The 142,297-nt window shown below is 41.8% G+C and overlaps 1 protein-coding gene and 2 pseudogenes across 1 annotated transcript in view; 1 reads left to right on the top strand and 2 right to left on the bottom strand.

Annotated features, from left to right (window-relative positions):
* Positions 1-22,211: 22,211 nt before the first annotated feature.
* LOC115798397 (protein NLRC3-like) lies at positions 22,212-38,340 on the bottom strand (annotated as a pseudogene).
* Positions 38,341-52,660: 14,320 nt separating this feature from the next.
* LOC115798392 (uncharacterized) lies at positions 52,661-98,540 on the top strand (annotated as a pseudogene).
* Positions 98,541-122,568: 24,028 nt separating this feature from the next.
* The window catches only part of LOC115796264 (protein NLRC3-like), a 20,031-nt gene continuing 302 nt past the window's right edge, over positions 122,569-142,297 (bottom strand). The window contains exons 3-10 of the mRNA XM_030752592.1: positions 141,113-141,191; positions 131,789-132,014; positions 129,855-131,655; positions 128,526-128,699; positions 124,899-125,072; positions 123,926-124,081; positions 123,286-123,332; positions 122,569-123,110 (exon numbers count right to left, since the gene is read on the bottom strand). Coding sequence (XP_030608452.1) covers positions 122,569-123,110; positions 123,286-123,332; positions 123,926-124,081; positions 124,899-125,072; positions 128,526-128,699; positions 129,855-131,655; positions 131,789-132,014; positions 141,113-141,191 — 3,199 coding nt within the window. The remainder of the gene's footprint in view (positions 123,111-123,285; positions 123,333-123,925; positions 124,082-124,898; positions 125,073-128,525; positions 128,700-129,854; positions 131,656-131,788; positions 132,015-141,112; positions 141,192-142,297) is intronic.

The following is a 142,297-nucleotide window of genomic DNA, read 5'->3' as shown; positions in this document are numbered from 1 at the left end:
ACAATGTCCCTACTTGGTCGCACAATGTATCCAAACCTTCCATCACCTATCCAGTAGACCAACCCCATGGAGTAGAAATAAATAGATAAATAAATCTTGGACACTGTAACCAATCTGATATTGTAAATGTCACAGCTTACATTTTCTCTGTGAATGCCAAACTAATGCCAAAAGTCCTCATTGTCGGGGATTCAGCAGTAAAAGGTATTGATCGTCTCTGTAACACGAAGAAAACAAAGGTACTCTGTTTCTCTAATGACACTGTGTTGGATGTTACAGAGAAAATAGTCCCACAAACCACTGATCATCCAAGCACTGAAAATCTTATCATTCACATTGGGAGCTATGGACCTGGCCAAGAAGAAATCTGAAATTCTGAAAAAGGACTTTAGCCATCTTCTAAGCACAATTGGAAATCTGAAAATGAATATGTTTATCAGTGGACCAATACCAAAAGTTGGATGTGGAGATGAGAATTACAGCAGACTGCTTATGATTAATAGATGGCTTATTAAGAATAGCTCCTCTGTGAACTTATTGACAATCACAACGATTTTTCTGGGAGCACTACCATCATTTTCAGACAACATGATTATGCCTAAACAAAGAGGGACAAAAGCTCTTCATTGCTAACATCTTCAATGCTGTTAACAACACAAGGCCATCTCCCCCAATGCAGGACAATGTAAACAACGACACCACTGCAGAAGGACAAGCAGGATCACACTGTTCCAAAACAAACGGATAACCAGCCACCCCACAGGACTCCAGCTGGAAATATCTTATCAACACCAACTGGGAAACAAGACTGCTCAACAGTGGACCTCCAGGACAGCCCTGGAACACAGAATAGCTCACTAGAACCCAGTAATAACAACTGGTGTGACAGTAGGAATGTTGTCCCTCTGAAACAATCATGTTCACCTAACCTGGAGCTCCTAACCCTGAAATGCCGTCCCCACTACCTGCCCCGCGAGTTCACTTCGGTCATCTTCAGCGCCGTCTATATTCCACCTCAGGCGGACACAAACACTGCACTATCCGAGCTACATGAGGCTATTTCCACCTATCAGGCTAACCAGCGTGATGCGGCTCTCATCGTAGCCGGGGACTTTAACAGTGCAAACTTGAAAAAGCTGATACCGGAATTGATTCAACACATCGACTGCCCCACCAGAGGAGAGAGGACCCTAGACCACTGCTACTCTCCATTCAAAGATGGCTACAAAGCAAAGCCTCTTCCACCTTTTGGGAAGTCTGACCACACCTCTGTCCTTCTCATGCCGAAATACAAACAACGGCTCAGGCAGGAACCCCCTGCTGAGAGAGAAGTGACACGGTGGTCTGATCAAACAGAGGCCGCTCTGCAGGGTGCGTTGGATTCAACCGACTGGGACATGTTTTGCAGCAGCGCGGGCGGAGACATTGAGGAGTTTACGGAAACTGTTGTGGGATTTATTGGGAAAGTTGTTGAAGACACTTCACTTAGAAGGACCATCAGGACTTTTCCCAACCAGAAGCCGTGGGTGGATAAATCTTTCCGCAACGCCCTGAGGTCCCGCACCGTTGCCTACAACTCCGGCCTCGCCTCTGGGAACATGGAGGACTACAAGGTTGCATCATACAACGTCCGCAGAGCGGTGAAAGAGGCTAAACATCGCTACGGCCGCAGAATGGAAGAGCAACTACAACAGTCTGACTCCAGGGGACTGTGGCAGGGACTACGCACCATCACGGACTACAAAGCACCACACACACACCCGGTGAGTGCCGACGCTTCTCTGGCTGATGAACTCAACATCTTCTTTGCGCGCTTTGAGTCGGGAAGCCGACAGCCCGCTGCGCTCCCGGCCGGAGGGGCGGAGACACTCACTGTGACGGAGCGCGACGTGAGGAGGGCGTTTAGATGTGTAAACACCAGGAAAGCGGCTGGACCAGACGGTATTAGTGGACGTGTCCTTAAGACCTGCGCTGACCAGCTGGCACCTGTGTTTACACTGATATTCAACCTCTCACTGAAACTGTGTGTGATTCCCACCTGCTTTAAAAAGTCCATCATAGTCCCTGTCCCAAAGAAACCACACCCCAGCAGCCCCAATGACTTCAGGCCCATAGCACTCACCTCTGTGGTGATGAAGTGTTTTGAGAGACTCATCAAGACATTCATCACCTCCTCACTGCCCACCACCCTCGACCCACTACAGTTTGCATACCGGCCAGACAGATCCACAGATGACGCCGTATCCTTCCTCCTCCACAAGACCCTTTCACACATAGACACTGGTAAGGGGAACTATGTGAGAGTGCTGTTTGTAGATTACAGCTCAGCATTCAACACCATAGTTCCCTCCAGGCTGGTCTCTAAGCTGCTGGACCTGGGCCTGGGCCCATCCCTGTGCAGGTGGGTTCACAGCTTCCTGACCAGCAGACCACAGGTGGTACGAGTGGGTCACCTCACCTCATCCTCCCTCACCCTCAACACTGGATCCCCCCAAGGCTGTGTGCTCAGCCCTCTGCTGTACTCACTGTACACCCATGACTACGAGGCCACGTCAGAGTCCAACGTCATCATCAAGTTTGCTGACGACACTGCTGTTGTGGGACTAATCTCCCACAATGAGGAGACAGCCTACAGGAGAGAGGTCTCCCGCCTGGAGAACTGGTGCCAGGAGAACCACCTCCTGCTCAACGTCAGCAAAACGAAGGAACTGATCGTGGACTTCAGCAGGAAGCAGCAGAGGGACTACCATCCACTTGTCATCAGTGGTGCTGAGGTGGAAAGAGTGGACACTTTCAAATACCTGGGAGTGACCATCTCACAGGACCTGTCCTGGACTCATCACATAAACATCACTGTGAAGAAGGCCAGACAGCGTCTCTACCTCCTCAGGCGGCTGAGAGACTTCAAGCTCCCACTCAAGGTGCTCAGGAACTTTTACACCTGCACCATCGAGAGCATCATGCGTGGGAGCATCACCACCTGGATGGGAAACTGCACCAAGCAGGACTTCATGGCCCTAAAAAGGGTGGTTCGTTCAGCTGAACGGACCATCAGAACCACCCTCCCCAACCTGCAGGACATTTACACCAAGCAGTGCAGGCTGAGGGCCATGAAGATCCTAAAACAGCCCAGCCACCCCGGACACTCACTCTTCTCCCTGCTCCCATCAGGCCGGCGTTACCGCTGCCTGAGGGCTAAGACTGAAAGGTTGAAGAAGAGTTTTTACCCACAAGCCATCCGTCTGCTCAACTCTGAGCCCTAACTGGACCATTATTGCACAATGTAAATATTATAATTTATAAAAGTGTGTATAGTGTATAGTATATAGAGTATAGTGTATAGTGTGAATTACTTTTTTTTATTTTTATTCTTCTTATTTATATGTGTGTGTATACAGTGGTGTGAAAAAGTGTTTGCCCCCTGCCTCATTTCCTGTTTTTTTGCATGTTTGTCACACTTAAGTGTTTCGGAACATCAAACCAATTTAAACAATAGTCAAGGACAACACAAGTAAACACAAAATGCAAGTTGTAAATGAAGGTGTTTATTAGTAAAGGTGAAAAAAAATCCAAACCATCATGGCCCTGTGTGAAAAAGTGATTGCCCCCCTTGTTAAAACATACTATAACTGTGGTTTTTCACACCTGAGTTCAATTTCCCTAGCCACACCTAGGCCTGATTATTGCCACACCTGTTCCCAATCAAGACATCACTTAAATAGGAGCTGCCTGACACAGTAAGGTCCACCAGAAGATCCTTGAAAGCTACACATCATGCCGAGATCCAAAGAAATTCAGGAGCAATTGAGAAAGAAAGTAATTGAGATCTATCAGTCTGGAAAGGGTTATAAGCCATTTCCAAAGCTTTGGGAATCCAGCGAACCACAGTGAGAGCCATTATCCACAAATGGCGAAGACATGGAACAGTGGTGAACCTTCCCAGGAGTGGCCGGCCGCCCAAAATTACCCCAAGGGCGCAGCGACGACTCATCCAAGAGGTCACAAAAGACCCCACAACAACGTCCAAAGAACTGCAGGCCTCACTTGCCTCAGTTAAGGTCAGCGTTCATGCCTCCACCATCAGAAAAAGACTGAGCAAAAATGGCCTGCATGGCAGAGTTCCAAGAAGAAAACCACTGCTGAGCAAAAAGAACATTAAAGCTCGTCTCAATTTTTCCAAAACGCATCTTGATGATCCCCAAGACTTTTGGGACAACATTCTGTGGACCGATGAGACAAAAGTGGAACTCTTTGGAAGGTGTGTGTCCCATTACATCTGGCGTAAAAGGAACACTGCATTTCAGAAAAAGAACATTATACCAACAGTAAAATATGGTGGTGGTAGTGTGATGGTCTGGGGCTGTTTTGCTGCGTCAGGACCTGGAAGACTTGCTGTGATAAATGGAACTATGAATTCTGCTGTCTACCAAGAGATACTGAGGGAGAATGTCAGACCATCTGTTCGTGTACTCAAGCTTAAATGTACTTGGGTTCTGCAGCAGGACAATGATCCTAAACACACCAGCAAGTCCACCACTGAATGGCTGAAGAAAAACAAAATGAAGACTTTGGAGTGGCCTAGCCAAAGTCCTGACCTGAATCCTATTGAGATGTTGTGGTACGACCTTAAAAAGGCCGTTCATGCTTGAAAACCCTCTAATGTAACTAAATTAGGACAATTCTGCAAAGATGAGTGGGCCAAAATTCCTCCAGAACACTGTAAAAGCCTCATTGCAAGTTATTGCAGACACTTGGTTGCAGTTGTTGCTGCTAAGGGTTGCCCAACCAGTTATTAGGTTTAGGGGGCAATCACTTTTTCACACAGGGCCATGATGGTTTGGATTTTTTTTCACCTTTACTAATAAACACCTTCATTTACAACTTGCATTTTGTGTTTACTTGTGTTGTCCTTGACTATTGTTTAAATTGGTTTGATGTTCCGAAACACTTAAGTGTGACAAACATGCAAAAAAACAGGAAATGAGGCAGGGGGCAAACACTTTTTCACACCACTGTATATGGTTGCAGGTACAAAATACATTTCACTGTGCATTGTACTGTGTATAACTGTGCATGTGACAAATAAACACTATCTTATCTATCTTATCTTATTTCTTTAATTTTCAGAGAAAATGGTTCCCAAAAAGCATGCCTTCTGAGTCCCAAACCTCCTGACTCTGGCCTATCAAAATTATCAGATCAACTTCGACTCTGTCTTTCTGATGTCTGAAACAGGGGTCCAGACATTAATAAACATCTGACTACCCAGAAAGCGTCTGGCCCCCTGGCGGTAAGATATAGGAGCATCCCTGTCAGAATTACTAATAGAAAAACAGCAAGGAAATCCAATGGCCTAAAATCTAATCTCAGATTAATCCCCTGCCTTAAGCAACCTCAAGCTGTAGAACTATCCACCCCCATGACACTTAAACTGGCCCTGTTAAATATAAGATCACTATCAGCAAAGGGACTTTTAGTTAATGATTTCATTACTGAGAATAATATATGTTTCTCACAGAAACATGGTTAGATGACAACAGTGAAACACCTGTACTCATTGAATCAGCAGCCCCTAATTACAGTTTTTTAAATGAAAATAGAAAGAACAAGAGGGGTGGAGGGGTTGCAGGAATTTTTCAGGACTCACTAAACTGTAAAAAGGTTTCCCTGGGCAACTTTGACTCTTTCGAATATTTGGGAATTGAGGTAAAAGGCCACAAACGAACTCTGACACGAACCCTATACAAAACCCTAAAATATGAGGCAAATTTTTTCAATTACGTCAGTGAACTTCTATCTATGATAAGCACTGAATATGATTATTTAACAATTATGGGAGACTTTAACATCCATGTTGACAGCACAATAGACAAAGAGGCAAAAAGCTGAATAATGTACTTCAGATCTTTGGTTTGACTCAACATGTTAAACAGCCAACACATAATTTAGGACACACTCTAGATTTGATTATTAGCAAGGATGTAAATATCTCCAAAGTCTCTGTTATTGATGTCGTTCTGTCTGATCATTTATCTGTTGTTTTTGAAAGTACAATCTATGTTGACTTGCTTAGAAAAACAGATGTTATCACAAAAATCTTGTTTACAGACAGCACAGCTGAAACTTTTAGTCAACTATACTCCTCTACTTCACTTCCATGCTGTAAATCAGTAGAGGAACTGCGATATAACTTATTCTCCAAAATCTCAGATATAACAGATTCCATTGCTCCTGTTAAAGTGAAAATTGTGTCTGGTAGAAAGAAATCCCCATACAGTAGATAAATGCTCCACTTGTAAGAATAGAAAAAAAGCCTTTGTTGAAAGGCTGAACGTAAATGGCGTAAAACTCAACTTCATGTTGACTATGAAATATACAAAGAAAGGCTGTGAAGCTATCACACCTCGTTAAAACATGCAAGGGAAACATTTTTTGTGGAAATCATAAACAAAAACATTAACAACACTCGTGGCCTGTGTGCCACAGTTGACAGGTTGACAAAACCACCTGTGACTTTACCACCTGAACTCCACTCTGCCAAGGCCTGCAATGAATTTGCCAACTTTTTTACAGAGAAAATTACAAAAAGTAGAGGGTTAATCTGCTCATCCACACCAACCCCAATAACGATGCTATGCCCAAACATAACTAAGGCAGAGAAAAATGGCTGTTTGGTCGTTGTGGTGCGGGTGGCGCAGGTTTGCGTCCCGGCCCGTTGCCAATTTGCCCGCGTGTCTTCCCCTGTATCTTTCCACCCCATTTCCTGTCTCTCTCTCTCCACTGTCACAAAAAGCCGCTGTGGCCAAAAATGCTAATAAAAAAAAAAAAAGCAAAAAAATAAATAAGTAAATAATAAGAACAATCTGGATAAATCACTATTGCAAAATTACAGACCAATATCTAACCTTCCATTCATGAGCAAAATTACTGAAAAAGCTGTATTTCAACAGTTAAATAGCTTCTTAACAATAACAAACTGCTTTGATGTTTTTCAGTCCGGTTTCTGATCTCACCACAGCACTGAGACTGCCCTCGTCAAAGTGTTCAACGATATCCACATAAATACAGACTGTGGAAGAACCACAGTGCTGGTTCTACTGGACCTTAGCGCAGCATTTAACACTGTTGACCATGATATATCACTAAAGCGACTGGAGAACTGGGTCGGACTCTCAGACACAGTATTTAACTGGTTCAAATCCTACCTAATGAACAGGAACTTCTTTGTGTCAATAGGCAACTTCTTTTCAGAGCGGACAGGCGTCACATGTGGAGTACCCCAAAGATCAATCCTGGGACCCCTTCTATTTAATATCTACATGCTCCCACTAGCTCAGATTATAACAAGTAATCAGATTAGTTACCATAACTATGCAGATGATACACAGCTCTATATCATCTTATCACCAGGTGACTCAGAACCTATCCAAGCACTGAACAGATGCTTAGAACAAATCAATTTGTGGATGTGTCAAAACTTTCTTCAGCTGAACATAAACAAAACTGAAGTTATTATCTTTGGACCTAAAGTGGAACGATCAAGAATCAGCGCGCAGCTTCAGCTACTACATTTAGAAACCTGTGAACAGGCCCAAAATCTGGTGTAGTAATGGACTCAGACCTGAACCTTCAGAGACACATAAAACAGTTACAAAGTCTGCTTTCTACCACCTGAAGAACATTTATAGAATTAAAGGATTAATGTCTCAACACGATCTAGAGAAACTCATCCATGCATTTATCTTTAGTCGCACTGATTATTGCAACAGTATCTTCACAGGTCTGCCAAAAAAAATCGATCAGACAGCTGCAGCTAATCCAAAATGCTGCTGCTCATGTTCTCACCAAGACTAGAAAAATAGTGCACATTACCCTGGTTTTAAAGTCCTTACACTGGCTACCTGTAGTGCAGAGAATAGACTTTAAAATACTTGTATTGGTTTATAAATCGCTGAATGGTTTAGCACCACAATACTTTAAAGACTTACTATCCTCATATCAACCTTCTGGAACACTCAGGTCTTCTGGTTCCAGTCTACTTTGTATCCCCAGAACCAGAACCAAACATGGAGAAGCAGCTTTCAGTTTTTAGGCACCTTTAATCTGGAACAAACTCCCAGAAAACTGCAAAATTACAGCCGAAACACTAAATTCCTTTAAATCAAGACTGAAAACCCACCTGTTTAGAGCTGCCTTTGATTAGTACTCCACAAACAAACCTGGGTGAAAGCTGCTCTAAACAAAATATCTTATAACACATTGATGATCTCCCTATGATTATCATGTGTATCTGCTTGATGGTTTAATGATTTTGTGTGAGGATTCTGATGTTTTGACAATTTATTGTGTAATTGATTGATTGATGCTTTTAATGATTTTACTGCACATTTGTTTGATGTTCTTATGATGTAAAGCACTTTGAACTGCCTTGTTGCTGAAATGTGCTATAAATATAAATTTTTACTTTACTTACTTAATGAAGCAGACATCTTTGGCAACAATGTTGAGCAGTGCAATCCACTGGTGTACAAAGTGCAGCATGGAGATGACTGAAAGAACAGATGTAACAGTAGTTGTTGTACATGTACAAACCATAAATATGGAGTCCAGCTGTGTTTGATGCTGCTGGGCAGACTGACCACTGGGAACCTCTGAGCTCTCCTGATCCACTCTGTGAAGGAATCATGAAGAATTAGCTCTCATCCACACAGGGACCAACACAAGCTCAAAGTCCATGAAGTGATGTTTGGATGAAGAGTGAAGCAGATGACTCCCTGTAGCAGCAAAGCTTTACTAGCCCTCAGTGATCCCACTGAGAATCTACAGCTCAGTCTGCAGCTGTTCACAGCTTTCAGCTCACTGTGGTTTAGTCCTAACAGCTCTCACCAACTCCTTCACAAAGATTTCCTTTCAGCTGAAGCGCCCTGGAGTAAGACAGTCTCTCTCCCTGTGCTTTCACTGCTGAGCTCCCAGTTCTCAACAACTTCCTCTGAGTCACTAAAACACTATAGATCGAATGCACTGTGTGAAATGATTTGCTTTGGAAGTAGCACTGATCAATTCCAGCTCTGCTTCCTTTCAACAAATGCCTGCTACTCTTTGGAAATATCTTTAGGAGACTCAGCATTTCCTTCCATCAATCTGTTTATTAGCTGAAAAATAATCAGTGTGATCTTTTCTATCTCTGTGTATTAGAGGAACTAATACATGCTTCTACATTTAGAAGGCCTGACTGCAGTATTCTGCTCTCTGTTCTACCTACAAATGTTAGAAATAGAAACTAGAACTGATTCAGAACTGCATCCAGAATGCTTACGAGGACCAGAAGGAGAGAAATGGTTCCACCTATTTGAAGTCCCTTCACTGACTGCCTGACAGTTACTGATTTGAAAATCACTCCACTGTTTTTACTGTTTGAAACCTTCATGCTCACATGGAAGCAACGTATGAACCATTACAGCCCCTCAGACATGTGAGGATAGAACAATGATCCATAAACCTTCATGAAGACAAACGTGTCAGCAGGACATCAAATACAGACTCACAAAGGTGTCTCCTGTGTTTGAAGCACAGCTCAAAGGAGCCCCCTGCTGGAGCAGCTGCAGTCCTACAGACACTCAGCCTCTTCACTACACAAACACCTCCTACAACATCCATTCTTTACACTCTGACTGCTGTGTTTGTGGAACAAACTCCAACACACACCGCTTCACATATGAACACAGAAATGTGTGTGAAAAAGAGCTGAGCTGACATTAAACATGATGGAGAATTTATTCAGAAACACTGAGTCAGGAACAACATTTAGACACACATTACCTCTCTGCAGGAGGAGGAACACCTGATTTAAAGGTAACACCAATGCTCTTTGACCAGTCGCTCTTTAAGGACACACAGCTGGGTTCAGGTTCAGGTTCAGGTTCAGGTTGGTTCCTGTGAATAATGATGCAGCAGTGATGTGAGTGCTGAGCTGTGACATGGAGAAGAGTCATGGACAGTTAGAGATGGTCATCTCACCTCTGAGCTTTGGTCTGGCTCTCATGTTCCCCACACAGAGTGGTTTTAGAGGGAGGGACTCCCTCCTCTCTGTCCTCACACTGATCCATGCTGCTGAATTCACATCAGCTCACACACACTTTCTACCTTCACCTGCAGAGGAAACACACATCATTCATGTGTGTTTCCTCTGCAGAGGAAACACACATCATTCATGTGCACATCAACAGAAATCCTCCTTTCATCATGTGTGCTGTCCAACTATCAGCTGCTTCTTTCCTGCTTCATCTCAGTGTCAGTCAGACTGCAGTGTGAGGATGAACATTTTCCAACAGTTCAGCTCATCAGTGTTCAAAATAGGATCATCTTTGTTAAAAGTCTGAGAGAACTGGACATCACAGATCACTCAAACATGATTATGGATATCAAACTTTGAGCTTGTAACTGGATGAAGTAACTGCAGAATAAGGGAAGTACTAAAATACAGCAGAAGTACTTCAAGACAGTCCTGAAGGAAAATGCTGCAGAAATGTTGAGCACTTTAAGTTACTGTCATGTTGGACGGTGTGACAGGCAGAGATGGACACAGATGCAGGACTCCAGAAACAGACAGAACTTAAAAGATGTTTATTGTGTAACAAAAACCAAAATCTTTGTGGGAGTCAGATGTAGAGCATAAATCAAAAGAAATCAAAATAAGATCACACAAACACTCCAACATGACGACACCAACAACACAACAACAAGCAGAGAACACACAGGACTTAAATACACAGCAGGGCTAATGAGGGAAGCTGAAGCAGGAGGGAACACAGGTGAACCAAATTACACTGATGAGACAAGGAAGCAAAACTGAACACACTGCACAAGAAACAAGACACTACCAAAATAAGACAGGAAGTAACCTAACACTGTACACGCAGACTTGACACCTAGGGAGACTGACACACAGAGGGATAACAGACACCAACACACAAGAACACAGGGAGACAGAAACACAGCAACCACAACAAAAACAGAACTGCACAAAAGGAACATAACACTGGGCCCCCTGACCCAGGACCATGACAGACCAACAAGCAAATCCACATTTTAAAGAGTTTCCAAATACAGTTCAAAATACCTCTGATGATATCTTGACTTGAACTGTTGGTCGGTCTCCTTTGTTGAGTCTTCTCTGTTACTGTGAACTACGGAGCATCAGATTTCTGCTGGAATTAAACTGCTTCCAAAATCTGCATATGGAGCTTCACACAGAGACGATCATCTGACACCAAGTTGAGGAAAATGAAGTGAAAGTGTAATAAGGAAGGAAGCACCCAGAGAGGAGGTTTGGGAGAAGTGCTGAATCAGTTTGAAATGTCTGATGGAAGTTTGTGGTTTCACAGTCAAACTCAATCAGCTGAATTAGTCACATGTTTGCAGACACAATGAAATCATCCACAGTATCAGGCTGTTTGTGTCCAGCTTCAGTGTTCATGTGAGTCTGAAGCTGTTCGATGGAGCAGCGATGAACAAACTGATCATTTTCTCTCTCACACCTGAACAATGAAGCTGTGCAGCACTGTTGTGTCAGAGCTGCAGCTAAACTACTCGTATCAGTGTGAGTCTAAAGGTCACATGATCAACACTGAAACAGTACTTCCTGCTCCTGTCAGTGTGGAACTTACTTCTCCTTGTTATCAGATTTCTGTGATGAAACTCATCGACCAACAGAGCGTCTCACAGCAAAGTTCACTCTGATTTCTCCTCTTTCTACATTTAGAGATCATGTGACCAGTAATGTGAGGAAGAGGAGTCCCAGTTATAGGAGGAGGAAGTCAGAGGGGACGAAGAAGAAAATGAAAGGGACACAATAATAAGAACAGCTTCATCATTGAGGCTTTTATTGTGAAATGCTTTACAACTTCCTCAAAGGAGACTCAACAGCTGATCACACCTCTAATAACTGATCAGTCTCATGGTTCTAATGATTTAAAAATATGTGGAGGAAAACATTTAGAAACCCATTAAATATTGAATGAATATATAACATCAGAAATGGATCATTTTGGACCTGAAGTGTCTTTAGAAACATGTTTCTGCAGACCAGCATCACTGTCCTGTTACTGAACATTGTGGTCACCACATCTACACAAGTACAGACACCACAAAGACTGTGTGCTGCATTTAAGTGCACCTTAGAAAATTAGAAATCACACTCAAACAGCTGGAAGCTGTCAAAGGCTGATTTCTTTCTCTTGATTTTGATGATCATGATGACCTCAGAATGTGGCCAGTGTTTTAACCCTCTGCTGTCTGATGTGATGATCACACTATTGACCAGTTTATAAACTTTTTATTGTTATCTTAATGAAGGAGCGCTCCCGTGGAGTCCTGTATCAGAGGGAGGATGGAGGACCTGGTGGAGGAGCAGGCTGTCCCTGGATCAGCTGAAGTCATTTTGGAGGGTGCAGATGTCTGAGGGGGGCTGCTGCAGAGTTTGGTGTTGTGTTTGATCTGCTCTGCACTCTCAGCACTAAACATCCAGAGAACTGGAGGTACATGAGGCAGATCAGAGAGTTTTTAGACTTGCAGAAACCTGCTGGCATTAATGTAGGTGCTGAGAACCAAAGTGACTCTGAGAGCTGGACTGAAGCTGATCAAACTGTTACAGAGCTGCAGTTAGCTCAGGCGTGGACGGCTGAGCTGCAGCACAGACACAAGTAGCCTCCATGGTATCTACCCCTGCTGTTGTTTCAACATCATCATTAATTAACAGCATAATTAATGTTGTTCCAGCCCATCATTGAAACTTGTTGTGATCTCAGAGCTTTAAAAAGACAAAAGTGAAGTTTGCTGGCAGAAACCCTTTAAAACAGAAATGCTCACAGAAGTCAGTGTTAGTATATTTTTCAGTATTTTTCAGTCACAGTTTGGTTCAGTTTAGCCAACAGAACGACTCAGATTCAGATCAGTTTACTAAAGTTATGGGTTAAAATACTCTTTGACAATGAAAACCATGTCAAATCTATTTAAGGGACATCTTCTCCATCTGTGGACACTCAGTACTACCTGACTCATGTAATACAGACACATCCACTCTGCATTAAACAGCAGTCATTTTACAGCTTAGGTTGAGCTGAAGCCTTTAATATTTCTCCAGTCTTTTTTCCTGAGTCACAAAGAGTCACAGAAATGTGATTGGTCAGTTTCAGTGATGGTCCTGGAACAACAACATGATGAAGCTGACCTGCTGAGAGCTCACACTCTTCTCTGTATGATTCATGTCCGTCTGACTCGTCACATATTTGGACTGCAGAGCTTTTTGGGGCTGATGTTTGGTCTTCTGTGAACTCTCAGTATGAAATATGGAATATGTGAAGGAATGGAGACACAGATCAGTGTTTATGGATATGTTGATGTAGCTGCCTCCATCATTCCACATATCTGTGATTATGATGTTGTACTTTATGGTTTGTGCTGCTGTCTTATGGTTGGTATTCAGAAACGTTTACTGCTGTCAGTTTTTAAGCGTTTCTGTCCTTCATGTTTGTTTGAAATAAAATCTTTTAAAAATAAACGGTTGTGTATTTAATGTTTGGGGTGATCTTATTGTAATATTATGTTAGACCAACTCTCTGTGAGAGAACAGTGAGTGGGACCAAGAAAAAAGCTAGCTTCATATTTTAGACCAGCTGAGCCATCTGGACCCAAACAGGAACATTAAGGTGACCCAACAGCTTCACTGAGATGTGTAATATTTACACTTGGAGAAAAGTTGGAACAACTTGACCCAAGAAAAAAATGTTAACTGAAAAGTCTGAATTATAAAGTTTTGTCAAGTCAATATTTTAACTTGTGCAACTTAACAGTTTTATTTTTACACTGAGCAGCTTTCTTTCTTTATTTTACAGTGTTGTTATTTTGCTCCTGTCTGTGTGAGTTTTAGGATTTCATCAAATACACCGAGTCCTCCCTGAAGCAGCCAGCATCACCTCTCTTTCTGCAGCTCCACCTTCTCTCTACCTCTCAACACTCCATCATCCAGCTGCCAGTGCTGGGAATTTGTATCACTTCACCCTGAAATTTGGGTTTCAAGACCCACCTGTGTTTGTTTATTATGAATAAAGCGTGGGAATAAATTAGATAAAAGTGCCCTAATGAGTTTTTTATAGTGGGAGTTTTAACAGCTGTCAGTGGGAACATTTTTGGGAGGTAGGTTCAGCTGAGAGAAGTATTTTATTAGTCTGTTAACAGCTGTTAGAAGCTGCACAAAGGGGAGTGGAACCAGTTTAGCCCAAAGGTGATTGGTCTGTTTCAGGTTTTAGGGGTACTTTATGTAAATTAGGAGGGGTCAAAGGTAAGTGGGCAGTTACCATCTTTAAGAGTATAAAATAAGGTGTTTGTGCTTTGTCTCACACTTTTACTTTACTCTCTTTCCTGTCCTCTTCTTCTTCTTCTCTTCCTGTTTCTGCATCTTTCTCTCTTTGTTTCTCTCTTCTCTCTCCCTCTGTGTGTGTGTGTGTGTGTGTGTGTGTGTGTGTGTGTGTGTGTGTGTGTGTGTGTGTGCGCGTATGTTTATAATACCTTGTGGGGACAATTTTCCTGACATATACTACGTTGTGGGGACCAATTGCTCCTTGTGGGGACTGGAACCTTGTCCCCACAACGGGAAACCCTGTTTTTGGGTCAGGGGTCAGAGTTAGGGCTAAGGTATGAATTGAGTTTAGGTTAGGGTTAGGGTTAGGTATGTGATGGTTAGGGTTAGGAAAAGGGTAAAGGTAAGGTTTAGGCTGTAGAAATGAATGGAAGTCAATGGAAATTCCCCACAAAGATAGCAAAACACACTCTCTGGGAAATGTGGATGAACTGGACTGTTCCAGAGAAACTATCAGGATCACTGCCCTCCAGTGGTCACTGTCAGTAACTACAACTCTGCACATCCAATAATCCTGACATTATGACACATTTCCTGCAGTGTTTCAGCACTAATGTTCATCAGTGTGATAATGACGCTCTATATGTGAACACAGATTAAATAGTGACGTCAGCACTGAGAGTTTTCTTTGTAATCTTAGTAATAACACAGCAGATCCTCAGATGAGGCTGACAGGATTATTAGGATCAATGTGTAACAAAATTGATGTTGCCATGGTGACTGCTGAACATCAACACTGTGGCTGCTTTTCATGTTACTAATGTGTCTCCTTGCTTCCTTCACTTGCATCTCTTCCTCATGTTTGAGCTCCTCTCAGTGAGGATGTGAGAGAGAGATGTGAGGATGGAGGAGCTGAAAACACCAAATGAGGAAGTGATGTCAGTGATGCTGCACAGCTGGATCACATGACCAACTGAGTGGGACAAATAAGAGAAGCTCTTCTCTCAACTTTATAGAACAAAGCATGCTCTTGTCAATGACAATACTCCCAATTCTGGACTATGGCGACATCATCTATAAAATGGCATCAAGCACTGCTCTCAAAAAACTGGACACTCTTCATCACTCAGCCATCCGCTTTGCCACTAACGCACCTTTCCACACCCATCATTGTGACCTCTACAAACTGGTTGGGCTGGCCCTCCCTTCATACCCGGCGGCTCCATCACTGGTTTCACTTCATCTATAAGACAATCCTGGGCAAGACACCACCTTATCTGTCATCTCTTCTTCATGTAGCTCACAATAAATATCGAACAAGGTCAAGTGAATACATTAAGCTCACCATTCCCAAAACCTCTACTGTTTTTGACTGCAACTCCTTTCGTTTTGCAGCAGCACATGACTGGAATACTTTAGAAACCTCCCTCAAACTTGCAACTTTAACATCTCCTACTACTTTCAACCATAAAACTCAACAGATTATAGTTGACTGTTGCTCATGCTGACCACCCCAGGTCACACTAATTTACATACCAACATACACGTTCTCCTATATATACTCATACACGCGTACAATCACACAAACACGTTAATGTCAACTCTCTCCCTTTTCGCTAACTCGTGTACTCTTCTTCTCATTAATGTTTTTATCCAGTTGCCATCACTTACATGCATACTCCATGTTAAATCTCAGATTTTATTGATTGATTGATGGCTTTTGGTATGATTGTATGTTTATATGTTTATATTTATGTGTATTTATGTGTAGTGGACCTAATTTGATTGGGGCCTCTTGGCCAGGTCATGTTTGTAAATGAGAACTAGTTCTCAAACATTTTTTACCTGGTAAAATAAAGGTTTAAAAAAAAACAAAAAAACAAAGCAGATATTTAATCATTTGGATCAATAAATGAATGATTTACAGACTTTTGTCTTTTCATCGGAGTCTGAACCACAGAAAAATCAATGTTGGAAAATAATGAAATTTCCATCTAGTTTCTAAAGGATCATTTAATTGTCCAAATGCCACCACAGACAAGTTAAAGTCTAGTTGTGATTTCATCATTCTAACAGCAGTAAAATAAATGTCAGGATGAACTCTGGCTGCTCACCAAACTTGTGTTCATTGGACAATAATGTGTGAATGTCTCTGAGCAGTTTGTAAATTGATGTTTTGGGTCAGTGCAGCTCAGTGATTCCTCTCTGATATCACAGTTTGTCTCATCTGCAGCAAACGAACTGCAGCTGACATGAACTGAATCATCTGAGCTGAACTGAGCTTCAGAGAAACACAACATCCTGATATTCACTGTGAAGCTTTGAGTGGAAAAAGACAGAAAAACAACATGTGGATCCTGGAATAATGGCAGCTTCCATCTTTTTTTAAATAGATTTTATTGAACATTTACTTTTTATGAAAAAATAACAAGAGAGAGAAAGGAAAAAACACAGAACATACATAAAATAAAGTAGACTCAACACAGGTTATGTAAAAATAAAATGTGACTCTCCTTTGCAAAGTATATCATTTAAATCCTGAGGTAAATAATCCAAAAAGGGTTGCCATATTTTATAAAAGGCACCCAAATTGCCCTTTATTAGGGCACTGAGGCGCTCCATTGGAAAGACCCTAAATGTCTCTCTGTACCATTGTGTAACAGCAGGGGGCTGTCCTTGGATCCACTGTAACAGAATTCAGCGTCTTGCCAGATGTAGATGTTTGCGTAGTAACATCATCTCCTCAGGCATCAGGATCAGGCCATGCACAGATAAGCCAAAAAGAAACAACCTAGTATCCATAGGAGTTGTTTGATGAAAAATAGAACAAAGTTCTATGGCAACAATTTTGAAAACCTGTTTATCAATGCACATTGCCAGATACAAAGGGTGGCTGTAGCTCAATAGGTAGAGCAGGTCACCTAGTGATCGGAAGGTCAGCGGTTCGAATCCTGGCTACTCCAGGCTACATGCCAATGTATCCTTGGGCAAGATACTTAACCCTAAGTTGCTCTCCGACCGTTCTGTCGGAGTATGAATGCGTGTGAATGCTAGTTAATTAAAAAAGCACTTAGCTTAATTAATGATGGAAGTGCTTGTATGAATGGGAGTGCATGGGTGAATGCAAAACAGGTTGTATAAGTGCTTTGAGTGCTCTGATTGAGTAGAAAAGCGCTATATAAGAACTAGTCCATTTACCATACAATGATAGTTGTCATCCACAACTGTGTTACATTTTATACAGAGAGGTGAATATTTAGAGTGAAGTTTATGCATAAACTGTGGAGTACGCTGTAGCCTGTGAAGAATTCTAAATTGGTTCTCCCTGAGTCTGTTGAAGATAAATGTTTTTTTATTAGTGAAAAAGCCATCGACCATGTTTCACTGCTAAGTTCAACCCCCAAATCCATTTCCCAATGAATTTTGGACCTTTCAGTTGTGAGAGGATTTAGCATCATTAGTTGCTTATAAAAAAAAAAAAAAAGAAAGAAATTTCTTTTTTATGGTCAGGACCTTCGTTAAACTTAAGCAGAAACTAAGGGGTTTAAGATTGGCTGGTCATCCGGAAAAATAAGTGACGATTGTACAAAATGTCTTAATTGGAGGAAACCAAAGAAGTCCTTCCGTAAGATATTATGTTTAACTAGTATTTGTCTAAAGGACACAAACCTACCTTCTTCAAACAAATCACAAACCAATTTAAAATTTTTGTGATACCAGTTATCAAATATACTTAAGACTCATACCGGGGGTGAAAGGCTCTATTTTTAATAAGTGGCTGCATTGCACTTGAATATTTCCTTCTCCAAATGTGACTCATAATATTATGCCAAACTTTTAATGTTATAAGAAGTAAGTTATTGTTTCTAACCCCGACCTGATGCTCAGCTAGAGCTGTGGATAAAAGAGAGAGTAGTGAAAAGGGCTCACAACACCAACTGTCTACATGCGGTTCAGACTGGTGTAAAAAAAGAGTGTAACAACCCTGATATTAACCTGGCATGACATGCCCAATAATAATATAATAAGTTGGGACAGCCTGACCCCCCTGTCAATTGGAAGTTGTAAAATCTTCATCTTAAATCTAGATTTCTTCCCATGCCATATAAATTTGGATAAGCAGTTTTCAATTTCAGAGAAAGTTGTTCTATTAATTTTAAGAGGTAGCATTTGCATAGGGTAAAGTATCCTGGGGAGGATGTTCGTTTTTATTAAACTCATCCTACCTATCCAGGACAGTGGGAGGTCAAATCATCTATTCAAATCACTCTTAATTGAGTCCAGAACTGCTTTGAAATTTAATTTGTACAACTCAGAGGTATTTGCAGATACTCTAATGCCCAAATATGCAAAACCTGTGGTTGACCATCTGAAGGGAAAGTCAGCAGGGTCCCAACCAGACCTTTGAACCCCCAGTGGCAAGGCCTCAGACAAGGTTAATTTTATACCCTGAGATTTGAGCAAATTGATTAATAACAGATTAATTTTGGGATAGATGTTTCTGGTTTAGTAATAAATAGTAAAACATCATCAGCATAGAGTGAAATTTTGTATTCAATATTTCCCAAACGAATTCCAGAAATCTCAAGGTTGATTCTTATAGCCTCCGCTAATGGTTCCACTGCCAGTACAAATAATAAGGGGGAAAGGGGACAGCCCTGACGGGTTCCTCTACCCAGATGAAACAGCTCAGAAGTAGAGCCATTTACCAAGAACCTCGCAGCGGGGGCACTGTACAGCAATTTAACCCACCTAACAAATTCCAGGCCCAGACCAAACCTGCCCAAAACATTAAATAGATACTCCCACTCCACCCGGTCGAATGCCTTCTCCGCATCTAAAGATACTGCGAGAGCCTTTTAATTTGCATCCTGTGAATATTGTAAGATGTTCAAAAGTCGTCGCACATTGGAATGGGAGTACCTATTCTTTATAAATCCCATCTGATCAGGCCTCACCAAGGCCGTCATCACATTCTCTAGTCTCCCTGCCAGGATCTTTGACAAGCTCTTTCCATTTGCCCCGAGCAATCTAATAGGCCTGTATGATGTGCATAAATCAGGGAGTTTATCCTTTTTCAGAATTAAGGATATGTGGGCTACATTTAGACTTGGCAGCAGTATACCCAGTCCAAAATATTCTTTAAACATATTTAATAAAGGGTTGACGACATGATTGGCCATTTTTTTGTAAAAATCGGGCCCAAACCCATCTGGGCCTGGTGCCTTCCCACCCTGCAGAGATCTTATAGGCTGCAAAACCTCCTGGGTTGCAATGGGTTTGCACAAATCTGATCTGCTTTGCTCTGACAACACAGGAAGCTTCAATTTATCAAAAAAAGCAACACAGAGATTAGCTGTATCATGGCATTCAGAAGAATAGAGTTCTTGATAGAACTGTTTAATTATTTTAGTGATCGTTTTAGTTTCGAAGTGTACATCACCTTTTTTGTCCTTCAAAGAGCATATTGCATAGGGCCCATTTTTCCCTTGAGGAAGTCGGGCGAGAAGGCGTCCAGGTTTATTTCCAGATTCACATAATCTATGGTTTGCATAATATATTGCTGTTTCTGCTTGTTGAGTAAATAGTTGATCTAATGCAGATCTGGCTGCATCTAATTTTTTCAATACTGAGGTGGATGGAGACTGTTTAAAGTCCCGCTCCAAGGTAACCGCTTCTTGTTGAAGTTCAAATTGTTTGCTGAGGACGTTCTTTTTTTCTGCTGAAAAGGAAATAGAGCGTCTGAGAAATGCCTTACCTGCTTCCCACAGAGTAGAGGCACTAACATCAGGTGTGTCATTTTTGGATATAAATAGTTCCCTTTGGTCTTCTAAATATTTAATAAATTCAGGATCACTCAGCAAAGTTGGGTTTAAATGCCAATTTCTTGTTACTGGATCATAATAAAGTGGTAACAACTCCATAAACACTGATGAGTGATCAGAAAGGACACATGGATTAATTGAGCAGGTCAGAGTCCTGTCCAGAACTGATCTAGAAACAAACAAGTAATCTATTCTTGATAAGGAGTAATGAGGATGTGAGAAAAAAGTAAAATCTTTTACATGTGGATTACATAGTCTCCAGGCATCAAGCAGCTCAAGATCAGTGCACAGTTCGACTGTGGCTCCTACCATTTTTGAGGGTGGTTGATTTTTGGGTGGGTTATAATCCACACTGGGATCAATGCCACAGTTAAAGTCACCACCTATCAAAACATGGGTAGGGCAAATCAAGGAGACTTCAGCCAGAAATTTTGAGTAAAACGCAATGTCATACATATTTGGGGCGTACACACTGTCTAGAAGAATCTGTTCACCATGGAGGAGCCCAGTGACTACGACAAATCGTCCATCTGCATCTTTTATAATTTTATCCACAGTAAAGGCTAACTTTTATGAATCAATATTGCTACCCCCCTGCTTTTGGAGTTATAGGAGGAGTAATAAATTTGTCCCACCCAATCCCTTTTCAGTTTTAGGTGTTCAAGATCAGTTAGGTGAGTTTCCTGTAGCAATGCAACCTGAACCCTGTCTTTTTAAGCATGGAGAGTATTTTACACCTCTTAATAACATGGTTGATTCCCTCACGTTGAGGGTTAATATTCTGATATTACTCATATAACCACCTCAAATTGATCCTATACAAAATACTACCCCAGAATAAATCAAAGGATCCAAAACAAAACATAAAATCAGTAACCAATATTAAGCTTTAATCAGAACTACCTGTACTGGTATGAACACTGTTACCATACCCTGATGGCCAAAAAACTATATACATAAAACAAAAACAACAAGCAAGTTACACAATAAATGTACTGTAGGTATTTTACAAAACATAAAGAGCAACCTACCGGTGGTGAAAAAAAAAACCAGGTGTAGCTATAGGCTGTCTCCACAGGGAAAAACAAAATCAAGAATCCACTCCAGCTTCCCCAAAATTGAAAATTAAACCAGGCTACTGTCTATTATAAAGAAGCAGAATATTTAGATGAATAATTACTTAATAAAAGATTTGACTCTATCCATATACTTGTGAGAGGAAAGGGTTAAATGGAGTCCACTCCCCATTGTTGCTTTTCTTTTTTCCTTCTTCGAAGCAGTATATGCTTAACGCACTTACGTAGTCCAGAAGGCCGCGTTGTTAGTGTATTTCTCCTCTGTTGCCACCTTCTCATCCCAGAGAATCAATAAAGCTCTGGGCTTCTTCTGGCGTACTGAATTCATGTTGAGTGCGATTATGAGACACAGTGAGCGTAGCGGGGTATCGCATGTCGAAGCGGATGCCTTTCTTAATGAGAGCTTGGCACATCTCATTAAAGCGTCGTCTTTTCTCGCGGACTGCTGAGGATAAATCCTGATACACGTAAATCCGCTGCCCCTCGTGTTTCAGCTCAGGTGTCGCCTTTACCGCTGCCATAATCCGCTGCTTGTCTCTGGAATTGTGAAGCTTGATAATTACTGGCCTTGTGGGCCGAGACCTCGATGTGCGCGGTCCATTTTAATGTGGATTTGGCCACGGGGTTCCTATCCAGACCAAGCAGTGAGGGGAGCCAAGTTTTCGAAAAACTGGATAGGGTTCTTGCCCTCTACCCTTCCTTCAGGTTTATACTCCGAATATTGTCTCGTCTGCTTCTATTTTCCATGTCATCCAAACCGTTAACCATTGTTATGATTTTCCTCTCGGCTTCCGCCAGCCTCCCCTCCAGGTCGTTAACGGTGTTCTCTACATTCGCAACCCTCTGCTTCGCTGCTGTGATGCGTGTTGCAGAAGAAACTTTGTCCAGAGCCTCTGAGAGCTTGGACAGTTTTTGTTCCAAACACCTCACAAAAACTTCAGAAACTTTGCGTATTAGGGCCTCGGTGTCCTCGGAGGCTTGTGGTAGCTTCTCGATAAGCACATCAGCAGTCGCCATCAACCTTTTTGATTGGATTTTTGTTTGTTTTGACATGTTAATGTCTCATAACACCAGAACGTGAACGAAAAATGTTCATTAGATGTCACACAATCCACTCACTTGAAGAGTCTTGGCAGTAGCGCGTAGTATATGGTAGTAAGTATTGGTGGAAGCTGGGGGACAATGAGAGCACACCTTCTAGCCAGCCACGTTCACCTGGAAGTCAGATATTTAATCATTTGGATCAATGAATGATTTACAGACTTTTGTCTTTTCATTGGAGTCTGAACCACAGAAAAATCATTGTTGGCAAATAATGACATTTCTATCTAGCTTCTAAAGGGTCATTTACACTAAAGTGAACTCAGGCGGATGAAGATATTTTCTGAGCACATCTGCTGTAGGAACCACATGCATCATGAAGTCATAATATTCTGTCTCCCTTGATGGTCTAAACCAGAACCCAAATCCAGGATAAAGAGGTTCAGTGAATGTGGTGTTGAAGGTGTGGAGGTGGATCAGAGTGTCAGAGGAGACTCTGTAGAAGGACAGAGTGCCAGCAGGACAGTCCACATACACTGCTACTCTGTTAGAGACAGAGGAAGAGGAGGACGAGGAGGAGGAGGAGGAGATGGATGTTCTTCTGTTGTTGTGACAGACAGCGTAGCGATCATAACGACAGCAGTTCAGAATCCAGGACTGATCATTCCTTCCAAACACACAGTCATCTTTGTCTCCTTTCCTGCTGATTCTTCTGTAACTCACTGATATATAAACTCCTCCTCTCCACTCGACCTCCCAGTAACAGCGACCAGTCAGACCATCTCTACACAGCAGCTGAGGCCAATAATCAAATCTGTCTGGATGATCAGGATATGACTGAAGCCATGTGATCAGATGTGTCACCTTCCTGTTGTTGTCAGACAGTTGTAGTTTTCTGTTTACTGTGTTTGTGTCGATTGTGAGTTGACAGGAATCTGATGGAGAGAACAAACACAATCCAGCTGCAGTTATTGATCCATCATCTGTTCATTGATTGACACTTTGATGATGACTCCTGACATCAGAGATGTGAATGAGTGATGTGACAGTTTGAAGATGGTTGAATGTGTGCTGCTTTGTTTTCATCAATCACATTAAAAACACACTTACACTTCCTCAGACCTGGGATCAGCCATCGGACTCCAGCAGGCTCCACCCTGAAAGGAGGAGGGGGGTCAGAGCAGCACAGTCTCTTTCAGCATGCACACATGGACATTACATCACTCTCAGACACACACTGTTAGACACTGATTGTCAGATTGTGTCCTCTTTGTGTTTGTTCTAAATGGAGAACATCAGTGACTCTGGGAGCTGTTAATTAACAGCTCTGGAAAAGATGCAACAGGTTTGTTGTATTTTTCTGCATGGAAATGATCACAGAGGGACCTGCTGACTTTTTGTTCTCCTGTCCTTGATGTGCTGCTACTTGGTCTGAATATTAATGATCAGAGTGGATCAATGATCAGATCATTATTGCAGTGCACAAACAAAGGCAGCTGCAGGGAACTACAAAGGAAGCATCTGTCACTTCACTTTCATTAGTTTTCTGTTTTTGGATTCTCCTGCTCTGTTTCACTCACTCTGATTCTCATACTCGTCTGCTTCACTTTGATTTTTCTCACTGACTTTGATGATCAATATTTCAGATTCTCCTAACAGGAACATGAGCCACTGGAAATCAATAGAAAGGCTCATTATTGATTTATGAAACTTAATCCCATTGATGGTCAGAGGGTAAAATGTGAGACTGTTCCTCTGCAGAGATCACTTTGAACTGGTTGCTCCATTGTTGTTGATGGAGATTTTCTCCTTTGAGACTCCATAAAGATATCTACTGTTTCTGTTCAAGCAGACTTTCTGATAGAAGCAAAGTAAAAAGGTTCCTCTATGTGTGACTGTTCAGATAACACTCGTATCCAGCATGAAGTCATCAGACAGGGCCAGAGTGAAGTACAGCTTCCTCCTCTAACAGACACTGTCTGTGGCTGCAACAGGCCTCTCCATACCTGAGAGTTTCCAGTCTCAGCTGCTCCAGCAGCTTCACTCCTGCCTCTCCTGGATGGTTGTAGCTCAGGTCCAGCTCTCTCAGATGGGAGGGGTTGGAGCTCAAAGCTGAGACCAGAGACTTACACCTTCTTCTGTGATCAGGCAGCCTGACAGCCTGCAGACATGACAGATACTCTTAGAGAACAGCAGAGCAGCTGCATGCAGACAACAAACTGCAGCAACAAATCATTTGAAAATGAAATGACTGAAACAGGAGTTCAAAATAACCAAGTCAGTCTAAATGTTAAAGTCTACAAGTGATAAAATCAGTGAAGTCAAAATGATGATCAAATCTACATAAAGTAGGACTGAGGCTGATGGGAGTGTCATTAGTTTTGCTGCTTTTTGGTTTGAATGAAAGTTTTGGTCAAACTAGAAGTCTGAGCAGATGATGGCACCAAATTAAAAGTCTGCTGATTGTTAAGTTCTTATATTTCATTGTGAGGACAACATGAACATCTGAAACTAATTTGATCACAACCCATCAAATCTTTGCAGAACCAAAGTGGCAGCTAAACATCATCCTCCACTGAACTGTGCTGCTGGTGAGGCTGACATCATTTAAAGGTGCACATGAGGAAAGACTTCATTAAGAATCAGACACAAAGAGACGAAGAAGAACAAACTGCAGAAAACAGGATTTAACCATGGTCAGCAACATCCAACACTTTTCTTTGTACTATTTTTGCCTTTTGATCAGATCCATCAGCCAGTTTGGAAAAACTCTGAAAGCATTTCAGTCCAGATTCAAGGCTCAGGAGATGATTTAAAGAAATCTTTAACATAAAGAAACTCAAAAATAAATTTATTTGAACAAGAAAAAACTGCCACAGTTTAGATAGTTTGACAAATCCCAGCAGACACAGTCCTGCATCAGTTAGACACTAATGGAAACCAGATTTTAGTCATCCGTTGAACATTTGAAGAATGCTGACCTGAGTGTTTCCAGTTTACAATGTGGATTCTCCAGTCCAGAAGATAAAGCTTTCACTCCTGAGTCCTTCAGGTCATTGTTACTCAGGTCCAGCTCTCTCAGACTAGAGGACTGGGAGCTGAGAACTGAGGACAGAGTTTCACAGCTTCTCTCTGAGAGGTCACAGAGACTCAGTCTGAAAAGACAATAATATCAAAACAATTAGTAAAGGATTAGTCTTCTTCAGTAACACTGATTTATAATTTAATTTAATTGGAGCTCTACTAGTGGGTTGATCAATCCTAAACTGATAGTTGATATCAATGATGATATTGGTATCAGATTAATACTAGAGTGATAGAATTGATACTACATTCAATACTCCATTGCTCCTGTTTCATCAAAAATTCAACATCTACACAAACACCATTCCTCGCACACTTTGCTCCTCCCCCTCATCTCCTGCTCTTCTGTGATTTGTGCTGTGCCATCACATGACTCAGCAGCACTGAGCATACGCATGTAGGCTGCAGTAAGTGAAAAGGAGCATCCTGTGGAGATATTTTACAGCTGTAAATAAAAAGACTGAAATCTGCTGTATGTATAAAGATATTGTTTACTGTGGCAACACCACAAATTAATACAAGCACATTTATGATAATAAAAATAAAAGAGGCAGAGGGAAATCCCTCAGACAGATCCAGACCCTCAGCACAGAGACAGAGGCCTTTCAGAGAGGAAAAGAATATCCAGGTAGCTCATGTTAGTGATTAAAGTATGTTATTCATAATATACACATATGTGATTCTGCTAATGGTAATTTTGCTTGAAAGGCAGCATTATAAAATTACAGAATAAGTGAGAAGAATCATTCTGTAATGATTGTGAATGAAGTGCAGTAATGACATGAACAGGAGGTCTTTCTCAGGTCTGTTGCTAATAGTTAATCATCTATAATTATGATCATATATAATTATAATCAGTGTAATGAATGAGAAAGTATGAAGTTAGGAAGATGAGCTGTACTGACCTGAGTGTGAGGATGAAAATAAGAAGTGCAGTAGAGCCTTGTAAGGCAGGCTGTGTGATACAGGGAAGTACTGAATGTACCAATAGGATGAAGTGTGTGTACAGTATATGTATGTTTGCATGGGCGTGTGTTGCCCCCCCCACCCCCACCCCACCCCCGGCCTGGTGAATGTAAGGGAGGTGTAGTTCAAATCCTGCAGTTCTGTATATGAAATAATGGCACACAACATAAGCTTGTTTACAGCTTAATGCAGGATTTATTCTGCTTCCTTACACAAGGAAACACAATCACATCAATGACTTCCTATGATAACCAGCAACTTGCTGCATAGTGTAGGGTGACAGATGTTAATACAGTGTCAGGAAGTGCATGAGTAACTTCAGTGAATGTCATTACAAAGAAACTGAAGCACAAGGAAGTCAATCTGATATGCATGAATGTTTTTCTTCAGCTGTACTTTAACAACTATTACAACAGTACATGAACATGTGCTCATTTTGCATTGGGGTCCTCTGCCTTGCCGGCCTCAGCAGCAACCCTGACAAATAACTGGTTGTGTCCCTTGGCAGCAATCACGTGTTTGTGATTTCTGACGAGTCTCTCTCATCAGTGTGGAGGAATTTTGGTCCACTCTTCTTTACAGAATAGTTTTAATTCAGCCGTTTGGAGGGTTTTCCAGCATGAACGGCCTGTTTAAGGCCAAAGCATCTCACCTGGACTTTGTTTTAGCCAATCAGAGGTGGCCTTGCTGGTGTGTTTTGGATCATTGTCCTGCTGCATAACACAAGTAAGCAGAGCTTCAGGGCACAAACTGATGGCTGGACATCTGCTCTATATGATAAAAGTACAGAAGGTTCCTTTAAAAGTTGTGTTGTGTTTACTTGGTATCAGTTGTAGTGCCTGAATGTGAAACTGCATTTATGTTGTCTCCTAAAGGTGTAAGAAAATTCCAACAAGGGAACTCTCAGTTTGGGAGCTCATCTTCACTGTTTAACTTCACCAAAAAAGGAAAGTTGTAAAATTGGGGGTCTCTGAGCCCCTCCAAGAAAACTGGCAGAAACCAGTCTATGTGTGACAACATGAGTAACAGATGTTAAAGCATATATAAGGCTGTAAGTTTCTTTGTTCGTTGTGCAGAAGATCATTGGCCTTCTTTCTCACCCAGATGTCTCGAGCGTCTGTATTTTCACATTGTCTTTTTTATAATAAATCTTATGTTATTCTATAAAGACTGTGTAACCAAGAATTCCTTCAAACACAACATCACGATCAAGAAACCACACAGTTCAATACCAAATTTTCCAATATCACAGATCATTGGTGAACACATAAATTGTCCACTGTAGCTTTGTAAGGGGCTTAAGTGCAATATAATATGGGATAGAAATAGTTTATAAGTGTATGGAGACATGGCTTATATTGACTTTTCACACTGTAATTCACAGGTCCAAATCATATGTTTCACATATATATTAAAATAAGGAAACAATTAATACTCCACAACTCTCTTCAATGCAGCAAAGTTCACTGCATTTACAAAAGAACTGACATTCTTTTCTTAAAAGTACTTGTGTTAAAAAATACTTCTGGAAAAGGTTGAAGTACCTCTACCAGAGTAGCTTGTACTTTTTCACTTTTACTCAAGTAAAAGTACAGACTGTGAAATGTACTCAGAGTAAGAAAGTAAAAGTATCTCTTTGGAGCACATTTCTTTCTATTGTTGAGCAAAGCTAACTGAACCTTGTGCTGCAGCTGTCTGACTGTTTTCAGCTGCTGGGAGTGAAGCAGAGTGGAATGATGATGCAGATGAGTGACAGACTCATGATGATGATGATGATGATGTTTGATGAGGAGGAGAAGCACATTAGAGTCTGCTTCACAGCTAAAGCTCTGAGTCGAATACACAGGTTCCTCTAAAATGTTTGTTTTCTTCCCCAATAATTCATATATTTGTTGGGGGGGGGACTTGATTAAAAAAATATTCTAATTAATTAGGAGCTTTCTAATTAATTAATCGAATTAATCACATTTCAATATTTAACACGAAAGTATCATTTAAATTTCGTGATGAATGAATCAATATACATAAGCTTAAACTTCAATATTTTGTTTATTTTCCCACCAGTCTACTACACAGACCAATGAAGGGTGGAAGTGCTCCTGTGATAAGCAAACTCCTGAAATAAAGTAAAGCATCATAACAAAAAGGAGCAAAAGTTGTTTGCTGTTTAACCAGCTGCTTTTACACAGCTGTGGAAAAGCAGCTGGTTAAACAGCGAGACAGAAGAGGATGCAGCCTTCGCAGGATGCGGCCCCTGAATTTTCACACAAGCTCATCACAGTGTCATCGATATAATCTGTATGCCTGGAACTCGTGGACTGAGAAACGTTCCACTGTGCAAAGTGTGATTAAAATGCTTTAAATTTTTAATCGTTATTTTCCCCGTAATCACTTAATCAAAATTAAGGCGTTAAAGTCCCACCCCTAATTATTACAGTTTAACCTATAATAGGACAGTAACATTAACACAAGTCACATGAATATGAAGAGATTTACAAGTAAGGACATGTCAGGATATAAATTAAATATAGCAAGAATTTGGTAAAAGATCTCAAATCAAATCACAAACCACATGATCTGACTTGAGTGTCTCAAGTTTACAGCGGGGACTCTCCAATCCAGCAAGCAGCAGCTTCAAGCCTGAGTCCTGCAGGTTGTTGTTACTCAGGTCTAGCTCTGTCAGCTCACAGTCTTCTAGTTGAAGAGAGGAGGACAGAGCTTCCCAGCTTCTCTGTGACAGGTTACAGCTGCTCAGCCTGAGGAGATATAACATATAGTGCAGGGTTGTGCTGATGGACGATGGTGTCAACAATGGTCAAAGTGACCGGCAATAGCTCACCAATCTTTTAATCTAATTTCCCCATTAATGAACTAATTTAAATCTGCTTTGCTACAGTTTTGCATCATCCACAAATAACCAAAACTTGCAACACAGGCATGTCTGAGCATCCATACTTTGTGTGTGTGGAGTGACACTGATCCATCATAGTTCTCATCAGATATGAGAATAAATAGGAGGAGCATATTTCTGACTGTTGGACTGTTTTGTTTTTTGTTTTTTGTGTTTTTTAATTGATGCTTAATGTAACTGTGCATCCACAGATGTTACTTTATCTCATCTCCTTAACTTGTTTCCTGCTGTGTTGGGGAGGGAACAGTGAAGAGTGCGAGAGAGGAGAGATATTTTACACAGAAAAAAACTACCTGGATATAACAGAACTGTCTGTCTAAGTTGAAAAGTTGGTAGACGTCATAAATAAACAACATTATAACTGTTCAGCTGCCATCCAGTCAATGTATGTTCAGAAATTAAGAGGCTGAATCAGACAGTGGTGTTTGTCAAGCAAATGCTTCTTCATCCTGGAAGTGAGAAACAAACTCACAATGTGCCTGTTTGTGTTTCATTTTTTTTTTTGTATGATAAGGAGGGTGGATAGCAGCACCATAATTACAGGCTCCTGTTGGAAGGCAGTGATGCCACAGAGGAGCAATAGGACAACTGGAGCTATGAAGCAAATTGCTGAAACCTAATGCAGTGCTGTGAAAACATATTTGCCCCCTTAATGATGTCTTAGTTTGTTACATATTGTCACATTTACATGATCATCAATATGTATTTAATGTTCTCCACTGAACCATCCAAGGTTTACTCTCAGTCGGAACAATATGAGAACAGCACCCCCACCAAGACTGGAGATGCAGTAATACTGGAAGAGCATATGGGAGAAGGATGCGTCACACAACACCAATACTCAGTGGTTAGTGGATCTAAGAGAAGACCACAGCAACCTCCCTGAACAGGTTCCAGTAACCATCACAGTTGCAGACATCCAAGAAAGAGTCTCACATGTGAAGAGCTGGACAGCACCAGGCCCTGACATGATACACACCTACTGGTTAAAGAAGCTAATACACTCCATGAGCACCTGGCAACACAAATGAACCAACTGCTAGAGGCTAAGACACACCCAAAATGGCTGACTGAAGGCCATATGGTCCTGATCCCCAAGGACCCCTAGAAGGGATCGGTCAAATCCAACTACCAGCCAATAACCTGCCTCAGTACAACATGGAAACTCCTGTCAGGCATCATAGCAGCTAAGATGAGCAGGAACGTGGCTCAATGCATAGTAAACAGAGCAGTCACTCAAGACTGTAAGACCAGGCTGACCAACCTGTGCACTGCCTGGGATGATTGCAAGAAAGCCTTTGACTCAATGCCACACAAATGGATCCTGGAATGCCTAGAACTCTACAAAATCAACAGGACAGTAATAGCTTTCATTAGGAACTTATTGGGAATGTGGATAACAACACTGGAGGCAAATTTCAAACAATTGCACCACTGCTGTTCTGCATAGGCCTGAATCCCCTCAGCCAGATCATTGACAAAACTGGCTATGGATACCTACTATGAAATGACCACTGATGTTAAGATGAGAAAGCTCCTTACCTTGGAGGGTTTCACCCCAAATCCAGCACCCTGAGACTGTATGCTAAGCGGAAGGAAAAAGGCCAAGGACTAGTGAGTGTCAGAACCATTGTCCTGGATGAAACAACAAAGATCCATGAATACGCCCCAAAGAGTGGTCGAGAATAACAGAGCTAAGATCGTGTGGGACTTCCAGATACTGACAGACAAACTTGTGATGGCTAACCAACCGGACATAGCAGTGGTGGACAAACAGAGGAAGAAAGCCGTTGTGATAGACGTTGCAATACCAAGAGAGGCAAGTGAACATGAGAAGCTCAAAACCAAACCAAGGGCTCAGAGAAGAGCTAGAAAGGACGTGGAAGGTGAAGGTAACAGTTGTCCCCATGGTAATCGGAACACTCGGAGCAGTGACCCCTAATCTGGGAGAATGGCTCCAGCAGATCCAGGAATGACAAATGAGATCTCTGTCCAGAAGAGGGCAGTCTTGGAAACAGCTAAGATACTGTGCAGGACCCTCAAGCTCCCAGACCTCTGGTAGAGGACCTGAGCTCAGAGGACAAAGACTGCCCGCAGGGCGAGCTGGGATTTATATTAAAAATGATGATTTAAACAATTAAGGGACAATAATAATTTAAATAATTAAAATTCTCGGCTCGTGCTGGGAGGTGCCGGCCTGCTGGGGGGGTGGGCTGCTCATTGCCTCAGGCTCTCTGGGCTCTTGCCCGTTGACTGTGGGGGCTCTGTCTGGGGTCTCCCTCCTTCCTCCTCTAGTGTGTGTGCATGGTGCCATCGGGATGTGTGACCTCGGGTCCTCTGAGCTCCTGGTGGGCCGAGGATGGCCTGGGTCCCGTGGGTCTTTCCCTACTTGCTTCTGGATCCGGATGGGGGTGGTTGCAGCTTTTTGCCCTCATTATTCAGTACGTTCCATGACAGAGGCAAACACACATTACTACAAACTACAGCAAGACTATATGTATATATGTGTGTGTGTGTATGTGTATGTGTATATGCATGTATATAAAGGTGAATGTGTATGTGGATCTATCTATCTTCTATTATTATTTTTTTTCTCTCTCTGTTCTCTCCTTTTTTATTTTGGCTTCTTTCTTTCTTTTTTTCTTCCTGCCTGTCAGATCTGGCAAGAGTAAAAATAAAATGCAAACATTAACAAGACTAACCTTTAGAAAACTTACAAACTTACATATTTGCTTGTAAAATCAAATATGTTTGGTACAAGAATGTATTCCGATCATCATTCCGATTGTAAAAACTGCCAGACATGACAGGCCCAAGAGAAAAAAAAATCCCTCAATGAATGAACTCAATTATCTAAAAATTACATGTGTAATATTTACAGCTGTTAAATTATTAAAATTTGATGATCTGAAAATATTTAAACGTGACAAATATCCAAAAAAAAAAACTATATGGATCATTAGAAGAAAAAAAGAAATAAGTGATTTCCTTTAAAGTGTATTTAACCTTTTAACACCGAATGTATCCCATGTGACACGACATACTTCAAAAGTGCCACCGTTCGCGGACTTCCGGCAACAAATACCGTATTACCCCTATGTGGCTGTGACGTGAAATTTCTGGGATTTCAGGAACCATATTTTCGCATTTTTTCGATAGGACAAACGGTTGCGGAGTTACGGTAATACGCCAGCTGATCAACGTTCCTTTGATCAGCCAACTCCGAGCTGATACGCCACATCTCAACCAGCTGTTCGCCGCTATTGAGGGCAAGTAACGGGCGCTTCAGCAGCAATAGCCAGGCTTTAAAAGTCTACCTCATGAAAGCTTTATAATAACTTACAGAGCTTTGTTGGAGGCTTTGACCACTGGCAGCAGCCTCAGCAGAGCCTCCTCTGAAGCAGAGTATTTCTTCAGGTCAAACACATCCAGATCTTCTTCTGATGACAGTAAGATGAAGACCAGAGCTGACCACTGAGCAGCAGACAGTTTATTTGTGGAGAGACTTCCTGAACTCAGGGACTGTTGGATCTCCTGCACTAGAGAACGATCATTCAGTTCATTCAGACAGTGGAACAGGTTGATGCTTTTCTCTGCAGACAGATTCTCATTGAGCTTCTCCTTGATGTACTGGACTGTTTCCTGATTGGTCTGTGAGCTACTTCCTGTCTGTGTCAGAAGACCTCGTAGGAGAGTCTGATTGGTCTGCAGTGAAAGACCCAGGAGGAAACGGAGGAACAAGTCCAGGTGCCCATTTGGACTCTGTAAGGACTTGTTCACAGCACTCTGGTGCAAAGATTGTAATTTAGATTTTTTAAATAACGTAGACCATATGGAGGTTGATTGTTGTTCTTCCAGCAGATTGACTCCAGAGTTGATGAAGGTCAGATGGACATGAAGAGCAGCCAGAAACTCCTGAACACTCAGATGGATGAAGCAGAACACCTTGTCCTGGTACAGCCCTCTCTCCTCTTTAAAGATCTGTGTGAACACTCCTGAGTACACTGAGGCTGCTCTGATATCGATGCCACACTCTGTCAGGTCTGATTCGTAGAAGATCAGGTTTCCTTTCTGCAGCTGATCAAAAGCCAGTTTTCCCAGAGACTCAATCATCTTCCTGCTCTCTGGACTCCAGTGTGGATCTGTCTCAGCTCCTCCATCATACTTGACCTTCTTCACTTTGGCCTGAACCACCAGGAAATGGATGTACATCTCAGTCAGGGTCTTGGGCAGCTCTCCTCTCTTTGTGGTTTTCAGCACATCCTCCAGAACTGTAGCAGTGATCCAGCAGAAGACTGGGATGTGGCACATGATGTGGAGGCTTCGTGATGTCTTGATGTGGGAGATGATCCTGCTGGCCTGCTCCTCATCTCTGAATCTCTTCCTGAAGTACTCCTCCTTCTGTGGGTCAGCGAACCCTCTGACCTCTGTCACCATGTCAACACACTGAGCAGGGATCTGATTGGCTGCTGCAGGTCGTGTGGTTATCCAGAGGCGAGCAGAGGGAAGCAGGTTCCCCCTGATGAGGTTTGTCAGCAGCACATCCACTGAGGTGGACTCTGTAACATCAGCCAGGATCTCAGTGTTGTGGAAGTCCAGAGGAAGTCGACACTCATCCAGACCATCAAAGATGAACACAACCTGGAAGTCTTCAAAGCTGCAGATTCTGCTTCTTTGGTTTCAGTAAAGAAGTGATGAACAAGTTCCACCAAGCTGAACTTTTTCTCTTTCAGCACATTCAGCTCTCTGAAAGTGAATGGAAACATGAACTGGATGTCCTGGTTGGCTTTGTCTTCAGCCCAGTCCAGAGTGAACTTCTGTGTTAAGACTGTTTTCCCAATGCCAGCCACTCCCTTTGTCAGCACTGTTCTGATTGGTTCATCTCTTCCAGGTGAGCCTTTAAAGATGTCTTCTTGTCTGATTGTGTTTCTGGTCTGTCTGGTTTCCTGGATGCTGTTTCAATCTGTCTGACCTCATGTTCATCATTGACCTCTGCAGTCCCTCCCTCTGTGATGTAGAGCTCTGTGTAGATCTGATTCAGAAGGGTTGGGTTTCCTGCTTTAGCGATGCCCTCAAACACACACTGGAACTTCTTCTTCAGAGCAGATTTAAGTTCTTGTCGACAGAGTGAGCAATGTATTCTGAAAATGCAATAATAAGCTATTAAATTAATTATTATATATTAAGTAGGCCAACATTTGGTCCATCTCTTGAGACATTAGTAAATATTTTATTTTTGGCAGCAGCTTAAATCTTTACAGAAATCATCTTACTGCTCTGCAGACGGTCAGCCAGCTCCTCCTGCTTCATTCTCCTCAGGACGTGCAGTGTGATTTTCACAAATGCCTCTGTGCTTCTCTTCTGCTCTTTATCCTCACCCTCCAAGGCTGTCACCCTCCCCATGACTCTCTAAGCATTCTGGGTAATCTGGACTCAGAACCTTTTGGATTTTGTTCAGCTCATTCCTCACAAAAGTCACAATGTTCTCCTCTAGCAGCTGGAACAGAATACTATATGAATGACCCAATCAGACTGAATCATAGAGCTAAACATCAGATCACAATGAGAAGCTACTGGTCTACAGCAAAGATGTTTCTAAAATAAATGCAGTCAAACTTCACTCATTTTAGGCCACTGAGATTAAAAATGATGCTGAGTTGTTGGTTGGTTCTAGTTTCCATGATAAGGCTTCAAGGTCTGTTTTAAAACCAAAACTTCTTTCATTGAAACCAGAAACAGTAAAACTTTCAGATCTTATGATATTATCTCTATTTGACCTTTGACCTCTAATCTGACCTTGGATTTGACTTTCCTACTACAGTCGCCCCTCATTATATCACAGTTCACTTAATTGCAGCTTTGCTGACAGCATAGAGATACTTGCTCAGTAATAACAAGATAATGGACATCACACAAAATGTTCTGATCACTTCCTTCTGCATTTCCTCTGTTGCTGCCCTACATGGTTTAAATAAAAATGGTTGTGGAGCATCTATAGACAGAGATCAAAATCCATAAGAAAAAGCACATTTTCTCTGTGAAGCAGACATCTTTGGTAACAATGTTGAGCAGTGCAATCCCTGGTGTACAAAGTGCAGCACGGAGATGACTGAAAGAACAGATGTAACAGTAGTTGTTGTACATGTACAAACCATCAATATGGAGTCCAGCTGTGTTGGATGCTGCTGGCAGACTGACCACTGGGACCTCTGAGCTCTCCTGATCCACTCTGTGAAGGAATCATGAAGAATTAGCTCTCATCCACACAGGGACCAACACAAGCTCAAAGTCCATGAAGGATGTTTGGATGAAGAGTGAAGCAGAGACTCCCTGTAGCAGCAAAGCTTTACTAGCCCTCAGTGATCCCACTGAGAATCTACATCTCAGTCTGGCAGCTGTTCACAGCTTTCAGCTCACTGTGGTTTAGTCCTAACAGCTCTCACCAACTCCTTCACAAAGATTTCCTTTCAGCTGAAGCGCCCTGGAGTAAGACAGTCTCTCTCTCTGTGCTTTCACTGCTGAGCTCCCAGTTCTCAACAACTTCCTCTGAGTCACTAAAACACTATAGATCGAATGCACTGTGTGAAATGATTTGCTTTGGAAGTAGCACTGATCAATTCGAGCTCTGCTTCCTTTCAACAAATGCCTGCTACTCTTGGAAATGTCTTTAGGAGACTCAGCATTTCCTTCCATCAATCTGTTTATTAGCTGAAAAATAATCAGTGTGATCTTTTCTATCTCTGCGTATTAGAGGAACTAATACATGCTTCTACATTTAGAAGGCCTGACTGCAGTATTCTGCTCTCTGTTCTACCTACAAATGTTAGAAATAGAAACTAGAGCTGATTCAGAACTGCATCCAGAATGCTTACGAGGACCAGAAGGAGAGAAATGGTTCCACCTATTGAAGTCCCTTCACTGACTGCCTGACAGTTACTGATTGAAAATCACTCCACTGTTTTTACTGTTTGAAAACCTTCATGCTCACATGGAAGCACGTATGAACCATTACAGCCCCTCAGACAGGTGAGGATAGTAACAATGATCCATAAACCTTCATGAAGACAAACGTGTCAGCAGGATATCAAATACAGACTCACAAAGGTGTCTCCTGTGGTTTGAAGCACAGCTCAAAGGAGCCCCCTGCTGGAGCAGCTGCAGTCCTACAGACCTCAGCCTCTGCACTACACAAACATCTCCTACACACCATTCTTTACACTCTGACTGCTGTGTTTGTGGAACAAACTCCAACACACACCGCTTCACATATGAACACAGAAATGTGTGTGAAAAAGAGCTGAGCTGACATTAAACATGATGGAGAATTTATTCAGAAACACTGAGTCAGGAACAACATTTAGACACACATTACCTCTCTGCAGGAGGAGGAACACCTGGATTTAAAGGTAAAAATAAGATCCTTTGAATCGTCCCTCTTTAAGGACACACAGCTGGGTTCAGGTTCAGGTTCAGGTTCAGGTTGGTTTCCTGTGAATAATGATGCAGCAGTGATGTGAGTGCTGAGCTGTGACATGGAGAAGAGTCATGGACAGTTAGAGATGGTCATCTCACCTCTGAGCTTTGGTCTGGCTCTCATGTTCCCCACACAGAGTGGTTTTTTAGAGGGAGGGACTCCCTCCTCTCTGTCCTCACAACTGATCCATGCTGCTGAATTCACAATCAGCTCACCACACACTTTCTACCTTCACCTGCAGAGGAAACACACATCAGCTCAGCACACACACACTGAAATCCTCCTATCATGTGTGCTGTCCAAATATCAGCTGCTTCTTTCCTGCTTCATCTCAGTATACAGCTGAATGCAGTCTGACAGCAGTGTGAGGCAGAGGAAGCTGCCATCAGCTGATCTGCGTCTATCAGTCCACTAGATGGAAGCCATGAACTGATTTGATGCTTCAGCTCATTGATATTGAGTAAATTTAACACCATCCATCCATCCATCCATCCATCCATCCATCCATCCATTTCTTCCGCTTATCCGGGGCCGGGGTCGCGGGGGGCAGAAGCCTAAGCAGAGAAGCCCAAGCTTCCCTCTCCCCAGCCACCTCCTCCAGCCATCATCCGGGGGGACCCCAAGGCGTTCCCAGGCCAGCCGAGATACATAATCTCTCCAGCGTGTCCTTGGGTCTACCACGGGGCCTCTAAATTTAACACATCTGAGTAAAAAGCATCAGTGTTAACCCATAAGAACCCACACCCATTTCTCCTTGGAGGAAAATTATGGGGGGTCATCATTCTGAATAAACAGATACAAAGAAAATATTTCTTTTTTTTTTTCAAAATACAAACCCCAAGTGTCAAAGATCTGAAAAGTGACTGATATGTCACATCGGGCATTAAAGGTAAATATTATCCTCAATATAAAATGAATTTGCTTGACAGTCTGTTCTGTGCTTTGTAACACATACTACCTTTTTATTATCATTTCCACAACTTTGTGTCAAAATAAAAACTTCAGCTCTTGGATTCAACAACAAAATCCTCCTTAGAGTTGCTTTACAACACAAACTTTGCGCACAGCTACATATTAGAAGTCTTCTTCACAAATAAGTGGAACTGTTAACAAACTGAAAAATTGACCAATAAACTACTCTTGGTCAAACCAAAGTGCATTAAAAGCACAAAAACATTAACTTTTACATCGGCTGCATCATGTACGACTGTTGTTAGCACCACTTATGGCACTTTAGCCTAGGCTGAATGGTAACACTTGAAACAATTTCTTTCCTCTGTGAAGCAAAGACGTACATCACATTTCTCACAGAGGGTTGTGGTTTGCATTTATCTTGCATAATTTGCAGCGGCCACGCTTGTCACATTTCACAGGCCAGTGTGAAACCTGGTCCAAGCAAACATCTTCAGGAACTCCAACTCGAAACTCTCTTTGGTGGTGGAGGTGGAGATGTGGCGCCGAGTGATGGTCGACCCCTTTGTGAGCGCAAGAGAATTAAGCTTGATGCCACCTCCTGCCTGGAAGCTCCTTTGTTTCATTGGCTTGTTTACTCCAAGTAGTTTACAGTAGCGACGGTAGAGCAGCCATGCATTTACCATGGCCAGCATTATGGTCTGCCAAACAGGTACAGGTACCACCTCCGTGACCTCATGTGGTACTTGTGTCTACCGACACATGTCATCTAGGAGGTCGACCCCTCCCATGTATGTGTTGTACTCCTTCACAATCAATGGCCTGTTGACTTCCACAAATGCCTTGTCTGATTTGCTCCAGCGTTTAGCTTTGTCCTGAGGTTCTGTGGCACAGTAAGAAGAGATCAGGGTAACACATCTGTTGTCATACCACTTGACAATGGCAATGCTTTCCTTTTTTTCCACTCTGACATCAACAGCCCCTCTGCCTCTCTTGGCAAGACTTTTCTCATCCTCAAGCTGACACCCAGCCAAGCGATTGCTTCTGATTGTTCCTACAAAGTAGATCTGCCGCTGTAGAAGCTCAAGAACCAGTGCTGCTGAAGTGAAAAAGTTGTCTGCAAACACTTTGTAGTTTTGGTTTGATGGCAGAGTTTCACACAGCTTGACCACAACATCACCTCCCATGCCAAGTAAGGTTTTCTTCCCAGTTCCACCTTCATAGACCAGAAAATCACAGAGAATTCCAGATGAAGAGCAGCGCGCCCAAATTTTTAATCCCCAGGGGTGGGGCTTGCCTTTCACATACTGTCTTATTGGGCTGTGAGTACCCCTAAAGGACACCATTTGCTCATAAATAGAGTTGTGCTCTTCTGGGGTGACTTCCAGGCATTGTTTGCGAAACATCTTGAGCCAGGGGCGAATCTTCCAGCACTTATCTTCTGCTTGCCTGTTTGACATATCAGTGTTGTCAGTGAAATGTAGGGATGTAAGCAGTGTCTGAAAGCGATTGCGTGACATGTTGTCTGCCACCATGGGACATCTTGTGTCATTTTCCCAATAGGCACGACTCCCTGGAAGCTGACAAAGACCCATGCGTAGGTAAAGACCAATCAGTATTTCCAGTTCCTTGACAGTGGTGTTTACATTACTGTGATTTTCAGATTTTTACACTGTACAGATTTGTTTGTTCCTTCAGTAACTCAAGCATATCTGATGTGATGAACTTCCTGAAATACACCAGAGGGGTGTGAGGAGTGTCTGGAAGTGTGACACTCTGACCTTTGAAGGTACATTCAGGGGCTTCAAATTGTTTCCTTCTCCAAGAAAACTGTGTTCTTCCTTTAACACCAGTATTTTGCTGGGCAGGATTCATCTTGGGTTGTGGTTCCTCATTTAATTCACTATCGTCTGAATCACAGGACTCACTAAACTCATCATTTTCAATGTCTTATTTTATTTACTGTGGAGCAGCAACAGTTTCTTAATTTAAATCAGTCAAATAACCTCAGCAGAATATTACTTTATTTCTTTTGTGACAAATATGCCACATGAAGTTTTTAATGAAGATTTTTTGTGTAAAGTCCCAATGTGACATATGTCACAGCTATATTTTCATCATTTGTTTTATATCAAATTATTGAAAGAATTTGATCAGAACAGAATGAATACTATCAAGGACTTGTAACTGAAGGAAAACAATTGATAAATGGCTTGAATCTTACCTTTTGAAACAAAAAAACAAGCTTTTTAAAATTGGCTTGCTCTGTGAACATGAGCCAGTCAGGCACACGGACATCTTGGAAATGTTGTCCAGGTAACTTAAACTCACATGACATGTCACATGACCACATCTGGTTGTTCCACTATGTGTCACTTGGGGACTCAATGGGTTAAAAGATGAGAAGATTTGAAAGGAAAATTTCCAGAACATTTAAAGGGGTGGTGACACCTGTGTCACAGTGGGTTCTTGTGTTAAAAGCTTCACACCACACTTCTGAAAGAAAAATTTAGCAAATTTTATGTTACTGAAGGAAAGTCAATGAGAGTCACAAATGTTTAGCTGTTGCAGAAATGTATTTAATGTAGAGTTGGATAATGTTCAGCTTTCATTTGTATTTACATTGAAACCAGGTGAAGGTCAGGAGTTACAGTTCGTTCGACCTTGTCAAGAAATTAAAATAACTGAACACAACAGAAGCTGTTCTGTTGTCTAGTGTGGGACATGTCTTTGTTATTTATTTCTTTAACAAAATGAAGCACAGAAGCAGGTGTGGAGATTGTAGAAAGGCTGTTTTTTATTAGCTATTTGTGTAAGACCCCAGCTTATTGAATCTCTGGATGAAACATTAAAAAAGATTAATCAGAGAGAGTGAAGGAATATGAAGAGGCGTGGTTATCCACAGGGTAGAAGTCTGGATGAGTCTAGAACAGGGGTCAGCAACCTGCAGCTCTTTCAGGCTGAAGCTCTGTGCAACATGCAGAAGTAAATTATAAGCATCCATGGAAGTGCATTTTATTTTGTCGGTTTGTTTTTTGTTGTAGTTCTAAACTGGAACATTATTGTGATCTTGAAATATAAAAATAAAATAATTTTATTTATTTATTCTCGTTTCTCAATACAGGCATCACTCGCGGTAGCTGCTACCAGCTTCTGGTAGTATTTGCAGCTCTCAGTGTTTTCTTTTCTGTGGAAACCGGGTTCAAATGGCTCTTTGAGTGTTAAAGGTTGCCGACCCCTGGTCTGGAAAAAAAGCCTTCATCACAACATACAACCAAATGAGGAAGATTCTCAATGAAAACGTGAAGCATAAAGAGAAAAAAGCAAATCCAGGAGTAAGCTGTAAACTAAAGTACCAACAATACTGACCACTCAACATAAGCACAGAGTATCTGTTCTATGAGTTATGATGAACAGAATAAGCAAATTTAAGGCCATTTATTCTTTTTAATTAGGTTAAAACATTAATTATCAAGAACATGATTAACTGTTTCATTTAGCTCCTAAAATACACAATATTAGTTTGGGCAGCATATAAACATGACACAGCAGAAACAAACAGTGAAGACAAAACAGCTGCTTTCATTCAGACTGACTCTGTGTGGTGTGTGTTTCAGCCACACTGAGTCTAAACATGTGTGTTTAATGTGTGTGTGTTCAGATGTCTCAGCTGATGGTTTCTGACTCTCCTCCTGCTGAACCTCTTTGTCTCCTACAGATCACAACTGCAAACACGTCGTCTGCACTAATGTGACTCTGCAGAGCCTTCAGGTCATCTTTGCTCCTCATGACTCAAATAATCATTCAGATCCAAAGTGTCTGAAGCCACAACAACATGTTGCTTTAATGAACATCAATCACATGAATGAAGAGCTCCACTAACAACTTCTGCCTTCATCTAAATGCAGCTTTTTACTGTCTGTGTTCAAACTGATCTTTGTGTCTCAGTCCAACAGAGTTCATCCAAAAATCTGGAGCTGCTCACACTGAGTCTGAGGGCAAAGTTCACATGTGTGAAGACGTGAAAGCTTCTTCTGACTCTGTCACAGCTCAAAGTCTGTGACCGAGGAGGAGAGGCCGTCTGTAGATGCTGCTCAGTGTTTGAATCACAGAGGAGTGTGTGTCTGTCAGCAGATCAGTGTGTATGCAGAGTGTGAGTGAGTGTGTGAGTGGGACTACACACTAAACCCAACAAGTAGCTGAGTGAGTGAGTCAGGAGGAGAGGAAGAGACGATTTTCCAGGCCTGTGTCAGTATTCCCAAACATGATTCCACCTCCATTTGACCTCAATACCAATTTTGATTACATTTGGATTTTATTCTTTAAAATCATTCTAATAATACCTTCATCTTGTGCTATAGTGTGAGAGTATTTGTATAAGTGTTTCACTGATAGTTGTACCCTGTATGATCATGTGACAAACTTTGATTTGAAAATATTCCTCTTGAAATGAGCTTCATTTTTAAATATGTATTATAATCCAAATGTTTCAATAAAATGGTTTTATAATACAAAAAGATCAATGTTCTTTATTGGAAACATCATGTCTGTAACACTCAGTAGGTTGAAGCTCCTTAAACACGAGCGCTGATCTTCACCTTTTTCGTGCATCAGAACACAAAGTCAAACATGTTGATCCATGAAACACAATAACTCTGATTGGCTCCTAGCCAACAACAATGACTCCCTGACTTCCCCTCAGGATCATCATCCCGCCTCTATTTTGCTGACTACATGTCAACAATAGAAGTTGCCATTCCAGTGTGTTGTTGGTCCTAACAACATTTAGTCATCTAAAGAGCACAGGTTACCCCTGACAGGGTCAGAGAAGGTTGTTAGCAGCCTGCAGCACGTCTGCCATAAATACCAGGAATTACTGTGATCCTATAATCTGTCCTTCACATCCACAGACACTCTGAAGGAGGCCAAATCATTTCCACCCACAGCTCCGAGCTCCCTCAGCCTGACCTCAGATAAGGTCGTGGGTCATTTTCAGGGTTTATTTGTAACATTTCCCACAAACTACAGCTGATCATTTCACTCACAGCTCCAACATTCAGACACTTTCATCAGTGAAAAACATCCATCATTAAAACTACATCAGATGATCCAAATGAGTTTCTGTCAGTCAGTAAATTCCTAAAAATAAAAACAACAAAATTCCCTAAAAATGTCTGATTATCATTTCCAACTGATCATTGTTCAGTGATTAATAATTTATCATAGTAATCTTTCCTCATGTAATCATTTGTACTGTTTGTGTTTTTGATATTTTCATGTGGTTATGTTGAGTTAAAACTCTGTACTTTACTTTTATTTATTTTTCCATTTAATGGTCTGAGAGCATTTATGATGATATTTCAGATCTTGTGAATATTTCAGAGTGAAATGCTGCAGAACACATTCAGACTCTGTAGCAGCTGTTTCAGAAACTCCTCAGAAATACTTCTTATAACTGTTTCTGATGCATCACAATCATCAAAGTGTCAGCTGGAAAGTGTTGATCAATAATCACAACATGAGAAACGATCGTCTGAAACTTCATAGATTAAACAGACTCACATTTCTAATGATGTGAAGCTGAGAATGAACCAAACCACAGATCACTGGTTCTGTCTCTGCAGTCATTACAGACTGATGTTAGAACCATGTGATATTTAAACACAAACGTCTGCAGATTAATGCGCTCTGATATGAACTCTGACATTAACTATCTGAATGAGTCACAGCTGTTTGAGGCTCAGCAGGAGTCAGAGACAGAAACAGAGCTGAAGAAATAAAAACTGGTTTCTAATCATCTTTAAATGGTTTGTGATTAACAGTCAGATCAAAGTTTGATAGCTGTTGTACTGCAGCTGTAACATGACTCATGTCTGGGTGTAAACAGTCAACATTAAGCCTGTTTAGTTTCACAGTCATCCAGGTCATGGACGTCTCTGGAGCCTGAAAAAGGTGACTGGACTCTCTTGAGGAGGTTTCCTCTCTTATCTGAAAGGCTTCTTCAGGTCTAAAACTAAATGGTGGAGAGTCCCAGCACAGAAACACACAGTAAAGTTCTTAAAGGCGCACAAAGGTGTGAAAGAAGGTGTGGGTCATTGTAACACCAGGGACTCTCCACCATTTGGTTTAGACCTGAAGAAGCCTTTGGGCTGAGAGGTGAAACATCTCCAAGAAATGGAAAGAAGTCCAGTCTCCTTTTTCAAGCTCCAGAGTCCAGTCAGCATCACTTCCTGTTGGAGGAGAGCCAACAGTTTGTCAAGCAGTGTTTTTTTAACCAGAGGTCGACATGTAGAATCTATATCTAGGCTACAGAACATCTGTATTAAATAATAATCTACAGATTTCTGCTGTTCTGATTAAATAAGCTGCTCACAGCTGATGTTGATCAATAATCATGTGAATCTGTCTGCAAACAAAGAGTGATCCACAGTTTGTGCTGAAATCAGAGCTGAACATTTTCTCCAAACATGAAACAAACATAAAGTTATAAACTTTCAGTTTCTGCAAACACCAGAAGAAGAAGAAGAAGCTCCACTCCACACCTGGACACTAAACACTGACACTCAGGTGAGCTGATTCCTGGAAGGAGGCGGGACTCCACCTGAAGCAGCACAGGTGGGAGGGGCTCAGCAGGAGCAGCAGTCTGGTTCATTTACAGTAACAACATCCTGAACAACAGACTTTAATGTGAAAGTGAAACTTCCTCTTTTCTCATTTTCTCATTTCTTCACTTTGAAACTCTCTGATTTTCCTCTGAATTCCAAACTTCCAGGAACTCGGGAACATTTCTTTAAATCAGCTCCTGAGCCTTGAATCTGGACTGAAATGCTTTGAGTATTTTTCTAAACTGGCTGATGGATCTGATCAAAAAGCAAAAACATACAAAGAACAAAGTGTTGATGTTGCTCACCATGGTGAAATCCTGTTTTCTGCAGTTTGTTCAGAAAACAGGTTGTGATTAACCTGTTTAGTCCTTGTGCGTTTCCGGGTACTTTATCAGTGAGAGAATAACAATCAGGAATAATAATCAAAGATCAATACAAGGACTCACAAATGTCAGCAAATTCCTGGAGGGAGATGCTGAAACTATCGGACTGAAGAAAGTGAACAAACAGGGACAAATATGTTTGCAGCCAAAGCACTGAGCACAAAGAGCGAGGACCAAAAAAAGTCCCAGCATGCACCGCATATAAAACACCAGCACACGACCACAAGGTGATTAACACACACAATCCAGCTACACAAGCATAAACACGGACATGAGGTCGGACACTTCATAGGTTGTGTACAGAGGCCGCAAAGACCGGCAAGTCTAATGGGCTAGTTGCACTAGGGCTTGTGACGTACTTCTGTTTCCAAACTATGCCGCTGCGTCGTTTCCGGTATGTTTGTTTTAGTGCTTGTTAGCTGTTGTTTTCTGGTAATTCAGCATGAGTGTACGCAGAAAAGTATTTAAAACAGTACATTTACAAAGACACCAGAAGAAATACTCCGAACATTGCTGTGTCCCACTTTGTTCGGTTTTCTCCAAATTTAACGGTGTTTTAAGTTTCCATAGTTTTCCAACTCAGTCCGACTTGAGAAAACGATGGCTGATAAACATACGCTGGGATGATTTCACCGTTACCGCTCACACTAAGGTCTGTAGCAGACACTTTGCCACTTATTGAAAAAATTATTTTAGGAGGGTGACTTTATGGAAATTGGCCTGCAGCTGAAGCCACTACAGTCAGCTGACAAAATCTGAATACAGAACTTATACTTGGATGTTGATAGTTGAGTTCTAGTTATTGATAGTTCTAATTTTTTGCAGATGTTGAATATTAATACTATATTATGCTACTGTGTTTCTATACATGTTCCAGAAAATTATCTAAATTATAATCTTATTTAAAATCTTGTTAGTCTTTTTCTACATCAAACATTTGTCGTTCTCTTCACTTGTGTAAGTTTAAGTACATCAGTATGGGGTTGTTTGTCCTGAATATAATACAAACTCAATATCTGAATGTGTTTTAAAAACTCAATCAATGCCATTTCTAAAATAACAGTTTATTTCACACAAATGTAAACTGTTGAAACAAATTCATAAAATGTTTAAATTGCAAATAAAATGTAGTTGTTACACAAGCAAACCTGAAGAATCCTTTTTACCCTTATGTGTTCATTGTTCATTTTTCAGACACAGGTATCTTGGCATATGTGTAGAAAAAGAAGTGGTCAGCTTTTTCTCTGATTGCTCTTTGCACCTCTGCATCTGTGTATATTCTCTGCACAAGGTAGTCCTCCTGTGCCCACACAACAGAGTCGCACCACTGCATCCCACTGATGAGCAGTTGTCCTTGTACCTGCTAGTAATATGCATGGCTCTTCTTTAGTGCAGGAGAACCAGAGTCTGTTTGTACATATTTGCAGTCAATAAAGTTTTGTACATTTGGGCATTTGAACTCAACAAGACCAAACTGGGGGTATTCATTGGGGTCAAATACAACACCATCAGGAGATGCAGCAAGCCAGGGGGGAAGTGCGGTGAATGACTAGACCACAGGGTGAGTAGTTTACATTCATTAGCCTACTGTACTCAGTTGCTATTGCCGGCTCCATCTCAGCACCTCTCCTCATGTCTGCTGTTTGCCTTGTTCCCTTCATGATGCGCTCAGCAAGTGACTCTGCAGAGCTCTGGCCTCTGAAATGACACACTTCGCGAAACCTAGAGTCACTCTGGGCCTGCGGAGAAGATGCCACTCAGAGCTGGAACTTTGCTCATGTGTAGCTGCTTCTATTTTCTGAGCCATTTCCAGAGTTACAGACAAGCTCTTGAGATGTAGGAGCTCCTCTTCTGAGCACACAAATGCACAGTCTAATGTCAAGATGTCGTAACCCTCCAGAGGCAAGTGTGGTGTTGGTGGTGCATCATGGTGTAGTGTGATGTACCGGGATTTCAAAACTGGCTGCTGATATGATAGAACACTGCCCTCCTGCACCAGGCCAAAGGCACTTTCCACAAGGGGCTTATCAGGTCTCATGTTCATCGTGCATGAACAAATACAAATATGCATTCAACACATGGGAAACCAAATTTTATAAATCTACTTATCGTACTGAAGTCTGGACCATCCTTTGGTACTGGCTTAGTGAAGACCATAGAGTTGATCGGTCCTGGCTTCACACCCTAACATAAGACATATTTACTATGAATGGTTCTACTGTCTATATGTAAACATGGACCAATACAGAAACTTTGTCATTTAAATTACCATTTTGCGTGGCTTGTGCCATTGCTGTTCAGATTAGGTGCAGCTATGGACAGGAGGGACAACAGGCACTCTGAGTTCTGAGTAGTGCGCTGTTTGGAAGAGCAGTGCCACTGTGTGATTGCACATAACAGTGCCTTCCACACAGGAGCACTGGCTGGATGTCAGCGCCACTGGTGATGAACCCAGAAGCTTAATCTAAGAACAAGAAAGAAAATTAGAAATGTAACATCACTTTCTGCAAAAAAAGCCAACAAGGAGCATGGTTCAGTGTTATGGTTACTGACCCATGCTCATAAAACAGGCATACCCTCCTGAATGCTTAGTGTTGCCTTCTCTCCCTACTGAAAAAAATCTGATTAACCATCCTTGATAACTGAAATAGCTTTGGTGTATAGTATTAACTTAATGTAAATTTGTTTCTGATCACCCAAACACACATTGATCAAATGATCTGACCAGTCAAATTATGTGTGATAAAACAGGGAGATAAAACAGTCAAGTTATTTTCTTTGTTTCTCCCTGTTGATGTTCATGAGTGTCCTTAATCTTACACACATTTAGCCTGTAGTGCTGCTGTCTGTGAACAGTTGTTGAATAGATTTCTTTAAAGGGATCTTTGTCGAGTTTTTATTACACAATAGTCACTTTTGCGCCTTGAATCTTGCAGCTGATTAAGTTTGAAAATACTAAAACTAATACTGAAACTAACTCAAACTAAACTATGATGTAAAATCCAAAACTATTCTAACCCTGGTTCTTCTTCCTCTCTCTGTGTCTGATTCTTAATGAAGTCTTTCCTCATGTGCACCTTTAAATGATGTCAGCCTCACCAGCAGCACAGTTCAGTGGAGGATGATGTTTAGCTGCCACTTTGGTTCTGCAAAGATTTGATGGGTTGTGATCAAATTAGTTTCAGATGTTCATGTTGTCCTCACAATGAAATATAAGAACTTCAACAATCAGCAGACTTTTAATTTAGTGCCATCATCTGCTCAGACTTCTAGTTTGACCAAAACTTTCATTCAAACCAAAAAGCAGCAAAACTAATGACACTCCCATCAGCCTCAGTCCTACTTTATGTAGATTTGATCATCATTTTGACTTCACTGATTTTATCACTTGTAGACTTTAACATTTAGACTGACTTGGTTATTTTGAACTCCTGTTTCAGTCATTTCATTTTAAACTGATTTGTTGCTGCAGTTTGTTGTCTGCATGCAGCTGCTCTGCTGTTCTCTAAGAGTATCTGTCATGTCTGCAGGCTGTCAGGCTGCCTGATCACAGAAGAAGGTTGTAAGTCTCTGGTCTCAGCTTTGAGCTCCAACCCCTCCCATCTGAGAGAGCTGGACCTGAGCTACAACCATCCAGGAGAGGCAGGAGTGAAGCTGCTGGAGCAGCTGAGACTGGAAACTCTCAGGTATGGAGAGGCCTGTTGCAGCCACAGACAGTGTCTGATAGAGGAGGAAGCTGTACTTCACTCTGGCCCTGTCTGATGACTTCATGCTGGATACGAGTGTTATCTGAACAGTCACACATAGAGGAACCTTTTTACTTTGCTTCTATCAGAAAGTCTGCTTGAACAGAAACAGTAGATATCTGTGTGGGGGTCTCAAAGGAGAAAATCTCCATCAACAACAATGGAGCAACCAGTTCAAAGTGATCTCTGCAGAGGAACAGTCTCACATTTTTACCCTCTGACCATCAATGGCATTAAGTTTCATAAATCAATAAATGAGCCTTTCTATTGATTTTCAGTGGCTCATGTTCCTGTTAGGAGAATCTGAAATATGATGTGTTTTGAATTTCTAGAGTATAAGACTAAAATAATCAATAGTTTGTAAATTGAATAACAGGACAGTTTTTTTCTCCATTGTTTCTAAACCAAGTAATTAATGGACACAAAAAGTGGCGTTGGTCTGTGTAAAGACCCCAGCACGCCTTTAGGCTTCAGAGTATTTCTGCTCCTGAACAGAATTCAGACTGATCGTTTCTGACGCTCTGTGAACGTGTCCTCAAACGCCTCTCTGGGTGTTTCCTTCCTTCACAAAGTTTCACTTTCCTGATCTGGTGGCGCAGTTTGTTGTCTCCGTGTGAAGCTCCGTGTGAAGGTAATAAATCAGTGTGTAAGCTTTTCCTGGCTAACATCAGCTGTGTGCAGCTTAGAAACAGCACAAATCTGCTACTTTAGCTGGAACAGCTGGAACAGCTGGAACAACTGTTGTTGTGCTAAAAAACATCATCATTTGACAAAAAAATTATTTCTGGGTTTTTTAATTGTAATATCTTTACTTATATTGGTAAATACAGTGCAGTCAACAAGATTTATGAAGGGTTTATGTATAAAATGATGAAATGACCTGTTTTGCAAGTATCTGTATGACTCGTATGTGTTATTGTATCTGCATTATAATCAATCCAGTCCTTTTTGGTCACTTAAAATATCTTTATAGAACTGTGATGTTATATTTGTGGTGGTTTCTGATGGACTCTTGGCCAGATCGCTCTGAAAAAATAACATTTTAATGTCAGTGACAGTTTTTACCCTGATAAACGAAGGAGAAAAAAGTCACTTTGCCAAAAAGTGAGTGTAGTTTCTGCCTTGTGACAGGAGTGTTTCTCTCTTAAAAAGCTTTGATATCGTTCACCACAGAAATGTTCCAAATATGATGAACAAATTTTAGGTTCAAAGGGAATTTACATCAGTTTAAATAAAGCCAGTCGTTTTCTCACAAATACAGGAAATCACGTTTTTGCAGATGACCCCTTTTTGGCACAACACCTACTCGGGTGTTTCTGCTCACAAATTTGTCACATTTATAAAAATATTTAGAGGCAAAAATTGAAGTTTAAAAAAAATCTGTTTAATTATGTTTCACTGGTGTTACATTTAGACAATATAAATATAAATCATGAGTAAGATTTTTTTAATTAAAAAACTTAAGGCTAAAAATGGGACTTAAACTGTTGGCCAAAATAACAGCAGCTGTAAAGAATGATAGATGCCACAAGCATGACCTTATGGTGCCCATTAAAAATGTATTGATTGTCTTTAAGTCCAGAAAAGCAGTGAATGAATTCAGACAGGGTCGTCATGGAGTCTTCCTTCATTAAAGCTTTGTGTAAACAGCAGTTAAAGAACTGAGCTCAGCTAAAGCTGCAAACTAACAGGAAAGAAACAGATGAGGAAACTCCTCGTGTTCAAACAGGTGTTGGTGGAGACGCAGAGCAGAGCATGACTGACAGTCACTGACAGTCACTGACAGTCACTGACAGGCTGACGTCACTCTGCAAACATAAAGCATCGAGTCCATCAGGACAAATGTGCAGATTAGTCTGCACCAAAATACCAGCTGTGATCAATGATTTCCATAAGACTGACTCCACCCACACTGCAGCTCCATTTGAAGATAAGAATCAGCTCCAAACTAACAATGACACTCGTGTTTGATGCTGAAATAAACAGCAGTTACCTGCCAGCCTGCTAGAAAAACACTATACCAACCTGGTTCCTTCATAAACTTTCAGCCTGTTTCCATCCTGACTGACATGCTGCTCAGTTTGCACCAGTCCCTGCTTTTTAAATCACAGCTATCAATTTTAGATCATCTCAGCACAGCAGCCCAGCTGTTGTCCTTTTCTAGAAATGAACCACTGTGAAAGATCTGAAATAAACTGTCAGACTTTGGGGGGAAATTTTTTTCAGTAAAACAAATAAAAAACAAACAAACAAAAAACAGGAAGTGGATTCTTTCTCCAAGCTCACATCTGGTCTGGAGGTCATTACAGGGATGAGTAAAGCCAGTGTTCTGGAAACTAAAGGAACTGCTTTCAAAGGGTGAAACTAATCGAGGACTGAGCTCTCCTGGATCCATTGATATCAAATCTCAGCCAAAAATGGTTTGATTCACAATGAAAATCACATCTGAAGTAGAGATTAAGCACGTGAGAAAGAGAAACCTGAACATTTATGAGTGTGGGAAACAAGTCTGGTAAAGAAAAGCCCAACCAACGTGAAGTGGAAGATTTCATGTGTCCAAATGTGGCTTAAATGAAGAGAAAACAGAGACGGAGCTCTCAGTGTTCTGTGTGTTTGGGTCAAACATTTATGGAAACCATAAATGTTAAGAAGAACATCCAGCACGAGACAGCTGAAAAATAATTACAAAATAAAAGAGATAAAAGCCCAGAAAAATTAAATAAGAGAAATTTGTTGAAGTGGAAAATAACCTGAAAGCATCAAATGTGTGAAAGCATGAGGCAGAATGCAGGGACAGAAGTAGATCTATTTTTTAACAGCTGTTAAACCCATTTAAGTTCTCTGATGCTTCGATCAAGGCCATAATATTGCATTCTCATATGTGATCATTGTAAAATACCTGCTGAAGAAGAGATCATCCTGACAGTAACACAAAGCAGGAGTTTTCCTCAGCAGTTCAGTTCAGTTCAATAAACTGCAGGAAACTTTACAAACAGCATCGCTCACACAGACATACAATAAAACATTGTATGTAATCACAGTGAAATAAAAAAGTATCTGCTGATCATCTAGCTTAGAAACAAAACTGAAATAAACTTTAAATTCCAACACAAAGTGCAGCTTTAACCTGATCCTGTTTCCACCGCCTGGTCGTTCCTGCCCTGTGTGATGAGCTGTTTCTCTGTCCAGTTATCAGGGTAAAATTCTTCTGTTTGGGATTCACATTTCCATGTTTGCTATAATGCCTGCTCAGCAGAAAACAACACATCTGAAATGATTTCAGTGATTTTTCTGTTTAGGATCAGATTTAATAACTGATGATTCAGTACCAGCAGAGGATTTTTCTGACACTGCTAACATTTAAAATATACTGTGAAAATTCCAGCAGCAGTGGTTAGCACCGTTGCCCCAGCAAGAAGGTCCTAGGTTTGAATCCAGGTTGGGCGGGGCTTTTCTGTGTGGAGTTTGCGTGTTTTCCCTGTGTCTGAGTGGGATTTCTGTGGGTACTCTGACTTCCTCCCACAGTCCAAAGACCTGCAGTTACTGATGTTAGGTTTATTGATTACCCTAAACTGCCCACAGGTGTGAATGTGAGTGCAGATGGTTGTTGTCTCTGTGTTAGTTGGTCCACAGTCGAAAAGGGGAGCAAATGGATGGATGTGTGTAATTAAGTGATATGATGTAACAAATTCACCTGATTTCTTTTGTTCCTTCAGCTGAAAATGGCCTCATCAGCAGACCAAGCTCCTTCAGCTTCATCAGCAGGTAGGAGTTCAACAGGTTGTCTTAAGAAACCCAGCCTAACCAATCACAGCTCTTGTTGTTTCCATGTGAGGTCTTTGAACCTATTAAATGCTCACTGTGTTATCTTTAAAAACAAGTCTGTAAACCCATCTGTTCCAACTACTGCATGTACATTTATAATTATGACAAAGATCTCCAGTAAGGGAAAAGTTTATACTGAGTATTAAAATAATTAAGTAATTAACATAACCTAAGCTATCCACTGAAACTAGCTTCTAACATAATGCCGGGCATGTCCTACCGGAATGTCAACAAGGGAACTGTTTACCCCGGACGGACGGATGGGTGGCTGGATGGATGGATGGATTTATGGAGTTACCAGGGCCCCACCCTGGAGCCAGGCCTGGTGAGGGAGCTCGAGGGAGAGTGTCTGGTATTAGGCCATGGTGCTCAGCCGGGCGCAGCTTGAAGAGATGACTTGGGTCCACCGTCCTGTAATCCCACCACCCGCAGGAGGCGTTGTACGGGTTGGGTGCAATGTCGGGCGCTGGTGAAAGGCAGAGGCCTAGATCGACCAATCCCCGACTATCAAGACTGGCTAATGGGACACGGAAAGTCACCTTTCTGGTGGGGAAGGAGCCTGAGATAGTGCGTGAGGAATGCATGGCCTGGGCTCTCGAACCAGTCTCCTGGAGAGGGGCTGGACTCTGTTCCAGTCTGGAGTTGCCCTCAGTGAGAGGCGGCGAGCTGGGGTGGGTATTCTTGTATCCCCCCAGCTTGCTGCCTGTACGTTGGAGTTTTCACCGGTAGACGAGAGGGTTGCTTCCCTGCGCCTTCAGGCCAGGGAACGGGTCCTGACTGTTGTTTGTGCTTATGCACCAAATGACAGTTCAGAGTACCCACCCTTTTTGGAGTCACTGGGCAGGGTGTGGTCAAGGGTGCTCCATCTGGTGTCTCCATTGTCCTGCTGGTAGACTTCAACGCCCTTTAATGAGGTGTAAATTCAAATAAAAAGGCTGTATCTTACACCATTCGTCAATTGTGAAAGAGTGAGAACCCTTAAATTAAATTTTGTTCACAGCTCCAATTTTTGTCCTTCATAAAAACTGACCTAAGAAAAGATTTCTATTGTTTACTCAGGATTGTGGCCTGCCTAATGCACCCTCTAAAAGAGGGCTTCTCCAAATTTCGCGGCTGTTCCTCTTAACTCTTTATTCTTATTCCTTTTATTCTCTTTCCTTTTTTTAATTTCTATTTATTCTTCACTTTTCTATTCTCATTTTTCCTGTTTTTCTGTTGTTACTTTTCCTTTCATCCCTTGTTACTTATTTCCTCTTTTAACCTTTATTGATTAGTGTGCCTAATTTAATGTCCTGTTTTAATGGAAGCAGCTAGTAACTCATGTCTTACCGTTAATTAAATGTGGGCCCTTTTAATTAAACTCACATGGCATTAATTAGCTACCTTTACAATTACTAATTAAGCATCTTTACCTTTATTTCTCTTTTCCTTTTTCTTCTTGTAACTACTTCATCTACCTTCCCCCCTTTTGTGGTGGAGAACACCGCAATAAAACCCCAATTTAGAACATAAAATCACTTCAAAACATACACAGCATAAATCCAACACAAAAGTTCTTTACGGTGTGATAGAAACAGCACACACACACGATGCCATCTATTGACTGGCTGGAACCAGTCCCAGAGCATAAGAGGTCTTTGGTATGTGTGTATTTCCTTATTTGGCCATGACTGAAAAGAGGACTTTAAGGAAAAGGGCCTCAGCTATAATACTTATCTCTTAAAGTGATAAAGAAAACCACATATGGAGTTTGAAACACACAGTATATCAGACACCACATTACATTCTCTGGTTTTCCTGTGTTATGGGTTATGTTAGGTATCATTTATTTGTATCCTCAGGCCTTCTTAGTTTAATGCAAGTTTTGTTGCAGGTTTAGTTTTGTTTTGATTTCCTCAGCATGCCTGCCTCCTCATGTCTCAAGTCTGTGTTTTTGTGTTCCTGTTTATTCACTTCCTGTTTTATTTTGATAGTCACTAGCTGTGTCCAAATTCAGGGGCTTCATTCTTCGAAGCCCACAAAGACCAGAAGTGAGTGGCTGTGAATTTGGATGGTCTAGCCTTCTTATCTGCATTGTCTGCCCTTATCTCAGCGTGGCTCATGTCACCTAGCAAATGCGACAGGTGACATGAGCACAGGAGCTGAATTATTGCTCATTTTGTTTGTGGTTTATTTAATATCAGCTCTTAATTAAGAATAAGCTGTTAAAACAACACAATTCTACGTCAAGAAATGGAGCAGAATGAAGCGTTTCAAATATGCTCCATTCTGGGGGCGCTCCAGTCTCCGTTTCCATGTAAATGGATGAAAATGCTCTTTGGTTGCTGCTCCTATATTCATACGATCAACTTGTGACCTGCAGCATTTTCAACGTCTTGCGTTTATGTGTAAATGACGATTGTTTCTGAAATGTTTCCATGTAAAAGCGTTACTTTCAAAAATGAAAACGGCTGTATGAAACTATTTCCACTGAAAACGCTCTTGTGTAAACGGGCCCTTAATAAACTGATTAAAAAGGCCGACCATTATTGGCTGCAAACAAGACACTCTGGAAAAGAGATGCTGGACAAATAACCCAGATCACCCTCTATTCACAGCAGCCTAGATCTATTGCAGCATAACTAATGGAGGGTTCAGGGTCACCTGAAATGCATGAATTAGCTTTTCAGCATCACTCTGAGACGGGATGTTTCTAATTTTAGAAATATTGTGCAAATGCAAAAAAGCGGTCCTACATATTTGTTTAATATGTGCATTGATGGACATATCCTGGTCAAAAAGGACTCCAAGATTCCTCACAGTGTTACTGGAGGCCAAAGTAATGGCATCCAGAGATTTTTAGGATTTGTAACTTCAGTTTTATCTGAATTTAGAAGCAGGAAATTAGAGGTCATTCAGGCCTTTTTGTCTTTAAGACATTCCTGCAGTTTAACTAATTGATGTGTCATCTGGCTTCTTGGATAGATAAAGCTGGGTATCATCTGTATAACAATGAAAATTTATGCAATGCTTTCTAATAATATTAGGCTAAGGGAAGCATGTATAATGTAAATGTAAATCTAAAAGGTGAAATTCTCATTTAAGTGTGTCTTTTACTTCATTCTATAGAGAACAAAGTTGCTGATGTGCGGACAGAGTTTGTGAAGAGGGTGACATAAGAAAGCCTTAAACAGCTCCTTGAGGCTCTTGAAAGAGATGAAGTCTTGAATGATTTGGAGAAAGAAGCGATACTGGAGGAGAACCAAACCAGAGCAGATAAGGCACGTTGCTTCATTGACACAGTAAAGAAAAAAGGAGACAGAGCCTGCAGGATGATGATCAGACATCTTCAAAGAACAAATCCTGCACTTTCCATTCAGCTGCGTTTGTCCTCTGGATCATCTGCTCAGTTAGGTGAGACCACATTTTTCTGTAATGATGGTACCATTGTACGCTTTCTTTAAAAGTTTTAAAAGTAAGACCTGTCTCCATCCCTTTGTATGTTGGCCAGCATTCATTTCAAATGTATCCCTAATTGGTTTTTCAATTATTAGAAAATTCTAAATTTGTTCCCTACAACTTTATTATTGGAGTTATATATTTTATATATATATATATATATATATATATATATATATATATATATATATATATATATATATATATATATATATATATATATATATATAGGCCTTCTGAATCCTGCATTGGGGTCCACCAGCCAAAATAAAGATGAAAACTATACGACGATTGGTACAAAAACCCCTTTTTCTTGCAGATATTGGACCAGAGGTGGCCTACCTAAATGTAATTGATTTAACCTCACTGTCCACCAGTGAGGCTACCAGTGTTGTGATGCTGTGCTTACCTGGCAGATGCTTCTTCACATTTTAAAGTAGACTTTTCCCAGACAATAGAAATTTACTATCACAAAGCCGCAATTTGCATTTCGTTGTGATATTGTTGTTTCTTTCGCCCCCAAATTCCAAATGATGCATCCTTCGATCATATAAAAGAAGTTATCTATGCCAAGCTCGTTAGCTAAGGTATACAATATGTTTGGATATCTTCGACTGGTATGCAGGTAACTATGGAGGAGAGAGAGAATCACAGAAACAGAGAAACAAAATCTGTGAGATTTATTTTATATTTTTATAATTTTGAAGAATGGTCAAAATATTATTTCTAAATGTTAAATTAAATACTGTTAATCTAAATTGCAAGAACAGTGTTACAGTTCCTGTTACCACAACAACTTAAGTAAACTCTGAGTTACACCATAAAACATTAACCCCAACTCTATATAAGTACAGCATTCACATCCTGTTCTTGAAATTGAAGAACCAACTGCCAGTATCTTGTTTTCAAATTTATACATAAGTTTACTTTATTTTCCTCTGGTTTTTCAGAGGTTCTTGACGAGTGTAAGCCAAAACTTCAATCTACTCTGAAGAAAAAGTTTCTCTGTATGTTTGAGGGGATTGCAAAAGCAGGTATCCAAACCTATTTGAATGAGATCTACACAGAGCTCTACATCACAGAGGGAGGGACTGCAGAGGTCAATGATGAACATGAGGTCAGACAGATTGAAACAGCATCCAGGAAACTAGACAGACCAGAAACAACAATCAGACAAGAAGACATCTTTAAAGGCTCACCTGGAAGAGATGAACCAATCAGAACAGTGCTGACAAAGGGAGTGGCTGGCATTGGGAAAACAGTCTTAACACAGAAGTTCACTCTGGACTGGGCTGAAGACAAAGCCAACCAGGACATCCAGTTCATGTTTCCATTCACTTTCAGAGAGCTGAATGTGCTGAAAGAGAAAAAGTTCAGCTTGGTGGAACTTGTTCATCACTTCTTTACTGAAACCAAAGAAGTAGGAATCTGCAGCTTTGAAGACTTCCAGGTTGTGTTCATCTTTGATGGTCTGGATGAGTGTCGACTTCCTCTGGACTTCCACAACACTGAGATCCTGGCTGATGTTACAGAGTCCACCTCAGTGGCTGTGCTGCTGACAAACCTCATCAGGGGGAACCTGCTTCCCTCTGCTCACCTCTGGATAACCACACGACCTGCAGCAGCCAATCAGATCCCAGCTCAGTGTGTTGGCAGGGTGACAGAGGTCAGAGGGTTCACTGACCCACAGAAGGAGGAGTACTTCAGGAAGAGATTCAGAGATGAGGAGCAGGCCAGCAGGATCATCTCCCACATCAAGACATCACGAAGCCTCCACATCATGTGCCACATCCCAGTCTTCTGCTGGATCACTGCTACAGTTCTGGAGGATGTGCTGAAAACCAGAGAGAGAGGAGAGCTGCCCAAGACCCTGACTGAGATGTACATCCACTTCCTGGTGGTTCAGACCAAAGTGAAGAAGGTCAAGTATGATGGAGGAGCTGAGACAGATCCACACTGGAGTCCAGAGAGCAGGAAGATGATTGAGTCTCTGGGAAAACTGGCTTTTGATCAGCTGCAGAAAGGAAACCTGATCTTCTACGAATCAGACCTGACAGAGTGTGGCATCGATATCAGAGCAGCCTCAGTGTACTCAGGAGTGTTCACACAGATCTTTAAAGAGGAGAGAGGGCTGTACAAGGACAAGGTGTTCTGCTTCATCCATCTGAGTGTTCAGGAGTTTCTGGCTGCTCTTCATGTCCATCTGACCTTCATCAACTCTGGAGTCAATCTGCTGGAAGAACAACAGACAAATTCCAAGTGGTCTAAATTATTTACTAATCTAAAACAACTTCAGGACTCTAGTGAAAAATCTCTCCACCAGAGTGCTGTGAACAAGGCCTTACAGAGTCCAAATGGACACCTGGACTTGTTCCTCCGCTTCCTCCTGGGTCTTTCACTGCAGACCAATCAGACTCTCCTACGAGATCTTCTGACACAGACAGGAAGTAGCTCACAGAACAATCAGGAAACAGTCCAGTACATCAAGGAGAAGCTCAGTGAGAATCTGTCTGCAGAGAAAAGCATCAACCTGTTCCACTGTCTGAATGAACTGAATGATCATTCTCTAGTGGAGGAGATCCAACAGTCCCTGAGTTCAGGAAGTCTCTCCAAAGATAAACTGTCTCCTGCTCAGTGGTCAGCTCTGGTCTTCATCTTACTGTCTTCAGAAGAAGATCTGGATGTGTTTGACCTGAAGAAATACTCTGCTTCAGAGGAGGCTCTGCTGAGGCTGCTGTCAGTGGTCAAAGCCTCCAACAAAGCTCTGTAAGCTCTGTAACAACTTAAATACATTTTAAAAGCAGGAAATTACTTTCTTCATATGATCCATATGCTGTGTGAAAACCTATTGATTTCTTAGTATTTGTCACACTTCCATTTTTTTCAGATCAGCAAACAAATTTTAATAATATAACCATTGTTAATATTAGACAACATGTAGTTTAAATGATAATTGAGTTCATTTATTAAAAGAATTAATTGATTTCATTATTATTTCCCCTTAATTAATTAAAGCATCATTTAATAACCCAAGTAAACATAAAATACAGTTATCTTTGTCTAATATTAAAATTTCTTTGATGATCCAAAAAATGCGAGTGTGACAAATATGTAACAAACTAAGAAATCAATAATGGGGCAAATACTTTCACAGCACTGTATTAAGGTTGGAAACAAGTTAAGGAGATGAGATAAAGGAGCAGCTCTCTGGATTCACAGTTACATTAAGCTTTGATTTAAACTAAAAAAGTCAGACCAACAGTCAGAAATATCCTCCTTTTGTGATGGATCAGGGTTGCTACACACACACACACACACACACACACACACACACACACACACACACACACACACACACACACACACACACACACATGCACATGCACCATTATGCACATATTCAAAGCACATGTCCATTGATGCTCAGCCATGTCTGTGCTGGTTATCTGTGGAAGAGTGACACGTAACTGTAGCAAAGCCGATTTAACCGATTATGATGCTCAGAATAAGGATATTAATTTAATGCATTAATGGGGAAATTAGATTAAAAGATTGGTGAGCTATTGCCCGTCACTTTTTACTTACTTTACTTTTACTTTACTTACTTTATTCATTTTTAAAGCACTTTAAAAACAGCAACTGCAACAAAGTGCTGTACACTAAAAAGAGCAAAGACAACAAGAACAACAATAATAAAACAGGAAATACAAAATTAATAAGATCTCAATGTATACTAAAAGCCAGTGAATAAAAATGTGTCTTTAAAAAAAGTTTTAAAAGTTGACAATGACAGGGCACTCCTGATGTGTAAAGGGAGATTGTTCCATAAAACAGGGGCAGAAATGCTAAAAGCTCTATCGCCTCTGAGCTTTAACTTAGATCTTGGGACCTCAAGTAGCAGCTGATCAGCTGATCTGAGGCAGCGAGTTGGGAGATAAGGAGTTATTAGCTCAGACAGGTACGATGGAGCTAGACCATGAAGACATTTGAACACAAATAAAAGAATTTTAAAACAGACTCTGTAGTGAACTGGTAGCCAGTGTAGAGAAGCCAAAACAGGAGAAATACGCTCCCTTCTTCCAACACCAGACAGGAGCCAAGCAGCAGCATTTTGAATCAGCTGAAGTCGTCTGAGGGAGGACTGACTGATACCAAAATAAAGGGCATTACAGTAGTCAAGCCTAGTAGTGATCATAGCATGGATCACCAACTCCAAGTGCTGCTTAGAAAGGAGGGGCTTAACCTTAGTTAATTGTCTTAAATGATGACCATCATTGATACCATCGTCCATACGCTATACTGTATGTTATATCTCTTCAGGCTGAGTAGCTGTAACCTGTCAGAGAGAAGCTGGGAAGCTCTGTCCTCCTCTCTTCAACTAGAAGACTGTGAGCTGACAGAGCTAGACCTGAGTAACAACAACCTGCAGGACTCAGGATTGAAGCTGCTGCTTGCTGGATTGGAGAGTCCCCGCTGTAAACTGGAGACACTCAGGTCAGATCATGTGGTTTGTGATTTGACGTGAGATCTGTTTACCAAATACTTGTTAAATTTAAGTTATGTCCTGACATGTCCTTACTTGTAAATTTCTTTCAAAGTGGTTTTTTGATTTTCATTGCATCTAAAACCAGATTTTTAGCTCTTTGAATAAGTGCAAAGCTTCCAGTTTTCTTGCAGTTAACAGCTGCTTACAAGCACTGAAGTCTATATTTCCATGTGCCAGTAACTGAGAAAATGGCAGAAATGAACACACAAATAACTCAGGGCCAGACTGGATGCTTTGGGGTTCTGGCAGAGACCCTTCAAACTTCAGGTAGAAACTGCCAAGAAAAAAATCACTTGTTGCCAATGCATTTTCTGTCATGAAAATGCCCCAAAACACCAACATTTGTTGTGTATGTCTTGTCTTGACAAAGTTCACCATGCACACAGCATCATCCAACACAGAACCTGGCTCTGATGGTAAAGTCTTGGCAACCGGTGCCTCACGGTACAGTAAACAGTGTGTACCGATAACATCTGCGTGTAACTCTTTCACTCTGCTAACGAAGCCTTTGGTGCACCCGACCATGGCCGCTGTTCCATCAGTGCAGATACTCATGCATTTTTCCCTCTTAAGTCCTCCTTAATCAAGATATTCAGATGTGGCCTGAAAAATTGCCTCTCCTGTTGTTTTTTCTCTGGCATTGCCTTGCAAAATAGGACGTTTTCTCTAATGGAGCCTCCATCCACAAATCACACATTGGCCAAGAACTGAGCAAGTCCACTAATGTCTACAGACTCATCACGTTGCAATGCAAACTTCACATTGATGTGTATATTTTCCAAAACAAAACTTTCAGTGTCTACAGGCATGTCATCGATATGTCTGGCAATTGTGTTATCTGAGAGAGGAACTTTGGCTATTTCTTTAACTGCATTAGGGGCATCTTATTCACAATGGCTTTACAGGCAGGTAGGATTAATGTCCAGTTATTAGGTTTATGGGGCAATTACATTTTCACACAGTGCCAGGTAGGTTTGGATAGCTTGATTTTAATGAATGAAATTATAATTTAAAAATTGCATTTTGTATTTCCTTTGGTTGTCCTTGTCTAATATTAAAATTAGTTTGATCTGAAACATGTGTGACAAATATGCAAATAAAAAAATAAATCATGAAGGGGGCAAATACTTTTTCACATCACTGTAAGCAGTAAGAATGATTGTGACCAATAACACTTTGAAAATTAACATCTAATGCTGAACATTTGTGATGAGTCATGACTCGTGTGCATCGGGCAATTAGCCCAATACAGGAAGTCTTCAGCAGCTCTCTGTTTAAAGGGTCTGAGTTTCTGATGCTGTGAGAATTACTGTATTAGAAATTTACAGAAACTGTTTAAGCTGGTAGTGAAGAAACTACCTCTACCAGCCAGATTCTGACCCCACTATCCTCTGATGATGCAACCAACTAGCAACCTTTATAGCTAAAAGTGATCACAGCCACACCGTTAATGTCAGCTCTCCTCTACTTGCTCTTGGTAAAATGGCAGGTTATTACTTTAGTGGCTAGAAAAACAGGTCCCAGGGATCTGTTACCTTTAAGGGAGAGAAAAACCTGTAAGAACCACTAAAAGAAATCCACTGAAACTCATATGCAAGTTTTACCTTTACTGTTATAGAAAGAGTTAAAAAGGGAATATCCACAATTTAGAAATGCAGATAAGATGTTTTATTTAAGCAATTTAGCAAGAGCAAAGAAAAAACTCAATCAAATAATAAGAATCACATAAGCATATCACCTGAACTTTACCAGGTGATATGTTTATGCTAATCTACTCTGTGCTAATGCTGATTTCTGTGTAAGTAGAGACTCCATACAAAGTCCTCCAACTCCTTTGACACTTCAATCCAACACGACAAAAATTAGTAAAGAAAAAGCCAAAAATGATACTTTTCTTCAGTAACGAGTAATCTAACGAGTTACTATTCGCAATCCAGTAATCAAATTAAAGTTACTTATCCAAGTCACTGTGCATTACTATTTTTGTCACTTTCCTTAGTTAATAGATATATTTTTGCTTTGTTCTTGAGTCTCGGGGAGTGACATCTGGCCAATGTGACAATTAAGTCATGTTTTCAGCATGAGGGCAATAATACCACACAGTGACACAAACGTAAACAATGAAAGGAGGAGAGAGATGCACTTTTTCTAGCTAGAAAGGCACAAATCAAGAGGAGGAGGTGTGTGCCTAATGATTAATAACAACTGGTGTGACAGTAGGAATGTCGTCCCTCTGAAACAATCATGTTCACCTAACCTGGAGCTCCTAACCCTGAAATGCCGCCCCCACTACCTGCCCCGCGAGTTCACTTCGGTCATCTTCAGCGCCGTCTATATTCCACCTCAGGCGGACACAAACACTGCACTATCCGAGCTACATGAGGCTATTTCCACCTATCAGGCTAACCAGCGTGATGCGGCTCTCATCGTAGCCGGGGACTTTAACAGTGCAAACTTGAAAAAGCTGATACCGGAGTTGATTCAACACATCGACTGCCCCACCAGAGGAGAGAGGACCCTAGACCACTGCTACTCTCCATTCAAAGAGGGCTACAAAGCAAAGCCTCTTCCGCCTTTTGGGAAGTCTGACCACACCGCTGTCCTTCTCATGCCGAAATACAAACAACGGCTCAGGCAGGAACCCCCTGCTGTGAGAGAAGTGACACGGTGGTCTGATCAAACAGAGGCCGCTCTGCAGGGTGCGTTGGATTCAACCGACTGGGACATGTTTCGCAGCAGCGCGGGCGGAGACATCGAGGAGTTTACGGAAACTGTCGTGGGATTTATTGGGAAAGTTGTTGATGACACTTCACTTAGGAGGACCATCAGGACTTTTCCCAACCAGAAGCCGTGGGTGGATAAATCTGTCCGCGACGCCCTGAGGTCCCGCACCGTTGCCTACAACTCCGGCCTCGCCTCTGGGAACATGGAGGACTACAAGGTTGCATCATACAACGTCCGCAGAGCGGTGAAAGAGGCAGCAGGAAGCAGCAGAGGGACTACCATCCACTTGTCATCAGTGGTGCTGAGGTGGAAAGAGTGGACACTTTCAAATACCTGGGAGTGACCATCTCACAGGACCTGTCCTGGACTCATCACATTAACATCACTGTGAAGAAGGCCAGACAGCGTCTCTACCTCCTCAGGCGGCTGAGAGACTTCAAGCTCCCACTCAAGGTGCTCAGGAACTTTTACACCTGCACCATCGAGAGCATCATGCGTGGGAGCATCACCACCTGGATGGGAAACTGCACCAAGCAGGACTTCATGGCCCTAAAAAGGGTGGTTCGTTCAGCTGAACGGACCATCAGAACCACCCTCCCCAACCTGCAGGACATTGAGGGCCATGAAGATCCTAAAACAGCCCAGCCACCCCGGACACTCTCTCTTCTCCCTGCTCCCATCAGGCCGGCGTTACCGCTGCCTGAGGGCTAAGACTGAAAGGTTGAAGAAGAGTTTTTACCCACAAGCCATCCGTCTGCTCAACTCTGAGCCCTAACTGGACCATTATTGCACAATGTAAATATTATAATTTATAAAAGTGTGTATAGTGTATAGTATATAGAGTATAGTGTATAGTGTGAATTACTTTTTTTATTTTTATTCTTATTATTTATATGTGTGTGTATATATGGTTGCAGGTACAAAATACATTTCACTGTGCATTGTACTGTGTATAACTGTGCATGTGACAAATAAAACACTATCTGATCTGATCTGAAACACACATTTTTACATTCAGTGTCACTTTGACCTTCTTCATGATGACATCATCAGCATGTTTTTATTATCAAAGTGATCCAAAGTTCACACTCAGCTGATTAAAAAACAGAAAAATACTCAAAGATTTACTTTAACATCCAGTGATGTGTCTTCAGATTAAATCACAAGAGGATCAGCAGGTAACATTTGAATCACTGTACCAACCCCCCCCCCCCCCCCCCCCCCCCTAAATCACAAGAGGATCAGCAGGTAACATTTGAATCACTGTACCAACCCCCCCCACACACACACACACACACACACACACACACACACACACACACACACACACACACACACACACACACAGTCTGATTAAACCAGTTTAACCAGCCCTGTTGGTTAAACTGCTGCTTCTGCTGAGCCCCTCCCACCTGTCCTGCTTCAGGTGGAGTCCCGCCTCCTTCCAGAAATCAGCTCAGTTGTGCGATAGATAGATAGATAGATAGATAGATAGATAGACAGATAGATAGATAGATAGACAGATAGATAGACAGATAGATAGATAGATAGATAGATAGATAGATAGATAGATAGATACTTTATTGATCCAACAAGGGGAATTATTGATTATTGTGTCAGTGTTTGGTGTCCAGGTGTGGAGTGGAGCTTCTTCTTCTTCTGCTCTATTTGCAGAAACTGTAAGTTTGCTTTGTTTCCTCCTTTAACAGTTTGTCTTCAGGAACTTTACTGTTTGCTTCTGCTCTGTGAGGTTTGGATGTTCAGCTCTGATTTCAGGACAAACTTTGGATCATTCTTTGAAACAAATCACATGATCAGGCTGTGGACTAAAACCAGAGTCCATAAATCAGAGCAGCTCAGAGTTAGTTGATGGTCAGCAGCTGAGCTCAGGTGTTGTTACTGTGGATTGATTGACAGCTGGGAGGGAATTCAGAAAAATGTGTAAGAATTGTGAACTTTGTGACACGTTGTTGCTCTTTGTCAGGATCTCAGGTCATAAGGTTTTCAGAAAGCACCTCGTACACACTGAGGTATGAAAAAAATCCAGTATGGCAGCATCAGAAACCTGTTCACCAACGTTCATAAAATGCTCAGTAAATGTTCTCACTGCAGTTTTTAGTCTTTGTTTTGTGTGTTTAGGACTTTTAGCTCTACAACTACAGCAGACACTTTCTCTGATCTGCTCTCAGATGGAGCGGCTGTGAGGACACTCACTGTCCAACACTTTAACCTGTAACACCTGCATCTGATTTCATTCTGACCAGATCTGAACAAAAATCCTGTTTCATGTTCGAGTGTTTGATCCTGATTGTTTGGCTCTCAAAGGTCGAGAAAAACAGGTTTTTATTGTCAGAGGTTACTTTATGAACGGGACCGTGTTTCAAATTTAATTATGAATTCATGACAAAAACACAAAAGATTAAAAAGAATCAAACAGTTGTGCTCAAAAGTTTACAAACAGCAGAATTGATTGATTTTTGTCCATTTTTCAGAGAATATTAGTGATCAAACTTTTCTTTGGTTCATAGTTGGTGGTTTGGTGAAGCCGTTGTGTTTGACCTTTTTAGATCATGAGCACCATTATTTAATGTGGTTGTAGCTGAGATATAGATCCAACATGGAGGCCTCTGATTAAAAACACTGTGACAAACTGCTGGCTCGCCTCCAACAGGAAGTGATGCTGACTCTTGATGAGCAGACAGAGGAGTCGTGTTACTCAGAGACTGGATCAGAGCCACCAAAAGGGTTCATATCAAACTCTGATCTGTCTGTTAATCACTGACAATATTTAAAGATGATTACAGCTCCAAACCATTTGGATTCTTCAGCTCTCTGCGTTTCTCTCTGACTCCTCCATCCTTCTGAGCCTCAAACTGTCACTCATTTCCTCATTCAGTTGATATCAGAGCGCATTAATCTGCAGACGTCAGTCTGTCATTACTGTAAAGAGACGTTATTCCTCAAATAAAGTCAGAATGAGATCAGAGAATCTGAGATTTGACTTTTTGATTCTGGATTCTGTTTGGTTTTTATTCTGTTTCAAGTTTTGATTCTTTGATTTGATTCTTGAGTTTCATCAAATCAATGAAGATCTTTGTGTTTCAGGTCAAACTGGATTTAACTACAGCTGTGTGTGCGCGTGTGTGTGTGTGTGTGTGTGTGTGTGTGTGTGTGTGTGTGTGTGTGTGTGTGTGTGTGTGCGTGCATGTGTGTTGCCTGGCTGCTCAAAATGATGTGTGAAAACAAACTTGTAACTCTGTCTCAGCTCTGTGAGCAGACGTCTGTAGATGATGATCAGTGTTTGAATGAAGTCAATGAAACACACAGGAGTGTGTGTCAACAAATCAGTGTGTGCAGTTCTCTGAATCATTAATGTGAAGCTCTGAACTCTGTTGATCCTCTTTGAATCCTGGATCCGCTGAAATATTAGAAATTGTTGTTCAGATGTTTTGAACTGCTGAACATTGATGGACTGAAGCTTCCAGTCAAAGTGAATCAGTGTGTGTGTGCTGGGCTGATGTGTGTTTCCTCTGCAGGTGAAGGTAGAAAGTGTGTGTGAGCTGATGTGAATTCATCAGCATGGATCAGTGTGAGGACAGAGAGGAGGGAGTCCCTCCCTCTAAAACCACTCTGTGTGGGGAACATGAGAGCCAGACCAAAGCTCAGAGGTGAGATGACCATCTCTAACTGTCCATGACTCTTCTCCATGTCACAGCTCAGCACTCACATCACTGCTGCATCATTATTCACAGGAACCAACCTGAACCTGAACCTGAACCTGAACCCAGCTGTGTGTCCTTAAAGAGCGACGAGTCAAAGGAGATTTTTGCTGACTTTAAATCAGGTGTTCCTCCTCCTGCAGAGAGGTAATGTGTGTCTAAATGTTGTTCCTGACTCAGTGTTTCTGAATAAATTCTCCATCATGTTTAATGTCAGCTCAGCTCTTTTCACACACATTTCTGTGTTCATATGTGAAGCGGTGTGTGTTGGAGTTTGTTGCACAAACACAGCAGTCAGAGTGTAAAGAATGGATGTTGTAGGAGGTGTTTGTGTAGTGAAGAGGCTGAGTGTCTGTAGGACTGCAGCTGCTCCAGCAGGGGGCTCCTTTGAGCTGTGCTTCAAACACAGGAGACACCTTTGTGAGTCTGTATTTGATGTCCTGCTGACACGTTTGTCTTCATGAAGGTTTATGGATCATTGTTCTATCCTCACATGTCTGAGGGGCTGTAATGGTTCATACGTTGCTTCCATGTGAGCATGAAGGTTTCAAACAGTAAAAACAGTGGAGTGATTTTCAAATCAGTAACTGTCAGGCAGTCAGTGTAGGGACTTCAAATAGGTGGAACCATTTCTCTCCTTCTGGTCCTCGTAAGCATTCTGGATGCAGTTCTGAATCAGTTCTAGTTTCTATTTCTAACATTTGTAGGTAGAACAGAGAGCAGAATACTGCAGTCAGGCCTTCTAAATGTAGAAGCATGTATTAGTTCCTCTAATACGCAGAGATAGAAAAGATCACACTGATTATTTTTCAGCTAATAAACAGATTGATGGAAGGAAATGCTGAGTCTCCTAAAGACATTTCCAAAGAGTAGCAGGCATTTGTTGAAAGGAAGCAGAGCTCGAATTGATCAGTGCTACTTCCAAAGCAAATCATTTCACACAGTGCATTCGATCTATAGTGTTTTAGTGACTCAGAGGAAGTTGTTGAGAACTGGGAGCTCAGCAGTGAAAGCACAGAGAGAGAGACTGTCTTACTCCAGGGCGCTTCAGCTGAAAGGAAATCTTTGTGAAGGAGTTGGTGAGAGCTGTTAGGACTAAACCACAGTGAGCTGAAAGCTGTGAACAGCTGCAGACTGAGCTGTAGATTCTCAGTGGGATCACTGAGGGCTAGTAAAGCTTTGCTGCTACAGGGAGTCATCTGCTTCACTCTTCATCCAAACATCACTTCATGGACTTTGAGCTTGTGTTGGTCCCTGTGTGGATGAGAGCTAATTCTTCATGATTCCTTCACAGAGTGGATCAGGAGAGCTCAGAGGTTCCCAGTGGTCAGTCTGCCCAGCAGCATCCAACACAGCTGGACTCCATATTTATGGTTTGTACATGTACAACAACTACTGTTACATCTGTTCTTTCAGTCATCTCCATGCTGCACTTTGTACACCAGTGGATTGCACTGCTCAACATTGTTACCAAAGATGTCACAGAGAAAATGTGCTTTTTCTTATGGATTTTGATCTCTGTCTATAGATGCTCCACAACCATTTTTATTGAACCATGTAGAGCAGCAACAGAGGAAATGCAGAGGAAGTGATCAGAACATTTTGTGTGGATGTCGTTATCTTGTTATTACTGAGCAAGTATCTCTATGCTGTCAGCAAAGCTGCAATAAGTGAACTGTGATATAGTGAGGGACGACTGTAGTAGGAAAATCAAATACAAGGTCAGATTAGAGGTCAAAGGTCAAATAGAGATAATATAAGATTTGAAAGTTTTAGTGGTTTCTGGTTTCAATGAAGAAGTTTTGGTTTTGTCATGGTCCTGGGCCAGTGGCCCAGTGTTTTTTGTTCTTTTGTTTTTGGTCCGCAGTTTATTTCTAGTTCTTTATGTTTCCCGGTGTCAAGTCTGCAGCTGTGTCCCAAATCAGGGGCCGCATCCTTCGAAGGACCCGTCCTCTGTAGACCCAGTCCTTCGCGGCCCATGAAGACCGCAAAGGCTGGAAGTGAGCGGCTGTGAAATTGGACGGTCTAGCCTTCATATCAGCTGCCCTCACCTCAGCATAGCTCATGTCGCCTAGCAACCGTGACAGTGCGAAGCGCAGCTGTGGAAAAGCAGCTGGTTAAACGGAGAACGAACTTTTGCTCCTTTTTGTGGTTTAATTTTAACCGGTTAAAACAAGCATAGCACATTTCAACATTAAGGAATACAGCTGAGCAAATGATTAATATCCAACTATATTAAGTGAGACATTAATGTTGAATAAAACTATCCAGTTATGATGCTTAACTTTAATTTCAGGCAAACCGATTTGCTGAGGAACAAATGAAACACTGAAACAAACCAAACATCAGCTGTTAGAGATCATCTGAGTGAGTTATAATTGTATTTAACTTCCACTCAGTGGCGAAAGCCAGCGGGGGTTTGAAAAGGATGTGCCGGCAGTCAGGCATTCTGGTCAGCTGGCAGCTAGCGAGGTGAGCTGCTGGTAGAGCAGCAGCAACAGACAGCTCCAAAAACATCGCAGCACTTTTTGCAATTAAGCGATATCTTGATAAAACGAGCTGATATTTGAGGTTTAAACATCTTAAAAGTTTATTTTGTTTCACAGAAACAGTCATATTTCAAACTTTTTGGCCGCTGTCCTCCGCCATTGTTGTACTTGAGTTTTGATGCGCAATGAATCATGGGATATGGTAGGCCACGAAGGATACACCGGACCTATCCTTCAAATTCGAGAAAAGAAGGACGCATTCGTCGACCGCATTTGGAGGAGCCTTCGAATATGGACAGCCTTCGTCGCCTCGCTGTGACGTAATCGGCCTACAAATGCGGCCTTCGAAGGATGTGGCCCCTGAATTTGGACACAGCCTGCATCTTTGTTTCCCGCTTCTGTCTTTCTGTTTTACTTTGATAGTTGTCTGGTCCCTGTCTGTTGTGTTCAGTTTTGCTTCCCTTGGTTTTGTCATTATGATTAGTATTTCCTGTGCTCCCAGCTGTCCCCACTCCCCTCGTTATCCTCTCATGTATTTAGTTCCAGTGTTTTCTCAGTCTGTTGTCGCGTCATCGTCATTTGCTCCCCTGCTATGTCCCTTCTGTGTTTTGCCTTAGTTCTCGGAATTCAAGTCTAGTTATCCTTCTGTTTTTCTGCATTTGTTTCTGGTTCAGTCCAGCCCTTGTGTTCTGTCCTGCACACGCCAAATAAAGGCTGAATTTATATCTTACCTCCGTCTTTCGTATTCTGCGTTGGGGTCCACTTCCTGCCTGCCACACAGCTGTACATGACAGAACGATGCATCCACAATGGACCGCGGCTCTCGTCTGGCTCGGGGAGGACCTACTTTTTTGAATGGTCCCCAGCAACGCCGCTCACCTCCCCTGCCTAAACCGCAGGTTTGTCGAGTAGGCGGACTGTTTTTGGCACCGGCCACTCCCTCACCTGCCTCTCCGTTCGCTCGCCCCTCTTCCCTCTCGCAGTCAGAGCAGCAATGTAGGAAGAGGAATTTCCGGCAGCAGCGGGGGGAGTTTTTTCCGGCGCCGTGCCGTATAATGCTGCAGATTTCCCCACCATCTGCACAGCTGTTTCTTCAGCCCGCTTCAGTGGGGAGGGAGCATGGCTCTCGGCACCGGAAATGGCACTCTCAGGCCACCAAACCTGTGAGTTACCCTGTTTTGGTCCCTAAAGGAACTTTTCAATTAGCAAGGCTCATCTGGATACCCTGGAAAGTATCTCCTACTCTCAAGCTATGGACTCTGCTGCTCTCTCCCTCTCAGAGGAGAGCAGGAAGATTCTTATCTGGAGAGTGGACAGGTTGTGTTTGGACCTATTATCAAACCCGTGTGAGGGGGAACAGGAAGCCATCACCACCAGGCTTCAAGGACCGATTACTGGTTTCCCTTGGCTGATGGACTCCTTGCATGGGTTAGTTAAATACTTTCTGATCACCACCTTCATTCATCCACACCTGCTGCAGCAGTTTCTCAGCAGCTTCAGTCTCCGTCACCTGCAGCAGAGCCTCTGTCCCAGTTTCAGTCAGCACCCCTAGTGTCAGCCTCAGCAGCTTCCATGTCTCAGCCAGCGCCCCGAGTTTCTCAGTCAGAGCCCTTGTCACCATCATCCTCACCATCACTACCCCACTCACCCAAGAAATCCCCAAAGCAGTCTCAGCTGTCCAGAGAGACAGCTGTGTGCCCTGTACTGCAGCCCCAGCTTGCGTATCCAGGGCCTTGCCCTGAAGTTCCCACTCAGACCGAGCCACCAGGGGTTCCCACTCAGTCTGAGCCGTTAAGGAGTCCCCGCACACTCCGAGCCGTTAACCCTTTGATACCAAATGTGTCCACTGTGACATGACATACTTCAAAAGTGCCGCTGTTCGCGGACTTCCGGCGACAAATACCGTATTACCCCTATATGGCTGTGATGTGCAATTTCTGGGCTTTCAGGAACCGTTTGCATTTTTCCGATAGGACAAACGGTTGCGGAGTTACGGTAATACGCCAGCTGATCAACGTTCCTTTGATCAGCCGACTCCGAGCTGATAGGCCACGTCTCAATCAGCTGTTCGCCGCTATTGAGGGCAAGTAACGGGCGCTTCAGCAGTGATCGCCCGGCGTTAAAGGGTTAAGGAGTCCCCGCACACTCCAAGCCATCAGGGGGTCCTGCTCAGCCCAAGTCTTCCGAGTCTTCCGCTCAGCCCGAGTCCTCAACCATCCAGGGCTAAGGAGAGTCCAGGCCAGCTAAGGCTCTGGAGAGCCACAGCCACATGCCACACAGCTGCCCGCCCAAGGTCCTCCATTTCCGCCGCATGCCACGCGTCCGCCAGCATGAGGTCCTCTGTTGCCTAGGCCGCATGCCACGTGGCTGCCCATACAAGGTCCTGCGTCACTGCTGCCACTGAGAGTGCGGTCGGCCTCCAGCCTTGCCTCATCACCATCGCCGCTTTGAGCGCGGTCCGCCTCCAGCCTCACCTCGTCGCTGCCGCCGCTGGGATCGCAGTCGACCTCCTGATGATCCTTGTGTTCGCCGGCCTGTCAGTTTTGCCCCGTGGTCTGGGCGGCCCCCTGAACGATTTTGAACTGTTTTTCTGGCCTTGTGCTGTTTTTTGTTTGTGCCCTTTGTTTTTGTTTTCAGTTCTTTGGCCCTCCGTCTTTCGTATTCTGCATTGGTGTCCACTTCCTTCCTGCCACACAGCCATGCATGACAGGTTTTAAAACAGACCTTGAAGCATATCACTAGAACCAACCAACAACTAAGCCTTATTTTTAATCTCAGTGGCCTAAAATGAGTGAAGTGTGACTGTATTTATTTTAGAAAAATTTTTGCTGTAGACCAGCAGATTCTCATTGTGATCTGATGCTTGGCTCTATGATTCAGGCTGTTTGGGTCGTTCATATAGTATTCTGTTCCAGCTGCTGGAGGACAACATCATCACTTTTGTGAAGAATGAGCTGAAGAAGATCCAGAAGGTTCTGAGTCCAGATTACCCACAATGCTTAGAGGGTCATGGGGAGGGTGACACGGCCTTGGAGGGTGAGGATAAAGAGCAGAAGAAAAGCAGAGAGGCTTTTGTGAAGATCACACAGCAGTTCCTGAGGAGAATGAAGCAGGAGGAGCTGGCTGACCGTCTGCAGAGCAGTAAGAGGATTTCTCTGAAGATTTAAGCTGCTGCAAAAATAAAATATTTACTAATGTCTCAAGAGATGGACCAACATGTTGGCCTACTTAATGCATAATAATTAAATTTATTAGCTTATTATTGCATTTTCAGAATACATTGCTCCACTCTGTCGACAAGAACTTAAATCTGCTCTGAAGAAGAAGTTCCAGTGTGTGTTTGAGGGGATCGCTAAAGCAGGAAACCCAACCCTTCTGAATCAGATCTACACAGAGCTCTACATCACAGAGGGAGGGGCTGCAGAGGTCAATGATGAACATGAGGTCAGACAGATTGAAACAGCATCCAGGAAACCAGACAGACCAGAAACAACAATCAGACAAGAAGACATCTTTAAAGGCTCACCTGGAAGAGATGAACCAATCAGAACAGTGCTGACAAAGGGAGTGGCTGGCATTGGGAAAACAGTCTTAACACAGAAGTTCACTCTGGACTGGGCTGAAGACAAAGCCAACCAGGACATCCAGTTCATGTTTCCATTCACTTTCAGAGAGCTGAATGTGCTGAAAGAGAAAAAGTTCAGCTTGATGGAACTTGTTCATCACTTCTTTACTGAAACCAAAGAAGCAGGAATCTGCAGCTTTGAAGACTTCCAGGTTGTGTTCATCTTTGATGGTCTGGATGAGTGTCGACTTCCTCTGGACTTCCACAACACTGAGATCCTGGCTGATGTTACAGAGTCCACCTCAGTGGATGTGCTGCTGACAAACCTCATCAGGGGGAACCTGCTTCCCTCTGCTCACCTCTGGATAACCACACGACCTGCAGCAGCCAATCAGATCCCTGCTCAGTGCGTTGACATGGTAACAGAGGTCAGAGGGTTCACTGACCCACAGAAGGAGGAGTACTTCAGGAAGAGATTCAGAGATAAGAAGCAGGCCAGCAGGATCATCTCCCACATCAAGACATCACGAAGCCTCCACATCATGTGCCACATCCCAGTCTTCTGCTGGATCACTGCTACAGTTCTGGAGGATGTGCTGAAAACCAGAAAGAGAGGAGAGCTGCCCAAGACCCTGACTGAGATGTACATCCACTTCCTGGTGGTTCAGGCCAAAGTGAAGAAGGTCAAGTATGATGGAGGAGCTGAGACAGATCCACACTGGAGTCCAGAGAGCAGGAAGATGATTGAGTCTCTGGGAAAACTGGCTTTTGATCAGCTGCAGAAAGGAAACCTGATCTTCTATGAATCAGACCTGACAGAGTGTGGCATCAATATCAGAGCAGCCTCAGTGTACTCAGGAGTGTTCACACAGATCTTTATAGAGGAGAGAGGGCTGTACCAGGACAAGGTGTTCTGCTTCATCCATCTGAGTGTTCAGGAGTTTCTGGCTGCTCTTCATGTCCATCTGACCTTCATCAACTCTGGAGTCAATCTGCTGGAAGAACAAACAACCTCCCAGACAGAGCAACACCTCTACCAGAGTGCTGTGAACAAGGCCTTACAGAGTCCAAATGGACACCTGGACTTGTTCCTCCGCTTCCTCCTGGGTCTTTCACTGCAGACCAATCAGACTCTCCTACGAGGTCTTCTGACACAGAGAGGAAGTAGCTCACAGACCACTCAGGAAACAGTCCAGTACATCAAGGAGAAGCTCAGTGAGAATCTGTCTGCAGAGAAAATCATCAACCTGTTCCACTGTCTGAATGAACTGAATGATCGTTCTCTAGTGAAGGAGATCCAACAGTCCCTGAGATCAGGAAGTCTCTCCACAGATAAATTGTCTCCTGCTCAGTGGTCAGCTCTGGTCTTCATCTTACTGTCATCAGAAGAAGATCTGGATGTGTTTGACCTGAAGAAATACTCTGCTTCAGAGGAGGCTCTGCTGAGGCTGCTGCCAGTGTTCAAAGCCTCAAAGAAAGCTCTGTAAGTTATAAAGATTTTTTGTCTTAAATATTCTTTACAGGAAATCGTTATTATTTTCCTGTTATGATCCATACAGTGGTGGGAAAACCTACTGATTTCTTAGGTTTTGTATATTTGTCACACTTAAATATTTACAGACCAGCAAACAAATTTTAATAATATAACCATGTATACTGTTATATACATGAATTTTTAAAAAGATTTTTTTTGGCCTTTTTATGACTGTATTTGACAGTCAGCAGTCAAGAGAGAGTGAAGGGAGGAGAAAGATGGGGAAGGCACAGGAACCTGAGCCATCTGCTCCACCATGCAGCATATATGTTCGCCTGCTCATCCACTGTGCCACCCTGGCACCCCACAACATGTAGTTTTTGAAGATAATTGATTTAATTTATTATTTTTTTTCCTTAATTAAATCATCATTTAATAACCCGAGTAAATACAAAATACAGTTATTTTCTAATGTAAAAAATTTTTTAATCTAAAAAATGTTTGTGCGACAAAAATGTGACAAACTAGTACAGGGGTAGGCAACTCCAGGCCTCGAGAGCCGGTGTCCTGCAGGTTTTAGATGTTTTCCTGATCCAGCACACTTGAATCACATATAGAAGTCATTAGCAGGACTCTGGAGAACTTGACTGCAGACTGAGGAGGTAATTCAGTCATTTGATTCAGGTGTGCTGGATCAGGGACACATCTAAAACCTGCAGGACACCGGCTCTCGAGGCCTGGAGTTTCCTACCCCTGAACTATGAAATCACTAAGGGGACAAATACTTTTTCAAAGCACTGTATTAGGGTTTGGGCAATTTGCTTCATATTCCAGTTGCCCCTGTGGCATTGTCGAAGACCAAGAACAGAAGACCCTGCCATTGTGGTATTGCTTTAAAAAAAAAAATCCAAAATAAACAAGCAAGAAAAACACGAGTGAAACACCAACAGGCACATCGTGAGTTTGTTCCTCACTTCTAGCATGAAGAAGCATGTTGACAAACACCTTTTTCTGAGTAGCCCCTTAATTTTTCAGCATATGTTGGCTGGATATCAGCTGAACAGTGATAACAGTGGAGGAAACAAGAAAATGAGATCAAGGACATAAAGGAACACCTCTGTCAATGCACATTTACATTAAGCTATGATTTATTAAAAAAAAAAAAAAAAAAGAGAAAAATCAGTTCAAAAGTCAGAAATATCAATGTCATATTTTCTTATATTTGATAATGCTGATGGACCAGTGTCACTACACACACACTCACACACACAAACACACACACACACACAAAGCATGTGTCAGTTGATACTCAGACACGTCTGTGTTCAAAGTGTCGGTTGTTTGTAGAAGACTAAACATGAAACTGTAGCAAAGCAGATTTAATTTACTATGACTCAGAATGAGGATAATATTTATTTAATGCATTAATGAAGAAATTAGATTGGTGAGCTATTACTTTGACCATTGCTGATACCTGTGTTCATCAGTACAACCCTGCACTATATGTTATATCTCTTCAGGCTGAGCAGCTGTAACCTGTCAGAGAGAAGCTGGGAAGCTCTGTCCTCCTCTCTTCAACTAGAAGACTGTGAGCTGACAGAGCTAGACCTGAGTAACATCAACCTGCAGGACTCAGAATTGAAGCTTCTGCATGCTGGATTGGAGAGTCCCCGCTGTAAACTGGAGACACTCAGGTCAGATCATGTGGTTTGTGATTTGATGTGAGATCTGTTTATCAAATACTTGTAATATTTAATTTATATCCTGACATGTCCTTACTTGTAAATCTCTTTCAAAGTGTTTCTTTGAGTTTCATTGCATCTAAAACCAGATTTTTAGCTCTTTCAACAAGTGGAAAGCTTCCAGTTTTCTTGCAGTTAACAGCTGCTTACAAGCAGTGTAGTCTATATTTGCATGTGCCAATAACTGAGAAAATGGTGGAAATGAACACATAAATGTCACATTTCCACTGCACCAGGCAAGGCAGAGGACCTCAATGCAAGATTCTCATGGCTTGAACTAAGTTAACCTGAAACTTTTTTTTTTTCAAGGTTGATTTTTATTTTCTTAATGCATGATGAGCATCTACATTTTACTACATTGTAAAGGAAAAAAGAAAAATGACTTATTTCCAACAGGGACACAGATAACCTTTTAGGCACACCATATAAGGATAATTTGTACATCGGAGAGAATAAACTAAATAAGTAAATTAAGCAAAACAACAACAAAACAAATTTTTAAAAAAACACCCGTACAAATAGAAAAATCAGCAACAATTTTTCCCGTCCGACCCCCACCCTTCTCCGCGTGGCTCATTTTCTGTGCATTTATATTCCTACACAGTCATAAAAACAGTTTGTACCTACACCAGTGTTAATTTCGTTGATGAAATATTTTCGTCATAGTTTTCGTCAACTACCCTTTTTTTTGTGACAAAAACAAGACGATAACTAAATAAAAACTACTTTAAAAATGATGATGAAATTAATTGACACTTTTGTCAACGAATGAAAACAAGACGAAAATACTTGGCGGGGACGACATCCAATCAGAACTTATTTAATTTAGCCTTTCTTAATCTTAGTCCTGTACCTTTCAAAGAGTGCACTGCTGTAAAACGCTCATATTATCTCAGTAAGGTAGTGTTAATGATCAAGTGTGTGGGACACAGGTGAAATGCTAATGTTAATATTATTAATGATATTCCATAACTTCTAATAAATGTTTAATTTTGTGTAAGTGTGTATAATGACTAATTCAAGGGAACTGAAGAAAAAGCCTCTGCAACATTGCGTGGAGATCTGGGGCAGTGCTACTGGATTGGCAGACTGGGGTGGTGGTCCCCATCTTTAAGAAGGGAAATCGGAGGGTGTGCTCCAACTTTTGGGGGATCACACTCCTCAGCCTCCCCAGCAAAGTCTATGCCAGGGTGCTGGAAAAAAGGATCCGCCTGTTAGTCGAACCTCGGATCCAGGAGGAGCAATGTGGTTTTCGTCCTGGTCGTGGAATGCTGGACCAGCTCTTTATCCTCTGAAGGATATTTGAGTTTGCCCAACCAGTCTACATGTGCTTTGTGGACTTGGAGAAGGGATTCGACCGTGTCCCTCGGGGTATCCTGTTGGAGGTCCTGCGGGAGTATGGGGTGTCTGGCCCATTGTTGCAGGCCATTCAGTCTCTATACAACCGCAGTGAGAGCTTGGTCCATATAGCTGGTGATAAGTCGGACTTGTTTCCTGTGGGTGTTGGACTCCGTCAGAGCTGCCCTTTGTCCCTGATTCTGTTCATTATTTTTATGGACAGAATTTCTAGGCGTAGCCGAGTGGCGGAAGGCTTCTCCTTTGGTGGCCTTGGAATCTCGTCTCTGCTTTTTGCAGATGATGCGGTCCTGTTGGCTTCATCAGGTGTTGGCCTCCAGCTCACAGTGGAATGGTTCACAGCCAAGTGTGAAGCGGCCGGCATGGGAATCAACATGTCTAAGTCTGAGGCCATGGTCCTCAGCTGGAAAAGGGTGGAGTGCCCTCTCCAGCTCAGGAACAAGTTCCTGCCTCAAGAGGAGTTCAAGTATCTCGGGGTCTTGTTCTTGAGTGATGGGAGAAGGGAGCGGGAGATCGACAGATGGATCGGTGCTGCACTGGTCTGTTGTGGTGAATAGGGAGCTTAGTGTATAAAGTGAAGCTGTCAATTACAATACAAATGGCAGAAATTAGTTTCCTTAGAAGGGTGGCTGGTCTCTCCCTTAGAGATAAGGTGAGGAGTGCAGCCATCTGGGAGGGGCTCAGAGTAGAGCTGCTGCTCCTCCATATCGAAAGGAGCCAGTTGAGGTGGCTCGGGCATCTGATTAGGATGCCTCCCGGCCCCCTCCTGGGTGAGGTTTTCCGGGCATGTCCCACTGGGAGGCGGCCCCGTGGCAGACCCAGGACACGCTGGAGAAAATATATCTCTCGGCTGGCCTGGGAATGCCTTGGGGTCCCTCTGGATGAACTGATGAGGTGGCTGGGGAGAGGGAAGCCTGGGCTTCTCTGCTTAGGCTGCTGCCCTCGCGACCCAGCCCCAGATAAGCCGAAGAGGATGGATGGATGGATGGATGCAGGAAAAGCATTTACATTTTACACCCTTTATATTTTAGTTGACTAAATCGACTGTAGATTTAGTGGACTATATTTTTACGATAATTCATCGACTAAAACTATAACTATTCAGATGACTAAATTATAACTAAAACTAAATTACATTTTCATCAAAAGAATGACTAAAACTAAATCACACCCCACTCAGCTAAATCCAGAGAAAGTTGAATATCTATGAAGTGGCCCCAGATTTTCTCAAAGGCTGCTTGTTTCCCTCTCACGTTATCCAAAATCTTTTCAGGCTTGCAGTAAGAAACCAGCTCTTCCATCCATTGTCACTGCACGAAAAGAGGCATATCCGTCCCCGTATACTGACGCGGGCGCGCCTAGTTATCGTCAGCTTTCGTCAGCATACGGGGCAGCGCATATTCGTTCGCCTGAGACGGATATGGTCGTTTACGTACCACCAGAATCAGCGGGGGGTAAAGGTACGGGGGAGCCGGCAGGCGCGAGGTGTTAACGACTCCACTTTACATATGAATAGCAGCGCCTCAAGCCGAAGCAGCGGCAAGAGACCCACGTGGCTTCTCAGTCATTGGATGATAAAAATGACATCACAATTCAGCACTCACATGTGATTGGTTGGTAGATCTGTCCCCCCATTGGCCTTTATAAAGACAGGCCTGGGTAAGCCCCTCCCTAATAAATAATAACCCAGTAATAAAAATTATTTTTAATTATTATTTCTGTGATATACCTTGTATGTTATGTTGTATTCATGCCATGCTAATAACCTCAACTAAAAGGAATTCAATTAAGAGAAACAAATTGTGAGGCACAAGTTTGAATATTTTTTTTTTGTTTTATTTATAAAGCAATATGCACATACACACACACACACACACACACACACACACACACATCATATAATCTATATATATATAAAAAAAACAAAAACATTATGACACATAATGCTTTGCTACTTCTGGGCCATGTGGTGGTGGCTTTCTCTCAGAGCATGGTCCAGCATACAAACACTTATGGTGCACAGTGTTGTATTTAGGGTGAGCTTCTAGTCTGTCTTGCAGTTTGGCTCAGAGGTCACTGAGCTCCTGGCTGGGGAAGCTTGGGGGTCTTAATCCAGCCCGACATGTCCTCTGAGACGCCATCCTCCTCATCCAACATGAGGTCAGTGGTGACACCGTCCCAGAAGGCAACCTCCTTCTCTGCCAGGACACTCGCCCTCGCCTCCAGCAGCTGTTGACACAGAGCACACATTAAGTCATTATGAAACTATATGAAATATTGTGAAAAATCAGGAAACTACACTGAAAGTTTGAGTCTCTTGACTTTGAATGTACACATAGCAGATAAGACCCTGAATGCAAAAAAAAAAAAATAATCAGCCCATCTTTGTCATCAGAAACAATGGTTATCTGACAAAGTACCAACTCCTGCATCCTGTGAATAAAAGACAAATGAACAAGTACTTTGAAAAAATTTAACACTGATAAAAGTACTTCAGTGATTTTGGTCATTAACCCTTGAGGCACCTTTAAACTGATTATACACTTTTTATCTTTTAGGTCCCAAAATGTTACAGCTGCTGAAACTATAAACATTCAATGTTAATTATTTTCACCTTCACTGCATCACCTTTTTATTAAAAAGGTGATGCAGTGCAGTGGTGGGCCGTCAGGGCCTGCAAGGCCTTCTCTGCTGGCCTAAAAAATATCTGAATCACAGACTGATGTTAATTATATCTTGTCCATCAATACTTGTTAAATTATTCGAAATGGTTTGTACGGTTCCTTTCACAGCTTTTCCTGTGGTCGCGCTGTTTCCAGACGTGTATTTTCATATTAAAGCATTTAACCAATCACATTTCAGCCATCATTTGTTGCCAGGGTCAAAGAAATCTGCCTGGAGGCCTTCATAATCAGTTCTGCGGGCCCCGTAGCACAAAAATAAGTGTCGATCAAACAGTTTGATCAACCAATCAGATTATGAGTTGGCAACACCGAGGCCCTCTAGCAGGCGTACGGTAACGGCAGCATATTCATACACTTTGATTGGATAGTCAGTGTACTAGCCAGAGCTAGCAAACTGCATCTGTAGCGAGCTGCACAAGCAAAAATATGGTTGTGTTGATTTTATAGCTGTTTTGTCAACCCACAATGGCTGAAGGAGGAGAAGAAATGGATTTGGTTGCAGATTTATTGCCAAAGCCAAGACGGACTTTTCAAGAAAAGCTGGACATCATTAAGAAAGGTCGGGCAACTCCGAAGCTAGCAAGCCTGTCACAACCGGGAAAAGGATGTGTCCACCACTTTCAGTCCACTAATTACGAGCGGTACCACGGGCTCACAGGCCCCGAGGAACACTGCAAATTGTATTGCTGGGAGTGCGTGTTGTTTGCCACTGATCGACATGGTGTTTGGAGCCACACTGGGTTTGTAAATTTGACTTGCCTAACCGAGGCAGCAACGAGACACCAAAGCACTGCCGGACACTTACAAGCAAAACATTCGGGGACACCAGAGCGGATCAGCTGAGCGAGCAAGTGCGCAGGGAAGCGGAGCTCCACGACGTAAAGGTGAAGAATAATAGGGAAATCTTAAAGAGACTGTTAGATTGGCTTTTTTTGGGGGGGGGGCAAGTAGGAACTTTAATTTCGGGGTCACGATGACTAAAATGTTTCTCTCTTAATAATAATTTTATGAGGTTGTTATCAATGCATTTTTATGTGTGTCGCAGCTGTAGCGGCAGTAAAAGGAGACTTGTGCACCTTGGGTTTGTTTCTTCGGTAAATGCTTTTATTCTGGCTACATGAGCTCTCAATCTGCGATGCAACAGCTCTTTCTACTGCATTTCTGCATAAAAAGATGTTTTTATTGCCATAAAATAGTTATTGAGGGTGGAGTGATTCAGGCGGATCACTACTGAAGGCCTAGGTGTGAAATGCACGGCCGCCACTGCTTTTTATATACATTTTGGGTTGTTCAGAAGAAGCCAGATTTTATATAAAGTTAAAAAAAACAATAAGTAATATTTTCCAAAAATAAACCTGCATTTCCAAGCTAACTACACAAATACAGCAGACCAACAAAACAATCCAATACGTCTTACCGGCTTCCTTCTTGCACGACACCGGGCAGAGTTTTTAATGGCTGCCGCCTTTTCCGGACCGTGAGGCTGACTGTAGCGGAGGTTCGGCGAACCGTCTGTAGGTTTTTCAAGAAGCTGAAAAACATTTTTGTACATTGTAAATAAACACAGTGTAAACACAGTGCATACATAAACAATATTCAGGCAAAAAAAGATACTTACACACAATTATATCACTGTCAACGCATTAGAAACCCACTCGCGTTGCGAGGCGAACACAGTCTGTGGAAAAAAACGTGAAAATAAATAAGAGTAAAAACATTTGAAGTTCTTCTCTCCTCCACACATTGAATACTGCTGCTTTGTTTCTGATTCTTACCTCTGCAGAGGATCATACCGGCTTTTATTGGATTCAGAGTTGTGCAGGCCGCGAACTGCTTCCTGTAAGATGAAATAAAAATAAGAAACCAAATCACAATACGTCTGTCAGCTTACTGTGACCATTCCTCCACTCTTAGTATTTTTGTTTTAGAAACGACCAAGTCTTACCGCAGTTTTCGGATCGTGCTGCCGTCTTTTCCTCGAGTCCTTCTGTAGGTGAGTCTTTGTTAGAGTCCAAAGCATCGAGTCTCTAAACAATAGACGCCATGTTGTCTTTCAGTCGCTCTCGTACAAACTTGAGTAACTGAGTCGATAACCCACTCACTGCAGCCAGCAGCGTCTTCTCGTCTGCAGCGGGGCTGGTTGAGGCTGGCCGGTAGAGAGGCCCGCTTTCACCGGGAGCTTCTGGGGTGTTGAAATATAGACGACGTCCTCCATTGTCGTACCGGGAAAGCAGCGTAGACAAAAACCGCCATTCAGTTTGAACAGAAGAGAAGGAAGGCACTGATTGGTCCTACAGACCTTCAGCGTGATCCCGCACGTGATCTGTATTGTCCAATCACAGGCGAGGAAGCTGCCACATGGAAATTAAATTCATTTCATTTCAAGTGAATTCAATTTTATTTATATAGCAGCAAATGACAACAAACAGTCGCCTCAAGGCGCTTTGAATTGTGGGTAAAGACCCTACAATAATACAGAGAAAACCCAACAGTCAAAATGACCCCCTATGAGCTGGAAGATGTGTTGTTCACACATCCACTGTCTGTTTAAGCAGGACAACTGAGAAGGTGACTGTTGCATTAAAATTTTCCTTATTTTTTTTTTTTATTTACCTTTTTACATTTACATTTTTCTCATGAAGGTTTTGCTGATATCTCTTATGTACATCCATGTATAGCAAAACAAAAGTTTATACATTTTCGTATTCCATCTTTCTTGGTAGTCTTTAATGTCATTAATGCATGTGAACATTCACTGAACGTTTATAGCAGCGTTCATGGGATGTTGTCTGAATGTTCAGTGCTAGCTGGGAAGCCACTGCACAGGAGAGGATGATGGTGTGACAGACTTTTTGTTACAGTGAATTAGACTGAAAACTGAGTTTGCTTTTCAATGAAAATAATGCTTGTGGTGTCACCAAAATCAAGTTATAGCCTTTGTTTATCTCCCTCAGTCCACTAAAGTTCAGGGTTCACAAAAAACTCCATGACAAAGGCTCACAGACAGAAGCTCACAGACAGAAGCTCACAGCCTTATTGGAAAAAGGGACAAAAGCTGAAAACTTCCAAAAATATATTTCCAACTAGATAATTCAAATTTATAAATTAGAATGATTTCTTGTGAGATTAGTCTTGTTTGAATGTTTCACTGTAGAAATAAAAATATGTTGGTTACAACTTGGGAGGGGTAGACCACTGGTGAGTACTGGTGACCACTGGTGAGTACTGGTGACCACTGGTGAGTACTTGATTTGCATTTGTATGACTCACAGAAACCTCCTTTACATATGAGAGCCTGCCCTAGACCTGAGGAGAGGGGGGGAGCTGAGGGAGCACTGACACAGAGAGTTCACGGCAGTTTCCCTACAGTTTATTGTTCTGGCCAAAGCCTCCTGCTGAGAGCCCTAAAACTCAAGGCGCGCGTCAATATTACATACAAGAAACTGTTGAAAAACCCACTTTTCATGCAGTGTGTCTTGCTGATGGTGGATTTTCGGATTTACAGTTGGTTAGGATACTTTTTTTTTTTTTTTTACTGCAGTGTTTGCAAGTAGGATAAAGTATTTCTTATAATAATTTACATTGAGGGATGCTGTTTCTCCTATAATTCATATTTTAGGATCCTGTTCAGTCTGATTTCTTGTAGCCCTTGAAGTTATTTCAGTAGTACGTTTCTAAAATCCTTCTATAATTGGGTAACTCTACAGCATGTGTAAGAGATTGCCATCAGTCATCTCTGGCATTTAGGGGAAATTTTGCTGTCAATTTTATGTAACCTAAAAGGAGTATAGTATGTCCTATGGAATATATTCAATTGAAATTGTCTATGGTTTGTGGAAATTAACAGTCTGTCCCTGTTCCAATTGGCAATTCCAATCTGTCTCCTCATAAACGCAGTTGTTACAAGGTCTGTTTCTCATTTTTGTTTTGTAGTTACCTTATATATGGGTAGTGTAGTGCAGTGTTTTTCAACCAGTGTGCCGTGGGAGATCGTCAGGTGTGCCTTTGATCAGCTGCTGATCAGCAGCTGATCAAAGGAACTTTGAATTACTGTTATAACGCGACAGTTTGTCCTATTGGAAAAATTCAAACAGTTTCTGAAAGCTGAGAAACTGCACTTCACAACCAACATAGGGTATTACTGTGGTGTTATTACAGTAATTGTTGCCGTAACTCCGCGAACGGCGGCTCTTTTGAAGTACACTGAGCCGATTATGACATGTTCGGTGGTATAGGGTTATAGTTAACAATAACCTTCATCCATTAAAACATTGTACGGGGACTTATACATTAGATTAGATTGAACTCATTGTCATTGTGCGCACAAGGCACACAACGAAATGATTGTTCCTGATTACTCATCCAGACACGAGCATCTGCGGTCATGCAGCCAAAGACCGGCGCTACCGTTAGGCAATGTGGTTTAAGTGTCTTGCCCAAGGACACAACGCAGCGCAGGGACAGGGGCTCGAACCTGCAACCTTCCGGCTGCAAGCGCCCTACCCACTGCGCCACTGCCAGCCATGATGCCATCATACATGATGATGATATTAAACTGGCATTAGCTGTGCTTGCCTCTATCTCGTGTATTGTTGTGTTATTCCTGGTGACAGAATGCTTTTGGACAGAGTTAGAGTTTGCAAAACACTGAAGTTTTTACTATAAAACCACATTGTTGTGGCATTTGTTATGTTCAAGCTGTGTTTTTGACGTGGACATGTTAAGTGCACTTTTTATTTGAAAGAAGATATATATTATATATCTTTTGTGTTTATTTGATTCCTATTCAAGACACTTTGATAAGAGTGACTATATTGTTAATATAGGCTACAGAGTATCATTTTTTAACATTTTTGGCTGATAATGTGCCTCGTGATTTTTTTCAATGAGAATAATGTACCTTGGCTCAAAAAAGGTTGAAAAACACTGGTGTAGTGGCTATTTGTAGTCACCAAAAACCAACAAATCAAATGGCCACTGAGGCACCTCAAGACTGGATCTTACACAGGTTAAAAATCTCAAAAATAACACAAAGTCCATACAAAAGTGCATTTGGTTTGGTTTATTGATAATATTCGTTTGTTATTACTGGTGATTTTTTTTTTAATGGAGTGAGACATCTTCCTATCCATCTATCTCTGGCGAGCTTCACACATGCGCAATAGCATTCAGCGGTATGTTTAGCGGAAAGAACAGGGAGTCCTTAGACGATCAGGGAGTGCTCACTCACTCCGTCTAAAAAAACGGAGTGAGTGTGAAATTGTCCCAAACCTTGGATCCGTTTTTTTCCAAATGGAGTGTGACATCATATGCCGCAATGCTGTGTCCCTAGTTGTTTTAACCGATCTGGCACACACAAAAAAAAAACACTCAGCTGTCATTTTACCTACGAGAAAGAGAAGCGGAAATGGCTGCAGTTGATAAGGTATGTTACAATCATATTTAATAGTGAACAGTCATTGTTTATGCCATTGCTGTTTATTTAGGAGCATTTGGACCCGGAAATGACGTTAGAATTAAAGACCGGCTATGTTTAGTCATGGGGGCTACTGGTGAAACTGTGCCAACTTTGTTTTACAGGGACGAAAAAGTACTATATATATTTTTTACGGTTGGAAAAATGGACCGTTAAAGTTATATCAGCAGCAAACCTGATCAAAATTTTTCAATTAAGTAACCATCTTCCGTGTGTTTACTACCACATTTTAAATAACCTTATGCTAACTCTAAAAGCTGATAGCTAAATAAGTGTCATTTCATAATTATGTGATTTATAATCCGATTAGTCGACTAATCGTTTCAATAGTCGATGAGTAATCGACTATCAAAATAGTCGTTAGTTGTAGCCCTAATAGCAGTCTTAGAGACATAGATCTTTAGTCTGCCGCCACTCTGTCACCTGGTAAAAAAAGATGTTATTCCTTTGTCGATCTGCATAGCTTGTTACATAAATGGGATTTGAGGTGATTTTCTACTGGGATAGCTGGAAATGTTTTATTAGATTTCTATTTAATCCAGTCTCTGATTTGTAAGAATTTGAAGAAACTATTTTTAGGGAGATTTAATGTCTTATTTAGTAGTTGGAATCTAGCTAGTGTATCATTGTTGATATACAAATCAGCTACTATTTGGCCTTTTCATTCCTTAGAGCTCTGCAGTAGTGAGTCAGCAATATTCTCTCTAACCTTTCTCTGAAAGGTTAAGGTTACTCCACAGAGGTGTTCTTCTGAGAAAGGAAATATTTGTATCTAGAAGTGGGTGAGATTCTTGCCAGGTGGCAAATGTGTTCAATATTATTGGTTTGTCTGTCAGTGTTGCCAAACATTTTTTTAACTTATAAATGGAACATCTTTTAAAAGCACAGGGTTCATCTCATGTTGTTTTATTGCTGCCATGTAGCCTGAAAACTTTTATGCGTGCAGCCAAACCCAAATTGTTCGATACTGTGAGGCAAGATAATAATTCCTAAAGTTCGGTTATGGAGGTTAAGTCCTCCCCTTGAAAATGAAGCCTGGAGTGTAGTTAGTTTGACCCTAATATTTTTCTTTTGCCATATAAAAGAAGCCATGGTTTTATTAAGCTCTTTGAAAAAACTCTTGGGAACATTTATTGGAAGACATTTGAAAAGATAGATATACTTGGGCAAAATATTAATTTTAATAGTATTTATTCTGCCTATGAGAAATATTGGGAGGTCCATCCATCTTCAGAAATTAAGTTTAGTTTGTTCCAGTAACTTTAAATAATTTGGTTTAAATGTATAGTCATCTGCTTTTACAATTTGAATACCCAGATATTTAAAACATTACTACACTATTTCAGCTGGTTAGTGAGAGCTCTAATACTGTTATCTTGCAAGTTTAGAGGCTATACCTCACTTTTGGTGTAATTTAATTTGTACCCTGAGGCTTTATTGTATGCTTTGAGACATTCCAATGTGGAAAGGATTGATGTATATGGGTTTGTTATATATATTAGAAGATCATCTGTATATAGCGAAAGTTTATGTTCATTTGTACCAAATTTGATTCCAGTTCTGAAGGTGTTAGAATGGATGGCAGTGGCTAAAGGTTCAGTTGCGAGTGCAAATAGCAGTAGGGAGCTAGGGCAGCCTCTGAACAAAGAAAAGGTATTAGACAGGACACTGTTTGTTAATATATTCGCCTTTGGGGCATTGAATAGTGTTTTAATATGCTGAGTAAATTTCTTTCCAAAGCCCGTGGCTTCTAGCGTTTGAAAGAGAAAGCTTGGTTCGATCCTGTCAAATGCTTTGTGTCCACAGAGATTATTAACATAGAGGTTTAGTTTTTTTCTTGGGGGGGGGGTTGCAGCATTCAATATATGGAGCAGTCGCTGCACATTATCTGTTCTGTGCCTATTTTTAATGAAACCTGTTTGATTGGTACGTATCAGCTTTGGTATTACATCTTCGAGTCTAAGAGCAATTGGCTTGGATAGTATGTTATAATCAGTATTTAAGAGACTGAGGGATTTTTATGAGTCACATTTCTTTTTATTCTTGTCTGGTTTTGGAAGTAAAATGATTGTTGCAATTTCCAATGAGTTTGGTAATTTTCTTCTTTGATCATGTTCGTGAGTGGGGTCAGTAATTGGTTTGAGAAGGCTTTATAATACTCAACCAGAGAAACCATCTGGCCCAAGAGTCTTATTGTTTTGTAGAGAGTTAAGTGCTTGAAATACCTCCATTTCTGATATATCGGCATCAAGGAGTTTTCTGTCCTCATCTTATGAGTCACATTTCTTGAGAAATATTTCAATATTAATGGTCATGTTTGAAATAAATTCAGGGTCTTTTAATATGTAGTTTTTAAATCTCCATCTACAGGTTATTGGTTGTGAACTGTCAGTCATCCAGGTGAAAAGAAAGAGAAATCTCTCTGGTTTGGATGATGATTTTGGCACACATCAATTATACCTATGTCCACCATAGCTTTCTTTAGTCCTATTGCTGCCTTTGACAGTGAAGCTGTTTTCTGTAATGAACAATCCAAAAAGGGGTTTAAGACCAGGTTAAAGTTTCCGCCCACAACACACTGACCACCCTTTGCAGCCAGTTTGATAATCAAGTTGTTAAAGAATGCTGGGTCATTAGCAACATATATATATTTAGCAAGGATATCTTTTTTTGCTGTTTATTATACAGTGCACTAACAATAATCTACAATTTTTGTCCTTTTCAATTGAATTTAATTTAAAGTTCAGATATTTATTAATGAGCAGGGCAACATCTCTTGCTGTTGACAAGTAAGAGGAGTAAAAAACAGTCCCCACTCAGTCCGTGCACAGCTTTAGGTGTTCTGTGTCTGTAAGGTGACTTTCTTGAATAAATGCTATATCTATCTTCTGTCTCTTTAAATACGTCAGCATTTTTTTCCTCTCAATTGGTGAATTGATCCCTCTAACATTCCATGAAATACATGTTGGATGACCCCATTAATTAAGTTTTTTGTATAGATGTTTGAGCATCGATCCTTCATTGATTTTTAACTGTCGTAAAACAATGAGCATAGCTGTAATAATGAAACTCATATTGGGCCAAGGACTAAAATAAACATCTGTGTAAGTAAGTCTTTGAGTTTAACTTAAATTTTATTAATTAAAACACAAAACTGGACAGGAGCCAGCTACACAAAACAGGAAACTCAAAATACAAAGCTCAGAACAGGAAGTCGACATACGTGGAACATGAGTGACGAGGACGTGACAAAGGGCTAAGACAGAATCAGACAATAAAAACACAATGGCTAATGAGGGGAGTGACAACAGGTGGGATCACAGCTGAACATGATTTCAGAGATCAGACAAGTGGAAGCAAAACTAAACACTAAGTATAGGGAACACGAGACTGTCACAATAAAACAGGAAGTAACATGGTACCTGCAAATGCAACACATAGGAGAACTGCAGGCAGAGGGAACCTAAACACAAAAAGGGGTCAAGACACGGGGATGAAACAGACACATGTCACAGACATGGAGAAGACAAGAACACAGGGAACCCAGAATGAAAAACAATAACTAAAACCAAAGACAGAATGCAAAAACTACACTGTAAAAAAGAATTTGACTCAACTTGACTTTGTCAAGTAAACCTGTTGCTTTGACTCAGTTAAGTTTTGAATATGTAAAGCTTCAAGTGAACTACACTTAAATAAATGAGATTATTCAACCTTCAGTTTGTTGACTTTATATAAAAAGTTAAGTAATTTGGACTAAAAATGGTTAGTTGAACTGAAAGCATGTAATCTGAACTTGATAAACTGAGTTCAGATTACATGCTTTTAATTCAACTAGCTAATAATAAAAATAATAAAAAGTTAAGTCAACAAACAGCATGTTGGATCAACTCATTTATTTAAGTGTAGTTCACTTGAAGCTTTACATATTCAAGACTTAACTCTGAGTCAAAGCAACAAGTTTACTTGACAAAGTCAAGTTCAGTCAACAAATTCTTTTTTACAGTGATAAGCTTTTCCAAAACTTACAATGAGAAAACTAATACCTACAAAAATACTATAATTTGGCAATGAACAAATCCATCTTAAACATAATCATAATGCACACACTAATACCTCAAAATGTATTTCAGTCAAGAATTTTATTGCATTAATGTCAAAATTCATAAATTCAAGTGTCTCATAGACAGTTACTCTAGAGAGTACACAGACTATATAAAATAAACTGCACTATGTAGTAACAGTACATTTATAAAGCTCTTCAGTGATGTTGGCACCAAAGGACAAAATCACGAGTACAGTTCCTTTAGGACAAGTGCAGAAACATCTTCCCATCCCTGAGCAATTTATTCTTCAGAGTGGACTCCTGCAGTACACAAGTCAAAAGTCACTCCCATAAACAGGCGCTGAATTACCTCAAAAGTGTACTTCAAGTCTTTTGGACGTTCAGAATGTTCAGCAGTCCCATCAGGTTCACAAAAGCATTGGGGGCATCATGCAGGTGATGATCAGCTTTTCCTCGATTACAATGTCGACATCGTTGTAGGAAGCTGGAAGAGGTTCCCGCTCATCTTCAGTCAATAAAATATTCCGGTGATCATTCCCTTGATGTCGTCCTCAGGATCTGTAGGCTTCATGAAAAACAAAACAAAGGTGTCAGTGCTTATGTAATCTTTTGTCATATCATTCAGCATTCAGGGGGCACAAATGTTACCCTGCTCACTGTGAAACTAGTTTTGCTTTTTGTCTGTTTTTGAATGATAAACTCTTACCACACACATCTTCAGGAATGCAGGATTCTTCCTCATGTATCCTGGCAGGCTCTGCAGTGCTGCTGCCCAACTGCCTTTGATTCGATGCCTGCCAACAGAGCATACAGCTGCCATCAGAATTATATGAGCCCATCAGTCCACAAGTGATTTCAAGTACATATTTTGGTTCCACACTGTGATGCTTGAATTTTACAAGACAATATTTATTCAATAAAAAATATTTTTTATATACAAACTAACATTTAATGTAAAAGAAAAAATAAATCAAGGAAGCATTACACGATTAAGACAAGTAGAACAGAGATGGGACTTAGCAACATTATATCTACCTTTTTAGTATTTAGGTTCACTCTTTCTCCTAATTCCCATCCCCTTCACTTCTTTCATTTCCATCTTTCCTCCTCCTGCCTTATCCCTATTGATACATTCTCCTTCTTTCAGCTGCTTTGTTGAGTGGTAACCACAGTGGATCACCTGCCTCCATCCCACCCTGTCCCAAGCATCCTCCTCTGCCATGCCAACCCTCTGCATTTTCTCCTTCCATGAATCTTCTGAGGTCTTCCTCTTTTCCTCCTGCCTTGCAGCTCCATCTTCAGCTTCCTTTGTCCAATATATTCACTATCCCTTCTCTGTCCAAACCATCTCAGCCTTGCCTCTCTAATGTGCTCAGTTTAAGCAGTTTGGAGACTAAGTTGTTTCCCTCTGATGTCACTATTTCTGATCCTCTACATCCTGGTCACTCCCAATGGAGAGCTGAACATTTTCAACCCAGCCACCTCCAGCTCTGCCTCCAGTCTTTTTGTCAGAGCCACCGTCTCTCCAAACCATACATCACAGCAGGTCTCACTATCATCTTGTAAATCTTCCCTTTGCTCTTCTACTGGCTTTCTACTGCCGTGCTCATTTTCTGCATGAAACATCCTGCTGCTCACTGACCGTCACCTCTCTTCAACTCTTTTCATGGTATGGCTCATCAGCTTTTTCTGTAGCTGCTACAGCTCTGCATAAGACAACCCTAATCTCGTTGTATAGAATTCTCATTCTTGCTGATCTGCATCTTTGATTTGGTAAAGATTTTACACCTAACTGACCTAACTAAATGACAAACAGGCTGCAGCTTTGGATTCACCTCTTTGATTATCTGAATGTTATGAAGCAGTACAGCATCTTCCAAATAACACAGCCCCAGGGTCCAGATGGTTTTCCAGCAGAGTTTTATAAAGAATTTTGGTCTGTGCTAGCACCCATTTTTTCAGAATGGTAACTCAGATTCAGAATGATCACACATTATCTCCAAACATGAACTCCGCTAACATTAGCCTGCTTCTTAAACCAGGCAAAGACTCCACACTCCCATCCAGCTACCACCCAATCTCTCTCATTAATGTGTCCCAGAGTGCTGTTTCCTTCCACTAATGTGTTTGCAGAAATCACATTAAAAACATACACAACAAAAACATAATCCAGATTTTTTAACAACCAGCTGCTAAAAGCATTTCCTACATTTGAATATCAGCCACCATGTTGTGAGCATAAACTATCACGTTTTTAATGCAACAATAGGAAGTGACATCATCTTGCTGGGAACTGTAGGTATTTTATTCTTGAAGGCCTCTCATAGCTCCACTGGTGCTGAAAACTAATGTTTGACTATGGCTTTCTGAATATAAGTAGGGCTGCAACTATCAATTATTTTAGTAATCAAGTATTCAATTGATTACTCCGTCAATTCATCAAGTAATTGGATAAGAAATAATTTTTCATTTTAACAATTCATCAGCATATTTTAACTTCCGTACTGCAGATGTTTCTCTGTGTGAAACAAACAGGGTGGATGGAGCAGCTACAAAGTTCAGGTGATCAGGTGGTTGATAAAAAACATTTTGACGGACCCCTCTGTACTGAGGGGGGGGGCACAGAACGGTTGCTAGTGCTAATGGCAGCCCCCCTTTCCCAAGTACACTGTGGTTATAGGTCTGTTCTGGTGGCTACAGCTGACATACAGAAAAAATAACAGCTGACATCCTCTGCACAACACGCGCACATTCAAACATGCGCACTCACAGCACAGAGAAGTGGGGGCGTGAAAAAACATCTCAGCGATCCATTCGTGTTAAAGGGTCGTTTTTGTCTGAGCTGCAGAGTTGAAACGAAACATCAAAGCAACAAATTTGTGTCGAGGATTTTTAATAATCGAACTGCGTTACTCCAAGAATCGTTGCAGCCCTAAAATTTGCATTAATTTTTTAGTTTGTGTATCAAAATACATGAAGGTTGGTATTTACCTTTCATGCTGGGATTTTTTTGTTGAATCGGAAGCCTGAAATTTTCCTTTGATCTTCATTTTCCCTCTTACTTCTCTTCGTGTTCATGCAGTTATTTCGATTTATGCAGCACACGCGTGACCATAGTGAGATCAAACATACACACTGTGAATGAAACTGTCCGTGCTCTGTGGTAGATTGCAAACTGTGCTGAAATGATACAGGCGTAAGCAGCGATAATAGCAGCGACCTAGCCGGGGCGGAGTCTGTGAGGTGCGCTCCTTTGAGAGGCAGAGGAGGGCAATCTTTGTTGGATTTGAATCAGTACATTTTGCATCCAATAAATACAAAGATACAAATACATTGGACAATATTCTGGCAATTTAGTGATATTTCCAGAGCTGTGGTCTTGACTGGTCTTGAAATAAAATCCCGAGTCCGCAAGGTCTGAGTCCATGACAAGACCGAGACCATCAAAAAGTGGTCTCGAGACCAAGACCGATCTCGAGTACTACAACACTAAGCTGAGGTGAGGGAAAATCACAATCCTTAGCTGAGCTCTCAACACCAAATTGTTCACGCTGGAGTTTTTCTTTTAGCTGAGTTATTGTGTGCGCAAATGAAGCAGTGATGGGATTCCTTAGCAGCCATGGCTTACAGGAAATAAAGTCCTCCAAAAGAATCAACCGTAGCAACCTCTTATGAGGGTCCTGAATGTTGATTATGAGCCACGAATCCTCTAGCAGTTGGCGAATAACTCCTCCAACACGGCACTGGTCCATAATATGGTTGTGTTTTTCTGTCAAGACACCGCTGTGTGGCAGGCAGGATTAGGACCCCAGTGCAGGACTCAGAAACAGGAACTGACTTTTCCCAGCTTTATTGCTGGAGTCAAAAGCAAAACAAATCCTACATGGAAGCTAGAAAGTAAAATAAAGAAAAAGTAATACACTGCACTGGAAACACACAACAAGAGGGAGAACGCAACAAAGCACAAAGGGAAACTGAGACAATAAATGCACTTCAGGATAATGAGAGGATGGGAAACAGGTGGTCACACAGCTAAGAGGAACCAACATAATTATTAAAGGGGACATTAACCCAGATGTGAAGCACAGAGCAGAAGTATTACCAAAATAAAACACGAAGAGAACAACCAAATAGGTAGGCAAACTCAGCACAACACACAAAGGACAACAAAACCCCAAAAGCTCTGGATCAAATCCAGAGACCATGACAGAGGGTCTGGATCTGTCTGAGGGATTTCCCTCTGCCTCGTTTTTTTGATGTTTGTATTTGACTACGTTCACACTGCAGCCTGAAGTGACCCAATTCTTTTTTTTTTTTTTTTTTTTGCCATCATGCGCCCTGTATCCAATCTTTTCATGACAGTCTGAACAACACAGATCCGATTTTATCAAATACGATCCAGGCCACATGGATATCTGGTGCTAAATCCAATACGTATCCGATCTTTTCAAATGCAACCTGTGTGTGTGTGTGTATGGCTGGGTCGCATTCATCCAATCTGCATGTCATTGATACTCGACAAACGTCACTGTTCTGCATCCCGTTAAGTGGGCACAGCAAGAAAAACAAACTTACTTCTGTAAACATTGTGATGTTATCGCATCGTTTACTGCACATGTGGGAAGCTTGTAGGCAATGTTGTCTGTAATGTGTTACTTAGTAACGCGTTACTCTAATCTGACTTCTTTTATTCGGTTTACAAGTAATCTAACGTGTTACTATTTGCAGTCCAGTAATCAGGTTAAATTTTCTTATCCAAGTCACTGTGCGTTAGTTTTTTGTCATTTTCCTCAGTACAAAGATTTATTTTTGTTTTCTTCTTGCGCCTCGGGCAGTGACGTCTGGCCAATGTGACAATTGTGTCCCGTTTTCAGCATGAGGACAATAACAGCACAGGGACACAAATGTAAACAATGCAGGGAGGAGAGAGATGCGCGTTTTCCAGCTGAAATAAGGCACTATTGTGAGTCTGTGTCAGCTAAAGATGACAACATCAAGGTTAGTTGTGCCCTGTGCTAAGTACTATCTAGCTTCAAAAACACTACGTCAAATATGAGGAAACATCTGGAGTGATGGCGCAGTCACACTTACAGAGCGAGTTCCACCAGGTGGTCAAGCAGAGCTGCGGCTAATGCAGGAGCCCCCCCCCAGCACCCAAACAGCAAAAGCTGGACTTCAGTACAAACCAGTAAGGAGGGGGGAGAGCTGAAGAAGTTGGTCAGACAGTATGTTTTAGAGGAAATGCTGCCCTTGTTTTGTAGTTGTAATTTTTATGTTGAGGCAGCGGGGGTGCTGCCAGTCTTGTGCCAAAAAGCGATTTCTGGTATTTGCCAGAAAATGATTGCCTGTATTTAAATGACTTGTTGACCTATAATCTGTGAAATGTGTCAAACATATCTCACATGAATGATATCAGGTCATTCTGAGTGAGAAACAGTATTTCTATCACAAGGTAGAAGCTGCACTCAATTTTTGGCAAAGTGACTTTTATATATATATTTTAGTTACTTCTAAAATTAATCAGTAAAGTAACTAAGTTACTTTACTGATTAATTTTAGAAGTAACTAAGTTACTTTTTAAAGGAGTAATCCGTAATCAGTAATTGGACTACTTTTTCAAGGTAACTATACCATCACTACTTGTAGGTTCATCTGCAGTTCACAAACAGATCACATCCAAGTCACATATATTTGGAAATGTGAACGACCATGCAAATAAAATTGGATTTCACGAAAAATTGGAATTGGCTCACTTCAGGCTGCAGTGTGAACATAGCCTTAATTTGTGGTGTTGCCACAGTAAACAATAGCCTTCATTGCAGTTTTCAGTCTTTTCATTTACAGCTGTAAAACATGTCCACAGGATGCTCCTTTTAACTTTTTGTTGCTGAGTCACGTGTTGGCACAGCAACAAATTACAGAAGAGCAGGCAATGAGGGGGAGAAGCAAAGTGTGCAATGAATGGTGTTAGTGTTGACATTGATTTTTGTTTTTAATGAAAAAGGAGCAATTTAGTATTGAATGGAGAATCAATTCTATCACTTTACTATTGATTTGATACCAATAAATCACTGATATCAACTGTCAATTTGGGATTGATCCACCCACTAATAGTGCTCCAATTAAATTAAAACATTAATCAATATTACTTAAGAAGACTAGACCTTTACTAATTGTTTTCTTATTATTGTCTTTTCAGACTGAGTCTCTGTGACCTCTCAGAGAGAAGCTGTGAAACTCTGTCCTCAGTTCTCAGCTCCCAGTCCTCTAGTCTGAGAGAGCTGGACCTGAGTAACAATGACCTGAAGGACTCAGGAGTGAAAGCTTTATCTTCTGGACTGGAGAATCCACATTGTAAACTGGAAACACTCAGGTCAGCATTCTTCAAATGTTCAACAGATGACTAAAATCTGGTTTCCATTAGTGTCTAACTGATGCAGGACTGTGTCTGCTGTGATTTATCAAATTATCTAAACTGTGGCAGTTTTTTTTTCTCTACTCAAAGAATTTTCTTTTTTGAGTTTCTTTATTTTAAAGATTTCTTTAAATCAGCTCCTGAGCCTTGAATCTGGACTGAAAGGTTTTCAGTGTTTTTTTTTTTAATCTGGCTGATGGATCTGATCAAAATGCAGAAAACATATTAAAAGTGTTGGATGTTGCTCATCATGGTGAAATCCTGTTTTCTGCACAGTTTGTTCTTCTTCCTCTCTCTGTGTCTGATTCTTAATGAAGTCTTTCCTCATGTGCACCTTTAAATGATGTCAGCCTCACCAGCAGCACAGTTCAGTGGAGGATGATGTTTAGCTGCCACTTTGGTTCTGCAAAGATTTGATGGGTTGTGATCAAATTAGTTTCAGATGTTCATGTTGTCCTCACAATGAAATATAAGAACTTCAACAATCAGCAGACTTTTAATTTAGTGCCATCATCTGCTCAGACTTCTAGTTTGACCAAAACTTCCATTCAAACCAAAAAGCAGCAAAACTAATGACACTCCCATCAGCCTCAGTCCTACTTTATGTAGATTTGATCATCATTTTGACTTCACTGATTTGATCACTTGTAGACTTTAACATTTAGACTGACTTGGTTATTTTGAACTCCTGTTTCAGTCATTTCATTTTAAAATGATTTGTTGCTGCAGTTTGTTGTCTGCATGCAGCTGCTCTGCTGTTCTCTAAGAGTATCTGTCATGTCTGCAGGCTGTCAGGCTGCCTGATCACAGAAGAAGGTTGTAAGTCTCTGGTCTCAGCTTTGAGCTCCAACCCCTCCCATCTGAGAGAGCTGGACCTGAGCTACAACCATCCAGGAGAGGCAGGAGTGAAGCTGCTGGAGCAGCTGAGACTGGAAACTCTCAGGTATGGAGAGGCCTGTTGCAGCCACAGACAGTGTCTGATAGAGGAGGAAGCTGTACTTCACTCTGGCCCTGTCTGATGACTTCATGCTGGATACGAGTGTTATCTGAACAGTCACACATAGAGGAACCTTTTTACTTTGCTTCTATCAGAAAGTCTGCTTGAACAGAAACAGTAGATATCTGTATGGGGGTCTCAAAGGAGAAAATCTCCATCAACAACAATGGAGCAACCAGTTCAAAGTGATCTCTGCAGAGGAACAGTCTCACATTTTTATCCTCTGACCATCAATGGGATTAAGTTTCATAAATCAATAAATGAGCCTTTCTATTGATTTCCAGTGGCTCATGTTCCTGTTAGGAGAATCTGAAATATTGAGCATCAAAGTCAGTGAGAAAAATCAAAGTGAAGCAGACGAGTATGAGAATCAGAGTGAGTGAAACAGAGCAGGAGAATCCAAAAACAGAAACTAATGAAAAGTGAAGTGACAGATGCTTCCTTTGTAGTTCACTGCAGCTGCCTTTGTTTGTGCACTGCAATAATGATCTGATCATTGATCCACTCTGATCATTAATATTCAGACCAAGTAGCAGCACATCAAGGACAGGAGAACAAAAAGTCAGCAGGTCCCTCTGTGATCATTTCCATGCAGAAAAATACAACAAACCTGTTGCATCTTTTTCCAGAGCTGTTAATTAACAGCTCACAGAGTCACTGATGTTCTCCATTTAGAACAAACACAAAGAGGACACAATCTGAAAATCAGTGTCTAACAGTGTGTGTCTGAGAGCGATGTAATGTCCATGTGTGCATGCTGAAAGAGACTGTGCTGCTCTGACCCCCCTCCTCCTTTCAGGGTGGAGCCTGCTGGAGTCCGATGGCTGATCCCAGGTCTGAGGAAGTGTAAGTGTGTTTTTAATGTGATTGATGAAAACAAAGCAGCACACATTCAACCATCTTCAAACTGTCACATCACTCATTCACATCTCTGATGTCAGGAGTCATCATCAAAGTGTCAATCAGTGAACAGATGATGGATCAATAATTGCAGCTGGATTGTGTTTGTTCTCTCCATCAGATTCCTGTCAACTCACAATCAACACAAACACAGTGAACAGAAAACTACAACTGACTGACAACAACAGGAAGGTGACATTTGTGATTGTGGATCAGTCATATCCTGATCATCCAGACAGATTTGATCATTGGCCTCAGCTGCTGTGTAGAGATGATCTGACTGGTCGCTGTTACTGGGAGGTCAAGTGGAGAGGGAGGGTTCAAATATCAGTGAGTTACAGAAGAATCAGCAGGAAAGGAAACAGAGAAAACTGTGAGTTTGGAAGGAATGATCAGTCCTGGAGTCTAAGCTGCTCTAATGATGGTGCTGTTGGAGTTTATTACTCTGTCTGGCACAAAAAGAGAAGAACATCCATCTCCACCCCCTCTTCCTCCTCTGTTTCTGACAGAGTAGCAGTGTATGTGGACTGTCCTGCTGGCACTCTGTCCTTCTACAGAGTCTCCTCTGACACTCTGATCCACCTCCACACCTTCAACACCACATTCACTGAACCTCTTTATCCTGGATTTGGGTTCTGGTTTGGTGTGTGTGATTCCTCAGTGTCTCTGTGCTGAGTTGAGTGTAAAGAGTGTCCTCCTGTCAGAGAAACTCTGACTGTTGAACAGATAGTTCAGTCTGTACATGTCTGTCTCTTTCACTCACAAACACGTTTTCAGATTCATGGATTCAATCAGTTGATGTTTGAAACTGTTCTCAATGATTCCTTGTAAACTTCTTCCTCTTCAGTCCTTTAAAGATGGAAGCTGCCATTATTCCAGGATCCACATGTTGTTTTTCTGTCTTTTTCCACTCAAAGCTTCACAGTGAATATCAGGATGTTGTGTTTCTCTGAAGCTCAGTTCAGCTCAGATGATTCAGTTCATGTCAGCTGCAGTTAGTTTGCTGCAGATGACACAAACTGTGATATCAGAGAGGAATCACTGAGCTGCACTGACCCAAAACATCAATTTACAAACTGCTCAGAGACGTTCACACATTATTGTCCAATGAACACAAGTTTGGTGAGCAGCCAGAGTTCATCCTGACATTTATTTTACTGCTGTTAGAATGATGAAATCACAACTAGACTTTAACTTGTCTGTGGTGGCATTTGGACAATTAAATGATCCTTTAGAAACTAGATAGAAATTTCATTATTTGACAACATTGATTTTTTAATACATTATGTGAATTTTACTTCCTGTTTCACCAGCTGATGTAAATTCCTGACTATGGAGCATATGTTACATTGTTGTAACTTCATTGCATGACCTTGTTGTGTTAGTCAGATCTGGCTCAGCAGGTTTTAAATGTTTTGCTTCAGCAGAGAATCTGTACAGTACTAAAGTCAAAGTGTGTAACTTGGATCAGCAATATTTGCTGAATGTGACAGTTTCAGTGATGTAGCAGGAACATCATTTCCTGTTCCTGGACTTCAGCTTTCTAGTTTGATTGTGAGTCTGTTCAGTGTCAGAATAATAAAGTGATTGTGATTAAACCGTACATCAGTGAGACTCTCCTGTTTGATCAGCAGAGAAAATCCCTCTATGTGTTCAAAACGTGCTGAACATTGACTGAAGCTCTAATAGAGACGGAGAGAGATCCTGTATCTGCTCCTTTGTGGGAGGAACAGGACGAGCACTGCCTGATATAGAAAAGGACCTCCAGCAGTCACTGGTGTGAACGTCTCTGAGCAAACAATCAGAAACAGTTTCCATGAGGGTGGCCTGAGGGCCGAATGTCATCGAGTGGGCCCTGTGCTCACTGCCCGGCACCGTGAAGCCAGCTGCTGTTTTCCATAGAATTGGCAGGTCCACCACTGGTGCCCTGTGCTTCTTCCAGATGAGAGCAGGTTCACTCTGAGCACATGTGACAGACATGAAAGGGTCTGGAGAAGCCGTGGACAACATTGTTGCTGTAACATCATTCAGCATGGCCGCTTTGGTGATGGCTCAGTGATGGTCTGGGGAGGTATATCCACGGAGGGACGCACAAACCTCCACAGGCTCAGCAACAACACCCTGACTGCCATCAGGTATTGGGATGCAAACCTTTAGACCCAGTGTCAGACCCCACGCTGGTGCAGTGGGTCCTGGGTTTTTCCTGCTGTATGATTATACCCGGCCTCATGTGGTGAGATGATGCAGGGAGTTCCTGGAGGATAAAGTCACTGATACCATTGACTGGCCCCCATGCTTGCCTGGCCTAAAGCCAACAGAACACCTCTGGGACATTATGTTTAGGTCCATCTAACGCCGCCAAGCTGCACCTCAGACTGTCCAGGAGCTCGGTGATGCCCTGGTCTAAAACTGGGAGGAGACCCCCCAGGACATCATCTGTGGTCTTATTAGGAGCACGCCCCAACATTGTCAGGCATGCGTGCAAGCACATGGGGACCACACAAACTACTGAGTATGATTTCAGCTGCTCCAATGAAATGTCATCAAAATAGAGCAGCCTGCTGCATCATTTTTCTCTGTGATTTTTGGGGGTCTTTTTAAACTCCGCCCCCTGTGGGCTCGTACCTCGGGACTTCCAGGTCATACTCGGCACAGATGTTCCTGTACTATGTCGGCTCCTTGGTCACAGCGTTCCATGTTTGCTCTGCCTGCTAGCATCTCATCATGTGAGGTTTAAATCCCTCCACCTCCACTACAAATACAGACTCAGAGTGAATGGAGCTTTCCCTGCTGCTGTCACTCACACTGATCACTGAACAGTGAGGAGTTCAATCTGAACATCAATGCTTTCTGTTTGTGTGGAGACACAGAGTGACCGATCTGAGCTCATTCATGAGATCACATCTGCTGTGCCTCCCTCAGTCACAAAGTGAAGGTCCATATTCACATATTCACACAGTACCGACTTATGAAGGAATATTTACAACAGTGGAAACCAAATGTGCTCAAATTAAACTATTACAAATCATTCCATTTTTGCCCACTTGTGAGCTCAGAGAGGGTTCATTTCTGCAAAGTTCTTGTTTTTATGACTCACAAAATCTATTTGTGCGATCTGTCTTGTTGTTTGCAACAATAAATATGATATTTTGACATTAACATCAGAAAGTTTATGAAGTATCCAGAGTTATTTTTCTGTGTTCAGTTGTTAACAAGACCAAACGTTCTTCTAGCTCTGCTATTTGCTCGCTGACCACAAAGACAGGTTTTCCCTACAGGCGTGTCTGCTGGAGACAGACAGGTGAGGTCGAAAGCATCGAGCCTCTTTTGGCCCTTGAAAAGCAAACATACGCCAGAGGGGACGGCTCCAAATACCCTGGCATAGTCTCCAGGAGTTACAGGGATATTACATTTTCTGACAAATTCTTCATAGCTGAGCAAAAGTCCTTCACTATTGAATAACTGCTCAACCCATATGATGATGTTCTGAAACCAATATTCCACAAACAGAGATTTCCATTTGTAGAAGATGTCTTTGTTACTCCAAATCAGAAAGTTGTGGGGTTAGCGCTGCTCCTTCGGGTGTTGCTGTTGCGTTGAGACGTAAACAGGAAGTGACACACGGGCTGTGCACACTTAAGAGCAAATGACTAAAACTGTAAACTTAATTATCCATAAGAGTTGATTACTTGTTGGGATAGAAACGTAACACAATCAAACACAAAGATTTGAAAGGAATGAAATGAAACAACAGGAAGTGGAAATCATGACAATAAGACTCTTTTTGTGCCACACAGTTGTCACTGACACACACTGTAATCAATCCAACAGGATGCTGATAGCAGCAAATACATGTTAGAGCTCAGAGGAGGATCTGAGTTTAAGCTCCTGCCTCCTGAACAGGAAGATGGAAGGAAAGGAGAGAAATGTTGCTGTATTCCTGGGAAAGGGAAATTCAGAGGAAAATCAAAGACTTTCAAAGTAAGAGCTGAGAAAAGGAGGCCAGATTGAAGCTTCACTTTTCACATTAAAGTCTGATGTTTGGGAATCTGAAGGATGATGTTACTGTAAAAAATCTCAACTGCTGCTCCTGCTTTTCTTCTTCTGCAGCTTAAACAAATATATAAATATATCTGCATGCTCTGCTGAGCCAAGAAAAACAATCTGAAGATTTTGAAATGGTGTGTGTATCTTTGAGGAGTTTTTGAAACAGCTGCTACAGAGTCTGAATGTGTTCTGGCAGCATTTCACATTGAAATATTAACAAGCTCTGAAATATCATCATAAAATGATCTCAGACCATTAAATGTAGAAAATCCATCAAACTGAAGTTCAGAGTCTCGGCTCAAAGAGTCCAAATGATTCCATGAGGAAAGATTACTGTGATCAAATCAATGAGCAGTTATTGTTTGGAAATGATAATCAGACATTTTCAGGGAGTTTTTTGTCTTTCTCAGGAATTTACAGACTGATAGAAACTCATCTGGATCATCTGATGTGGTTTTAATGATGTGTTGATGTTTTTCACTGTGATCACAGCGTCTGAATGTTGGAGCCAATCAGAAACAAGCCCACGCGGTCACACAAGTCTAACAATGAACTGTTGATGATGAAGTTCAACCAATCACAGCACTGAAACCTAAACAGAAACCTGTGCAGACACCAGGAGAACATGCAGACTCCACACAGAAAGGCTCGGGAGGCTCAAGTTCTACTCATTTGATTTCTTGGCTGTAAAATGTAAGACGAGATCTGTTTGGTCCCAAAATGTCAAAATATTCCTCTGAGGTAAAGTGTTGGCCTTGGTTCATCCCCACACTGTGACCTTTCCAACAAACAACATTGATCTGTTTGGATTCATCATTTTACTGAGACATTTGGATTATAAAATTGATATAAAAATGAAGATTATTTCAAGAGGAAGATTTTCATGCAGGTAATCATTGATTTGATGATCAGTTAAGAGTAATTATTGATGAAGATGGACTGCAGGCTGTACTGTTTAAGCCTATCAGCTGATCACTGACATGATGCTGTGTTGAAAGAACTGAGTTTGTATGAACAGGTGAGTTTGTTCATTTCAAAGAAGCTCAATGATTTCTGCATTAATATCAAAGATCAAAATCATTGCATCATGGTTGATAACTGTGCAAAAATAGAAACATCAGTGGATTCACTTCCTGGAGGAAACCTGTAGTTTAGAGGAAATGCAGTGATTGGATCCATTTCTCCGTCCATCCTGGTCATTATTATTAAGAAAGTTTGTTTGCTTCAACCAATCACAACTTTGGAAAATGTGATTACATCACACATAACATGGTCGACCACACCTCCTCACTGAGGTCAAAGTTTAGTCGACCTTTAGTTTATTTACAACTGCAGGAGCTGCAGAAACAGTCTCCTCGGTTTCTCAGCACGTTCTCCTCTGGTTTGCATCTTTTTACACTCATAATCAGAAGGAGAATAAACCTGCAGTTCATAAATACTCACAGCAGCTCTGATCACAGGGATTATGGCACAAAGAAGTGCAGCATGAACAAACATCTTCATGGTGGAGACCAAAAATGATCTAATGTTTGTACTTTTTTCACACTGTTTCAAATATAAATCTGAACAATTGATATTTTTAATTTGCTGCTACATCAGAGTGAAATACAGAATTCCAGTTTTAGGGAGAAATGCAGTCATCCAGGAATCATTGTGTAAAAGCTTCAGAATATAGACAGGACTCAGGTTTGTGCTGTTAGTGTGATCAGAAACTTCCTGTAATATCTCAGCTTTAATAGAAGTGCAAACATTAGTGCAGAATCATCTTCTCTTGTTCAGAGATGCTGCAAATGAGCAGCTGTTTGATTCTGTCAGGAAACCAGGAACTCTGGGACGCCCAAAGAGACGCACCTGAGAAAGGCAAATACAGTAAAGACCACTTCCCCCTGTAACAGGATCAAACCAGACAAATCACTGTTGATGTAATCTGTTACTACAGCATACAGCAGTGTGTACGGGCTCAGCAATGAACTTTCACCTTTAAATTTAGGACCAAATATGTCATTAAAGTTCTCAGAGAAGCAGAAACATGTGGAACAACAACCAGAGTTAAACTGGGACATTATTGTCAGTCATGCTGTTATGAACTCAGTGACTGCTGCTGATGCAAACATGTTTAACCCTCATCCTGCCAGCATGTTAAACCACAGCAGCTGCTCTGCACTCTCTGAATGCCGTTCCCTCTTCAGCCTCTTTGTGGCTTTCTTCTCAAAGACCTCTTCAAGGATCTTTGGAGCTGCAGAGACCACCATGACCTGGATGACTGAGAACACACACACACGTTCCCTGTGCAGCATAAAGTCAGTATCAGTGTGTTTCAAACAATAACAAAGACAGCGCTCTCTTTTCACTTCCATGATGACACAACACATCTGTCATTTGTGTCATTTTGTACGCCATGCGTCAGATTTCAGAAATGTATTTTCATCAATGAACTGGAATTAAAATGTTTTATCTTTAAAATAAATAAAGATATGGGCAATATGCCAGGATAACATGCAGGTTTATAGCAGGAAACCTGAGAAGAACCAAGAGAAAGTGAGGATCACTTCACCTCCATCGCTCTCAGTCAGAAACTGTGTCAGCAGCAGGTGTAGATTTGGGATAAAGGTGTTACTTTATGACTGTACGAACATTTGAAATGTTTCCAAACAAATATTCTCACTAACTCTGATTGTTTGAATCCTCTGACTCCACTACAAATACAGACTCAGTGTGAGTGGAGATTTCCTGACTGCTGACTCACACTGAACAGTGATGCGTTCAATCCAACATGAATGTTTCCTGTTTGTGTGAACACAGAAAAACTGATCTGATCTTATTCATGAGATCATGTCTGTATTATTCAAAGCTCAGATTCTTTGTAAACTTCCTAAACATGTTGGTTTGAGGAAAATCAAAGAGCCGATTAAATGTAAAGGAAACAGGAAATAAAGGAGAGAAATCTTTAAAATAAAGAAACTCAAAAAAGAAGAATTCTTTGAGCAGAGAAGAAAAAAACTGCTACAATTTAGATTAGTGATGGGGAGTTCAACTCTTTTCAGAGAGCCGGCTCTTTCGGCTCCCAAACGGCTCTTTACTTTTTAGCATTTGTAGTCTCGTATTTTAGCCTAAATAAGCAAAAATGAATAGTTTGTGTGCTGAGAAGCCCTTTTGCCTTCAGTCTTTTTATAATAAACTTTATAACTGCTTGATTTTGTGCATTCTTCCTCTTACAAAAACATTGGTTTAACATTTTAAATAAACTTTTAATGGAACACAGGACAAACAAACACTGACTTATTTTGCTTTGTGTTGCAGTAGGACGAGTTATAGTTGCAGTTTTGGGGAGGGTGGTGGATGCAGCAACAGTTGTTTTTTGTTCAGCATTTGAAGAATGCTGACCTGAGTGTTTCCAGTTTACAGTGTGGATTCTCCAGTCCAGAAGATAAAATTTTCACTCCTGAGTCCTTCAGGTCATTGTTACTCAGGTCCAGCTCTCTCAGACTAGAGGACTGGGAGCTGAGAACTGAGGACAGAGTTTCACAGCTTCTCTCTGAGATGTCACAGAGACTCAGTCTGAAAAGACAATAATAAGAAAACAAGTAGTAAAGGATTAGTCTTCTTCAGTAACATTGATTTATATTTTAATTTAATTGGAGCTCTACTAGTGGGTGGATCAGTCCTAAAGTGATATTTGAGATCCATTATGGTATTGGTATCAGATCAATACTAGAGTCATGGAATTGATACTACATTCAGTACTGCATTGCTCCTGTTTCATCAATAATTCAGCATCCTGTGGAGATATTTTACAGCTAGAAATGAAAAGACTGAAAACTGCTGTATGTATGAAGATATTGTTTACTGTGGCAACACCACAAATTTTTGTAATTGAAGTGTTTCATTTCCCTCGTTGTGTTTCTTAGTTTGTTGTTGCTCTAGTTTTATGATGGGTTTGCAGTTTGCATTTTTAGATCTTACTTTAGTTATTTGAGAGATGTTCTTGATTATTGTTTAGTTATGTTGTGATTCCCACTCCTCCTGTGTTTCCATGTCCTCCTGTTCTGTCGGTGTTCCTGTGTCTGTTTGTTTCTCATGTCTTCATCTCATCTCTGTAATTATGTTCAGCTGTGCTCCTCACCTGTTACCTGTTCCCTGATTGTCCCTCTGTGGATATATTGTCTGTGTTTCCCTTTGTTCCTGGTTGCATCATCATTTGTTTCCCTGCTGTGTGTCTTTATGCCTTAAGTTCATGTTTACATCTAGCCAAGCCAAGTTTGACTGTGTTTTTTTTTTTTTAGTTATGTACTGCTGGCTCCTGACCAGCTCTGTTACATTCTGTGTTTCTGTTAATAAAGCTGGAGTATAAAGTTAGCTCTCTCCTTCGAGTCCTGCATTGGGGTCCTCTGCCTTGCCGGACTCAGCAGCAACCCTGACAAATAACTGGTTGTGTCACCCTTGGCAGAAAGAACTGTAATCAAGTGTTTGTGATTTCTGACGAGTCTCTCTCATCACTGTGGAGGAATTTTGGTCCACTCTTCTTTGCAGAATAGTTTTAATTCAGCCACATTGGAGGGTTTTCCAGCATGAACGGCCTGTTTAAGGCCAAAGCATCTCAGCTGGACTTTGTTTTAGCCAATCAGAGGTGGCCTTGCTGGTGTGTTTTGGATCATTGTCCTGCTGCATAACACAAGTAAGCAGAGCTTCAGGGCACAAACTGATGGCTGGACATCTGCTCTATATGATAAAAGTACAGAAGGTTCCTTTAAAAGTTGTGTTGTGTTTACTTGGTATCAGTTGTAGTGTCTGAATGTGAAACTGCATTCATGTTGTCTCCTAAAGGTGTAAGAAAATTCCAACAAGGGAACTCTCAGTTTGGGAGCTCATCTTCACTGTTTAACTTTACCAAAAAAAGAAAAGTTGTAAAATTGGGGGTCTCTGAGCCCCTCCAAGAAAACTGGTAGAAACCAGTCTATGTGTGACAACATGAGTACCAGATGTTAAAGCATATATAAGGCTGTAAGTTTCTTTGTTCGGTGTGCAGAAGATCATTGGCCTTCTTTTATTCTATAAAGACTGTGTAACCAAGAATTCCTTCAAACACAACATCATGGCTTTAAGATCAAGAAACCACACAGTTCAATACCAAATTTTCTAATATCACAGATCATTGGTGAACACATAAATTGTCCACTGTAGCTTTGTAAGGGGCTTAAGTGAAATATAATATGGGATAGAAATAGTGTATAAGTGTATGGAGACATGGCTTATATTGATTTTTCACACTGTAATTCACAGGTCCATATCATATGTTTCGCATATATATTAAAATAAGGTAACAATGAAAACTCCACAACTCTCTTCAATGCAGCAAAGTTCACTGCATTTACAAAAGTACTGAGATTCTTTTCTTAAAAAGTACTTGTGTTAAAAAATACTCTGGAAAAGGTTGAAGTACCTCTACCAGAGTAGCCTGTACTTTTTCACTTTTACTCAAGTAAAAGTACAGGCTGTGAAATGTACTCAGAGTAAGAAAGTAAAAGTATCTCTTTGGAGCACATTTCTTTCTATTGTTGAGCAAAGCTAACTGAACCTTGTGCTGCAGCTGTCTTACTGTTTTCAGCTGCTGGGAGTGAAGCAGAGTGGATGATGATGCAGATGAGTGACAGACTGATGATGATGATGATGATGATGATGTTTGATGAGGAGGAGAAGCACATTAGAGGTCTGCTTCACAGCTAAAGCTCTGAGTCTGAATACACAGGTTCCTCTCAAATGTTTGTTTTTCCCCAAATAATTAATATTATTTGTTGGGGTGGGACTCGATTAAAAAGATTATTCTAATTAATTAGGAGCTTTCTAATTAATTAATTGAAATTAATCACATTTCAATATTTAACATGATAAATATTAATTTAAGTTTAGTTGATGAATGAATCAATATACATAAGCTTAAACTTCAATATTTTGTTTATTTTCCCACCAGTCTACTACACAGACCAACGAAGGGTGGAAGTGCTCCTGTGATAAGCAAACTCCTGAAATTAAAGTAAAGCATCATAACTGGATAGTTTTATTCAACATTAATGTCTCACTTAATATAGTTGGAAATTAATCATTAGCTCAGCTGTATTCCTTGATGTTGAAATGTGTTATACTTGTTTTAACAGCTTATTTTGAATTAAAGATTTAAAATTAAACCACAAAAAGGAGAAAAAGTTTGTTTTTGCCGTTTAACCAGCTGCTTTTACACAGCTGTGGAAAAGCAGCTGGTTAAACAGCGAGGACAGAGAGGATGCAGCCTTCGCAGGATGCGGCCCCTCAATTTCACACAGGGGTAAAGAGATTTACAAGTAAGGACATGTCAGGAAATAAATTAAACGTAGCAAGAATTTGGTAAAAAGATCTCAGATCAAATCACAAATCACATGATCTGACCTGAGTGTCTCCAGTTTCCCATTAATGCACTAAATTGATATTATCATTATTCTGAGAGTCATAATCAATTAAATCTGCTTTGCTACAGTTTTGCATCGTCCACAAATAACCAACACTTGCGACACAGACGTGTCTGAGCGTCCATACTATGTGTGTGTGTGTGTGTGTGTGTGTGTGTGTGTGTGTGTGTGTGTGTGTGTGTGTGTGTGTGTGTGTGTGTGTGTGTGTGTGTGTGTGTGTGTAGTGACACTGATCCATCATAGTTCTCATCAAATATGAGAGAATATAGGAGGAGCATATTTCTGACTGTTGGACTGTTTTGTTTTTTGTGTTTTTTCATTGATGCTTAATGTAACTGTGCATCCACAGATGTTACTTTATCTCATCTTAACTTGTTTCCTGCTGTGTTGGGGAGGGAACAGTGAAGAGTGCAGAGAGAGGAGAGATATTTCACACAGAAAAAAACTACCTGGATGATATAACAGAACTGTCTGTCTAAGCTGAAAAGTTGGTCGACGTCATAAATAAATAACATTATATCTGTTCAGCTGACATCCAGTCAATGTATGTTCAGAAATTAAGAGGCTGAATCAGACAGTGGTGTTTGTCAACATGCAAATGCTTCTTCATGCTGAAAGTTTGTGTTTCATATTTTTTTTGTATGATAAAGAGGGTAAATAGCAGCACCATAATTACAGGCTCTTGTTGGAAGGCAGTGATGCCACAGAGGAGCAATAGGACAACTGGAGCTATGAAGCAAATTGCTGAAACCTAATGCAGTGCTGTGAAAACATATTTGCCCCCTTATTGATGTCTTAGTTTGTTACATATTTGTCACATTTGCATGATCATCAATATATATTTAATGTTCTCCACTGAACCATCCAAGGTTTACTCTCAGTGGGAACAATATGAGAACAGCACCCCCACCAAGGCTGGAGATGCAGCAATACTGGAAGAGCATATGGGAGAAGGATGCGTCACACAACACCAATACTCAGTGGTTAGTGGATCTAAGAGAAGACCACAGCAACCTCCCTGAACAGGTTCCAGTAACCATCACAGTGGCAGACATCCAGGAAAGAGTCTCACATATGAAGAGCTGGACAGCACCAGGCCCTGACATGATACACACCTACTGGCTAAAGAAGCTAACTACACTCCATGAGCACCTGGCAACACAAATGAACCAACTGCTAGAGGCTAAGACACACCCAGAATGGCTGACTGAAGGCCATATGGTCCTGATCCTCAAAGACCCCCAGAAGGGACTGGCCAAATCCAACTACCGGCCAATAACCTGCCTCAGTACAACATGGAAACTCCTGTCAGACATCATAGAAGCTAAGATGAGCAGGCACGTGGCTCAATGTATAAGCGGGGCCCAGAAAGGAATTGTCAGAGATACCAGAGGAGCAAAACACCTCCTACTGGTAAACAGAGCAGTCACTCAAGACTGTAAGACCAGGCTGACCAACCTGTGCACTGCCTGGGATGGTTGCAAGAAAGCCTTTGACTCAATGCCACACAAACAGACCTGGAATGCCTAGAACTCTACAAAATCAACAGGACACTAAGAGCTTTCATTAGGAACTTATTGGGAATGTGGAGAACAACACTGGAGGCAAATTTCAAACCAATTGCACCACTGCTGTTCTGCATAGGCCTGAATCCCCTCATCATTGACAAAACTGGCTATGGATACCAACTATGAAATGGCCACTGATGTTAGGATGAGAAAGCTCCTTACCTTGGAGGGTTTCACCCCAAATCCAGCACCCTGAGACTGTATGCTAAGCGGAAGGAAGAAGGCCAAGGACTAGTGAGTGTCAGAACCACTGTCCTGGATCAAACAACAAAGATCCATGAATTTACCACCAATGGTGGTCGAGAATAACAGAGCTAAGATCGTGTGGGACTTCCAGATACTGACAGACAAACTTGTGATGGCTAACCAACCGGACATAGCAGTGGTGGACAAACAGAGGAAGAAAGCCGTTGTGATAGATGTCGCAATACCAAGAGAGGCAAGTGAACACGAGAAGCTCAAAACCATACCAAGGGCTCAGAGAAGAGCTAGAAAGGACGTGGAAGGTGAAGGTAACAGTTGTCCCCATGGTAATCGGAACACTGGGAGCAGTGACTCCTAAACTGGGAGAATGGCTCCAGCAGATCCAGGAATGACAAATGAGATCTCTGTCCAGAAGAGGGCAGTCTTGGGAACAGCTAAGATACTGTGCAGGACCCTCAAGCTCCCAGACCTCTGTTAGAGGACCTGAGCTCAGAGGACAAAGACTGCCCGCAGGGCGAGCTGGGATTTATATTAAAAATGACGATTTAAACAATTAAGGGACAATAATAATTTAAATAATTAAAATTCTTAGGTCGTGCTGGGAGGTGACGGCCTGCTGGGGGGGGGTGGGCTGCTCATTGCCTCTGGCTCTCTGGGCTCTTGCCCGTTGACTGTGGGGGCTCCGTCTGGGGTCTCCCTCCTTCCTCCTCTAGTGTGTGTGCATGGTCGCCATCGGGATGTATGGCCTCGGGTCTTCTGAGCTCCTGGTGGGCCGAGGATGGTCTGGGTCCCGTGGGTCTTTCCCTACTTGCTTCTGGATCTGGATGGGGGTGGTTGCAGCTTTTTGCCCTCATTATTCAGTACGTTCCATGACAGAGGCGCACACACATTACTAAAAACTACAGCAAGACTGTATGTATGTGTATGTGTATATGCATGTATATAAAGGTGAATGTGTGTGTATGTGGATCTATCTATCTTCTATTATTATTTTTTTTTTCTCTCTCTGTTCTCTCCTTTTTTATTTTGGCTTCTTTCTGTTTTTTTCTTCCTGCCTGTCAGATCTGGCAACAGTAAAAATAAAATGCAAACATTAACAAGAAAAACCTTTAGAAAACTTATAGAGCTCTTCTTGTAAAAGCAAATCTGTTTGGTACAACAATGCATTCGGATCATCATTCCAACTGTAAAAACTGCCAGACATGACAGGCCCAAGAGAAAAAAAAATCCCTCAATGAATGATTATCTAAAAATTACATGTGTAATATTTACAGCTGTTAAATTATTAAAATTTGATTATCTGAAAATATTTAAATGTGAAAAATGTCCAAAAAAACAAACTATATGGATCATTAGAAGAAAAAAAGAAATAAGTGATTTCCTTTAAAGTGTCTTTAATGCATAAATCTTTGTGATAACTTACAGAGCTCTGTTGGAGGCTTTGACCACTGGCAGCAGCCTCAGCAGAGCCTCCTCTGAAGCAGAGTATTTCTTCAGGTCAAACACATCCAGATCTTCTTCTGATGACAGTAAGATGAAGACCAGAGCTGACCACTGAGCAGGAGACAGTTTATTTGTGGAGAGACTTCCTGATCTCAGGGACTGTTGGATCTCCTCCACTAGAGAACGATCATTCAGTTCATTCAGACAGTGGAAAAGGTTGATGCTTTTCTCTGCAGACAGATTCTCACTGATCTTCTTCTTGATGTACTGGACTGTTTTCCTGATTGGTCTGTGAGCTACTTCCTGTCTGTGTCAGCAGACCTCGTAGGAGTGTCTGATTGGTCTGCAGTGAAAGACCCAGGAGGAAGCGGAGGAACAAGTCCAGGTGTCCATTTGGACTCTGTAAGGCCTTGTTCACAGCACTCTGGTGCAACGATTGTAATTTAGATTTTTTAAATAATGTACAACATATGGAAGCTGTTTGTTGTTCTTCCAGCAGATTGACTCCAGAGTTGATGAAGGTCAGATGGACATGAAGAGCAGCCAGAAACTCCTGAACACTCAGATGGATGAAGCAGAACACCTTGTCCTGGTACAGCCCTCTCTCCTCTTTAAAGATCTGTGTGAACACTCCTGAGTACACTGAGGCTGCTCTGATATCGATGCCACACTCTGTCAGGTCTGATTCATAGAAGATCAGGTTTCCTTTCTGCAGCTGATCAAAAGCCAGTTTTCCCAGAGACTCAATCATCTTCCTGCTCTCTGGACTCCAGTGTGGATCTGTCTCAGCTCCTCCATCATACTTGACCTTCTTCACTTTGGCCTGAACCACCAGGAAGTGGATGTACATCTCAGTCAGGGTCTTGGGCAGCTCTGTTCTCTCTCTGGTTTTCAGCACATCCTCCAGAACTGTAGCAGTGATCCAGCAGAAGACTGGGATGTGGCACATGATGTGGAGGCTTCGTGATGTCTTGATGTGGGAGATGATCCTGCTGGCCTCCTTCTTATCTCTGAATCTCTTCCTGAAGTACTCCTCCTTCTCTGGGTCAGTGAACCCTCTGACCTCTGTCACCATGTCAACACACTCAGCAGGGATCTGATTGGCTGCTGCAGGTCGTGTGGTTATCCAGAGGTGAGCAGAGGGAAGCAGGTTCCCCCTGATGAGGTTTGTCAGCAGCACATCCACTGAGGTGGACTCTGTAACATCAGCCAGGATCTCAGTGTTGTGGAAGTCCAGAGGAAGTCGACACTCATCCAGACCATCAAAGATGAACACAACCTGGAAGTCTTCAAAGCTGCAGATTCCTGCTTCTTTGGTTTCAGTGAAGAAGTGATGAACAAGTTCCACCAAGCTGAACTTTTTCTCTTTCAGCACATTCAGCTCTCTGAAAGTGAATGGAAACATGAACTGGATGTCCTGGTTGGCTTTGTCTTCAGCCCAGTCCAGAGTGAACTTCTGTGTTAAGACTGTTTTCCCAATGCCAGCCACTCCCTTTGTCAGCACTGTTCTGATTGGTTCATGTCTTCCAGGTGAGCCTTTAAAGATGTCTTCTTGTCTGATTGTTGTTTCTGGTCTGTCTGGTTTCCTGGATGCTGTTTCAATCTGTCTGACCTCATGTTCATCATTGACCTCTGCAGTCCCTCCCTCTGTGATGTAGAGCTCTGTGTAGATCTGATTCAGAAGGGTTGGGTTTCCTGCTTTAGCGATGCCCTCAAACACACACTGGAACTTCTTCTTCAGAGCAGATTTGAGTTTGCGCTCACATGTGACAGGAAATTCTTAAAGAAAACACAATAAACATTCTCAACTTTGACTGTACTGAAACAACTTCTTTTAAACAGATTTTATTTTATTCTGGCATGATGTAAAATTCTCGGTGGGTTAAGCAAAGTGTCAGGGGAGGCTGGTTGACATGTCTCACAGCTGTGTGTGTGTTCCTGTCAAAAGGATAGGGGAGCTAGCAGTGACAAGCTGATCGTGGGACGCTCTCTGTGTCTAGTGTCATGTATGATCTGGCTATGTAGAGCCGTGGAGACCTGGCATTTGATGGTCGTAAGTTCTGCCAAATAAAGGCACTGTATTTGGAATCTTGTCGGCTATGTTTGTGAGTTACCCAGGCAAGGCTAGTGCTAGCCCTAGCTAACCTCGCTAGACTCTCCACCCGCACCAGCTCCCGTTACAAATTGGCGCCCGAACATTGTTTCTTGGATCTCTTCTCCAGCACACCGACCGAGGTTTGGACTGGATTCAGTCGATTTCCCGATCACCAGCCACAGATGTCTGTGTAAGTGGATAATTTGCTTTTTTTCCGGCTCGTCCATTAAGGCTAAGCTAATCTCCCCTGGCGTGACTGTGACTGGGTGTGATGGATTATAGGACCGCAGCACGCCGGATATTCACAAAGTAACTTTTTAATGCTGGAGAGAACTGAGGTATATTACAAGAAGGACACCAGAAGTTTTCTTTTGCTGTGTTGAATTTAAGGACTATTTGGGAACTTTCCACTGCAGCATTAACGGACTGTGAAGTGTACAGACTCCGGGTATAGCTGGAAAGAAAAAAAAAAAAAAGATATTTTTCTATTACCTACAGCATTATTTTTTAATTAGTATTTTACTGTGATTAATCGATGTTTGGTGAACCTTGCTTCTTTCATTCATTGTTAAGGGCAGGGCAGTGTATTTTGCTATGTGAATTTGATGTTTGATTGTCTGACTTTAAGTCACTGAGATTTGAGATTTCAGTGGTTTTATAGACTACAGACTTTTGGCCTCTAATAACACACTCTAATAACACTGTATTGCTGATTTAAGGTGCACATTTAAAAAAAAAAAAATAAATCTATACAGAATGGCATGCTATCGGATATAATGGATGATGAGGTTGACTGTCACTCTGACATGGACATTGTTAGCCTAACAGAGTACTTGGTTCCCCAGCCTATAACATCTGAGCTTAACCAACAGGTTCAACTGTTACAAACAGAGGTTGAAAGATTACGAGAATGTCTACAAGACTCCCTCAGCCTGCAGAAGAGTATATTGAAACGCTGGGATCAGTGTGACAAGAAAGACTGCGACACTCATGCAGCACAACAACCAACCTCTAACCCTGTAGCCTCGTCAACTCCATACTCACCAGCTCACAGTGTCCCTGTCCCAGGACACAAAATCCTATTCTTCCATGCAACAACATTCCCTGGAACTGAACAACACATCCAGGATGATTGCTGCTGCTTTGCACCATGCTAAGCTCGAGCCTCCAGTATTTGCAGGCGATACTGGGGTGCACCCAGAGGACTGGTTGCAGGCTGTTGACACCTATAGATCCTCTTTGAATTAAACTGATGCACAGGTTTTGAATGAACTGCCTCATTTTCTTGCAAAAGAACCTAGCAAATGGTTTAAAGCACTTAGCTCACATGTTGTGTCTTGGACACAATTCTGCCAGCTTTTCAGGACAGTGTTTCTACCATCTGACAACCAGGAACGGGTGCTAAGAGGCATACTTGACCATATCCAGTCACCAGAGGAGCCTCTCCCTACATTTGTGGCTCACATGCTGGGTGAGTTTAACAAATTAAGGTGTCCCCCACCAGAACAAGAGCTGATTGAATTGATATGTAAACATTCTCTGGAAAAGTACAGGGTTGCACTGTATGGCACACCTGTCCCTTCAGCTATGGACTTGCTGCTGCGGGCTCATGAGCTCCATGCAGTCCTTGGTCCTAGTGGTCGTCAGTCCTCTCCTGCACGCTTCAGAGACAAGCGGGACAATGAGCTTCACTGCTTTAAGTGATCTCGGCCGGGGTTCACGTCCCACACATGCCCAAGCTGCACCAACATGACCCACACTGAATCTAAAAGGTCCCACTCCCGACCTAGACTTGTCAGAGCCTCCTCAGTAACTCTGTCTGCAAATGTGGACGAGCCTGGAGCTGAAACGCACAGGCTCACAGCTGTTGACCAAATATCCACCAGGCAGGTGGGAAACCGAAAGGGGCAACCCTACCCCCAGGCGTTGATTGAGCCTCACCCAAATGCCATGACCCCACAAGAGCAAATTGTTCTAGGTCATATGGAGGATACAGCTTCTCAGGCACCCTGGAACACACCACTGAGGACCAAAGTAAACTTTAACTCTGTGTCCACAGATGCCACTCTTGACACAGGGGCATCTCTTTCTGTGGTACGAGCTGACCTTGTCAAAGTGAACAGTTCCTACCCTTGCAAAACTCAGCAGTGGACAGGCCCACCTGTGATCCTTGCAGACAATGCTTGCTGTTCTCCTGATGGTATTGCTTGGCTAACCATCGGCTTCATGAACAAACGTTTTTACCACCGTTTTGCCATAATTCATAACCTGACAACCCCTTTCATTTTGGGGATGGATTTCATGATCCATCCATATCCCCTCCAGAACCATATACATGGACAACATCCCTTGTTCTGTGGTGAGCGAGGAGGAGGATGAAGCAGCTGACTTATTTGTCAAAGGAGGGATGGTCATGTCCCTTGACTCACTGGAACCAGTGCTTGTCTCTAAAGTTGCGGAGGCAAACCTTGAGGAGGGCCAAAAGTCAGTTTTGGTCAGCCTCCTCACCCACTTTGGGGAGATATTCGATGGTCATTTAGGCCACACCTCCCTCACTGAACACACGATCAACACTGGGGATGCAAAACCTATAAATCTCCTCCCTTATCGCACCTCACCAGCAAAAAAACAGCTTATTGAAGAGCAGGTGGATAAGATGTTGCAGGATGGCATCATTGAGCCCTCCACCAGCCCATGGGCTGCCCCAGTTGTGATTGTGAACAGGCCTGGGGCTGATCCGAGATTCTGTGTGGATTTTAGGGGCATAAACCAAGTCACACAGAAAGACGCGTACCCCTTGCCGTGTGTTGATGAGTCACTTGACTTCCTTGCGAGAGGGCGGTTTATCACAACACTGGATTTGGCCCGTGGATACTGGCAAGTGTCGGTTGCGGAGGAGTCCCGACCGAAAACTGCTTTTATATCCCACTGTGGTCTTTTCCAGTTCCGTGTGCTCCCCTTTGGTCTCTGCAATGCACCAGCCACCTTTCAGAGGCTAATGAATACTGTCCTCGCAGGTCTTGTATACAAGACATGTGCTGTGTACCTGGATGACATTGTGGTTGTTTCCCCCACTTTTGAACAACACCTGGCTGACCTAGGGGAAGTGCTCGAAAGGCTCAAATCTGCAGGTCTTTCTTTGAAACTTAAGAAATGTCAGTTCTGCTTGAGTGAGCTCATCTTCCTCGGCTACTGGATCACTCCTTATGGCATAAAGCCCGATGAGGACAAAGTCAAAGCCGTGTTGGAGTTTGGTATCCCATCCAGCATCAAACATGTCAGGCAGTTTCTTGGCCTGACAGGTTACTATCACAGGTTTGTAGAGAACTATGCACGCCATGCTGAGCCACTTCACGCGCTCACCCGGAAAGACACAGCTTTTCACTGGGAGGATAAGTGTCAGAAATCCATGGATCTCTTGAAAAAGAGTGTCACTTCGGCACCTGTCCTCAGATTTCCTGACTTTGGACACCCTTTCTTCATTCACACCGATGCTTGTGATATTGGCCTTGGGGCAGTCTTGATGCAGAAGGATAAAGAGGGTCGAGAAGTTGTTATCGCTTATGCAAGTCGCTCTCTGCACAAAGCGGAAAAGCCATACTCTACCCCCGAGAAGGAGTGTTTGGCTGTTATTTGGGCTCTTGAACACTTCAGACCTTATGTTGAGGGCCTTCATGTGACTGTTTTTACTGATCACAGCAGCCTCAAGTGGCTAATGTCCCAGCCTAACCCTTCTGGCTGACTAGCCCGATGGTCCTTACGACTCCAAGACTTTGACTTCAGCATAGTGCACAAATCCGGTGTGAACAACAGAGTGCCGGATGCAGTCTCTCGCAACCCTCTGCCTCCTTCCTGCAGCACTCCTACAGATCTTTTGCCCATGTACGCTGCCATTGGCGGTTTGGATCTCCGTACTCTGCCTCCAGTGTTACTGGCAGATTACGAACATGTTAAGCGATTGCAGTTGGATGACCCAGTCACTGGCCAACTGCTCAGAGGTAATGAAATGGACCTCAATAACATGAATGAGAGCAACTCCTCATTATACACTGTGTATGATGGTCTACTCTATTATAAAGACCCAAAACACAAGTGTGGGTTGCATCCATTGAAGGAGCTTAAATTGTATGCTCCTATGTCACTCCGTGGTACTTTGCTCAGCTATTACCACGATCACACCACCGCGGGTCACCTCGGTATTTCTAAAACACTGGTGAGACTGCAGTCCAGGTTTTTCTGGCCACAAATGGCTGCGGATGTCAAGCGTTATGTTGCTTCCTGCACGGTCTGTCAGCTCACTAAATCAAGCTAAAGGAAACCAGCTTGTTTCATGGTTCCTATCATGCCCCAAAAACCTTGGGAGTACACGGGGGTGGATTTTGTCGGGCCACTGTCTCGCACTGCTTCGGGGAATGCCTATTTGCTGGTCTTCGTTGACTATTTTTCCAAGTGGGTCGAGGTGTGTGCTGTTAGAGAGGCTACAGCACAGGTGTTTTTGCACAGTTATCAATCATGATGCAATGATTTTGATCTTTGATATTAATGCAGAAATCATTGAGCTTCTTTGAAATGAACAAACTCACCTGTTCATACAAACTCAGTTCTTTCAACACAGCATCATGTCAGTGATCAGCTGATAGGCTTAAACAGTACAGCCTGCAGTCCATCTTCATCAATAATTACTCTTAACTGATCATCAAATCAATGATTACCTGCATGAAAATCTTCCTCTTGAAATAATCTTCATTTTTATATCAATTTTATAATCCAAATGTCTCAGTAAAATGATGAATCCAAACAGATCAATGTTGTTTGTTGGAAAGGTCACAGTGTGGGGATGAACCAAGGCCAACACTTTACCTCAGAGGAATATTTTGACATTTTGGGACCAAACAGATCTCGTCTTACATTTTACAGCCAAGAAATCAAATGAGTAGAACTTGAGCCTCCCGAGCCTTTCTGTGTGGAGTCTGCATGTTCTCCTGGTGTCTGCACAGGTTTCTGTTTAGGTTTCAGTGCTGTGATTGGTTGAACTTCATCAACAGTTCATTGTTAGACTTGTGTGACCGCGTGGGGCTTGTTTCTGTTTGGCTCCAACATTCAGACGCTGTGATCACAGTGAAAAACATCAACACATCATTAAAACCACATCAGATGATCCAGATGAGTTTCTATCAGTCTGTAAATTCCTGAGAAAGACAAAAAAACTCCCTGAAAATGTCTGATTATCATTTCCAAACAATAACTGCTCATTGATTTGATCACAGTAATCTTTCCTCATGGAATCATTTGGACTCTTTGAGCCGAGACTCTGAACTTCAGTTTGATGGATTTTCTACATTTAATGGTCTGAGATCATTTTATGATGATATTTCAGAGCTTGTTAATATTTCAATGTGAAATGCTGCCAGAACACATTCAGACTCTGTAGCAGCTGTTTCAAAAACTCCTCAAAGATACACACACCATTTCAAAATCTTCAGATTGTTTTTCTTGGCTCAGCAGAGCATGCAGATATATTTATATATTTGTTTAAGCTGCAGAAGAAGAAAAGCAGGAGCAGCAGTTGAGATTTTTTACAGTAACATCATCCTTCAGATTCCCAAACATCAGACTTTAATGTGAAAAGTGAAGCTTCAATCTGGCCTCCTTTTCTCAGCTCTTACTTTGAAAGTCTTTGATTTTCCTCTGAATTTCCCTTTCCCAGGAATACAGCAACATTTCTCTCCTTTCCTTCCATCTTCCTGTTCAGGAGGCAGGAGCTTAAACTCAGATCCTCCTCTGAGCTCTAACATGTATTTGCTGCTATCAGCATCCTGTTGGATTGATTACAGTGTGTGTCAGTGACAACTGTGTGGCACAAAAAGAGTCTTATTGTCATGATTTCCACTTCCTGTTGTTTCATTTCATTCCTTTCAAATCTTTGTGTTTGATTGTGTTACGTTTCTATCCCAACAAGTAATCAACTCTTATTGATAATTAAGTTTACAGTTTTAGTCATTTGCTCTTAAGTGTGCACAGCCCGTGTGTCACTTCCTGTTTACGTCTCAAGGCAACAGCAACACCCGAAGGAGCAGCGCTAACCCCACAACTTTCTGATTTGGAGTAACAAAGACATCTTCTACAAATGGAAATCTCTGTTTGTGGACTATTGGTTTCAGAACATCATCATATGGGTTGAGCAGTTATTCAATAGTGAAGGACTTTTGCTCAGCTATGAAGAATTTGTCAGAAAATGTAATATCCCTGTAACTCCTGGAGACTATGCCAGGGTATTTGGAGCCGTCCCCTCTGGCGTATGTTTGCTTTTCAAGGGCCAAAAGAGGCTCGATGCTTTCGACCTCACCTGTCTGTCTCCAGCAGACACGCCTGTAGGGAAAACCTGTCTTTGTGGTCAGCGAGCAAATAGCAGAGCTAGAAGAACGTTTGGTCTTGTTAAAAACTGAACACAGAAAAATAACTCTGGATACTTCATAAACTTTCTGATGTTAATGTCAAAATATCATATTTATTGTTGCAAACAACACGACAGATCGCACAAATATATTTTGTGAGTTCTAAAAACAAGAACTTTGCAGAAATGAACCCTCTCTGAGCTCACAAGTGGGCAAAAATGGAATGATTTGTAATAGTTTAATTTGAGCACATTTGGTTTCCACTGTTGTAAATATTCCTTCATAAGTCGGTACTGTGTGAATATGTGAATATGGACCTTCACTTTGTGACTGAGGGAGGCACAGCAGATGTGATCTCATGAATGAGCTCAGATCAGTCACTCTGTGTCTCCACACAAACAGAAAGCATTGATGTTCAGATTGAACTCCTCACTGTTCAGTGATCAGTGTGAGTGACAGCAGCAGGGAAAGCTCCATTCACTCTGAGTCTGTATTTGTAGTGGAGGTGGAGGATTTTAAACCTCACATGATGAGATGCTAGCAGGCAGAGCAAACATGGAACGCTGTGACCAAGGAGCCGACATAGTACAGGAACATCTGTGCCGAGTATGACCTGGAAGTCCCGAGGTACGAGCCCACAGGGGGCGGAGTTTAAAAAGACACCCAAAAATCACAGAGAAAAATGATGCAGCAGGCTGGTCTATTGTGATGACATTTCATTGGAGCAACTGAAATCATACTCAGTAGATTGTGTGGTCCCCATGTGCTTGCACGCATGCCTGACAATGTTGGGGCATGCTCCTAATAAGACCACAGATGATGTCCTGGGGGGTCTCCTCCCAGTTTTAGACCAGGGCATCACCGAGCTCCTGGACAGTCTGAGGTGCAGCTTGGCGGCGTTAGATGGACCTAAACATAATGTCCCAGAGGTGTTCTGTTGGCTTTAGGCCAGGCAAGCATGGGGGCCAGTCAATGGTATCAGTTACTTTATCCTCCAGGAACTCCCTGCATCATCTCACCACATGAGGCCGGGTATAATCATACAGCAGGAAACACCCAGGACCCACTGCACCAGCGTGGGGTCTGACACTGGGTCTAAAGGTTTGCATCCCAATACCTGATGGCAGTCAGGGTGTTGTTGCTGAGCCTGTGGAGGTTTGTGCGTCCCTCCGTGGATGTACCTCCCCAGACCATCACTGAGCCATCACCAAAGCGGCCATGCTGAATGATGTTACAGCAACAATGTTGTCCACGGCTTCTCCAGACCCTTTCATGTCTGTCACATGTGCTCAGAGTGAACCTGCTCTCATCTGGAAAAAGCACAGGGCACCAGTGGTGGACCTGCCAATTCTATGGAAAACAGCAGCTGGCTTCACGGTGCCGGGCAGTGAGCACAGGGCCCACTCGATGACATTCGGCCCTCAGGCCACCCTCATGGAAACTGTTTCGGATTGTTTGCTCAGAGACGTTCACACCAGTGACTGCTGGAGGTCCTTTCTATATCAGGCAGTGCTCGTCCTGTTCCTCCCACAAAGGAGCAGATACAGGATCTCTCTCCGTCTCTATTAGAGCTTCAGTCAATGTTCAGCACATTTTGAACACATAGAGGGATTTTCTCTGCTGATCAAACAGGAGAGTCTCACTGATGTACGGTTTAATCACAATCACTTTATTATTCTGACACTGAACAGACTCACAATCAAACTAGAAAACTGAAGTCCAGGAACAGGAAATGATGTTCCTGCTACATCACTGAAACTGTCACATTCAGCAAATATTGCTGATCCAAGTTACACACATTGACTTTAGTACTGTACAGATTCTCTGCTGAAGCAAAACATTTAAAACCTGCTGAGCCAGATCTGACTAACACAACACAATAAGGTCATGCAATGAAGTTACAACAGTGTAACATGTGCTCCATAGTCAGGAATTTACATCAGCTGGTGATACAGGAAGTAAATTTCACATAATGTATTAAAAAATCAATGTTGTCAAATAATGAAATTTCTATCTAGTTTCTAAAGGATCATTTAATTGTCCAAATGCCACCACAGACAAGTTAAAGTCTAGTTGTGATTTCATCATTCTAACAGCAGTAAAATAAATGTCAGGATGAACTCTGGCTGCTCACCAAACTTGTGTTCATTGGACAATAATGTGTGAACGTCTCTGAGCAGTTTGTAAATTGATGTTTTGGGTCAGTGCAGCTCAGTGATTCCTCTCTGATATCACAGTTTGTCTCATCTGCAGCAAACGAACTGCAGCTGACATGAACTGAATCATCTGAGCTGAACTGAGCTTCAGAGAAACACAACATCCTGATATTCACTGTGAAGCTTTGAGTGGAAAAAGACAGAAAAACAACATGTGGATCCTGGAATAATGGCAGCTTCCATCTTTAAAGGACTGAAGAGGAAGAAGTTTACAAGGAATCATTGAGAACAGTTTCAAACATCAACTGATTGAATCCATGAATCTGAAAACGTGTTTGTGAGTGAAAGAGACAGACATGTACAGACTGAACTATCTGTTCAACAGTCAGAGTTTCTCTGACAGGAGGACACTCTTTACACTCAACTCAGCACAGAGACACTGAGGAACCATGAGACCAGACTGTAAATCCAGGATAAAGAGGTTCAGTGAATGTGGTGTTGAAGGTGTGGAGGTGGATCAGAGTGTCAGAGGAGACTCTGTAGAAGGACAGAGTGCCAGCAGGACAGTCCACATACACTGCTACTCTGTTAGAGACAGAGGAGGAGGAGGGGATGGTAGTTCTTCTATTTTTGTGCCAGACAGAGTAATAAACTCCCAAAGGACCATCATCAGAGCAGAAGAGACTCCGAGACTGATCATTCTCTCCAAACACACAGTCATCTTTGTTTCCTTTCCTGCTGATTCTTCTGTAACTCACTGATATTTCAACCTCTCGTCTCCACTCGACCTCCCAGTAACAGCGACCAGTCAGACCATCACTACACAGCAGCTGAGGCCAATGATCAAATCTGTCTGGATGATCAGGATATGACTGATCCTCCTTCACATGTGTCACCTTCCTGTTGTTGTCAGACAGTTGTAGTTTTGTGTTCACTGTGTTTGTATCGATTGTGAGTTGACAGGAATCTGATGGAGAGAACAAACACAATCCAGCTGCAGTTATTGATCCATCATCTGTTCATTGATTGACACTTTGATGATGACTCCTGACATCAGAGATGTGAATGAGTGATGTGACAGTTTGAAGATGGTTGAATGTGTGCTGCTTTGTTTTCATCAATCACATTAAAAACACACTTACACTTCCTCAGACCTGGGATCAGCCATCGGACTCCAGCAGGCTCCACCCTGAAAGGAGGGGGGGGGTCAGAGCAGCACAGTCTCTTTCAGCATGCACACATGGACATTACATCGCTCTCAGACACACACTGTTAGACACTGATAAAGGAACAGTCCAACATTTGAACACAGCAGTGCAAAGCCCATTTTCCTAGGTGGCCAGTTAGGTTAATGAGTGAGCCAGTAATCTGTTCATGTTTCCACTTGTTTGTTCTAAGCTAGGCTAACAGCTTCCCCCTACTTCCAGTGTTGGTGCTAGGCTAGGCTAAACATGTCCTGGACCTGTCTCTGCACACACATGAAACTTAATCCCATTGATGGTCATAGGGTAAAAATGTGAGACTGTTCCTCTGCAGAGATCACTTTGAACTGGTTGCTCCATTGTTGTTGATGGAGATTTTCTCCTTTGAGACCCCCATACAGATATCTACTGTTTCTGTTCAAGCAGACTTTCTGATAGAAGCAAAGTAAAAAGGTTCCTCTATGTGTGACTGTTCAGATAACACTGGTATCCAGCATGAAGTCATCAGACAGGGCCAGAGTGAAGTACAGCTTCCTCCTCTATCAGACACTGTCTGTGGCTGCAACAGGCCTCTCCATACCTGAGAGTTTCCAGTCTCAGCTGCTCCAGCAGCTTCACTCCTGCCTCTCCTGGATGGTTGTAGCTCAGGTCCAGCTCTCTCAGATGGGAGGGGTTGGAGCTCAAAGCTGAGACCAGAGACTTACAACCTTCTTCTGTGATCAGGCAGCCTGACAGCCTGCAGACATGACAGATACTCTTAGAGAACAGCAGAGCAGCTGCATGCAGACAACAAACTGCAGCAACAAATCATTTGAAAATGAAATGAGTGAAACAGGAGTTCAAAATAACCAAGTCAGTCTAAATGTTAAAGTCTACAAGTGATAAAATCAGTGAAGTCAAAATGATGATCAAATCTACATAAAGTAGGACTGAGGCTGATGGGAGTGTCATTAGTTTTGCTGCTTTTTGGTTTGAATGAAAGTTTTGGTCAAACTAGAAGTCTGAGCAGATGATGGCACTAAATTAAAGGTCTGCTGATTGTTTAAGTTCTTATATTTCATTGTGAGGACAACATGAACATCTGAAACTAATTTGATCACAACCCATCAAATCTTTGCAGAACCAAAGTGGCAGCTAAACATCATCCTCCACTGAACTGTGCTGCTGGTGAGGCTGACATCATTTAAAGGTGCACATGAGGAAAGACTTCATTAAGAATCAGACACAGAGAGAGGAAGAAGAACAAACTGCAGAAAACAGGATTTCACCATGATGACCAACATCCAACACTTTTAGTATGTTTTTGCTTTTTGATCAGATCCATCAGCCAGTTTAGAAAAACTCTGAAAGCATTTCAGTCCAGATTCAAGGCTCAGGAACTGATTTAAAGAAATCTTTAAAATAAAGAAACTCAAAAATAAAATTCTTTGAGCAAAGAAAAACTGCCACAGTTTAGATAATTTGATAAATCACAGCAGACACAGTCCTGCATCAGTTAGACACTAATGGAAACCAGATTTTAGTCATCTGTTGAACATTTGAAGAATGCTGACCTGAGTGTTTCCAGTTTACAGTGTGGATTCTCCAGTCCAGAAGATAAAATTTTCACTCCTGAGTCCTTCAGGTCATTGTTACTCAGGTCCAGCTCTCTCAGACTAGAGGACTGGGAGCTGAGAACTGAGGACAGAGTTTCACAGCTTCTCTCTGAGATGTCACAGAGACTCAGTCTGAAAAGACAATAATAAGAAAACAAGTAGTAAAGGATTAGTCTTCTTCAGTAACATTGATTTATATTTTAATTTAATTGAAGCTCTACTAGTGGGTGGATCAGTCCTAAAGTGATATTTGAGATCCATTATGGTATTGGTATCAGATCAATACTAGAGTCATGGAATTGATACTACATTCAGTACTGCATTGCTCCTGTTTCATCAATAATTCAGCATCCTGTGGAGATATTTTACAGCTAGAAATGAAAAGACTGAAAACTGCTGTATGTATGAAGATATTGTTTACTGTGGCAACACCACAAATTTTTGTAATTGAAGTGTTTCATTTCCCTCGTTGTGTTTCTTAGTTTGTTGTTGCTCTAGTTTTATGATGGGTTTGCAGTTTGCATTTTTAGATCTTACTTTAGTTATTTGAGAGATGTTCTTGATTATTGTTTAGTTATGTTGTGATTCCCACTCCTCCTGTGTTTCCATGTCCTCCTGTTCTGTCGGTGTTCCTGTGTCTGTTTGTTTCTCATGTCTTCATCTCATCTCTGTAATTATGTTCAGCTGTGCTCCTCACCTGTTACCTGTTCCCTGATTGTCCCTCTGTGGATATATTGTCTGTGTTTCCCTTTGTTCCTGGTTGCATCATCATTTGTTTCCCTGCTGTGTGTCTTTATGCCTTAAGTTCATGTTTACATCTAGCCAAGCCAAGTTTGACTGTGTTTTTTTTTTTTTAGTTATGTACTGCTGGCTCCTGACCAGCTCTGTTACATTCTGTGTTTCTGTTAATAAAGCTGGAGTATAAAGTTAGCTCTCGCCTTCGAGTCCTGCATTGGGGTCCTCTGCCTTGCCGGCCTCAGCAGCAACCCTGACAAATAACTGGTTGTGTCCCTTGGCAGCAATCACGTGTTTGTGATTTCTGACGAGTCTCTCACATCACTGTGGAGGAATTTTGGTCCACTCTTCATTACAGAATAGTTTTAATTCAGCGACATTGGAGGGTTTTCCAGCATGAACGGCCTGTTTAAGGCCAAAGCATCTCAGCTGGACTTTGTTTTAGCCAATCAGAGGTGGACTTGCTGGTATGTTTTGGATCATTGTCCTGCTGCATAACACAAGTAAGCAGAGCTTCAGGGCACAAACTGATGGCTGGACATCTGCTCTATATGATAAAAGTAGAGAAGGTTCCTTTAAAAGTTGTGTTGTGTTTACTTGGTATCAGTTGTAGTGTCTGAATGTGAAACTGCATTTATGTTGTCTCCTAAAGGTGGAAGAAAATTCCAACAAGGGAACTCTCAGTTTGGGAGCTCATCTTCACTGTTTAACTTTACCAAAAAAAGGAAAGCTGTAAAATTGGGGGTCTCTGAGCCCCTCTAAGAAAACTGGTAGAAACCAGTCTATGTGTGACAACATGAGTACCAGATGTTAAAGCATATATAAGGCTGTAAGTTTCTTTGTTCGGTGTGCAGAAGATCATTGGCCTTCTTTCTCACCCAGATGTCTCGAGTGTCTGTATTTTGACATTGTCTTTTATAATAAACCTTATGTTATTCTATAAAGACTGTGTAACCAAGAATTCCTTCAAACAACATCAAGATCAAGAAACCACACAGTTCAATACCAAATTTTCCAATATCACAGATCATTGGTGAACACACAAATTGTCCACTGTAGCTTTGTAAGGGGCTTAAGTGCAATATAATATGGGATAGAAATAGTTTATAAGTGTATGGAGACATGGCTTATATTGACTTTTCACACTGTAATTCACAGGTCCAAATCATATGTTTCGCATATATATTAAAATAAGGTAATTAATACTCCACAATTCTCTTCAATGCAGCAAAGTTCACTGCATTTACAAAAGTACTGAGATTCTTTTCTTAAAAAGTACTTGTGTTAAAAAATACTGTGGAAAAGGTTGAAGTACCTCTACCAGAGTAGCTTGTACTTTTTCACTTTTACTCAAGTAAAAGTACAGGCTGTGAAATGTACTCAGAGTAAGAAAGTAAAAGTATCTCTTTGGAGCATATTTCTTTCTATTGTTGAGCAAAGCTAACTGAACCTTGTGCTGCAGCTGTCTGACTGTTTTCAGCTGCTGGGAGTGAAGCAGAGTGGATGATGATGCAGATGAGTGACAGACTGATGATGATGATGATGATGTTTGATGAGGAGGAGCACATTAGAGGTCTGCTTCACAGCTAAAGCTCTGAGTCTGAATACACAGGTTCCTCTCAGATGTTTGTTTTCCCCATATAATTCATATTATTACAATTTAACCTATAATAGGACAGTAAAATTAACACCAGTCACATGAATATGAATCCTAAAATAACTGCAGAAATGCTGATAAAGGTTTATTAAACATACACAACAGATGTTGTTGTTTTGGATCATTTTCATGACAGATCTACCAACCAGTGTTTTTTCTTGGTAGTTTGTGCCTGAAGTGAGTTCCTCTTTTTGAATTTTAATTTGCATATCTTTGTCAGACCCCCCACACCATCCAGTTGCCCCTGAGTTATTTATGTGTTCATTTCTGTCATTTTCTCAGTTACTGGCACATGCAAATATAAACGTCACTGCTTGTAAGCAGCTGTTAACTGCAAGAAAACTGGAAGCTTTGCACTTGTTCACAGAAAGAGATTTACAAGTAAGAACATGTCAGGATATCAATTAAGTGCAGCAAGTATTTGGTAAACAGATGTTGGGGTTTTATTTTTTACCCAATGAATAAAATGACAAATATCTAAAAATAAACTTCAGTAAATTCATTAATAAATAGTGGCTGAACCAAATAATAGACAATTAAATAATACATTAGTGAGTGACAGATAGATGGTGGCAGACTAACTTCAGGCCTTTTGGGAGATATGTTTATCTTATTTATGACCTTCTCCATCTCAGATAAGAATATGTTTATCTTATCCTCAAAGGTTTTGCCAAAACATGAACATCTGTGTCTAAGGAGGGAAGGGTGTGTGTAGGTCATCGTACTCTGGTGCTAAGGAGAATAAAACTGCCGAGTCATGATTAGGAACATGTGAGAGGGGAAGGTGTGTGTTTCTTTTACAGAGCTCTTATTGCTAATTGGAGAAGCTTGTGCCATAAAGCCAGAACCAACTACTGGACGAACCGATCTGAGAAGGCCAAGTCTAAACCACGGCTCTCTCCATCTGTTTTTGAATTGATAACGCTTGTAGTATAAAACTGTTATGTTTAGCTTTGAGAGGCGCTCTTCTGGGGAGGGAGGACAGGCAGCTGGCTGGGAAGGCCTGTGTCCCTCTGAACAAGATTGGCCACATGTGCATGTGATTTCTCCTGATTCTTTGATATATTAAATGTCTTAATTTTTTTTTTATTAAAGTGTTGCAGGTTTATTCCTTCACAAAAAAACGAAACAAAAAAACAAAAAACATGCCCTAACACAGATCTCACATCAAATCACAAACCACATGATCTGACCTGAGTGTCTCCAGTTTACAGCGGGGACTCTCCAATCCAGCAAGCAGCAGCTTCAAACCTGAGTCCTGCAGGTTGTTGTTACTCAGGTCTAGCTCTGTCAGCTCGCAGTCTTCTAGTTGAAGAGAGGAGGACAGAGCTTCCCAGCTTCTCTCTGACAGGTTACAGCTGCTCAGCCTGAAGAGATATAACATATAGTGTAGGGTTGTGCTGATGGACGATGGTGTCAACAATAGTCAAAGTGACGGGCAATAGCTCACCAATCTTTTAATCTAATTTCCCCATTAATGCATTAAATTGACATTATCATTATTCTGAGAGTCATAATCAATTAAATCTGCTTTGCTACAGTTTTGCATCATCCACAGATAACCAACACTTGAGCATCCATACTTTGTGTGTGTGTGTGTGTGTGTGTGGAGTGACACTGATCCATCACAGTTCTCATCAGATATGAGAGAAAATAGGAGGAGCATATTTCTGACTGTTGGACTGTTTTATTTTTTGTTTTTTTAAATCAATGCTTAATGTAACTGTGCACCCACATATGTTCCTTTGTCTTATCTCCAGGGATTCCTGTTGGTGAAAACTCTGCTGTGTTGGGGAGGGAACAGTGGTCGAGAATAACAGAGCTAAGATCGTGTGGGACTTCCAGATACTGACAGACAAACTTGTGATGGCTAACCAACCGGACACAGCAGTGGTGGACAAACAGAGGAAAAAAGACATTGTGATAGATGTCGCAATACCAAGAGAGGCAAGTGAACAGGAGAAGCTCAAAACCAAACCAAGGGCTCAGAGAAGAGCTAGAATGGACATGGAAGGTGAAGGTAACAGTGGTCCCCGTGGTAATCTTAACACTCGGAGCAGTGACCCCTAAACTGGGAGAATGGCTCCAACAGATTCAGGAACAACAAATGAAATCTCTGTCCAGACGAACGCAGTCTTGGGAACAGCTAAGATACTGCGCAGGACCCTCAAGCTCCCAGACCTCTGGTAGAGGACCTGAGCTCAGAGGACAAAGACTGCCCGCAAGGCGAGCTGGGATTTATATTAAAAATAATGATTTAAACAATTAAAGGGACAAAAAAATTTTTAGTAATTAAAATTCCTTCAATGAATGAACTCAATTATCAAAAAATTACATGTGTAATATTTACAGTGGTTAAATTATTAAAATTTGATTATCTGAAACTATTCAAGTGTGACAAATATGGAAAATAACTAAGAAATAAATAAGTTTTCAAACCACTGCATGGATAATGAGAAGAAAAAAAATAAGTTATTTCCTACAAAGTGTATTTAAGTCATGAAAGCTTCATGATAACGTACCGAACTTTGTTGGAGGCTTTGACCGCTGGCAGCAGCCTCAGCAGAGCCTCCTCTGAAGCAGAGTATTTCTTCAGGTCAAACACATCCAGATCTTCTTCTGATGACAGTAAGATGAAGACCAGAGCTGACCACTGAGCAGGAGACAGTTTATCTGTGGAGAGACGTCCTGATCTCAGGGACTGTTGGATCTCCTTTACTAGAGAACGATCATTCAGTTCATTCAGACAGTGGAACAGGTTGATGCTTTTCTCTGCAGACAGATTCTCACTGAGCTTCTTCTTGATGTACTGGACTGTTTCCTGATTGGTCTGTGAGCTACTTCCTGTCTGTGTCAGCAGACCTCGTAGGAGAGTCTGATTGGTCTGCAGTGAAAGACCCAGGAGAAAGCGGAGGAACAAGTCCAGGTGTCCATTTGGACTCTGTAAGGCCTTGTTCACAGCACTCTGGTGCAAAGATTGTAATTTAGACTTTTTGAAAAATGTAGACCATATGGAGGTTGATTGTTGTTCTTCCAGCAGATTGACTCCAGAGTTGATGAAGGTCAGATGGACATGAAGAGCAGCCAGAAACTCCTGAACACTCAGATGGATGAAGCAGAACACCTTGTCCTGGTACAGCCCTCTCTCCTCTATAAAGATCTGTGTGAACACTCCTGAGTACACTGAGGCTGCTCTGATATTGATGCCACACTCTGTCAGGTCTGATTCATAGAAGATCAGGTTTCCTTTCTGCAGCTGATCAAAAGCCAGTTTTCCCAGAGACTCAATCATCTTCCTGCTCTCTGGACTCCAGTGTGGATCTGTCTCAGCTCCTCCATCATACTTGACCTTGTTCACTTTGGCCTGAACCACCAGGAAGTGGATGTACATCTCAGTCAGGGTCTTGGGCAGCTCTCCTCTCTCTCTGGTTATCAGCACATCCTCCAGAACTGTAGCAGTGATCCAGCAGAAGACTGGGATGTGGCACATGATGTGGAGGCTTCGTGATGTCTTGATGTGGGAGATGATCCTCCTGGCCTGCTCCTCATCTCTGAATCTCTTCCTGAAGTACTCCTCCTTCTGTGGGTCAGTGAACCCTCTGACCTCTGTCACCATGTCAACACACCAAGGAGGGATCTGATTGGCTGCTGCAGGTCGTGTTGTTATCCACAGGCGAGCAGAGGGAAGCAGGTTCCCCCTGATGAGGTTTGTCAGCAGCACATCCACTGAGGTGGACTCTGTAACATCAGCCAGGATCTCAGTGTTGTGGAAGTCCAGAGGAAGTCGACACTCATCCAGACCATCAAAGATGAACACAACCTGGAAGTCTTCAAAGCTGCAGATTCCTGCTTCTTTGGTTTCAGTAAAGAAGTGATGAACAAGTTCCACCAAGCTGAACTTTTTCTCTTTCAGCACATTCAGCTCTCTGAAAGTGAATGGAAACATGAACTGAATGTCCTGGTTGGCTTTGTCTTCAGCCCAGTCCAGAGTGAACTTCTGTGTTAAGACTGTTTTCCCAATGCCAGCCACTCCCTTTGTCAGCACTGTTCTGATTGGTTCATGTCTTCCAGGTGAGCCTTTAAAGATGTCTTCTTGTCTGATTGTTGTTTCTGGTCTGTCTGGTTTCCTGGATGCTGTTTCAATCTGTCTGACCTCATGTTCATCATTGACCTCTGCAGTCCCTCCCTCTGTGATGTAGAGCTCTGTGTAGATCTGATTCAGAAGGGCTGGGTTTCCTGCTTTAGCGATGCCCTCAAACACACACTGGAACTTCTTCTTCAGAGCAGATTTAAGTTCTTGTCGACAGAGTAGAGCAATGTATTCTGAAAATACAATAATGAGCTATTAAAATTAATTATTATATATTAAGTAGGCCAACATGTTGGTCCATCTCTTGAGACATTAGTAAATATTTTATTTTTGCAGCAGCTTAAACCTTCAGAGAAATCCTCTTACTGCTCTGCAGACGGTCAGCCAGCTCCTCCTGCTTCATTCTCCTCAGGAAGTGCAGTGTGATCTTCACAAAAGCCTCTCTACTTCTCTTCTGCTCTTCATCCTCAACCTCCAAGACTGCGTCACCCTCCCCATGACTCTCTAAGCATTCTGGGTAATCTGGACTCAGAACCTTCTCAATCTTCTTCAGCTCATTCTTCACAAAAGTGATGATGTTGTCCTCCAGCAGCTGGAACAGAATACTATATGAACGACCCAATCAGACTGAATCATAGAGCCAAACATCAGATCACAATGAGAATCTACTGGTCTACAGCAAAGATGTTTCTAAAATAAATGCAGTCAAACTTCACTCATTTTAGGCCACTGAGATTAAAAATGATGCTTAGTTGTTGGTTGGTTCTAGTTTCCATGATATGCTTCAAGGTCTGTTTTACATAAATCAAAACTTGAGGGCAAGATGGCTGCCGTGTAGATGTGTTTTTTGTGGTGCTCCTCCTGGCACAAATTTTCACTCTTTTTGACTCCACTCTACCTGAGACCATGTTCTAAGAGTCTTTTATTCCGTCCTCATCCGACCTGCATAAAGTAAAATGAGACCATGTCTGGCCAAGTAACAAGAAGTGGAAAGGGAGCCACTCGGCCGCTAGCTGAAGCTACAGCTAATCACAACCTGGTTAACATAAATGCTCCAGAAGTACCACTAGTTTAGGAGGAGAATGAACTTCGAACAAACCTTCCAGTCTCTGTTAGCCAACCTGAACCGCCCGAAGGCTCCAGACTCCGCACGATCATCGCGCGAGTGCATTGCCCACAAGAAAAGGAGAAGATTTTGAAGCTTGGAAAACAACGCAAATTGGAGTATGGAGGTCAGTGGATCTGTATTTTTACCCTGACTACACTGCGGAGATCTTGGAGCAACTACAGAGTTTTTGCGAAGTACTGCAGGCGCTCAGAGACAAGGAGATTCGGCATTCCCTACGCTTCCCAGCTAAACTTCAACTACACTACCAAGGACAAGGAAAACCATTCAGCAGTGCAGCTGAAGCAAAAATCTTCGTAGACCAAGAATTTTAAACCTAATCTTTGTCAGCATACAATGTAGGAGATTTAAAACTGGTAAAACTTAAATACTTCTATCACGGTCTTTGTATTGCTTTTGTATTATACGCCAGTGAGGGGCTCCCAAGTAGTTGTTTTTCTTTCTTTTTTCCCCTTTTACAGCCCGCGACCCAAAGTAAGAATGTGGGGACCTTTGCTTCATTTGGGGAAGCATAATTTACAGGTCATGTTCACAGTTATTAGGTTTCCTTTTAATTTTAGTTTTTTGGTGTGTTTGCTGACAGAAGAATCATAAACATTAAGAACTGTCATTATGAAACTGCCCCTGTCTATGTACTGTTTAATCTCTGGCTTTGGCTAAAATGTCACAGATGAGTAAGGTCTTAGATTCTCTATCTTTGGTCTCCTGGAATGTTCCTGGCTTTGGTCACCCAATTAAACGTGGCAAAGTTTTTTCACATTTAAAATCACTAAAGGCCGACATCATTATCCTGCAAGAAACACACATTACTGCCATCCAGCATAAGAAATTCAGGACAAATTGGACGTGTCAGGCGTATCACTCACCTTTCACGTCCAAAGCAAGGGTTGTGGCCATTGTGTCTCGATAATCTGTGCCCTTTCATTTTCACTCATCAATAACTGATCCTAATCGCAGGTTTCTTATTGTAAGAGGACACATTAACTCTCTTCCCATTATATTTCTAAACATCTATGGGCCAAACATAGATGATCCTGCCTTTTTTCGTAAGGTGATCAAGAATCAAGAATCAAGAATCAGGAAAGCTTTATTGTCATATAAATGTAAACATATAATGAAAACATATAACGAAATTCGTGTTCCAGAACACCCATCCAAGAAATACAAAAAACAGAAACAACAGGGGGGACAGGTGTCCTGAGGACATGCAGCTGACTCGCAGCGCTACCTTTAGCAGAAGAACAAAAAGAGATACACTGGGATAGGTACGTTCAAAAAAATCATCTCATACTGTATTCATTATGAACACTGTACAAGGTTCCAAAAAACACCTCAGCAAAAGCATATTTGCACATTAAAGCCAGGATAGTGTTAGGATTTATTTTTATCAACCATACTGACATTTAAAGTTATTATTCCTACTTCTGTTTATTTGCAGCTAAACTGCTTTCCACAATGTAATAAATGCATATTGTGTAGTAGGAAGATTTGAGGCCTGTTTGAGTTGCTCTTATTTGTGTTCAGGGCCCTAGAAGCTCTGCTACCCCTCCCTAATAGTCTGCTGTCACCCAGCAGGCACTCTCAGACCATCCTCAGAGCATACTCATCTTCTGCCCTAGCCCCGTGATGAACCTGTTGCTCATTAAATTCATGCTAAGGGGTCTCAACTCATAAAACTGCCCGATTTTGGGTTCGTATACAGGACACCAGTCATCCTGTTTGCCCATTTTTTGATTTATACTGGATATAGGGATAATTCTGTCCAGTGAATCTAGCCGAAGGCTAACTTGCTTGTGTAGCACGGCCAAAAACTTTGGAAATGCAAATCAAGAAAGTATAAAGCTGTCCATGCAACAGGTCCGGGAGCAAAATGGGCCTCACTTTCTCCTTCATATCTGCTTATTCTCCCTCATATCTGGTCAAGCATATGTGTGAGGGGTTGTAAATCCTTCTCCAAGAGTGCCTTAGGATGGCCTCAAGGAGGAGGTGGCTGACAATTACTATGATGAATTTTTCTTACTGTCTTGTTGATGTATTGAAAATGCTCCGGGATGTTTGTGCCTTTGACAGTAGAATTAATGGCAGTTTCTAATGAAAGTTTGCAAAGTGCAGACTCAGCACAAATCGTAGACAAAGAAAGGGAAAGAGTATAAATACCACAGTTAGAAGAGGAGAAGGGAGAGAAGAGAAGATGTAGCGACTGTCTTTGTCCGTGCTGTCCGTTTTTCCAGCAACTACTAAGGCACAACCTCCCAGGAGGGCTTCTTGCTTTTACTTTTTGCTTTTTGTCCTTTGTTTTTTGTGTTTGTATATTTCTAAGTACTAGTAACTTTTTGCAACAGAGCTTGCTCATCGCCATGGATCATTTGGACAGTTATACTTAATCCCTGCACGGGCTCTCCTCGGTCGGAGGGAGTGATGAGGAAGCCGGGGCATGATCAACAGGTTCTTTCTTCCTTTCTGTTTCTCTGTGTGTGTAACTCAGTCTTCATATGCTACTGTCTGTCTTTTTAACTATTTGTATGCTACTAAGATGTCTAATAAACTGCCTGCATTGGAACCTGCTCAACACTGTGATTTGTTGGTAACTATGGTTTTAATTGGGTTTTAATTTGCAGTCAAAAAGGATCATGGAGACCCCTAAAATGTATCCTACAATAGCAATATGGTAGGTAAAGTCAGGGCAGGAGGGGATGCAGACGGAGACGAGAGGGTGAGGGCATTGTGGAGCCCAGATGCCAGCTCCTAGCCAAAACAGTTCGCTGATAGTGATAGTACACCAGATCCAGCTTCACAAATCACAGAGAGGGCTGAAGGGGGAGAGCGACCGTCACACATAGGCCTGGAGAGATATGATTGCCAGCTGAATTCCTGATAATGCAGATGTTGTTTCAGAACAGGCTGCTTGTTTTTTTTCCTTCAGTCTCACTGGGGAACCCGTTCAGTAATCCAATATTCCAAATTCATTAATTACCATCCTCACCGTGCAGAACCGAACCTTATCTCCAGGTCGAACCCCTCTCCCCTGTGAACACATTCTCAGCTGGGCTACTCACCAACTTTACGGCTCAGGCCCAACAGGCTTTGTGTCTGAGTTTGTACGGCCTGCACAGCCCCTCCACCTGGGTTGGCAGCCTCTGCAGATTTCGAACTGCCGCCCAGATTTTCTTGATTTCCCGGTAAATCAGGTATCCTCCAAGCCCAAACAGAAAAGATACCGCTACCAAATAGCCGAATATGTAGACGTCTTCCACGTCTTCAACCTCGAGGGCTGAGAAGCACACAGGTCTCCACGAGCTCCAAGAATCGATGACGTATCCAACCGGGTCTGTTCCACTCGGACACGCAGGCTCCCCTTTCCCCGATCTCATAGTGGAAAAAATTAAATCAGTGGTGTTGAGGGCCCAGGTTGCCAAATCCATGTTGCTCTCAATCTTATTCTTATTCGGACAGTGTGTAAGAGACGCTCTCACAGCAAGCAGCAAGCAGGAAAGATAGGGAGGGCAGGGAGAGAGAGAGATAGAATGCGACCGTCTCCGTCAAGAGCAGGAAGAGGAACTGACTTACTAACAGATGATCTGTCACATTACATAGTGGTAGGTGGGGATTTCAACTGTTATCTTGACCCATATCTCGATAGGCTTTCACCTACTCCTCCTTCTAATATTTTTGCTGTCCAAGCTATCAATAATCTCATGAAGTCAAAGGGTATAGTAGACCATCCGATCGCGACTATTCTTTTTACTGTCATGTACATAAATCATATACATGGACTGACTATTTCCTCTTAGACTCCATATTAATTTCTAATGATACCAACACTAAATATAACAATATAGTAATCTCAGTTCACAGTCCGGTTATCGTCTGCCTTAGTTTGTCTTTCCCAAAACAAACATACAGTTGGCGTTTTAACCCACATTTACTTACCGACAAAGCCTTTATTAAATGCATTACAATGCAAATTTCTCATTTTTTGGAGACTAACGACAACAAGGAGGTCAACGACTCAACACTTTGGGAAACTCTGAAGGCGTACATTAGAGGACAAACTATTTCATATGAGTCATCATTAAAAAAGGTGAGACGTAGTAGATTAGTAGAAATTGAAAAGGAATTATTAGTGGCAGAGGATGTTTATAAGAATACTCTACTTCAAGCAGACTACAATGCTATTTTAAAACTTAAATATGAGTACAATTCTATTTTAGGACAACAAATTTGTAATGCACTCCTTAAACTTAAACAAAAAACTTTGAACTTGGAGACAAACAAGACAAATTGTTATCAGGACAATTAAGGGGCGAGCAGACAAAGCAATCTATTTATAAGATCAAATCCAAATCGGGTCAAATACTTACCGACTTGAAAGAAATTAATAAATGATTTAGTGACTTTTATTCAGAAACTTACGCTTCTAAATTTATAGCCACAGAGGAAGCTCTTGATAAGTTTTTTGATTCACTGCCCATCCCACAATTAGATACAATTTCTAGGGATGAGCTGGACTCTGATATTACATTGTCTGAGCTGCAAGAAGCTATCAGAAGTCTTTCCTCGAGAAAGACGGCCAGGCCGGATGGGTTTTGTTCTGAATTTTACAAGACCTTTCATGGTAGCCTCGTACCTTTACTGCTAAGAATGATCACCTTCAAAAATACCTTCCAAAAAACACCTTCAAAAATAAAATGCTTTCCCCTTCTCTCAATGAGGCTAATATTTGTGTCCTACTTAAAAAAGGAAAAGATGAAATGGACCCAGGTAACTACAGGCCCATTCCCTTATTAAACTGTGATCTTAAAATAATCTCAAAAGTATTGGCTAACCGGCTGAGTAATTACATTGCAGATATTATACATCCCGATCAAACAGGGTTTATTCCTGATAGATATTCCTTTTGCAATGTTCGTAAAATTCGAAATATTTTGTATGCCAACAAACAAAAAGGGGATAGCACTGCCATATTGTCCCTAGATGCCCATAAGGCATTTGACATGATTGAGTAGCCATACCTAATAACAACACTTTAAAAATTTGGATTCGGTAATACATTTATTAAATGGATAGAAATATTCTACACCAATCCAAAATCATATATCCTCACAAATGGGGACAGATCACAACCATTTGATTAGGGATGTGGGGTGCAGCAGGGGGACCCATTGTCTCCTTTGCTTTTTGACACAGCATTGGAACCTCTAGCGACAGGCATTAGGGAACACCCAGACATCAAAGGTATTGAAGTGGGCGGCACACAGATATGTGTCACCCTTTTACGCGGATGACCTTTTGGTATGTCTTGCTGATCCCAAAGTCTCAGTTCCAAGCCTCCTAGAGTATGTCAATCTGTTTAGTAATATCTCCGGTATACTATAAATTGGGGAAAAAGCGAATTTATGGCCTTAACAGACAACCTACCTGAGGAATTCCTTTAAAACGTACCCTTTAAAAGTAGTCAATGAGTTTTTCACATATTTGGGCCTGAAATTGACCAAGAATCCAAATCAGCTCTTTAATCTTAATTCTGTGGAATTGTTAGAAAAACTAAAATCAGATCTTGAGTTCTGGAGAACATTACCATTGTCAATGATTGGACCAGTTAATCCTATTAGAATGGTAAGTCTGCTGAGGTTTCTGTATCTCTTTCAAAACTTGCCCACATATATTAAATCATCCTTTTTTAAGAAGCTTGACTCTTTAATATTACCTTTTGTGTGGGGATACAAAACTCATAGGATATCAAATGTTTTGACACCCAGAGAGCTCTACAACTAGGAATGGTGGTTGCTAAAAAACTCATCCTCTTAAACTGGAAGTCTGCTAATGCACCCTGCTTCACATCCTGGCTTAAGGAGATGGTGTCCATTCTACAAATGAAAAAGCTGCAAATGGATTATAATAACACATCTGGGAGATTTGATAAAACTTGGAGACATTTTCTGATACAATGTGGTATAATCAGCAATATGTAGGGGCTCAAATCTATAGCAGTTCCTGCTACTGATGTTGTATGTTTATCATACAGTTTATCATTTGATTACATGTGCTGACAGCTTTTTTTTTTTTTTGCTTTTTTTCGGTTTGGCTTTTCCTTTTTTTCCTGTTTGTATTGTTAGATAAGATAAGATAAGATAAGATAAGATAAGATAAGATAGTGTTTATTCGTCACATGCACAGTAAAATAAGTAATTCACACTATACACTATACTCTATATACTATACACTATACACACTTTTACGTGGAATTATAGATTATAAATTATAATATTTACATTGTGCAATAATGGTCCAGTTAGGGCTCAGAGTTGAGCAGACAGATGGCTTGTGGGTAAAAACTCTTCTTCAACCTTTCAGTCTTAGCCCTCAGGCAGCGGTAACGCCGGCCTGATGGGAGCAGGGAGAAGAGAGAGTGTCCGGGGTGGCTGGGCTGTTTTAGGATCTTCATGGCCCTCAGCCTGCACTGCTTGGTGTAAATGTCCTGCAGGTTGGGGAGGGTGGTTCTGATGGTCCGTTCAGCTGAACGAACCACCCTTTTTAGGGCCATGAAGTCCTGCTTGGTGCAGTTTCCCATCCAGGTGGTGATGCTCCCACGCATGATGCTCTCGATGGTGCAGGTGTAAAAGTTCCTGAGCACCTTGAGTGGGAGCTTGAAGTCTCTCAGCCGCCTGAGGAGGTAGAGACGCTGTCTGGCCTTCTTCACAGTGATGTTTATGTGATGAGTCCAGGACAGGTCCTGTGAGATGGTCACTCCCAGGTATTTGAAAGTGTCCACTCTTTCCACCTCAGCACCACTGATGACAAGTGGATGGTAGTCCCTCTGCTGCTTCCTGCTGAAGTCCACGATCAGTTCCTTTGTTTTGCTGACGTTGAGCAGGAGGTGGTTCTCCTGGCACCAGTTCTCCAGGCGGGAGACCTCTCTCCTGTAGGGTGTCTCCTCATTGTGAGAGATTAGTCCCACAACAGCAGTGTCGTCAGCAAACTTGATGATGACGTTGGACTCTGACGTGGCCTCGCAGTCATGGGTGTACAGTGAGTACAGCAGAGGGCTGAGCACACAGCCTTGGGGGGATCCAGTGTTGAGGGTGAGGGAGGATGAGGTGAGGTGACCCACTCGTACCACCTGTGGTCTGCTGGTCAGGAAGCTGTGAACCCACCTGCACAGGGATGGGCCCAGGCCCAGGTCCAGCAGCTTAGAGACCAGCCTGGAGGGAACTATGGTGTTGAATGCTGAGCTGTAATCTACAAACAGCACTCTCACATAGTTCCCCTTACCAGTGTCTATGTGTGAAAGGGTCTTGTGGAGGAGGAAGGATATGGCGTCATCTGTGGATCTGTCTGGCCGGTATGCAAACTGTAGTGGGTCGAGGGTGGTGGGCAGTGAGGAGGTGATGAATGTCTTGATGAGTCTCTCAAAACACTTCATCACCACAGAGGTGAGTGCTATGGGCCTGAAGTCATTGGGGCTGCTGGGGTGTGGTTTCTTTGGGACAGGGACTATGATGGACTTTTTAAAGCAGGTGGGAATCAAACACAGTTTCAGTGAGAGGTTGAATATCAGTGTAAACACAGGTGCCAGCTGGTCAGCGCAGGTCTTAAGGACACGTCCACTAATACCACTAATACCGTGTTTGTATGTTTTTTCTTTTTTTTAAAACTTAATGTGTTATATTTCTTTTTTCATTGCACTCATTGAGAAGTTATGTTTTTGTTAAATGAAAAGTTGTAAATAAAGTATCGGAAAAAAAACTTTCTTCATTGAAACCACTAAAACTTTCAGTTCTTGTGATATTATCTCTGTTTGACCTGTGACCTCTAATCTGACCTTGAATTTGACAGTGGGGCAGCCCATAGTGTGGATTGACTGTGGTCACACTAAGCAGAGAGTGGCTCACAGTGGGGCCCATTGTAAGCCTGCAGTGTATCTATAGTATGGCCACACTTCTGCTGGGCTGTCTTATCTTCTACACAACAGTCACATTTCCCTGTATTTTGTTTCCTGGGTAGCTGTGGGTGAACTGTAAAAGATCAAATAGCATTTTTAATGCTTTGCTCCGAGTATTTACGGATCTGTCAGGTTTCCGATATGTGTCCCCCCAATAGTAAACTCCTTCCTACGCCCTTGTATGGACCCATATTTGAGTTTTTTTGGGCAAACACACATGTTTATATTTTTAAGCATATTAAAATATTGTACAAGCAGGAGTTAAAGTGGTCTGGAACCTTCAATTAATGAGCAATTAAATCTCACATATTACACATGAATATGACTGTGGTGCTCCAGCTGACAGCATAGAGATACTTGCTCAGTAATAACAAGATAATGACATCCACACAAAATGTTCTGATCACTTCCTCTGCATTTCCTCTGTTGCTGCTCTACATGGTTCAATAAAAATGGTTGTGGAGCATCTATAGACAGAGATCAAAATCCAGAAGAAAAAGCACATTTTCTCTGTGACATCTTTGGTAACAATGTTGAGCAGTGCAATCCACTGGTGTACAAAGTGCAGCATGGAGATGACTGAAAGAACAGATGTAACAGTAGTTGTTGTACATGTACAAACCATAAATATGGAGTCCAGCTGTGTTTGATGCTGCTGGGCAGACTGACCACTGGGAACCTCTGAGCTCTCCTGATCCACTCTGTGAAGGAATCATGAAGAATTAGCTCTCATCCACACAGGGACCAACACAAGCTCAAAGTCCATGAAGTGATGTTTGGATGAAGAGTGAAGCAGATGACTCCCTGTAGCAGCAAAGCTTTACTAGCCCTCAGTGATCCCACTGAGAATCTACAGCTCAGTCTGCAGCTGTTCACAGCTTTCAGCTCACTGTGGTTTAGTCCTAACAGCTCTCACCAACTCCTTCACAAAGATTTCCTTTCAGCTGAAGCGCCCTGGAGTAAGACAGTCTCTCTCTCTGTGCTTTCACTGCTGAGCTCCCAGTTCTCAACAACTTCCTCTGAGTCACTAAAACACTATAGATCGAATGCACTGTGTGAACTGATTTGCTTTGGAAGTAGCACTGATCAATTCGAGCTCTGCTTCCTTTCAACAAATGCCTGCTACTCTTTGGAAATGTCTTTAGGAGACTCAGCATTTCCTTCCATCAATCTGTTTATTAGCTGAAAAATAATCAGTGTGATCTTTTCTATCTCTGCGTATTAGAGGAACTAATACATGCTTCTACATTTAGAAGGCCTGACTGCAGTATTCTGCTCTCTGTTCTACCTACAAATGTTAGAAATAGAAACTAGAACTGATTCAGAACTGCATCCAGAATGCTTACAAGGACCAGAAGGAGAGAAATGGTTCCACCTATTTGAAGTCCCTACACTGACTGCCTGACAGTTACTGATTTGAAAATCACTCCACTGTTTTTACTGTTTGAAACCTTCATGCTCACATGGAAGCAACGTATGAACCATTACAGCCCCTCAGACATGTGAGGATAGAACAATGATCCATTAACCTTCATGAAGACAAACGTGTCAGCAGGACATCAAATACAGACTCACAAAGGTGTCTCCTGTGTTTGAAGCACAGCTCAAAGGAGCCCCCTGCTGGAGCAGCTGCAGTCCTACAGACACTCAGCCTCTTCACTACACAAACACCTCCTACAACATCCATTCTTTACACTCTGACTGCTGTGTTTGTGCAACAAACTCCAACACACACCGCTTCACATATGAACACAGAAATGTGTGTGAAAAAGAGCTGAGCTGACATTAAACATGATGGAGAATTTAT

This window comes from Archocentrus centrarchus, chromosome 2 (assembly GCF_007364275.1).
Source record: "Archocentrus centrarchus isolate MPI-CPG fArcCen1 chromosome 2, fArcCen1, whole genome shotgun sequence".
Taxonomy (NCBI): domain Eukaryota; kingdom Metazoa; phylum Chordata; class Actinopteri; order Cichliformes; family Cichlidae; genus Archocentrus; species Archocentrus centrarchus.
The sequence above is the reverse complement of the archived record's forward strand: the minus strand, read 5'-3'. Positions and strand labels throughout refer to the sequence as shown.